Consider the following 144,179-nt stretch of genomic DNA (forward strand, 5'->3'; position numbering starts at 1 on the left):
TTTTCCACTGATTTTTTTTTTTGAGAGAATGGAAGGGAGGGGGAGAGACACAGAGAGAGAAATACCAATGTAAGAGAGACACATGTACTGGTTGCCTCCCACACATGCCCTGACCAGGGCTGGGGATCGAGCCTGGAACCAAGGTATGTGCCCTTGACTGGAATCGAACCAGGAACCCTTCAGTCCTCTGGCTGAGGCTCTATCCACTGAGCCAAACCAACTAGTGCACGAACCCTCTCCTTTTATGCAGATAGTTTTGCTTTGGGGATAGATTTAGTCTTCTGTGGTCCATAGGAACCTGACAAGTTGGATATTGTGGTTTATTGGCCAGCTTACTGTTGGCAAGTCCTTGAAGCTCAGTATGACAAACTGGCCTATAATTCATCTATAATTTGGCTTTGGCTAGTTTTTTGCTAATTTTGTTGCTCTAGATATTTTCTTTGTGATGGAGACCCTTAGTGAAAACAGTCAAAATGCACGTTAGATCAAATGGGGCCCTCAGTCTTCACATGGGCCATCCAGTCCACTTGTAAAACAGATCCCAGAACTTGGAATATTATCAGAACAATTCCTTCAACTGCATGAAAAGTGTAATGAAGGGGAGCCAACAATCAAAAGACCAACCTGGGTAATGGCATGCAACAAGGAAGAAGATTGAAAAGCCGAGAAGTTTGGGCTCCAAAAGCCCACATTGTCAGCAGAACATATTGAGACATATTTTCTGCCCGAAACAATAACAATCATAAATGAACTATTGTTAACACAAAAATACCAAATACTGGTAAGAGCTGTCATTTTGGTTTTCTTTAGACATGATAAATTACATTTGCAAATTAGTGTCTGATCTGAGATGACATGGAGCAAATGGTAATATTTACATTCTGCACATTATCCTTGTCAGATTAAGCTGCAGTTGGCCAGTGTGGATATAAAGAGCTCTCGGGAGGCTTGTCTGCTGAACCAGCATGTAAATCGTCTCTAAACCATCCACACGTCTACATGTATTATCTCCCCAAACCAGTCACTGCAGTTCCATTTACATGCCAATGTTGCCAATTTAAGGTAGCTTTACCAGGGGGAAGAAACAGTGAAGAGAAATGCCTAAAACAAAGTACTCCAAAGTAAGTTAAGGACCACAAAATACGTTTAAAAATATTTTTTATTGTTTTTTAGAGCGAGAGTAAGAGAGAGAGAGATAAACATTAATGTGCTGCTTCCTGCACACCCCCTACCCAGCCAGCAACTTGGCCATGTACCCTGACTGGGAATCAAACCGGCAGCCTTTTAGTGCTTGAGCCATACCAGCCAGGGCCACAAAATACATTTTGTAAGAAGTTGTCAAGGGCTTCCTTTTTTTTTTAGCAGTTTAAGAGAGAAGGAGAGGAAGAGAAAGAAAGTAGCATTGAAGTGCCCACAATGCAGTGTGCATCAAGGTGGTTCATAGGTTACCCCACTTTTATCCTCACAAAGCAACCTCTAATATACCCATTTTGCACATATGGACATTGAAGTTCAAAGACATTGAGTAGTTTTCTAGTACAGTTAGTGAGGACGGGGTTAGTACTTGAATCAAGGAGAACTGACTCTGGTACTATGTCATTCTGACACTGACTTTAACTAGGCATGTCTGAACAGGATGGCAAGTCCAGGGTTTTCTTGAAGAGTGTAACGTGATAAAGAGAACATCAGGTTTGTATTGCCCCATCACCACAAATGTGGTTGAGGGAGAGGATTATAGGGAATGGCTGCTAAGGTTCTACACAGGATACAGAGCCAACAACAAACCTCCCACCGACTCCCTTCATTTTCATCATAAAAACTGCAAATAAGGTTCTGGGTGCCCTGGGAAAGTGGTTTCATTTGACTTCATATCAATTCTGCCTTCAGAATTAAGCCTCACAGACATGATACGCAGGATGGCATGAGAAACAGCGGTTGTCTTTCTTGATCCCAAGCTTTGTGGCAGAAAGAGAATAGAAGGCAGCAGAAAGAACTGGTGCAGTACTCTGTGCTTTCTTCAGAAAAATGAAACCTTACGATTAGATTGGCCACTTTCATAGAGCCAACTCTAAAATCACTCACTAAAAATCTTAGAAGAATCCACAGGCAGCAAAATATCAGACATATCTCGTAGCAACATGTTTACCGATACAGCTCCTAGGACAATGGAAACTAAGGAGAAAATAAACAAATGGGACTACATCAAAATACAAAGCTTCTGCACAGGAAAAGAAACCACCAACAAAATAACAAGAGAGCCCACTACCTGGGAGAACATATTTGCCAATGTTACATCGATAAGGGTTTAATCTTCAAAATGTATAGGGAACTCATACAACTTAACAAAAGGAAGATAAACAATCCAATCACAAAATGAACAAAGGACCTAAATAGACACTTCTCAAAAGCAGACATAGGGAAGGCCAAGATGCATATGAAAACATGCTCAAAGTCACTAATCATCCAAGAGATGCAAATCAAAACGACAATGAGGTACCATCTCACACCTGTCACAATGGCTATCATCAACAAATCAACAAACGACAAGTGCTGGTGAGGATGTGGAGAAAAAGGAACCCTCATGCACTGCTGGTGGGAATGCAGATTGGTGCAGCTTCTATGGAAAACAGTATGGAGTTTCCTCAAAAAATTAAAAATGGAACTCCCATTTGACCCAGTAATTCCACTTCTAGGAATATATCCCAAGAAATCAGAAACACCAATCAGAAAGAATATATGCACCCCTATGTTCATAGCAGCACAATTTACAATAGCTAACTTTGGAAACAGCCCATCAGCAGATGAGCGGATTAAAAAATGGTGGTACATCTACACCATGGAATACTATGTGGCTCTAAAAAAAGAAAGAACTCTTACCATTTGCAACAGCATGGATGGACCAGGAGAGCAAATGCTAAGTGAAATAAGCCAGTCAGAGAAAGATAAATATCACATGATCTCACTTATTTGTAGAAATAAACTGATGAACAAAAATAGATCCAGAGACATAGAAGCATCAAACAGACGGTCAAACCTCGGAGGGAAGGCAGGGGAGTGGAGGCAGGAGGGGGAGTGGTAAGAAATCAACCAAAGAACTTGTATGCATATAAGCATAACCAATGAGCACAGACAATAGGGGAGTGAAAGCCTGGGCTAGGGGGTGGGGACAGGCTGGGAGAGGACAATGGGGGGGAAAGGGGACATATGTAATACTTTCAATAATAAATAATTAATTTTAAAAAATAATAAAATAAAAATAATATAAAAAATAAAATCACTCACTAAAATTAAGTTCCTACTATGTGGATCTCATTTAAACCAACCAATTGCAAAAAGAAATTTTGAGACATTTCAGGAATTTTAATGGACCAGATACTAGATGATATCAATGAATTATTGTTGTTAAAAGTGATAATGACACTGTAGTTAGGTAGGAAAATGCCCATTTTAAAAAAGATATTCTCAATATATGTAAGGGTGAAACAACATGGCAGGTGGGATTTGTTTTCAAATGTTTTAATAAATAAAGCAAAATAGGACAAAAACAAAAGAAACAAGTAAAATATAAAAATCTTGATAATTCTTGAATTTGAGTAATGAGTCTAAGGGGGTATTATATAATTCTCCTTACATGTATGTGTGTTTATAATGGCTCATAAAATTTTAAAACTAAAGTCATGAAAATTAATAAAAGAAACTTCAACTAAGATTGGAGTCAGGGGGGCTGGTAGGGGGAGCACTTATGCCCGCCCTGTCACTCATCATCAGTTGCCCAAACGGGAAAAGACAATGCCTTACCTCTCCAATTGGGAGATGTTTTCTACTCTACTACCCAACAGAGAAAGAAAATCTTCTCTTCCCCCTGCAACAGCCCAGCCAATGAGACACTATAACATCCAGCCAATGAAAAGCCAGTACACTTTGAATTCACAGTTTCCTCCAATGGATTTTTTGTTTGTTTGTTTATAACAGCTCCAACTTCCCCTTTCTTTATAAAGTAACATTCTCCTTCTCTGTTCTCTGGACTTGCCTGTGATTTTACCATAGCTCTCATGTCCTGAATTGCAATTCTTTGCTATTCCTGAATAAATCCATTTTTGCTTACTTTTGAAAATCAAGTGTCTCTTGAAATACAGTTATGATGCATTCAAAGCACATTTAAAAAGAAGCATGTTTTAAAACGTACTTGAATCTTAAGCTTCACCAAGTTTGCTCCATCAGTGTAATTAATGGACAGCACTGAGAAAACGAGATTCAGCAGTCTGTCAATATCTTCTGCTTGCTCCGTAACAAGAAACCTTAGAGAAGTTGCTCTTATGACATGAGGAAGGAAGTGCTAAAATTGTCAATGTTAATAAGACATGTCTAACCTGCTGCTCAGGGAAAGAGGTCTGTAACTACAGAAGAGAGCGGTGTTCCTATAAATCATACTTTAGCATCTGCCCTTGCTGTGGGAAGCTACTGCTTCACAGTATGCCTTCCATTGGTCCAATTTCCAATCAAAGCCAGCACACTAACCTACTTTGCTTACAGAGAGATTTTCACATGCTTCAGAGAGGTCACAGAAGGTACTTAGGGAAAAGGGAATATGAGCTGAGAAACGGACTCTCTGGGACAAAGGTCACACTTACTATCCTGTCGATAGCATCTGAGTTACCCAGGGGGCAGCCTACAGCTGGGTTTCACGGAGCCTCCTCTTCTAGGACAGGGCAAGGCAGCAAAGGATGGAGGGGTGCTAGCAACAGCCTTGGACACCAATACATCGTGTCTTCTAGATGTTTGAAGATTTTTTAAAAGAAAGCATTCTTTTAAAAGAATGTATGAAACATCTATTCACTTCAGTGCTAGGAAAAGATGTGTAAATACGATTATTGGAAAGATCTGGATTAAGTGGGCAAGCAGAGAAGACCATACTGTGACAGGGACTTTTGACAACTCGAGATGTTTCTCAAAGTGAGATCAGAAAGCATCATCCTGATCAGTCACTTGGAATGCTGAAAACTGCAGCTTCTCGCCATTGCCCCAGAGTATCAGAATTTTGGGGAGCAAGACTCAGGGAAGCTGCATTTTAAATGAGCTTCCCAGATTCTCCTGCATAGTAAAGCTTGAGAACTGCTGTTTTCCTCTTTGCCTTCACCTGTTTCTTCACTTTCAATGTCCAGCCATTATTCCCTTCCCGGACATTCCCCTTGAGACTGGTCCCTGGGCTTCATCTTTTATCTTTGTAATGGCTGCTGCCTACGTTTCCCCATAAACTGGACTCAGAAGATTGCTACTTAATTCAATCTTTTATATCTGAGCTATGGGCACCTAGTTCCTGCCCCTACTCTGACCTCTGATAGCACCCATTTTCCTTCAGCACAACCTAACATGTTGGATTACAGTTGTCCATTTACTGGTTGAGTTCCTCCCTGGAGGGACTGCTTGGTCCAGGGTAGGCATTCAATAGTCCTTTGTCAAATGAGGAAATGAATGATTATTTCAAACTTATAATTCTTAAAACTTAATATTAATTATGTACATTTTCTTTACTGATTGTGAAAAAGGAATGCTTTCTAGCCATTTCACCTACCACATTTCTCCATTGTCATCTCTGTAACTTAGCTAATTTTTTTTCAGGGAGAAAAAAAATCTGATTGTTCTAGCTTGGACCTTGTGACTACAGCTTGGTTGCTTCCCCACCAAAAGAACCCAAAAGGGATGAGAGACTATTCCCCAAAATGAAATCACCAGTTAAGGTTAGGGGCAAAAATACCAATTAATGTCATTAAAGGGTCTTACCCTGGACTTCATCACTGAATTCCTTTGGAAATTTTTATAAACACATGGATACAGTTTTCTTTAGATTCTAAGGAAGGTCCAAGTTACAAAATGGCTAGAACTACTACAAAGCATTGAATATGAGAATATTTTCCTCCAAAACCCAAGTGTTTTGGAAACAAGTAATCTTAAAGCTCAGCAAGAAATCTTGGCATTTAGTTGCCCATTCTTTTGTATTTTAGGAAAGGACATTTAAAATTTGTCCAGAGGTTAGAGAAAAAAAGATACTTCATTTTTAAATTCAGTGTTTGTTGAGATGTTGGTAAGGAACTCCCAGAGTCAGGCAGATAAAATTTATCTGGGACATGGATCAAGGCACCAAACCATCCTTCATCCCCTCGTAACTGATTGCCTGGCAGAACCCAACCCTGAGTGAGTCCAATCACTTGCCTTCTCTGGGCACTGGCTGAATGTCAGGGGGGGCAGGGGACTGTGTTTTGATCATCTTTGTAGCCATAGAATGTGGAATGATGGTCTATCAACATATGTTTGCCGAACAAATGAGTAGAGAGTAATCTGGCTCAGTGCAAGTGACAAAGGAGTGCTCAGATGAATTTTTGAAGCCTCTTTAATGTTTTGATTTTAAGATAGAATTGATAACCTTAGGAACATAAGCTCTGGCTCCATTTTGAAGGTGAATAGAATCGCAATTTTAAAAATAAAAATATACCATTAACACATATTTACTCAAATCAGTTATTCTCTTACTATAACTGGCTCATTTAGTGAGGACAACAAGTTACACATTTATACTTGCACCACCTAGTTTTTACCTCTCTAACAAAAAATACAAAGTTAGTACCTGTGTCTTCACAAAATTTTTATGCTATAGGGCTCCTCATTAAGGAAGGGCCACAAGAGAAATTTGTACAATATTTAGAAGACAAATTGAAATAGGTGCTACACCTGGTGGTTGGTGCAGAACCCCAGGTGCGGTTGCAGCTTGCACCTGTTGTCCGCCGAGGGCTTACTCATTGGGCAACACTTAAGCCCGAAGCCCCTCCTGCTGGATCTCCTATTTCTCCGAGTCCTGGGCCCATTGCCTATGCAATTGTATAGAAGGCACTGGCTTCATTTTCAGGTCTCCCAGGTATTGAGGTTGAAGGTGGTGAGAGACAGATGCAGGTCCCAATTTGTCTAGGTAGATTCTAGTTTATCCTCACAGGTTCTGGTGTGTCCATGCTCTCCTTCACTTTATGTCTGTTATTTTAATCTAACAACTGGACCCACTAGCCTGCAGTGACTTAAGGTCCACACCAGATATAGAGAAAACTGTCTTCCATAGAATTCGTCATCAACTCCCATTACTATATGAGATCTAATCTTGATAATAGATCCTTTATTCTTTATCACTCAGAGTTGTCCTATGTCCCTGATCAAATCTTAACTGATAGACCTTTTCCTGCCCCCGTCTTTCTATAGAATATGTACAGTTAAAGTAGAGGAGAATTAGAAGACAGTCTGGGAAGACCACTCTATGGTTTATCATGAGGTGTTTGCTAACTAAAAGTTAATAGAGCCATTTCAAGTTCATAAATTGCTTCTAGGGCTGCAGCACTGTATACCCCCTGCAATGCCTGTGGACTTGCCAAGTGTGTAGCTTGCTCAGTGTCCAGTGTACAGCTGCTATCCAGTAGACAGAAGCCCTGGCAAAGAGGAATAATGCAAAATGTTCTTCTTCACATAAACTAGCTATTTTCAATTTGTAACCAATAACTGACCTATTCATATGGAACCATCCTTGACTCAGTACAGAGGGGATTTAGAACAATCCAGAGAAGGATGGCATGTCACTGGAAATACAAATAGAAAACACCAGGCACCTGAAGGATTTTTAAGTCATTAAAGGCAGAATAAATTAATTGCATAAGCCAATAAACTTGAATATTCTAATAACTGATTTGCTGGAAATTAAGTCAAGTGATTTGGGCTTTGTTCCATTTTCCTGTTCTAAAGCCACTCAAATGTGAATGGGCAAACCCAAAGAGTTACCCAGTATATGGATCAATAATCACCCTCTCTGTCATCATGGGCTACAGAAGGAATTTTTCATAAAATTAAAGGCAAGACTAAAACAAAGAGCCAAACCATAAGGCTTTTATAGGCACCTTTGAAACTCAAGCTCAAAGTGCCCTCTCTCTACTTGAGAGAAACATGTCCTCACATATTAAGAGGTCACTGATTCTCCCGTCTTGTCCAATTCCATCTTTCTTTCAAACTCCCACTACTATTAGCCATCACCCTTTTGTCCCTCTCCTTTAGACCTGGGACTGGTTCTTGTAACAACATGCCTTGTACATGGTAGGTGCCTAAGGATCTCATGTCTACTTGGGCCATAGTTCTACTCTAAACCCATGATGAAGGTAGTATGGACATTAGACAGAGAGCACTGGAATTGGAGTTTCTTTTAGAGTTAGCCCTTCCATTTGCATGAACTTGCACTTTTTCAGGACCTCTTTTTTTCCTTCTTCTTTAGATAATGCCTAATATTCTTTATGATATAGTACACAGTGCTCCCACAAAGAAGTAGACTTTTCTACCTGCGGTGAGAAAGAGACTCAGAGGGAAGGCAGGGGAGGGTGAGTGGGAAGAGATCAACCAATGAATTTGTATGCAAATATGCATAACCCGTGGACACAGACAATGGGGTGATGAGGGCCTGGGTGTGGGATGGGAGTGGGCTGGAAGAAGTTAATGGGGAAAAAGGAAGACCTATGTAATACTTTCAACAATAAAGATTTGAGAGAAAGAGAGCCGGCCTGGCTCTCTTTGTTTTGCCTAAGTGAATTACCACCAGTCAGGACTGATCAGCTGAGACCTTCAGAGCAGTGCTGAATCACTATGAAGGCACTTCCCGGACACCAAGCCTGAGGTCAGATGCTCATTTGCATCCTTCCTTCTTTCTCAGCCAAGCAGTAGGTCTGATCCTGTCCTCAGTCAGAGATACATAACCATTGCGATTGGCTTTTGAGAGGTACCTGGCTGGGTCTACCAGGCACCTGCTAGCAGTGATTTACTCACCCCTCTAGCATGTTGATGAGATTTGTGAAGTTCTCCGCAAGACACTCTTCTTAGGAAGGCTGGAGATTGTTTCAGAGAGAAGAAGCTTTGTTTGTAGATCAGAGCAACCAATAAATGGATCCCCGCTAGCCCAAGAGCCCCAAGTAATCTTAGCATAAGGGTGCCTAAGAAAAACTGAGAAAAGTCACTTCCCGGAAAAGAAGAGTATCTAGGGTGTTTTTGGAATAGGCCCAGGTAATTTCACACTAATCTTAAGCCCAGAAATATTATTGTTAATCAAGTAAAATCCTTGGAATTTATTTTTCATAAATAGTGATAACTCGGGGTATATTGTAGCAATAGTAGATTTCGTATGTTAGTGATAGCTGTCATCTTAGCTCTGAGGATGTGAGGCCATTAGGACCAACAGACTTGCTTGGTCACCTCCTCTTGGGTGGTGAAAATCATTGGCAACTGTGTCCAAAAGAGCTTTGAATACCAGAGTTTTATGAAAGAGATTAGTTCATTATTCCCCTGATACTTTTTTTCTACATACAAAAAATACCTTAGTACATAAGTTACAAGGACCTCTGGCTGATAAGTGATTTATACTAAAAACACTGAACATAGTCAGGAGAAAGCAATCCCTGCTATTTCCCCAGCTTGGAATTTGGACCCCTTCCAGGCATTTTCTCTGAATCAGGCCCAAGGATCCACATCTGGGGTACTAGCACACTGATGAGATCTTCTGCCTCATAAAAATCATATAACCTTACCAAAGCAGAAGGAGGCTGGCCTTATCTTAAAGGTTTCTGAATAAGTTGCTTATATTTTTCTAATTTAATTGAAAATTTTAGGTTTCCTTTCCACTTCCATGCATTTCAAGAGTGGTACAGACTGTGATTTCATATAACCTCTAGTTCAGTGGTTCTCAACCTTGGCTGCACATTAGAATCACCTGGGAATCTTTTTAAAATCCTGATTTCTGGGCCTCATTCTCCGGAAATTCTGTTTCTTTGTTACTAATGTTGTGGCCCCACCCCATAACAAAGAAACAGAATTTCCGGAGAATGAGGCCCAGAAACCAGGATTTATAAAGATTCCCAGGTGATTCTAATGTGCAGCCAAGGTTGAGAACCACTGCTCTAGTTAAACCTCACACACCACATCTATTGCTGCCAGAATTTACAAGGTCTAACTGGACTTTCCGAAATTGGTTGATGCCATTTGATTAGAGTCATGGCATGTTTGAACCAGGCTGGCTGATGCAATCAGCTATCTCTGTAGTTATGCTTGCACATAGACGCTGCCTTGTTAAAGCCTCTGCAGGTATCTGCCCATGCATGGGAATGCGTCCCAGTCCCAGAGGCTCACACATTTCCTTGAATAATGAGGAGTCACTACATTTAACTTGAAACAAAGGGAGAAAATTTATTTATGGAAGCTCACACTCTGGTTTCTTTTCACAAAATTGCAAGGTTGGAAGATTCAAGGGGTCATACTGTCTATTCCTCTGCCTCTGGCATTCTCTTCCTCTAACAGTACCAGGTGGATAGTAGTCTAATCTAGGTTTAAAAGGATGCAGGATTTTTTTCACCCCTATCCTGGCAATGGTTTGAACCTGCCCTTCCCTCTCCAGTCATATATACTTTGCTATGACCCTCCTATACCCATTAAAGTCCATTTCTTCCTTTTTCATTTTCATCGGAGCTGGATAACACAATCAACTAGGGAATGTGTTTTCTTTTCTCTTTTTCCCTAGGGTGGGGTCTCATTCACTTCCAGGTATAACTGCCAAATCAAAGAGGCACTACTTTCTGGTGCCTACTCAGGTGAAATTAAATGATAAATGAAATTATCCGTTTTATATCAAATTAAATCTCTCACCACCATAATACCCCAAGCTCAATAAATAATAAAGTAGTAAGATAAAACCCGGAGGTATTAGCCATTTAATATTGCATATACAATATTTTGGAACACAAAACACAACTTAGTCTAAGTAAAAATTTTAAAACAAATGTGTACATATCTGTTTGGGGGTCAGGGAGGGATCTGTATTTCAAAATAATGTCTTAATTACTTTTTAAATGGGAAAATTAAAAACAAACATGCAAAAAATAAAAGCAATCATAATCTCCCTACACAGACATAGCCACTAACATCTTATGTTTCCAGATTTTAGATCTTTAACAACTTCGTTCATTTCTGCAAACCCTGCTGCTAACTGAAAAGACATTAAATTACAAAAATATTTTCATTAATTTTAATGGGAAAAGTGATATGTTCCAACCCAACTCAAGATACCAAAAGACTTTTTGCAGACAGAAAAATAGATCAAATGAATGATAAAATTTTTCTATAAATAACAACAATTTAAAATTAAATAAATGCAGTTTGAACACCACACATAATGGAATGAAGGTTTATTGTACTCACCAAAGGAGAAAGAGAAACCTTGATTGTAGGTGGGAAGGTTGAAGCTAAGTTCAAAGGAGTCATTTCCTGGAAGGTGGTGACAGTCTGTGATCCACTTGCACAAAAGGCAATAGTTTTTGTGCATTCATTGTTATCTTGCACATTTTGATGCAGACAAAACACTCCAGATTTTAATGGCTGAAAATAACAAACATTTGTTATTTCTAATGATTCTGTGGGTTAACTAAGCTGGTGTTTTTTTTTCCAGACCAGCTGATTCCTGTTGTTAGCTAATGACTCAGCTAGAACTAGTTGGTCTAAGGCAGTGGTTCTCAATCTTGGCTGCACATTAGAATCACCTGGGAATCTTTTTAAAATCCTGATTTCTGGGCCTCATCCTCCGGAAATTCTGTTTCTTTGTCATGGGGTGAGGTCACAACACTCAGTAACAAAGAAACAGAATTTCCGGAGGATGAGGCCCAGAAATCAGGATTTTAAAAAGATTCCCAGGTGATTCTAATGTGCAGCCAAGGTTGAGAACCACTGGTCTAAGGATTGCAGTGGGTAAACTTCTTCTGCAAAGGATCACATACTAAATCCGTTTAGGCTTTGCAGGTCATGTTGTCTCTGTTACAACTACTCAGCTCTACTGTTGTAATATGAAAGCGGCCAGCACAATATGTAGGCACATGGGTGTGGCTATGTTCCTTGCCTACTCCTGGTCTATGTTGACCTCATTCCTGTGTTTGGCAATTGGCAGTATGATTGGTCTAGAGGAGTGGTTCTCTCATGTCTTAGGGAACTTAGAGAGCTCCTTAAAACACAAATTGCTATGTTAATCTCCATAGTTAAGGAATCAGTAGTACTAGGGTTAAGCTGGAGAATGTGCAATTTGCATTTGTAATTAGTTCACATGTGATACTGCTGTTGCTGTTCTGGGGACCACATTTTGGGAACCGTTGATCTAGAACGTATCAGCTAGGATGGTTCATCTCTGCTCCATGTGTTGTGTCTCTCATTCTCCAGGAGGTCTCTGGGTTCCAAAGAACAGCAGAAAAGGGCAAGCCCCAATGTGCAGATGCTTCCCAAGCCTCTTGCTACAATATATTTGCTATTGTACCAGTGCACAGAGCAAGTCACATACCCAGACTCTGGATGTGGAAGGAGACTCCCTACAGGTGTGGGCCAAGGAAAGTCTGAACAAATTGGAATGATTACTGCAACAAACTACCACACTGCACACAAAAATATGTTACAGAACAGAAACACATCTTTGGAACAAAATAAATGCTAAACACAAGAGGGCTTTGAAACACGTGGAAATAGCTCAATGCACAATGGATGGCAGAATCATAGACGATACTCTTTTTGGTCCCTTTCATTTGATCTGTGTTTGCAAAGCAAAACATTTTGGGTTCATCTACTTAGGGCATACAACTCAAATTTGTTCCATATGACATCGCAGATTAGAAACTGCTGTTGTCAAGTAAATTGGTCAGTGGGTCTTTGCTTGAAATCATAATGTCAATACATGACTTCTAGCATGTTTATTTAGTGGGCTTTGGGGTAAAAAGGATGTTATATTGAAAAAAATTTTGACTGAAAAGTGGTCAAGTGGTATAACTCAAATATGTTTTTAGCCAAAGGTTAATTAGCAGTTGTTATGTAATATAAGTCTGGATATATTAAATAGTTCCATGATTTCTAATAAATAGAAAATGGAAGAAATCCGTTTTATTTTAGTTAAACTCACAAAATGCCTATCCTAAAAGTGACAGATGAAATTATTGGATTTCACCTTGGTCCTGAAGGGCTTTTTCTAGTGGGGCTCAGGATAGGAACATGGCATAGAACCTGAGGTACCCTCATTATGTTTTGAAAGTCCAAATATGGCTCACCACTGCCCATTGACCTCTTACTGGATTTCACAGTTCCATAGTTTTGTGACATCATGGCTTTGATTTATAAGAGGTGTCTTGTCATGGTTCTATTTTTTAGAAATCTGTCTCTAAATGAAACACTAACACTAAAATGAATGATGCCAAATCCAAATGGCTTATAATATGCCTAGTGCTGTTTTTTTATGAGACACAGAAGTATTTATATATTTCAGTGTAAGCTGAAGCACATTGAACTTTTTTGTACTTGAGTTTACTTTATTGGGGATTAGAAAAATTTGCTTTGTTTATATGACAGTGTGGCTCCAAAATTGATGACAGACCAAATGAGTCTATGAAGAGTATTCTCTCTTAAACTAGGCATAAAATTAAAATACAAGTTGAAGAATAAAATATGCTACCAACATGGAAACCCTGAAAGCGCTTCGGGAAAAACTGATAGTAAGCCTCTGTTTATGGCTCTGAGCACTTGGTTAAATACAGAATAGAAAAGACATTAACCCTAACCTCAAGGGGCTTATATCATAGGTGAGGGTCAGATAGGCAAACATCACATAGACCAATAAACAAAATATTTATGAGACCAGAAAAACAGCAGTTTGAAAGCTGTGCTGTAGGGTGGAAGGTGAGGTGGATGAAAGGACAGTTCCCCAGTTTTCCCCCAGGTACAGATATGGAGATGATCCCATCAAGTGCAAGTGGTTACTAGGTTGAGTCTTGTGAAAGCTACTACCTAGAGATGCTGGTCGGACTAATGGAAAAGAAAGAAGCAGACTGAACTTGACCCTGGACCATAAGTCCTCTTCCTTTATAATTTCCACCTGCAAAAGAAGCACTACCTCTAGACCCTTAGAAGTTTTCTAGAAAGATTGTCATAAAGGAAGTCCCAGCAAAGTACTTTGGATTCAGATTCTGAGTCAGTGGCCAGAGAACAGCATTGGTGTACCCAGTTTCCTTCCCCACCCCAGGCAAGTGATATAAATGAATTGTTAAAAGGTAAACTGGCACATTAAAATTTTGAAGTTTATTTGATCAAACATCAATTCCAATGAGATAATGAGTGTCAAACCAGAAGTGGTTAGTGATGCTCTACTGACAGTAGCTTAGGCCAAGGGCTGTATAGAGAAGATGCTGACGCAACACAAAGAAATTATTTGATTGGCTATAGCTTAAACAGCTGTCTTATTTGGGAAAGCCTTGGCTGTTTGTGACTGGTTGTTATTAAGTTATCATTTTCTTGGATTCAAGTACAATGACTCTAGCTTAGATTCTGGTTTGCTTACGTAGGCTACCAACGCATTAAAGCCACCCCAGTCTCACGGCCTCCTTGTTTAAATACTTTAGCAAACCTCATCCCAGCATCACTACTGTCACACCACATCTTCTCTAGGCTGCTCTCTCCATAACACCTCAGGCCATTTTACAGAGTCATGGCACATTGTGCTCCAGCTTTTCAACAAACCATATTTAACAACATGAACTCTGACTTGCTGACACACTAAAAAGCATGCTGGCAAGAAGAGTGCTACTTTATGAAACTTCCAAGATAAGACACGCTTTTTCTTAAAAATGGATTCTGTTTAGGATTTAAAACCAAATGGCATTCATTGATGGTCATAGATAAAAGGTATTATGGCTTCCTTTCGAGATGCTGTGACTTTTCAGTACTTGGCTTCTCTGCTTTCTTCTTGCAAAATATTTCTTAACAGAAGAAATATAGGTGTAGAAGGATAAATTTGGAGATGGGCCGCAAAGGGAATTTATGGGAGATTGGATTTTGCAGCTTGTTTTTTCACTAAGTTCTAGAGACTTGTTAACTGCTTTGGGTGTCTCCGGGGTGTCATCAATTAATTGAACTCTGGCCTTGCAGAAGTTGATTGATATGCAGGTGATTGAAGCAGTGGCTGTGTCTCAATATTAATTACCCTTCCTGAAAACATCAACTTTTCCTCAGCTCCTCCAGAGAAATGCAGTGGTGAGAGAAATGGAGAGCCTGCTCTCTCGTAGATCATGTGCTACCTACTCATCACTTGGGAAGCAGCGCTTGTCAAGACAAAATGGAAAAAGATGTAGGAAGAAGGAAATTTTAACGCTGTAGTACTGTCAGAAGACTTGTCATTAACCCATCATCCCCAATACATTGCTTTGTTTAGGAAAACAAGCCTTGTGGGTTTTAGCAGGAGGTGCAAATGTGGAGGTGTTGAGATCCAAATGCAATTTGGCCCCTAACTTCCTTACTAATGGACAGTCATTCATTGAGTATCTTCTTTGTGCAGGGCACATACGTGTTCAGGTTTTCTGTAGATTTTCTTAAATATTCCTCACAACTGCCCCATTTAGCAGTAAAGCAAACTGACATTTCCTGTGGTCCCAGAGCTAGGAAGAGTAGAGCTAAAATTCAAACTTTTGTGTCTCACTTCAAAGCCAATGGGAGCCCTAGCCAGTTTGGCTCAGTGGACAGAGCTTCAGCCGTGGACTGAAGGGTCCCAGGTTCGATTCCAGTCAGGGGCACGTACCTCGGTTGCAGGCTCCTCCCCGGCCTGGGCCCTGGTCAGGGCTCATGCAGGAGGCAACCAATCGATGTGCTTCTCTCACATTGATATTTCTCTCTGTCTTTCCACTCTCTTTAAAAATCAATGGAAAAATATCCTTGGGTGAGGATTAAAAAAACACACCAAAAAACAAACAACAAAAAGTCAGTGGGACATTCTTGGGAGTTTACTGTGTGGTATTATGTTGCTTTGCTTCCTTACCTTAAAATATATATGTATGGAAAGGGAAAAAGGAAGCCGCAGAAGATGAAACAGGGGGAATGGGAGATAATATGTAATGTTCTTGACAAAATTGTCCTGAGCAAGAATTTTATAAACTATAGAATGTGGGTCTGCGAGTATGAGTACATAGTTTCCATGCTTAGGAACTCCAAAAACCCCTCAAAGTAAGGGGGAAATGCATTTACAGGAAATAGTCTTTATAGTTTTGACCTACTCTGTAGTAGGTACATAGCTATACTATGATCCAATCAAGGGGAGGGAGAGGAGCTGCTATGAAGAGAGGAGAAGATTGCATTTGCTTTCTTATTTATATGAGAAGTTTTATATCTATGATTTCAACATTGCTAAAGTAGTTTTTTATTTTTAAAAATTTGCATCACAAAAGAGCTTGTCTCCTGTGTTTTCTCCATGCAAAGTGGCCTCTGCCCTTAAGGGGTCACACACATTTCTTTTGAGAGCTCTGGAGATTTCAAGCAACAACCACCATACACGCCTGTTAGCCACTTTCAGCGTCAGAGACACTGGCTGTCCACGCAGAAGTCATTCTTTGTCTGTCCTGGCCTGAGGCATTAGGTCCAGCCCCAGAAGAGCAGCTTTTGGTTTTTCCCATGTGTGGGGCAAATGATTCTACTCCAGAGCCTGGGACAATAGGAAACCATTTCTTTTAAGGAAGCTGACTTTCTTCTGAGGAGCCTTAGGGTGGTGTTAGGTAGTGATTGTGAGTGAAGCTGCCGTCATTCAGCCATGTGTGTTTGCCCCATCTCCATCACTGGCTAACTGTGCGAATCAAGATGAATCTTTTGATCTCCCTCTGCTTGGGTCTTCTTATTTATCAAAAAGAGATAATGATTAGAGAACTGTTGTGAAGATTAAATAAAATATTGCCCGCAAAGCATTTAAACCAATACCTGACCTTCAATAAATGTTACCTATCATTAATATTGATAAAGAATTCAAGGCATAAATCTAGTTTTCCTTTCCAATATTTTCCCCAAAGTTGTTTTCTCTTTTTACTCTTTAACCATCATCCCCTAAATCTCCATTCACTTCACATCCTGAATGTATGTATTTGACTGTCATGATTTTTCTCTTTTTAATCTTGGTCCCAAATTAAGAGCAGATAAATATTAATCCATACCAAAATGAATCATGTGGAGTATCACAATTTTTAAATCTAATTCCATCACATTTCTCCTCTAAATTTGGACACTTTTAAAGAATCTGACCTATTAAACTGAAAACATAATTAAAGGGGCATTATCAACTGGCACTTTATAGAAAACCTTTTTTATCTGTTTTCCCCAGCTGCACACCATGCCCCAGAGTCTGGCAGTGCTCTGACGGAGATGATACTGTGAAACGCAACTGCCTCGCCCCGTGATGGATGGGTAGGTGCTGGGTAACTTACAGCGGTTTCCTTTTCCAAGTTTGAAATGTTCAGAGTGGACACATGTTAAGTCATCCATCAGAAGTGTGGAACGCAATGACAGAAATAACCAGATGCCCTTTAACAAGATGCCACAGGGCAAACTTGGAAAATGAAATGACTGTACTTTTCTCTCCTTGTATGATAAATACTGCTTGTAACCTGAAGTTTTACTTGCATTTGTATACAGTGTGTTACTTTCCCAAAGACACTTCAAGAATCCGAGGATACCTTAGCATTATTCTAGGTGGTTTTTTTTAAAGCATTTGTTAAAGAAAGGAAAAAGGATGTAAGTCCAACAATATATATTTGAAACAAGTGTGGTTCTTAGTTACCATAGTAACAAATAATGTTTTCTTGCTTATGATATTGGATAGTGGATTTGTGGTGGCATAACTTTATATTAACACATAGTATTGGGCAATGAGGAGAGTGACCAGAGGAACCCAGAATGGTGAAATTGTAACATACAAAGGAGAATATAAAATTGAACAATAATCAAAACCCAAAAAAGCAACTTTTCTCTTGAAAATGACAAACTTGCTACAAATATAATGTGCTTTTCAAAACTTAAAGTGATTATTGCTATCATTAATATTTGTAGAATTCGATAATACTTATGAAGTTCTTTGTGAAAGTGAGGTAATGGTGGTGGTCAACAGTTAGTAGTAGAAGTTCTCTTACCTGCCATTCACACTACCCTCCATTAGAATCCTTGTAGAATTTCTTAGGCCCTAAATTTTGGAATTTAACTGTAATGAAATGAACACCTGAAATCCCTGGCCCCACTGGGAGTTCTAACTGAGCCTTAGGGAAAAAGCAGTGGCTGAGAGTCCCCAGTGGTCAGGGTTGAATAAGAATCCACAGTTAATTTCTTTTTGTGTCAGAAATAAAGCTTTTCACCCTAATCTTTCCATTGTAAACCTTTTGTGACTTGAAAGCCAGTCATTTCATAGCCTAGTGTTGTGGCTTCATACAATGTCCCAAATCTTGGCCTCTCCTTCCTTTTAGCTATTATCTCATTGCTTATTTATTCATCAAACTATCCTTGTCCTCCTATTTTTAAAAAAATATATTTTATTGATTTTTTTACAGAGAGGAAGGGAGAGGGAGAGAGAGTTAGAAACATAGATGAGAGAGAAACATCGATCAGCTGCCTCCTGCATGCCCCCCACTGGGGATGTGCCCACAACCACGGTACATGCCCTTGACCGGAATCGAACCTGGGACCCTTGAGTCCGCAGCTCTATCCACTGAGCCAAACCGGTCAGGGTGCTTGTCCTCCTATTCATCAGCACTTACTCCTGAAAGCAACATGAAATAACACTTCAATTCCATCTCTTCCCTGACCTTGAAATAGTGAATGACTACCACTAAAGTAGTCATTAAGTATCTGTTTCCTCAAAAATTAAAAGAGAATAAAAATAAAGAAATATAATGAGAATTAAGGAAAAATCAGGCATGTTAAGGGCTTGATACAGTGCAAGGCACAAAGTATGTTTTCAATAAGTATTAGCTGCTACTATATTACTACTATGTGCTGAGTTCTATCCTCCAAGGTCAACTTCATGTACCAGTTCCTTCGTGAAGCCTTCCCATCATGGCAGCCCTCAGAGATCTTCTCCTTCTCAAATCCCCAAGCATAGACATTCCAGCCAGTTTTAATCACACATGATAACAGTAGTGATGATGAAACAAAGTTTTAATTCTATACTGCCTTGAGTTTTAGCATTTCTACTCAACTAGAAGATGAGGTTCTGAGGGTCAAATACCAACTTTCACTATTTATTCATCTTTAATTTTAAAACATGTTCTCTGTACATAAATATGTTCCTGGAACTATAGAGGGTGATCTAGGGGTGTACCTAGAGTGCACCATTGGGAGCAACGAATCTAGCAAGAATTTAAGACAAATACATGAGGATCAACAGGATAAGGCAGTATAGAGAAACAGAAAATGGCTTAGAATTACAAAGAGAAAGAAGTCAATTCTGGGCTGGTCAAGGAAAGCCTGGAGGGAAAACCAGCTTTTTTCTCTCCCTATTCAAACTGAATATGAGAGGAATGGGTAGGGAGGAAGTTGGAAGATTTGACATAGAGAAGTAGTGGGCAAGAAAGAACTACAGGCAGTGAAGGGAACAGTGTGGCTTGGAGAAGGAGCTGTCTAATTTGCCTGCAGCCAGCAACTCAGAGGAAAGCAGTAAGAGAAGTGAATGGAAAGACTAGAATTAGAGCCAGCCAAAAAGAAAACATACTTGAGGGCCTAATTTAAACCATGGTCCAAAGGAGACCTCTGGAAAACGATCTGTAGAGGTCTTTCCATGTCTGACACTTAATTCTGAGTAGTACAGCAAAACTAGCAGTTGACAAAATAATGAAGGATCATACTTGTCCCAGTATTTATTTCTCTATCTCCACTCTGCATCCTTTACCAAGACTTTGTGATACATCCCCACCCCTTCCCATTAAAAGCCACTCCTTCAAATCTACCTTTCACATTATAGTGTAAATTAATTCCACAGAGTCCACAACTTCCATGCCACCATGAAGCTATACTTGTCAAAGTAGGAAGATCGAGTAGTATATGATGTATTGGTTTATTAGCTTCATATATTTTAAATATTTAGACATATAGTATATGGATCTCCATTTGTAGTCTTGCTAGGGCCTCAGAAATGTTAGGGGCAGTCTTAGCACTGGAACAGGTTTGTGAGTACTGATCCGGGGATAAAGGCTGCCTGCTCTCTGCCTCAGTTTGATGTTCCCTGCTTGCTTCCATCAGGCCACTGGGATTCAGCCGTCAAAGGGGAACACAACTTCACAGTGGCTGGGCAGTTTGGGTTGGAACAAATTAGTTTTCATTCTTAGCTTTACCAGCACAATATACACTGAGACTTCAATAACCCAAAATTGAGTTGTAATTGTCACAATCTAGCTGTGGTCCCATTGAGCATCCCAGCAATGATGGTTTTCTAACAAATGATGCCTATAATGGGGTGAAAGGGGAAGGAGAAGTTTCTGTGAGCCTTTTATCCACATATTTGCTGTTCCCAGTATGTCTTGCCTTACTACATACCTTTACTTTTATAGGAAAAGAATTATGTTGAAGCCATGGGTTTTATTGTACCCAATAAATGAAGTTTCTGGGATATCTCTTAGACAGCTACAAGGTGAAGTATAAGAATGTCGGTTCTTGGAAAATACTCAAATGGATTTGGCAGCTTACTGTCTGAAAAATGGCCTCAAAATAAAGAAATCACTGACTCCTCCTCCTCACTATAAGACAGCCAGTTTCATGAGTAAAAATTAAAAAAAATGAAAGCACAGTTCTACTTCAGGGCAGGAAATGAAGAATAGCTTTTATAACAGAAATGATGTGAGAAATTCTTTATGTTGGCAACATGCAATTTCCCAAAATAGAAGCTGGCCAGAACAAGTTTAACTATTTGGGAATAAATATTGTGGCATTTTTACTTACCCAAGGTGGTCAGGACTCTTCAAGGCTGCAGAAAACAAGTGCCAACGAGGTTTTGTGGGGTCTATTTTTGCTATGCCCAGGAGACAATGGAATTGATACAAGTTATTTGAAAAGTTACTTTTTTCAGATTATTGGAAAAATGTAAAGTATTTTTTCACAGGTGTTAAGTGTTGTACTGGAACAATTTCACTATCTCACTTATGTTGAATTCTTTGATTTAACATTCCCGGCATCTGTAGAAACTTAATATATTTCATCTACTCCCTTTTCGTTCTTTAAAACAATCCTTTTCTTAATGTTTATGGTATCAACATGAACCCAGGTGCTATATATGAAACAGATAAACTATGGTAGTGACTAATTTCTTCCTTTACATTTTCAATCTTTAAGTGAACTAAATTGATTTTAAAAGTAGGCACATATTGAGTACACAAAATTTTAGTAATTTCATTTATAAATTTTATACACACACACCACACACACACACACACGCATGCACACACGCACGCACACACATACACACACGTTTTTGGATTCTCTTGTGTCTATGAGAGTGCATTTGTGAGACTAGAGATCCTGTCCCAGTAGTTCATGGACAAGTTAATTGCCAGAGGGACATGGAATATGTGGCCTGGATTCCCTGACACTGTGCTGGAACCACAGGCCTCACTTGCCATTTACTGTTGAAATCAAATGTTTATTCATTCATTACAAAGTGAGTGCTGGTGAAGGTTAGATTTAGATACAATGGATGCAATAAGGTAATTATCAAAGCTCATTACCTTCGGGAAAATGAGCACAGTGATAGAAGGGATGATATACTAAGAATTAGAGGTGAGAAAAGGTGTTGAACATTCACCCGAAGAAGGTTTTTAAAAAAGGACTTTAAAAAGGAAAATAATACATAAAAAATATATACAAAGCCAAAATGGTAGCATAAGCTGCCCACCGTTCTGGCCTTTGCCAAAAATTATCATTCTTGTTACGTTTTAAAGAGGCTTACATTTACTCATCTTTCTGAATCGCTAAATAATATTGCCAACAAACGAAGACAATACAAGGCCTCCGTGTATATATTTTAATTTTAAGAAACAAAGAGTATTGACCTTCAACTTGAACTTTCAGGGTAATCCCACTCCTGATAGGCCAGCATTTACCGGTGAATTTGGAGGCTTGGGAACAAATCACCCTTTGATTTTTGGTGAAATGTTCACTCCCCAGCCTGTCAACAAACTCCTCATGAGATAGTGTCCTTTTAATTCTCACATCCAGCCCAGCTTTGTCTCCGTGTGGAACATCTTGCATGGCCAAGGGTTTGCAAGGAATCCAGGGAGCTGTGAATGTCAGACATGTTTAAGTATGATCCTGAGCATAGGAGCTTTCAGCTTAGTCTTTGGGGCAGAGATAATGGTTTACATTAGATTGATTATATGCAGACTGAGAAGTGTATCTTGTGCAACAACTCTGAGGCGTGCTGAAAGATAAAAATCCCATTTGCTGCATTTTATATTGGTGGTCTCTGACGTGGGCAACACAGGCCTGCATAGTCCCTGTAAATCACGGATATAATGAGGGCCAGATAGCAGCTTGCTTAACTGTTGAATGAAGTAAGTGTTTCTTTACTTCGGGCTGAAGGATGGCATATTTACTAAGTAAAACGTTGTGATATCGGGTTGAAAAAAGTCTCTTATTTATATCTCTCAAGGCAGACTAGATAGCTGCTTAGTTATGTGAACATCCCTGATGTTGCATATCGAGGTTTTAAAGGAAGTTTCGCTTATTCCCTTTTATTTAATTTTTATAATGATGTCCCCGGAGGGCCTTTAGGACTAAAGATGAGCTGCTCTCCAATTTCTTTCCTTTTTGCCACCAGCCCGCTGGGCAAAGAACAAAGGCAACCCTGTGGTAGCTCATCGGCATCGTTCTTCAGCTGGTGCCTGGGTCCTCAGGTGGAAAAGCAGTATAATTCCAGGAAGCAAGAACAAATCCAGACCCAGTAATCCTGCCTGAGTGGAACATAAGCCTCGTGAGCGAAAACACCTTTGCTTCTAATGTTTCATTAATCCCAGTTTTATAGACAGCAGTTTATTTTATGTCTAATAGAGCTATTCCCAAGTGTTTTATATTAGGATGCATTTTGATATCTACAAGATGAATGGTAGCTCTGGTTTTATAAGTGGAGAAACAAGAGCATGGAGATATTACAAGGGCCTTGGTGTTAGAATCGCCAGCGGAGTTGTTTGCTATCTGTGCCATAAACACACACATGCATAGACACAGTCACACAAGTACACACACATGTGCACACACACATACATTCACACACTGATACTTGCAAATAGATATACCCACAGTCACCCACATACCCACTCACAAGCATGAAGACCTAAAAAAACCCCCTCTATTATAATCTGACTTATGAAAATTTTATAACAATACTGTTTAAATTTTTCTTTTTAAACACATTCAATAACTTCAACAGGCCAAAAGAAATCATTTATTTAACATACTTATTGCTTGGCAGAAATCCTTAGCAGTTTGTTTTAATGAAGACTGAAACATATTTCAAATAATAGTTGTAAGTGACAAAACTTCAAGAAGCAGCTTCTTATCCAAGGGCTTGGTATACAAGTAAGCATCTAGTGAGTATACTGAATTTTAAAAATATCTATTGAAAATACGGTACAGGTCAGGTTAAACATGACAGACTGAACACATATGTTTCCTTCTAGTCCCTCCTGAAACTCTGCTAAAATGAGAGTAAAACAAAAATAAAATAAGTATAACCCACAGGGACACAGAAAACAGAGAAGGTAAAAGCAAATATAAACATCAACAAAAACTGAAGAAGGAAATCAGAAGGAAGAATGAAAAATGATTTAACAGAGTGGGAAACTCAGAAACCTATATGTCTGTAGGAGGGAAGCCATCAAGATATAAGCAATGAATGCCACTGAACTGGAACAGGCTCAAGAACTGGAGGTTCGAGGTATCTATGGAAGCCAAGGTCAGGGGCAAAAGTGAGAACAGCACGATTGGTTACGAGTCTGTCTGAGGCCCTACTCAGTCCTCCCTCCTCCAGGAAGGTATTTATTCTCCAGAGAAGCCTCTCACATGGAAGACAGAGATCTAAACAAACAAAACTAAACACAGAAGCGAAGGAAAGTGCAATGGACAGAGCTGAGACCATTGTAAAACACTGACTTGTAGATAAGATAAAATATTACTGTCATGAAACAATAGGGTTGCTGAAAAACAATGAGGCTCATTCAGGGAATAAACTCATTGAAATTTAAAATATGTTAAAATAAAAATTGCAATAGAAACCTTCGTAGAGTTGGAAAGTAAAGTTGAGGAAATGCCCCAAAATTGAAACAAAAAGACAAAGAGATGGAAAACAGGAAGCAAAAGATAAGAAAAATAAGAGGTTTTATCAGGGGGAGGTCATATGTAACTAACAGGTATTCCAAAAAGAACAAACAGAACAACTAAAGGAAAATACATAAATTTAAAAAAAGAGAATTTCTCCAAACTAAAAGATGTGATTCTCCACCAAATGCCCTAAATAATTGTGACATAATATTTAGGCATAATATCATGAAATAGTAGATCAACCAGATATTGGGAAAAGATACTAAAAACTCAAGAGAGATAAACGAAACAAAACTAAACAGAAAAAAGTAAACAGAAATAAAAACAGTTACATACAAAAGAGAGCACATGGGATAACATTGGAGTTCATAGAAAGAAACTTTACTCAACAAAAGATAACAGAGAAATGCTTTCAAATTCTAAGGGGGAAAAATAATTTTCAACCTAGATTTCTGTATACAGGCAACTTATTAATGAAGCAACGGTGGAAAATAAAGGTAATATTTAAAAATTATCTCCTTATGCCCTTTCTTGGGAGGCTATAATGATGAGAATAGCAAACATTTATATAATGTTCACTGTTTGTACTGTTCTAAGCATTTTATATATAGTGACTCACTTGATCCTTACAGAATTCCTGTAAAGTAGGAACTATTCTAAGTAAGTTGAGGCACAAAGAGGTTAAATTTCTTGCCCATGGCCACCCCAGTTAGTAAATGGGTGACATAGGCTATGAATCCGGCAGCCTGCTGCTCTTACTGCCCACCTACACTCACCCTCCAAAACCAAGGAGAGAAATTATAGGCAATCAAAGCATAACGTGTGGCTCACCTGTGAACAATGGCCACATGATTATAATAATGGAAAACTTGAATCCTGATTTAACAAAAGTTATATAACTATTTTGAGATGTGTGAAGTGTGAGTGAGTGTGTGTGTGTGTGTGTGTGTGTGTGTGTGTGTGTGTGTTGGAAGTAACTAGAGAGTTAAATTCTCATCCTTCACAGTACAAAGTGAATAGATAATACCTCCAACTGAAAAATCAAGCTGATTCATCTCTGCCCAGCACATAGAAGAGACTCAGTAAATGTCTGTGAATGAATAAATGAATGTTCCAGGTCTCTACCTCACATTCATTTGTACATTTGTATTGCACTATAACCAAAATACTGAACAAATAGCTTTTATCTATCTCTGACATGCTATGTATGTCATGGAAAAATGTTTATGACAACTTTAAGTAAAAAATAGCAAATTTTCAGAGCAGCATGATACTACAATTCTATCTTTTAAAGACTAGAATATGAGTATATATACATATAATTATAAATATATGGGATTATATATGGAGAATAAAATCTTTGCAAGGATAACCTCTAAGATGCTAGCAGCAGAGTGGGATTAAAACAAAGGGAATCTTTTGTTTGATGTATTACTGTATTTTCTAAAATTTTGCAATGAGTATTTGTTATCTTTTGTAATTAAAAATTAAAGATTTAAAATATTTAAATTTTCACCAATCACATTTTGACTTTTTTTTATTTTTAAGGGTCAACATTCTTAATTAAAGAAGGAAACCTTGAGTTTATTTAAATATTTCTTCAGCCAAGTACAAAAGTCAGTCCGTCTCCAACTGAGAATAGATGAAGGGCCATCATTGCCACGAGGGACACACTTAGAGACCTTGAAAGGTATGGGTTAAGAATGAACTACTGAGACTCTGGGCACAAAACCTGGAAAACCGGGAAGCTGCTTCATATTGGCAACTACAGACCCAATAAAACCCTGACATGTCGACATTTCGCCAGCTTCCAAACCAATAGCAGTCAGGCGGGAGCATGCCAAGCAAAAAGGGCAGTAAAATCTGAATACAGCTCTTTGTATGTCATCCTGTGCTGCCAGTGCCCAACATGTAAGGCAATTGAAAGGCTATTTCATTCCCATCCAGAACATTTTGCAAAGATCGCTAGACACTCATTCACACTGCATTGTCTAAAGTCCTGGGTGGGCTCTTTCACAAAAGAAGCATTTCACAGAGGAGGGGAAAGACTTGCCAAGGCTCTGAAACTTGCACTTCCTGTATTTGTTTTCTAATGCATGTATCCCCATTTCAAGGTAGCGTTTCGCTCATTCCTTCCCTATTCTCCCAAAAATGAATGAAGGGGGAAAGGTAAAGCCGAGGAGACTTGCTCTTTATGCAGACCTCATGTTGGGGTGGGAGCGGAGGGTTGTTTGGGGAGTGCCTTAGACCAGGCATATGGATGTTATGTACACAGAGAGTGGGGAAGTAAAAGCATCACTGATCCTTTAATGGGAAAAGCTTAAAGTAAACAGAGTTTTTCATCCTCGTTATGCCGAGAGCTGGAATAATAAATACAGATAGGAAGTATCCTCGTACTTCAAATAATTTGTTGAAACTACGTTCACAAACTCAGCCTGTTTCTATTTGTGCAGTTGTTAACCATAAGGACAGTCGTAACCCTTGCTGGGCCTTGGACAAGTGCCTTGCCAGTCACTGCTCCCATCATCCCAGCCTTGAAGACTAAAATTAGTTGACACTGCCCAAGTGTCCAAACTATGATCAGTTGTCTCAACTTTGAGGGCAGACCCTTGAGTTTGATTGGCAGATCAAAACGGCAACTATCTGGTTGGAGGGGCAAAGGGCATGTTGGGTCTGTATCTTATGATATAAACAATGCTGCCAAGAAAAGAACAGAGAAACCAGAATAAAGATAAACTGAAAAAAAGTACCATAATGACTGAAAGAGTCCATTGCTTAACTTTAAGCATGTGAGACATTTAATAAAACTGTCTTTCTAGAGTTTATATACTAATAATTTCTTTTTTTTTTTTACTAATAATTTCTCATGCATTGTTTGAAGCAAAATTTAAGAATGCTTCAAAATTATGTTTGTGTCTTAAGCTTTTGTTGTCAATTCTTTTGAAAATGATTAAGATGTGTGATCTACAAGGCTGGGTCTCCCAACATGCAAGTTTTGTAAAAGCGAAATATGAATAATTCATGTTTGGAATAAATAATGACAAACTCCTATATAAGGATTTGTGTGAATTGTGAGATGTTTTGACAGTAAGTGGGGCAGAGTTCATGTGTTTTCTATTCAAATATTGTTCAAAATCTCAAATAATTTTTCCTTTTCTTAGCAGAGCCCACTTTCCTCATCTCCTGTTCTTTACTTAAACCACCCCATTTGGGCTTTTATGTCTAAGTTTTTCATGAAATTGTGTTTACCAAGGTCACAAATAAACACATCTTGTCAGAATCAACATCAATTTATCTTTTCTTAGCCTCTAGACAGTATCAGATGTAGTTCATCACTCCATCCTACTCTGAACATTTTATGCAATCGCCTTCCATGACGCTGCTATTGCTGGCTTTTCCTCCCACCTCACTGACCCTCCTTCTTAGGCCTTTTGCTGGCTTTTCCTCCGTAATCATAACTCTTAATCTGGGCATGCCCAAGGGCTCTGCTCTCTACTTTCTTCTCTCTGTAATTCTTTCCTTGGGTATTCTGACCCAGTCCATGCCTTCAATAGTATTTCAAAACTAGTGACTCTCAAAACCATATTTTTTGCGTGACCAATCTCTTAAGCTTTAGATTCATATATCCAACTGCTACTTGACAATTCCAGTTGTCTAATTTTCACTGTGTACTTAACATAGACAAAAAAGAATGATCAATTCTCATTCTTCTCCCCTAACTCACTGCCCCTAAGTCTTCTCCCTCTTGAGAAATGGCACCACCATCCATCTAGTTGCTCAGGCCACAAACCCAGAAGTCATCCTTAATCCCTCTTTTCCACTCACATCCTATCTTCAAACCATCAAGCAGTTCTGCTAGCTCTACTTCAAAAAAGCTTGATTCTGACCACTTCTTGCCCTCTTCACTGCTACCTCCTTTGCCAAAATTATTCTCATCTCTCACCATAATGTCCTTGTACCCAGTCTTGCTGCTTCCACCTTTCTCCTTACAGTCCGTCCTTCCAAAAGAAATACAGTGAACTCTTGGATCGTAACCAGACCTTGATATTCCCCAGTATTTATGTAGTATTATCCTGTGTTAAGAATTGCCCTATGATCTGTGAATAGAGAAAGATCACAATTCAATTCAGGCAATAAACATTCACATTGTACCTCTAACCATAATCAGAGTGACAGGTGCTAAACTAATAGTATGAACAAACATGAAGAGATTAGTTTTGACTATAGCAGTAGTAGTTGACATGAAGCAGGGTTGAAGAAATTATTGGCTGGTCATGCATTCAACAATAATTTATTGAGCACACACTATACCCAGAACTGAGCTTCTTGGAAAAAATGTATTTTAATTGAGCAGAATAAGCAGGACTTGAGAGGGACATTATATGCCGAGGGACCAACACATGCAATGCAGAAAAGCAACTGACATGTTTTTCTGAGAATCTTGGGTGGCCCAGTGTGTGGAAACCAAGGTTATAGGTGGGGAAACCACAAGGGCAGAGCACAGGAATGATGAGAGGGTTTACGTTATGTTAAACCTGGAAGGCCCAGGTAGGCCTGAGAGTCTAGAATTAACCTGGGGGCAATGGCAATCATTAAAAGTATTTTGTTTTGGTTTATCTTTTTTAAAAATATATATTTTTTATTGATTTCAGAGAGGAAGAGAGAGAGATAGAAACATCAATGATGGGAGAGAATCATTGATTGGCTGCCTCCTGCACGCCCCCTACTGGGGATCGAGCCCACAACCCTGGGCATGTGCCCTTGACCGGACTCAAACCTGGGACCCTTTGGTCCGCAGGCTGACGCTCTATCCACTGAGCCAAACCAGCTAGGGCTTGGTTTATCTTTTTAACAGTGGAGTAACATGATCAAACTCTCAGGAGCCAGGATGAAGAATGGTTTAGTGGGAACAAGACAGAAGTCAAGGAGATCAGTTAGGAAGCTGCTGTAATAGTTTAGACAAATGATGATACAGACCTAAATTGGAACAGGAACAAAGAAAGGAAAGGATTGTATCAGAAAAAAAAGTCACAAACTGACAGCTTGCAAATCCAACCTTGTCATAAATGTTTTGTTTGAACTATGCAATGTAAGCTTGTTTGGCCTGACTTCATTGTCAACAATTTAAAATCCGGAGACTACACATAAAATCTAAATTTCCATTTCCTCTTTGGAAATACCAGATCCGCAGTACTGAGGCACAATGCGGTATCACACTTTGCCTGGCAGTAGGAAACACTTGCTCTCTTCTTTAGACGGACATGCCCTCTCCACCTGGCCACGTCCTCTCTGGCTTGTTTTATTTGACCGACTGGGCCTCTATAGGCATTTGAGAGATAATCTGAGCAAACCAAAAGGCCCTGGTAGTTGGTGGCTGTGGAGAGTGAGGGAGAGGGGCAGGCTCCGCTTCAGGAGCCAGCAACTGGAGAGGCAGCCACCTGAGACAGCGAGCACAGGAGAAGGAACAGGTTTGAGGAGGATGATCATTAGGTCAGTTTTGAACATGCTGAGTGAATCTGTTATTAAACTAATCTATCATCCAGTTAGGTGTTATTAAAGGAAAAACCATCTCCTATTATAAGCTTTTAAAAACAGATGACTCTCCATTAAACCAACCTGCTAATTCTCTTTTATTCTGCCAAAAAAGTCTTTGATCCAAAACATATAAATGTACTGTGTGCATAAAGAGATGTCATTTTAATCGAATTTATATTTGAAGTGTCACAAGGAATTTTTATTCTTCCTGTCATTATTTATGTAAAGGAAAGTATTGCCAAAATTAAAGGCAAAGGAAATTAGCTTTCCTAGTTAATGTCATAGGACATGAAATATTTTTACTCTGATAGAATGAAGAATTAGAAGATTTTCGAAAAACTCTGTACAGAGTTCATTTAATCTTACTAGAAAGGGCTATAGAGCACAATATTGAAAGGCTGATTCTTTTTTTCCCCTAATGAGGAAAAATGCCAAGATAAATGAGTTTTAACCCTGGAATTGGAAACAGATTGTTTATGGAGAGTTCATAGGTTATTCCACATTCCAGAATGTTCTCTCTCTTCCTTCCTCCTCATCACTCAAAGTACTTAAAGGTCCAGCCCCAGACACACCTAGCTCATTGAGATGTCACAGAATTATCCAGTCCATATCCATCTCTTCTTCTCTAAACTCTTCTAGTTTCTTTAAGAGTTCAGCACCCTCCATTTTGCCTAACGTTTTCGTTTATCTTTATGTTACTTCTCTAAGTCAGTAGGTTCATTAAATAAAGAAAGCAAAGCTACGTTTCTTCTCTGGTCCTCAGAATACTGTACACACACTAAGTGCTTGGTCAATACTCTTGCCTGGTGGAGAGACAACATTAAGTGGCAACATAGCAGAGGTTCTGGAGCCAGCCTGATGCCAGCTCCTTCTCTCACTAGCTGTGTAATGTGGGCAAGTTATTTACTCCTCTGCAGCACTCGCATTTGTTAAATGATAGTACCTGTGTCATAGTGCTGTTGAGATGATAAAAATAACATGAGGAATGCACTTAATGCCTGGCACGTAGTAACTCTCAATAAATGTTAGTTATTGTTATTATAAATCTAGGTTCTGATACAGATTGCCTGACCTTGGATAAATTATTGCACCTTCCTATGCCTCAGTTGTTTCTTCTGGAAAATAGGGATACTAGTAATACCTGCTGTGTAGGGTTTTCCAGTAATTAAAGGAAATGATGTATGTAAGGTACTTTTGAATAATGCACATAAGAAGAACTGAGCAAATGTCGGCCATTGTTATTATCATCTTATTTATGCCAAAGCAATAGGAGTGGGGTGGGGGTCTGAGCTCAGGGAAGAGAGTAAATATACTTAGATGGGGGAAAAGCAATCAAGATTTCTGGCATCAGGTAGAAATGATCTCCAACAATGTTCTCATATATTTTTAATAAGTCCTTTGCCAAGGAAGAAACATCAGTTTCTACAATAAATGAAAAACTGGCCCCATGTGGATAGTTCAATTCAGCAAAGTGGAAAAAGCTCAGTGATTTACTAGGCCCTCATCAGTAATCATTTGGATAAGACAAGGCTGAGAGTTATCACTGCAAATATATGGGAAGAAGGTTTGTTAAGTAAATTAATAGCATGGACAATAACATATCTAATTAAGTTTTAGAATAAATTTAGTTTCAGTATTATAGAAATACCAATTCTTACATGGGAAATTAATGTGCTAATTCTAAACTACTAATTTCTCAAGGTCTATTATTTTGAAATATGTTTACAATCTAGTTTTAGTGACCATGCATCTTGAAAGTAATAAATTGTAATGTTTAAAATTTTAATAAACATATAGGCATTAGACAGTATTTTTTAAAAAATTATGTTAATGTATTATATTAATTCAACATAGTAGCATTTTAGCACCAACCAAGTGTCAAGTTCTTTCCAAATATTATTTAATTTAACCTAACAATATTCTTGCCAGTATATATTACAGTCCCAGGGGTGATAGAGGTTAAACAACTTTCTTTGGGTCACTCAGATCATGTAGTTGAGCTAAGATCAGAACCCAAGTCTGTCTATTCTAAAATTCATGTTCTCTTTCTATATCATGTTCCATTTAGAGAACATTCAAGTCAAAAATGTGCTGTGCCCAAATATGTATTTGACCACCACCTCATCCACTTCATCTATATATATAAAAGCCCAGTGACTGAATAGCAGAATGACCAGTTGCTATGATGCACACTGACCACCAGGGGGCAGATGCTCAATGCACTCCCACAGTGGGAGGGCCATTGTGGGAGCAGCCACTAGCAGGCCCAGGGTGAGGCCGAGTCTCTGTACCTATCAAATACCTGAGACAATCCAGACTCTGGCCTGACCTCACCAGCTGATCCAGGCCCTCTAAGGTGTGTTCTAGAAAGACCGTGGGGAGTTGGCATAGGCGGATGGCAAGAAGGGACATGACTGTGGACCCCCGGGGAGGCTATCCTGATGGCTGCCTTGAATATCCCCGATGGTGTCACTGACCTGGCATCACACATCAGGACATTCACCAAGTGGTTTTGGGGTGCAAAGCTCTCCACCAGGTTCCTCCAGGACACGGAACACGCCTTTACCCAAGATATTACCCTGAAATATCAGCTCAGACTAATTTCCTCATTCAGCAGCTACTCAGAGGGCAGGTCCACAGCCACTCCGCTGACCGGGATGAGTGGTGCTCCCATAGTGGGACATCCCTGCAGGCCACGCCCCCACCAGTGCATGAATCCTGCTGCTTTGAAAAATTTAAATGCATCCTCATAAGGCAATGATTTTCCTCTATATTACACATTCAAAGAATAGACAGTACATGCCCATCGCATAGATCTCAAAAATGTCATATTGAGCAGAGAGAAGCCAGCACAAAAGCTCTAGAACAAGCAAAACCAGTGTATAGTAATATAAATCAGATCCGTTTGCTGAGGGCAGTGGGAGTGGAGGCCATGGTGGGAAATAGATGATTACAAAGGGGTATGAGAAAACTTTCTGGGGTGAAAAAAAGATCTGTATCTTAATTGGAGTTGTCATTACATAGGCCATACATTTTTCAAAACTCATCAAATAGTACCCTAGAATATAGAAAATTTTGTAAATTAAACAGTTTGATATTTAAAAATGAGATAGAGAAATTCCTAATATAGCAAATATAATAAATGTTATTGGTCAATATTAGCAAAAAAAGCTGTGCTATTTTAATATAAAAAAGGTAGAGTTCAAGATAAGCATTATAAGGTATAAAGGAAGATATTATGTACTAGGAAAATAAAAATAAATTAGTAATATAAAATACACCTATAAAATACATAACATATATATACATAAATGTACATATATCATGTATTTAAGAGACAGAAGTATGAAAATAAATTACTTGGTTAATAATACAGAGATTTGGAAGTTTAACACATCTCTCTTAGAATGTGATAGATCAAACAAATAAAGAAAACATATGTGTAGCATTATCAATAAGTTAAACAACTAATAAACAGAGAAACATATTCTTCTTGAGGAAAAAAACATTCACAAAATTGTACTAGGAAATATGTAAAGCCTGAATAAATTATGTAGTATTGAATTCATACAATTCATACAGACTATATTCTTTGACCCTCAGGCAATAAAATTAGAAATCAATAACAAAGGATCATTAAAATAATTCAGAAATTTAGAAAAAATACTATAACATAAATTTTATGTTATAAAGGACATTCAGAAAATATAGCTCTAGCCAGTTTGGCTCAGTGGATAGAACATTAGACTGTGGACTGAAGGGTCCCAGGTTCGATTCCAGCCAAAGGCACATGCCTGGGTTGCAGGCTCAATCCCCAGTGGGGGGAGTGCAGGAAGCAGCTGATCCATGATTCCCTCTCATCATTGATTTTTCTATCTCTCCCTCTTCCTTCCTCTCTGAAATCAATAATATATATATATATATATATATATATATATATATATATTATGGAAAACTTAAAGACAAGAAAGCATTATATGTCAAAACTTGTAAAAAACAGATAGGAATTTTAAACATTCAAAGGCTTTTATCATAAAATAAAACTAAAAACAATAAATTCAAGTTTTTTGTAGAGTAAGCCACTCCCAAAAATGCCATCCTCCCTCCAAACAAACAGTAAGAAATAACATAAAAAGAAAATAGTAGTAATCAATGAAGTATACAATAACAAAAGATTAATAAAACTAAAACTGGTTCTTACAAAAATCAATATGATAAACTTTTTATAAGACCAACCATTACAATAAATAAGCTGTAAATAAACAAATGCATACTAAAAAATTAAAGATAACTATAAATAGAAACTCTTAAAATCACAAAAGAATATTATATATGACTACATGCTCATAAATATGAAAGCTCAGAAAAAATAGATACATTTCTACAAAAATATAAAATGTCATAATTGGGACAAGAAGAAATTTTGACAATTCAATTCATATTCCAATAACCTCTACAGACATAAAGTGATTTTAAAAAATCATTTCCCCACCTACAAAAGAGCCAAACACAATTTGTTTAAAAGGTGAATTCTATTAAACTTTTAAGAAACAGAATTTTCTATTTTATTCAAGTTATTGCAAAAAAAGAAATCTGCCTGATGTACCTTATAAAACTAGTATAAAATGTATTAAAAACTAACTCTTCATTTTAAATTAAGAAGAGAAAATATAAGCCAATTTTACTTAGAATTCTAAAATAAATATTAGGTAACTAAGTCCAACAGTACATTAAAAATAATTCTAAGAATTCAAGGTTTAACATGAGAAAATCTATCAAGATATTTGGCATATTACTGAAAAAAAGAGAGGAAATCCCATGATTATTTTAATAGATACAAAGAAATATTTAATAAATCTCAACAGATATTTATATTTAAAAAAAAAAAAAACCTCACAAAAATAAGAACAGAACAGAATGTTCTTAACATGACAAAGGCAATCTACCCAAAAATGTAGACCAAAAGACCAAATGACATAAGTAATAGGAAAATTTTAGAAATATTGTCATTAAAATCAAGAATAAGACAAGGATGCCTATTATTATTTACTATAAAACATGGAAACAAGAGATCCTCACAAATATAATGAGACAAGAAAAATTAATAGTAGGTATTTGTAGATATGTAGATATTAACTCCAAATGAAATCAACAGGCATTAGAGTTCAATAATGTTTCCAGATATAAGATCAATTTGCAAAAATATACCTTTATATCAGCAATAAGCATATGCAACAAAATTAATAAAATATCTAGGAAATTTAAAATGCTTTATTTATACTAAAATAAAAATTAACTCTATTGAAAGATATAAAAGAAATCTAGAAAAAAAGATATACCATGTTCATGGATGAGAAGATTAAGCAGTCAGATCCATTCATTCCTTCTGACTCAATTTTTTTTTTAATTTAAAGTCATTCTCATACACTGCTGGTGGGAATTAATATAAAATGGTGCAACCCTTTTTTCATCAATTTGGCAGTTTTAAGAAAGTTACCCATAAGACCCAGCCATTCCACATCTAGTTATTTAACCAAAAGAAATGAAAGCATCTGTCCATACAAAGATTGTATTTGTAAAAAACCAAAGACTTAAAACAACTGAAATGTCTTCCAACAAGTGCTTATTTTGCAACTTGTGGTATATCTGTACAAATGAATACTATCTAGCAATAAAAAGGAATGAACTACTGATATACATGGCAACAGAGAGAAATCCAAAAATAATTGCTAAGTGATAGAACCCATTAAAAAAAAGAGTACATATTTAACTACTTTTGTATTTTTTAAAAGTCTAAAAAACACAAACTAACCAATCTTAATAGAAAGCAGATCAGTGGTTGCCTGGAATTTGGAGGAGTAGCAGAAGCAGTGGGAGAGAGCGATTATAATGGAGCACAAGAAAACTTTGGGGAATGATGGATACATTTATTATTTTGATTGAGGTGCTGGTTGTATACAACTCCTTATAAAAATGTCAAAAATTATCAAATGTACTTTAAGCATGTGTAATTATTGTAAGTCAATTATATCTTAAGAAAGCTGTAAAATAAAAAGTTATAGTTAGTTTTTTGTGGGAGAACTTGAAAAAGTGATTCTAAAACTCATGGAAAAATTTTGAGTAAAAAAAGATTATTATTACTAGATATTCATACACCTTCTAAAGTCATGATAATAAATACAATATATTATTAGCACAAGAACAGATTAAAAGAAAAATGAAACAAAAAAGAACTCATAAATATATAATTCAACTTGCTGGATGATGGATGTGGCATCACAACAGTGGACTATTCAGTAGATGCTTTTTGGAAACAAATCACTGACAGACTAATAGAAGACAGACTAATAGAAGATACTTGATTCTTCTAAAATCAATTAGAATTTATTTGAAATATATAAGAAACTTCTATTAATTATTAAGATAGCAGAGGAAGTATGCAATTAATGTTATAGAGTTTGCAAAGCATTTATCATATCAGCTATCTCATTTTAATCCTGAACACTTTACTGTGAGGTTATTATTATACCCATTTTTCTATTACTCATTTTCCACTAGATTGTAAATTCCAAGGGAGCCTGAACTTTGTCTTATGTCCCCAGAACCTAATAACTTCCTGAAATATTGTGGGCACTTAGATTAAACACAAAATTTAAAACTAAGTCTTAGAAATATTGTGACTTGATTACAAGAAGACCTTTTTTATTTGACATATTTTAGTACAGAATGATATTATGGTCTAATGCCTGATATACGGAAAGTAAAGCCATCTCATTTATTCTATGGATAACCTACAATCAAACAACATATAGATAATGCTAGAGGATCTATTAATGTTCTTTAATGAAATCACTTTGGGAATTTTACATGGAAAAGAATCATGTGTATTAAGAGACTTTTCCCCCTCTTTAAAATATAGTCAGTTGATCGACTGAAGGACTTGTATGCATGCACATAAGCACAACCAATAGACACAAGACACTGGGGTGGGGAGGTGGGCGGTGAGGGCAAGTGCTGGGGGGTAGGGGAGGCCGGGAGGAGATCAATGGGGAAAAAAGGAGACATATATACTACTATTTGTAATACCTTATACAATAAATAAAATAAAATAAAATATATTCAGAAGACATAGTTCACAGACTTAACAAACAAAGGCAATCATTTTTAACAGTGTTTTGAAAGTGTAGAGTATTATTGAAAAAAAAACCTCTGGTGTTCCTTTAGGAGAGAATAAATAGAGAGAAAGTAGCAAAATCTGAAAGTAGAGGCTGAGTGGAGAAATGCCCTTAAGTAAGTAATTGGGAAGCTAAGGGTCTTATAATAAGCAAGGGAAATTGCTGGAGGAGTTTTAATTTTAAAGTGAAAAGTATCTTGTAAATAATCTCAGAATAATTTGCTTGTAGATAAGCCAAAGCTAGTACTTACTTTGTAAAATATCTTGAGAGGAAAAGGAGGAAACCATAATAAAGTTAGTAGTTATTGTACAAGTTGAGTAAGAGTTAACATACGATGCCTAAATATTATGTTTTTAAAATAATCTTGTTATAGACCTTCTCTGTGTTTATTTCATCTCTTACCAACATATAAATTTATAGAAACATATTAATGAGTAGTGCAGTTTTTTTAAAAAAAATAATAACCGGCCTCATTCATGTTTTTATTTCCCTTTTCAGATACCTCACCTAAAGCTAACCAAACCGCAGGGGCTTCCTTGTCCACCTGGTGGAAATGCCTGGAATTGCAGGAATAGTTTTCAGCGGAACAAACCTCTCCAACACATTGCAGAAGGAAGTTCATTCATGCATTCAACAAACACTTATTAGGTACTAAAAAAGGTGAGATGCTAGAACACAATCATGAATTTCAGTGACCACAAAGTCACTAAAAGTTTTAAAAGGCTTCCAGGTACATTATACAATATGTGTAGCAAAGGGTTTAAATGCAACTGTAAGGAGCCTAACACATATAGCACTCAATTATTCAATTCAAAGTGCTACAATCTGTTTGCTCTAGTTGCACATCTTTCAGCACTTTAATTAAAACCATATGTCTAACAACTAGATTCCAGTTCCTGTGAGATGAATTTTGCCCAATATATCTCTCACAAAGGTCACTGTCCACTCCAGATTCTGTTGGGCCACTTTGAGTACCTGTTGCAACTGATAGTTGCAAAAAAAAAAAAAAAGAAAAGAAAAGAAAAATAATTATGTGTTCTGATGAGCAATTTAATACAGGATGAGCATTATTCATTTCTTTTCTTTCTTTCTTTCTTTCTTTTTTTTTTTTTTTTTTTGGATATTGCTCAAGTTCACCACTCCTCGGGGGAGGAAAAACCTAAATTTATTTTATTTTGCAACAACATAATCTAAAACACTCTAACCTGTGAACTAAAAATGCCTCTTTTAAAACTTGTTGAAAACTATGACTTTGCTGACTAGTTCAGAACAGTTGCAAATGCATAGTCTATAATTTAGGGCCTGAGCAAATTAAAACTATTTCCTGGCCTGCCCAAGGCCACATAAGTTGCCATAATAGGTTCTGGAGCCAGTTTGCAAGGGAACTAGTGGATGCATGAACACTTTTTAAAATGCACATTTCTTTTGTTTGTTTCTGTATCACTCAGGGATACAGAATGAGCCAAGAGCCCATTTTAGGATGGGCTGCATCTCTTGATTAGGATGCAAACACTTGATTCAGAGATGGTTTTCTCTCTTTGGACCATCTCTGGTCTTGAAATAGGAGGCACTGATGTGCATGTCCATGTGTAACCTGCTTTCTGACTAAAGTGATGAAATGGCCCCATCAGAAATCCACTTTCCAAGCTGTCAATTTGAACAGCCCGAGGCAAAGTCACCCATGAAGAACACAGCTACAAGACATAAATAAGATTTAGATCTATAACAATTCATTCAGGATTTTTTATTTATTTAAACATTTACTGAGCATATACCAGGTATAAGATACTTGGTCAGTTCTTGGGATAAAATAAAGATAAAAAATGCAGAAATACCATATGATTTCACTTATAAACTAAGTGAAAAAATAAACTAACAAAACAAACAAAAAAAGATAAAAATTGCGCTCAAAGAGCTTACTGTCCAGCAGCCAAATGCCTACATTTCATTCTTACTGAGCTTATGAACACTGTCCTCAGATCCCTCCAGAACTGCCAGCTGAAGCTCACTTTCTGGGCAATACTTTGCTTAACTTACAAAGAGCCCTTAAGGAGTGGTAGAATCTTGCTCGGGGGAAGAATTTCATTCATTCCATCCTATTTTCTGCCCATATTGATAGAACAAGAATATAGGAGAGGTGATCATGGGAACAGTATTGGCGCTAGAGTAGGGAACAACATAGAGAAAACTCCTCTCAAGAAGGCACAAAGGGGGGAAATTGGCTTTGCTGAATTGTTCTCCACTCAAGGCAAAGCAATCCCACTTTGATAAACAAATCTTTGGGACATACATGCTCCATGATCTCAGTACTCAGCAAACACTTTAATCCTGCAAACCACCTCCTGGGAGCTGAGCTAGGACCCCAGGTAAAAATAGGGTCCCACCCAATGGATGAGAAAGAATGAGAAAAGTCAAGAGGAAAGAACTGAATGTAATGAGGTTAGAGAGGAAGTGAAGTGGAGAAGAAGGAGGAAAGAAAAGGAAAAGGAGCTCAAGACAAAAGACAATTGAGAGAACAGCAAGTTGGACAAAAGGAAAGAATAATAAAGTACTAAAACCGATTGCCTTAGGTGCACTGTTGGGATATCCACATTCAGATCACTGCCCTGTGATTTATTCTTTTCATAATATTGGTTTGCTGAGATATAGTCTAAACATAAATGAGCTCACCTTGAAAAGTCATCAGAGAAATATCACTTCCTCTGTGAGATCTTCCCCAGCCTCCAAGGAAAAAGCAAGATTCCCCTTGTGTTACTGTAGCATTGGACTCAGATCTGTTATAAGATGGAATTTTTCCTATTGTTCTGTTGTTCCTATTGTCCCTATTGTAATTAGAGTCCATACCTGGCGGGGGAAAGGTCTAAGTATCAAAAACTCTAGGGAATCACTAGGGAATGGAGGCTGACACCACACACCTTTCATAGTGAGAGACACCAAAACTGACCAAACACAGACACTGCCACCAGCACCACCACCACTCTGTGATTCTAAGGGAGGTCTGGGGGGAAGGGAGAGGGGTCTTGTAAGACGCTCAATATTCATGAAGAAAGAAGAGAGGAGGATGGAGGCCTCAGAGAATTACTCTAAAAATGCGATGATGCTCATAGGAAAAGCAGACTAGCATTTTGTTTCCTGGTTGAACATAATACCCTGACCCTAACTTCTGAAATGAGAAAGGAAATGGCATGGGAAAGGACTGCTAGGTGGAGCGGGCACAAAGAGCATTTTTTGGCCATTCTCAAAGTTATAGGCAATAGGTTTTTTTTAGACATAAAGACCCAGCGTTGACATTAATGAGAAAGTGAGATTTGAAATAGTCTTTCTGGGATTGCCACAGGATGAGGAGACTGTTGGGGGACACACAGGGCATAAAATAAAGGAATGTAGTGGGATTCCACCACCTGGGTATTGGCTGGAAGATGTGGCCCAAACTCAAGAGACTACTGATTCATATATAGAATTGCATGAGATGAACAGGGCCTCATTAGTAAACTGCTTTCCTCATCATGACCAAAGACTATCAACTAGAACAATAGTTTACCACCAACCAAAGTGAGGACTGCAGTCTTGCCCTGTGAAATGATGAAAGATTTTCTCCTCTCCCTCTTCTGCAGCCCACACCAGAGGAGCGAGAGCCCTGGAGAGGGAGTTATCGGTGTCAGAACCAACTCCACTTGCTTCCACTTTGCGTTGCTAGAGCCCAACCACAAGCCTACATTGGGGGAGTGAGAGGAGAAGAGCTTAAACCCAAATAGGAGGTGATGATTGTTCTAAAATGAACGGGCTGAGTATTGAATATCACACAAGACTGTTCTGGTAACTTAGAAAGCATGCAGGGAGAGAATCAGGTTAATCTTCCAGGAAGGATATACACAGCAGGAAAGGTAGGTTAGACAGAGTACAGTTGAGTGATACATTATTAAAAGAAATAATTTTATGATTTTACTTCAATCAGTTGAGAGTCCTCAGTAAACTGGTTTCTTATCTCAATGACAGGACTTATCAAACCTGACTTGGATATGCCTAACTGCCCTACTACAATGTGAATTCCTTGAGGGCAAGGACCATTTCTCAGTCATCCTGATATCCCTACCATCAAGCCTAGGGGCTTGTACTAGTAGGTATTCAGTACCTATCAAGTCAAAACTTGTATGCATATATGCATAACCCATGGACACAGACCATAGTGTGGTGAAGGCCTGGGGGAGAGAGCCAGACTAGAAGGGGTCAATGGGGGGAAAAGGAGGGGATATGTAATAAAGATTTTTTTTAAAAACTAAATTTTAAAATTCATTTTACAACAAGGCAAGACTAGGTTGTCTATAAATTTTGTTCATTCTGTAATTCAACAATTTTTCCTATAACCCTCATTTGAGAACATGGGTTAAAGCAGTTGGAACTAAAAGCACACATTAATTGATGATACCACTGTATTATCTTTCACCGGGTGTGGCAGACTTTTACAGTAATGGCCCCCAATTTGTTCACACCTCTTTGTATCCAATGTCAGGTAGTCCCCTCGCACACTGACTCAGGGGGTTGGCCATATGACTCGTTGTGGCCTAAGGAACAATAGCAATTACAATACAAGAAGCCCTTTGGAATTGGAGCTTGCTTTCTCTTCCAGCTCTTGGAATCCTGCATCTTCCATAAGAAGCCTGAGCTAGCCTGCTTCATGATTAGAAAAACATGATCCAGTCACCAGCATCACCTCATCCAACAGCCAACTGTCACACATGTACACGATGCCATCCTAGATCACCTAATCATCAGTCAACCTACCATAAGGTGAAGCAGGAGGAGTGAGTTCAGCAGAGGCAAAAAAAACTGCCCAGGTTGACCCACAAATTAAAAAAAAAATCCATTTGGAAACATTTATGCATCTTCCCCACAACATTCATTTCTAAGGCAATATGAGTAGGGATATGCTGTAGGGACATAGAAGGCCAATTATTATTCTGTTATGTCCAAAGAGGACAATCTGTCTTTCAATGGAATACAGGGGAATTTGTAACCTTGGATGAATTCAGGATCCACCCCACCCAATCTTTTGATTCCATTTAAATAAATATATTTTGGAGGGGTAACAAAAACTTGAATGGCTGTATTTAGGAATCTCTTCTGTGTGTGTGTGTGTGTGTGTGTGTGTGTGTGTGTGTGTGTGTGTGTGTACATTTGGCTCTCAACATCTTCTGGGACTGACATCTACATAATATATTTCTTATTTGTTACTTAAATGTTCTTGTGTCTTCAAATAATACATAAAATAAAGAAGTTCGTTTGGCAGGGCAAATTTGCTCTCCACAAAAGGGCCAAACAACACATGATCTTGAAATCAAAAACTCCCAAATCTTTTCCTACACCGGCTCTGAAGTTAACCATTTTAGGAGCTTAACTGCCTAGAGAGGGAATGAAGACTGAAGGAATCAGAGTTGGCAAGAAAAAAGTTTCTCCCTCTGAAGGTTCCAGCTGCGCATTCAGCAAAGACAGGACATTTGAAGTAAGAGCCTAATCTACCTGTCAGAAACATTTGATTTCGTTTAAATACCAGACAAACTGACAACCACTTTCCCACAACTGAGAAGAATCTCCCAACATGAGAGGCACTTGAAGACGTGTTAAAATTTTTGCAGCTATTAACACATTCCTAAGAAAAATACTGCTGGAGACACAAGAAAGCCAAGGATAACAATCTCCTCTTTCCAATGAAAACGTTCCATCTGTTTGATTAAAGGAAGATAAATGAAGGGCTAGGGCAAACTCACCTCACATTCTGTGCTACAATTCAGTTTGCCTTGAGACTAAATTCTCCAGCTTAGGACAAATGCAGCCGGCCTGTCTTCATGTCCCTGCGTTCCTGGAGCAGGGGGTCCGATGAGGAACCACTTAGCATTCAGCGGAAGAGCCCAACTGGCTCTGAAGGGCCTCATTCTCCAGCACCCTTTTCCAGGCAGAAGCTGAATAGAGAAGGTGGGGCAGAGCCTAAGTCTATGTGACCTTACATTTATTCCTATTCCAAGGGATTCCAGGAGGTGCAAATGAGCCCAGGGGAAAACATAACCCTCTGGACCAGGAGACCTGAGCTCTGGTCCTAGCTCTGCAATCACCCGGTGTCTTGGGATAACTCTTTTGAGGTCTCGGGGCTTCAGTTTTCTCTTCTAGTAAATAAGGTAGAAAACTATATTCCAAACTATGAGTTGTCACCATTAGAGGGACATCATATCAACTTAGCAGTGGTTCTCAACCTTCTGGCCCTTTAAATACAGTTCCTCATGTTGTGACCCAATCATAAAATTTTCGTTGCTACTTCATAACTGTAATGTTGCTACTGTTATGAATCGTAATGTAAATATCTGATATGCAGGATGGTCTTAGGCGACCCCTGTGAAAGGGTCGTTCGACCGCCAAAGGGGTCGCGACCCACAGGTTGAGAACCACTTACTTAGTGGGTTGCAACCGGCAATTTTTTTTAAAAAAGGGGATAGGATAGGATAGGATAGGAATGGATAGGATAAGATAGGATAGGATAAAAGATACATTCTCACAATATGCTTTATGAGACTTCTGTTTCAGTTATTTAGTTGTGTGTGTGTTAAACATAATTCTCATTATATGCTGTTTTCCTCCAATTGCGGTTTGCTTTAAATATTATATATATTATGTTTTTAAAAAGTTTTGATTAATACTGGGTTAAAAGATATCTTACTCCAGTCTTTTGGAGTTTGGTGAAACATACAGCCACCATTTTGATTAGCCTACATTCTGGGTCAATCTAGACCTTGGTACACTTCACCACTCAATATGAATCTATTTTGATGTGTGTTGAAACCACTGAAATGTGTGTGTTTGTGTATTGATGTGTGTGCGCATTTGTGTCTTTATCTCACCTAATACAGGACCTGTCCACATAGACAGCATTGAAGTACAATGTGACTGACTATGGTAAAACAAAACAATAGGTAATAGCCTTCAACATTAGTGGAAGCATCCTGGATACCATGGGACTGTGTTTGCCTAATGCACAGAAGGAGGAAGTGAGAGGGCCATACTCATATTGTTATAGTCTAGTAACCACCAGGAATGCTTCTTTGGAAATACACCAGCACACAATGGAAGTAGTTGTTTGTAGAAGCAAGTTACATGGTCTTGTGACTGAAACAAGAGTGTAAGCCTAATAAAGCATTTTACATGCCTAGTTTATTCTATGTTTCTTTCCTAGTACCTGTCACTGTGCCCAAGACACCGTAGACACGCAGTAGATGTTCGTTGACATCTTATGTGACTTTGATAGCTTGGGACAATCTTCTATCTCAGTAGCTTGGCTCTTTGCCCCTCCTAACGAATGAAGGACAGGAATAACTATGATATCCATCTCACTGGCCAGAATCCAGTCACATAGCATCACCCTAACATATAGAGGCATGAAATAAACATGAATATCTAGTACTATTGGCCTCTGTTAACATGATCACTCTCTTCTTCTTAAAACATTTTATTAACATGGTTTCCAGAATATAACTCTCTTGGTTTTCCTTGTATCTCACTCTCCGGTCCTAGGTATCCTTTCTGATTCCTTTTGCTCTGAGTGTGTCTCTTACAGATAGCATATAGCTCAATTTTTAGCCCACTTACATTTATTGCCATCCTTGATAAATTTAAATGTGTTTAAATTTTCAGCTTCTATTTGTTGGGAACAGAGTAATAATAGGTAAATAGTGAGACAGATTTGGTGAGATCTAGTAGGTATATCACCTTTCCAGGGGGAAGGTTAGGAGTTGATGAGAGAGTGGCCTAGCACATTGATCTGTGGAGGATTTTTTCATAATATACCTACTGGACCCCAAGAAAATATTACCATTAGACATGTAAGAAAATGGCTAATGGTGTGTATATTTCCACCTCCATATTTGAGAACTACCTATACTTAGAACTAAGTTATTCTAGGTAATATTTTAAGTACACTCCATATTTTGAATGCTCAAATAAAAATTGACATATAAATGAATACCCCTTTATAATGGAGAGACAATGGTCTAAAATGAAATAGTTTTTACTGTATACTGCATACATGGTACAATGGCAGATTTTCCCCCTGACTAACTCTACCAAATAGCCTATAAAACTTGATAGTCATTTTTGTGTGTGACTCATGGCACCCAAACTTCTCTTTTATAGAAATCCCATTGGCCAATGTATATACTTAACTTAGTGATACTCTGCTCACATAGTGCTAATTATGTACCGGGCACTGTTCTAAATGCTTTACATTTATGAGATGATTTAACCTCACAGCATCTCTATGAGGTAAGCACTATTATTATCCTTTTTTTCCAGATAAAGAAGCTGAGGCTCAGAGAAGTTATAGAACTTGTCCAAGGTCTCAAAGCTAGAAAGTGTAAGGACCTGGACACGTGCTTGCAAATGTAGAACAAAATTTCTTTCATAAGAATGTGGTGCAGCCTGGTTGGCGTGGCTCAGTGGTTGAATGTTGATCTATGAACCAGGAGGTCATAGTTCGAGTCCTGGTGAAGGCGGGGCATATCCTGCGTTGTGGCTCGATTCCCAGTGGGGGATGTGCCGGAGGCAGCTGATCAATGACTCTCTCTCATCATTGTTGTTTCTGTCTCTCTCCCTCACCATTCCTCTCTGAAATCCTGAAATCAATAAAAATATATTTTTTTAAAAAGAATGTGGTACAGAAATCAAATGATTTATTCTATACCTATAGAACAAAAAGAATATCTGAGAATGTCAGGTGAAAAAAATGATAATTCAGATTATTTTAAAGACAAGTAAGGAATTCAAAGCTCAGAGAACTTGCTATGTGGATTATCAACTTTCCTTGATTCTCCTTCTCTTATAGGGACTTCTATTTTGTATTTCTAAGACTAGGAAAGCTGGAAGAATCTATACAAAGTTGAAAAACAAAATACATATCCCCTGTTGAAAGTTGGGGTAAAATTAGGTGTCTTACAAGATTCTTATTCTTCTTACAGGGCTATTTCAGAATGATGCTCCAGTAAGTTGAGCATCAATCCTCACACCCTCGTTCTAAGTTCTTTCTCTTAATAAAAAGTCCCAAGATATGTGCTATGAATAGACTATTTGAGTTTGCCCAGAAGCTGTCTGTATGCTACGCATGTGATTTTCTTGCTAACCTCTTCATGTTAGCATTTTTTATTGTTGTCTGTAGTTCAAGAGCAATGAACATAATTGCAGAAATACTTTAGGATTATCAAAGATGATCCATTCTATTTCTATTCAATTGAATAATAGATAAACCAGATAAACCTCTGTCCCACAAGAGTTTTATGTGAAAGGAAAGAGGCAGGGTGAAGTTGATTAAGAATAATTCCAGTACATTCAAACATCATCAGTATATGGTATATATTTTTTAATTAAATGTAATCATTATTAGTAGTATTGTATTGTCTTGCCCCCTTCTCTCCTTACCCAGTATGAAAATGAAATACTCGACATCCATCTGGTTGACTGGAAAGGGAATGATAGAATTGATGACACAAAATCACTCATCTTCATAAGTGTGGACCTATTCTATTGAAGAATCAATTTTGAAAGTTTATAGTACAAGTATCAACATATAGGCAAAAAGTGTTAATAGAGCCTGTAATGCTAAATTTCTGTATCAATCAAAACTTATAGTCAAGATGAAAAAGCTATAAAGAAAATACATTTATGTATCTCAGACATTGGTGGATCATGAGGAAGGGAGGAAAAGCAAGTACTCTTTAGAAAAGACACATAGTAATGGGAAAGTATTTCTAACTCAGCAACGTTTTGTGAGAGTTAAGCTTAGGAAACAGATTTCTGGTGGACTAGCATCTGGGTCAGCCAAACAATCAATAAGAGGTGATCTGGGGAGGCCATTTCGTCCTTCATTCTGCTGGAGGCAAAACCGTGTTGATGTATAAATGTGCCTCCTGGTTTCCAATTGTTGTTCTCACACAGCAATGAGGCGTGAAGCCTGGGAAACCACAGATATTTGGATCTAAGAAAGTATTTTATTTCCCTCTCCAGCGCTGTAGAGTTGAAACTAGGCAGTTTATCTTAGTCTTGTGAGTTCTCATAGATCTATAATCCTTTTCCTCTGAGCTTCAAGCTCATTAACTTAACCTGTACATAATTTTATTATCAAAAATGGTTCCCCGCTACACACCAGGCCAAAAGGGAAGATGGGTGGATTTCTTCCCTCCTGACAGGCCACACAGCTTACCTTGTAGCTTTCAGTTACCAGAAACAGACCATCTTAAAACAAAGCAGCAGCAACCTCTTTGCTTAGTTATTTAGCCTCCATATGCTTTAAGTTTCTCACTAAAAAAGAAAAAATTGGTCCTCACTTTGATACACACACACACACAACCCCCCCCCCCTCCTAAAATCTCTGTATCATCTTAATTCCTTTAGGACTGAGTCTATCCCAATATCTTCTATCAAGGGGGAATAAGAAGACAGAACAATGAATTCAGGGCTTTCCAGCATGGTTTTTACTTTCCAGATTCCTTAGAGACCTCCCTCCACAACTTTTTTCCCAGCTGTACTTGGAAGCTGTAACAGATCCAGAGACCATTTTAGAACCTCATTTGTATTGTCCTGACACTTAAGAATCCAGTTTCTGTTACAGGGATGTCATCAAAGTTGGTGGGCTCAAAACATGACCTACTTTTTAAAACCCATCTGTTAGGAGCCTATAGATTTTTCTTGGTTTGTTTGTTTCTGACTGTCTACAGAAAGGGCAATAGCAAACATTCTCACTTTCCAACCCCACCTCCCAAATAGCAATCAGCTGAATGCTCACCAAGAAGGAGCCGACTGTCTTTCAAATATACAGCAAGCAAAAAAAAATGTTTTTAAATTGATTTTCCTTAATCTGGAAAAAGGGCAGGAAGTAGTATTCAGTTTAGGTTATGCATATCCAGGCTATTTCCCATCAAAATTGTACTCCAGACCAAATTGGAGCATTAGTAAGTAGAACACAAGATCTATCAGTTAGCTTGCCAAACTTTCACCACTGAAGGATGCTGGTTCCCTCTAACAATGAGTTTCCTAACATCCTGCAGCCAAAGAAGGAGAATGTAGGAACTTCAAATTGATTTAATGAGCAACTTCACATAAGCCACTATTGCCCTGGATAACAGTTCTTCAATGTGCCCTCTCCATTGATTTTACCTTAGTTAAATGGCTAAATGTGTGCGTGCACACACAGACATACACACTCACACACACATACATGCACGCATACATGATGAAACCTCTAAGTTCTCCAAAGTTGATCATTTTTGGACTGGAATAAAGCCACAGATAGGAAGGGTTAAAAGGAAGAAGGGAGAGAGATTGAGAGGGATGGAGGCAGGGAGGCAGGGTGGGTGGTAGAGAGAGAAGAGGAAGGAGAAAGCAGGAAGGAAAAACAGGACATTCATATATACTGGCTATTCAGCTAAATCGTTCATCTCTACCTAAAAGTCATATTCCAGATTCTATTAACATTCAGTTTCACAGCAAATGAATTCCAAAACTGACTCAGTAGTTCATTATAATATGGTTCAGGAATCTTAGAGTGTTGTTGTTGTTTTAAAGCCCAGCCTTCTCACAGTCCTGCCTCCAATCTCCATTACTACAGAGACTCTTCCTTACATACAACTGACCCCACGATCCACTTTACTCTTCAACTTTTATGCTCAAACCTGTCAGTGGCTCTACCTGAAGCCCTGGAAAATGTCCAGAGTTCATGCTCTCATATACAAGGCCACCTCATCTGGCTCAAATCCTCGATTTTCAACTTATCTTTACTGTGCCTCGATTTTGAGGCTCACAAAATGACTCTTCCATCTCTATGATTATATCTAAACTAGAGGCCTGGCGCACGAAATTGTGCATGGATGGGTCCTTCAGCCTGGCCGGCCATCAGGACCGATAGGGGCCATCTCGCCCAGTCCCTATCAGGGCCCATTGGGGCCGGTCAGGGGGAGGGACCAGGGGAAGTTGGCCGTGGGAGCACAATGACCACAAGGGGGCAGCTCCTGCATTGAGCATCTGCCTCCTGGTGGTCAGTGCACGTCATAGTGACCAGTCGACCCGTCGTTTGGTCATTCGGTCACTTAGGCTTTTATATATATAGATTGCCAGTGCACATCATATATACCGGCCAGTCAGTTGGACAGTCGAATGAACATACAGTTGGTCACTTAGTCTTTTATATATATAGATATTAAACAGTCCGCAAGAGCTGCAAAGGAGTTACAGAAGGTAAATATTTTCCCAAACAAAATTGAAGTTCTGATAGTAAGGAAGACAAGAGTAATGGTTATTGGGTTGGCAACTTGCAATGTCTCTCAAAGGGCCTAAAGCCAATAGTGCAAAGTGATTACATATATTTTCATAATAGAAATTAGACAAAAATGTCCATGGTGCAGGGCTAAGTTCTGCCTCGTGGCATGTGAAATTATGTAGGATTTTGTTACAAGTCAACCCTAGACAGGTAGGATATAAACTATCCCAAATTATTACATCCAAATATAAATATCTTTTATAATATTTTTGTTCTCTTTTCTGAGTTCTGAGGCCAAATTAAGAATTGCTCAGAAACAGAAGGTGCTATACCAAATAGGTTAAGTTACCAGAACATTGACAACTCAACTATTCCAATTAAAATAAACTTAGTTTGGGGATATAAATGAATATCAAAATTACCCAGCATTTTAGCAAGCACCTTGAGTCCAGTCACATTAAGGGGACTGATATCTGTGTTGAGTCAAGAAAAAATTACATGCAGCATCAGTCTGAAGGGACTGAAATAAATCAGTTTCTACTTGAGAACTTGCAATTAAATGGAAAATAAATGCAAGCATAGTGTTTTAAAAAACTTATCTATAGTCGCTTTCAGGTGAACTCCTGGGGGGAGGATGTAGTGACCCAGTCTACAGACTCTAGTGAGTCACATTCTCGAAGAACTCTGGCAAGCAGTGCTGAACTGTTGCTGGGAGAAGGAAAGGAAGCCTTTGCATAACCACAGTGAACTATGTGAAAGTGTGCCTCGAAGGAACTAAGGGGAAGTTTCTCCAGGCTGGCACCAGCAGAGAAACTTCCCATCTTTTTCCACTTTGTCATCAGTATCTATTGAGTTGGGCAGGTCTCACTTTTTGGTACTCTTAGTTTTGGCTTCTGCACCATCTTCTCTTTATAATGTAAGCTCCCAGAGATCGGTGGGTTGTTTGTTTTTAATTTTAGCATGCTTCTAATCCAACACCAGAGAGAACGGTTCTGTGCAGAAATCTGAAAAACACAGGCCCAGTCCAGGGACTCAGCCTTCCAAGCTGCATTTGCAACTGACTCGCCGTGTGGGCTTCAAGCCGTTCATCTCTATCCTTCCATTCATCTCAGAAGTGGGAGTGATAGCAGCCATCCTCACTACGGCACCGTTTCCTTTGTCATTAAATATTTATGAAGCATCCACATGCATGACACAAAGTTGGAGCTGTACAGGCTAAACCAGACAGATGCTATTTCTGTCATTAGAGAGTTTTCATAAAGCAAAAAACAGGCAGGATCTGGGCACATAAGTACAGGGTAAGAGTGCGTGGATGTGTGTGTGTGTGTGTGTGTTTGTGTGTGTGTGCATGCACTGAAGAATAAAAGCTGGAACCATATCCCATTTGACATACTTCTAACTACATGTGTTTGCCTTGATTTTAGGTTAACTTTGGCCATTAATAAATGAAAATATATTTGAATTTTAAAAACTTTGGATTTCACACTAGAGCATAACTAGATTCACCATCTTTTCTGTTTGCACAAAGGGGCATTCGCTAGCACATGCCCAGAAGGTATTCACATAGCAGGTACACAAGAAGAATAAGGAGTGCTCAAGCATTCACAGCACCAATGCAATTGCCCTGTGCTGGTGTGAGCTAAGTGCATCATACCACTAGGGCATTATTCATTATGGTGCAGGTCATAATGGGAATGAATTATAATATTTTTCTGCTAAGAAAATAGTTTCTCTGGGCAGAAGAGGGCATTTAGAGATGTAGTAGCCAAGAGGGTGCAGAATGGAAGTTACTGTGTTAGTATGTCTCCAGCTAGGAAGCGCCAATCCTTCCCACTAACCTTGTGTCAATCTGTATTATTAAGAGACAGTCAATTACGGAAGATACATTATAATTTTTTTTACGCAAGCAATAGTTGCAAGTTTTCATCTGGGCCCTCGCTGCGTTTCCCTTGTTTGCTTAATCTAGGCTTTCGGTCTTCCTGAAAGATGAAAGCTTGCCATTTTAGCCCCAATGCCTCATAATATGTGCGTTAAACTCACCACTGCCTCATTACTTATTAATGTCAAGTTATTATACTTCAGTGGAGGATGGGGGCCGAAGCCGCAATGGTGACAGATGTTCCAACAGATCAGCTTATATAATGAGAAGTTGGGTCAAATCTGTCGAAAGGGGTGTTTTTTTAAAAAACACACTGACTTCAAAGAAATGAGTTGTGGCATCTGTAACATCTACGGAGCAGTGCCAGTGAGGCAAGCGGGTCTGCAGCCGAGCGGTGCAAGTCATGCGATTATTGGAGCTTGCAGCGCAGTGACTGGAACAACATCTGGGCTGCAGCAAGCTGGCCAGGACATTTTAAAAGAGCTCCTGCGGTGCCTCAAACTTTGATTTTACAGAGCTGTGGGGAAAGAAACAGGCTGCATTCAAGAGCTCATGTGTTTTGGCTCACACATTTCTTCCTCGGTCACTGCGGAGGGCCCCACTCAGCGGGGGAATCTGAGGGACACTCTGGGACTGTCGTTCTCCATCCACTTTGCTTGCTCAGTGGGTTTGTGCTGGGGTCTGGGCAGGTGATCCTGAAAAGGGTCTAAAATAAGAAATGCCTCTCACCAATCCATGAAAACTACTTACTCTTTCTCAGCAAGAATCTCTCAAGGGATGCATTTGTGCAAGAACTTGACACCTATCAGTTGGTTTTGGATAGTGTTCGAATTGGAAACTAAATAGTGCAGTGTGTGTGTGTGTGTGTGTGTGTGTGTGTGTATGCGTATGTGAGTGTGTGTGAGTGTATGTGTGTGCTTGTGATGAAGGAGTGAGGAGATTGTGTCCTACAACTGAGAATTAAGAATATATATTCCCAGTATCCCAGTCCCAATTCCCAGTATCACAATGTTTAATGTTTTCCCTTTCTAGAGTATACATTTATTCAACAAGAATTATGGTGAAATTACCGTGTGCTACACACAGTAGAAAGTGTCCTGGGCAGAGAGAAAACCCGGGACTGAACTGCAGCCTGGCTGCTTGCCAGTTCCCTGCACCTCACTTGCCGCCGAGATGCTAGGAAAGCATTCACAAGGTGCTTCGGAAACCCTGAGGTTCACTAACATAGACCAGGTGACGGGATGGCAGGGCTGAAGAACCCGGTTTCTGAAGCCTTGGGTGCAAATCCTGACTTTGCCACTTACAGATTGTGTGACCTCGGACACATGTGCAACCTCTCTTTAATACTCAGTGTCCATCTCTATAAGATGGGGATGATACTAATGGTAATAATAATAACCTATTACAGAGTGTGCTGTTAGGAGCAAATGTGTTAATACAGAGGATGCATTCAGAATTTTACTTGGCACATAGAAAGCATTATATAAATATTTGCTTCTTTAAAACACACATACCCATGTACACAGCACTGCCCCCTACATACACATACATGAAAGGTGTTATTTTAGAACTGAAACCATCAGATGTGAAAACCAAAGCTTTCCTCTCATTTCTGCATCCTTCTCTTTTCAGCTCCATTTGGCCAAACTCCGTCCTGCACTTCCTGACTCCCTTGCTTTTCCAACTTTCTGTGTGTATCTTTTAATCAAGATAAGCTTCCTTTCCTGATTTTTTACATATTATAAAGCTTGGAAGCTTTCCACTCCCAAAACACAAGCAGGAGCAGAACCCAAAGGGCATGTTGTACATGCAAATCAGAAAAGGCAAAGGAAGCACGGAGCCTGGAGAGAAGCACTGGGCAGAGGAAGGCGCTGGGGCTGAGGAACCTGAAGTGTAAGACTCTCACTTAGCAATACCTGCTTACACTTAACGACGCGTGATAAAGTGGCTGCGGATGAAGCAGACCTGGCGTGAGTCCTGGCTTGAGCACTCACTAGCTGTGTGACGTTGGTAAATTATTTAATCTCACTGAGTATCAGTTTCCTCATCTATAAAATGGGGAATATTACTTTCCTCCCAGCACAGTTACATGGATTGCATTATTTAAAGTAGATAATGGACATAATAGAATATTTGAAAAATAGTAAATGCGAATAAAGAGCAGTTGTGATTATTAGCATTAGCTGTACCATTTCCAAACAGAATCCTCATCCCTAGAGAAATCCCTGCCTCCCCCCACCCTCTCTCTCCAAAGCCCATAATGGCACAGGTGTGACAGCCCTTAGTGGACTCAACTCACAACCTCAGATCAACATTAGGGAAGAGTTTGGAGAAAGGGATAAGGAAGAAAGAAAAGGGAAATCTCCCAGCGCTCTGCCTGTCTTCATTTCATACCACAGATGCTAACAGTGCCTGAAAAAGCTGCCTCCTCATTGCTTGATAGAAAGGAAGTGGGCTAAGAAGAAACCCTGGGCTATTTACTCCGGAAAACAGAGACTTACCTATAATACAATCAACATGAAGACCAAATTTCTAAAGATTTAGAAAAAAAGTATTGTTTTCAAAAGGTCAATGACCACACTTCTTTGTGACTGGAAACACACACACACACACACACACACACACACACACACATACACACAAGCCAAATATGCCATAAGAGCAGGAGGAATTAAAGAACGACTTTTATAGGATCATAATCTTAGCTATTGCATTTGTTCCAGTCTCTAACAGGGACAGTCCCTGGGACAGCAGCTCAGGTTCCCAGGCTTCAGGGCCTACAGAATAATCCCAACGTGGACTCCCATAAATGAGTCACTTGGGGAACAGCACATTTTTCTTTTCTTCTTATAAATTCAGTAACAGCAGAGAGAAAGCATGACCTCTAGAAGCCACAGCGATAATCCTCCTTATCCAACCTATTTTCACTTCAGAAGGAAAAAGGGTGTCAGGGCCCAGAAGAATTTTCTTGAAGTTTGTGATGGGTCAGCTAAACAGACAAGAGGTCCAGCTTCCCCTTTTTGATAGGCTCCCCTCCCCCCGCTTTCTAATGCCAACTCAACTTTACTTTTTATTGGATTCACATTCGCTCAACGTTCTTAATGAAGACTCAGTTCCTGCGACTTACAGATGATGGTAGTTTAGTACTTTGAACATCACTAAGCAACTTGCTGTATCACGCAGGCTGGCCCCATCTCATCAGAAGAAGTTACTATCTTATACCCCAGCCTAGAAACCTTGGCACGGGACACTCTCAGAAAACCTGGATTGTATCTAAAACCATGTGGCAGGGAGAGAAGCCAAAGACGGGCCATCCTGGGAAACTTCCTGTCCAAGGGGTAGGGAACCAGCCATAGGGAGCAGCTCCACTGGCCAGCCCACTAGAGTCCACATTTCTCTGAGTAATTTCATTTGTTTCCATATCTTGCCCTACCCTGACCCCTCTGCTTCTATTATAGTGACCAATAAATACAAAATCCAACCTCATATTATATCTTCTTTCCAAAATGCATGCAAATCTAGCATACCAGATATGCCTAATGCTTATTTATCATAAACCAATAATCATTTCATGGAGCATGAAAGAAACTCCTCTTTGGAATGGCAGCCACTAGACACTGGTAGCTATTGAGCACTTTAAATGTGGCTAATGTGAGTGCAGAACTAGATTTTTAATTTTACTCAATCTTAATTAATTGAACTTTAAATTTAAAAACAAGCAATGTAAAATATTTTTTCAGTAAACACAACTTTATTGTTTTACACTAAAAGTTGGAAAATTTAGCATCCAAATTGAGGTGTGCTATCGAATGGAGTTCAAAGACTTAGTCCTCCCAAAACATAAAATCTCCCGTTAATTACAGGTTATAATTATGATATTTAGGGTATATTGGGTTAAATAAAATATTTTACTGAAATTAATTTCACCTGTTTCTTTTTTTATATATTTCATTGATTTTTTACAGAGAGGAAGGGAGAGGGATAGAGCGTTAGAAACATTGATGAGAGAGAAACATCAATCAGCTGCCTCCTGCACACCCCCTGCTGGGGATGTGCCCGAAACCAAGGTACATGCCCTTGACTGGAATCGAACCTGGGACCCTTCAGTCCGCAGGCCAAAGCTCTATCCACTGAGCCAAACCGGTTAGGGCTCACCTGTTTCTTTTTAATGTGGTCACCAGAAAATTAAAACTACATCTGTGGCTCTTTTTGTATTTCTAATGGGCAGCGATGCTCTAGAAAAAGAAATTATAAAGAGAGTATAAAGAGTAGTTTCTACATTGAAACGGGGAGGGAGAAGGATGGAGTGAGAATGAGAAAATACTAATTTAGCCCACCTCACTAAATGAAAGAAAACAACTGTATCTGAGACTAAATCACTGACTCCTAATGCCTGTAGAGTTAATTTTCCATTCCATGTTTCTAATGAAAACCTTGCACTGGCCACTTCTGGGTGAGGAGATTGCTCTGTGTGACAACTGACTGGACATGGCTTGCTCCCCTCCCCTTATCAAAATGCTTAAAACGGTGTAATAAACACACAGCTTACAGCAATGGCATTAAACGTTTCCCTACACGGTATCCATGTGGAGCTTAAATTAGATAGATGGAAGGATTACAGGCAAAGTTTGTGTCATAACGATTCTTTAAAGTGAAACCGTAGATCAAAGTTCATCACTGCCAAATATACAACTTGAGAACAAACTCAAGTGCTGCTATTAATCATGGTTTCTGGGGATTTGATGACACAGATTACACTGCTGTAAAGAATACTGCTGTGCATCACATTCTTGCAACTGTCATCAACGCTTCTGCCAAGTGTTCACAGAGCAGGAGGGAAAGCTGTTCAGCATTTACTGTAGGTACCTCTCTCACTGAGCAAGTCTGGCAACAGGTTTATGTTCATGACAACCCTGCGAAGGTACCCTCAAATCCTCTGCTTTCTCAGAAGGAGAGGGAAGTCTTGGCGAGATTGAGAGCAAAGTGGAGGGAGAACATGTGGGGACAAGTAAATTGAGATCAGATATCACATTTAATTTCATTTCCATTTAACTTTCAATCGGGTACATCTTTCCACAAATATTCTACAGAATATTTTAAGTAAATTACAATATGCCATATTTTAAAGATCTGAGGCTATGTAAGATTTTTGTTACATTTTTAAAATCTTCCAAACAGAAATGCACCTTAGAGTCAATGGCATCTCACAGTCGCTGCAGTACACAGGCATCATCTATGATGAGATCATTGTCTCGTGCATGCTGTGTGCCCATTCAGTCATGCTGGCCCTATTTTAATCACTGCCTTTGAGTTTTTTGCCCTGTCAGTACAACAGGGGTTGAGTGTAACCACAAAATAAAATGTGTTTAAGAAGATTACATCAGGATACAGCATTGAGACAAAAGGCTATTGTGCACATAAAAAGACATGGAGAGAAAAAGATGGAGCATAAATCTGACATCAGTGAGGTCATCATTGGAGGAATGACATCAGTTCCACCTTTTCTTATGAGCAATAACCAAGTGTTTTATGGGACCAAACAAGTAAAAGAAGTCACCATATAGATTGTTGGAGACATGTGCAGAAGGAGAGCCTACTGCATACCAAACAATGCAATCAGGAATGCAGAAGAAATTGCAAAGCAATGAAAGACTTGTGTGATTGGTTCATGTGTTGCACAGAATGATGCACAAGGCCTTGCCTCAAGTATAATTAGCATCATGTTTTCTTCCTTAGTGGTTCAAAAAATGCACATCTTTGATTCCAAAAAATTAATTATGAAAGTAAAGATACAAACTGAGAGTATTGAAGAGCGTGTGCCCTAAGTTTATTTTGGGCCCCAGTGATACACTCCCAAGGGACTTCCTTGTTTTTGGTAAACAGTAAGTTGTCCCCTGCTCTCCCTTCTAACCAGGGGGTGCTTGGATAAAAGTTATGTACTTCTTTTTTTTTAATGATTGTTTTAAAATATGAATCACTTTGGCCCTGGCTGGGTGGGTCAGTTGGTTGGAGCATCATCCCATACACTAAAAGGTTGTGGGCTCGATTTATAGTCAGGGTCCATACCTGGGTTGTGAGTTTGGTCCCCAGTCAGAGCGAATACAGGAGGCAACCGATAGATGTTTCTATCTCACATCTCCCCCCACCTCACACACACAAAAAAAACCACACAAAAAAATCAATAAAATATGAATCACTTGGGTTTTTATAGGTAAGCAACATTAAATTATAGAAATGATGAAACATCCCCTTGCCTATATATAGAATAATCTTCCCTTTTTTCTTACTTAAGGTCTAATAGATATGACCATAGAGATTTACTAAATAATGTTGGTAGGAGGATGCCAGAAGAATTGATTGCTTGCTAGTTAGATGACAGATGAGACCCAAACCAGTTGCATTTGTGCATCAGGCTCATTAGTGTATCAGACTTACGTTTTTAATGTCATCCTCTCTAGAGGTTTCACAAGAAGCATTCCCCAGTCTTTTGTAGTAAAGCAGTATCACAAACATACTTGGCTTGCAGACACAAAGAACTTGAAAAACCAGTGCAACTCATGTTAAATGAGGGGCAGCAGTATAGTGTGTCTGGTACACAAGTGTATGTGTTTACGGTTTAAACTTGAAACCAAGACCAAGAGTGTCCTTTCTTTAATCACATTCCCCCTAGTTGGGTGCCTGCAACAGAAACAGTCAATTACTGAAACTATAGCTTAGCCTGTTGAAGCTCCCTAAATTAAATAATCTCCAAGTTGCATGTAATACATTTTTGCTTTAGGGGTATTTCCCCTTTGAATTCACAGAACATCCTAACAGCTTTTGAAGATATTCATAATAAAATACCTACAGTTTGTGGGAGAAGCATCTTATTTGGATGCCAACCACAATTTTCTGTTTATAAAACTTAGGAGAGAGAGAGAGAGAGAGAGAGAGAGAGAGAGAGAGAGAGAGAGAGAGAGAGGCTTTCTCATCTTTTCATGAGGAAGCTACATTCCTATTTCTGTACTGATAATGGCAAATTGGCAACTAACCAAGCAAAACCTTCAAACCTATCAAATTTGAGGTTCCATCCTGAGTCTACAAAATTTACTCATTTTAAAAACACAATGTAATACTTTAAACAATAAAGAATTTTATTTTAAAAAATGCATTGGCCTGGCCAGCATGACTCTGGTTGAGCATCAACCTATAGGGTTCGATTCCTGAGCAGGCCATATGCCCAGTTTGCGGGCTCAATCCCCAGTGTGGGGCGTGCAGCAGGCAGCCAATCAGTGATCCTCTCTCATCATTGATGTTTCTATCTCTCTTCCTCTGAAATAAATAAAATATATATTAAAATGCATTTATTCACACATTTATTCATGTATCCATTCTTTCAAGAATCACTTTTTATCTTTATCATATTCTGTGGCAAACATAAACAAGATACAGCTCCCTCCCTATGGATCTCCCATTATAGCTGGGCTGGTTGACTTACATGAAAAGCATCTGTTGAGATATATTTCTTTCAAGGCAGGCATGCACAGAGTGCTGTGACAACATTTTAGAGGGAGAATGTATTTCCCTGGGGAAAGGAAGATGGAAGAGATGGAAACTGGGAAAGATTTGAGTAAGTCTTCAAAAAGATGAGAATGTAGGTTTGAAGGTCATTCAGACCTGAGGGAAAAACAAAGACAAGGAAGCTTGAAAATGTTTGATGTGATTGGTGGAGACTATCACTATATTTGCTGAATATCTTTCCTGAAGCTTGTAGATGAGTCAAAATTGTTACCTCTGAAGGTCATTTGCTTCTCCACACACAACTCTCCTACTTGATCTCTCAGGATCTTCTAGCTCTAAATTTTTATATTTCTGTTTCTCTACCCTCCCAGGATCCTCAAAGTAAAAATTAGTAGATGGCAGACATTCACATATATACAGCTTCTAGTTCCTGTCTTCCCCACACAACAAAGTCATCAAATTCAGAAAATAAAATGGGCAGAAGCTACAAGGGACCCACCGTGATGTTCATTCATTCTGAGCCAAGCTTCCCCGAGGCAAGGGACTACTGGAACTGTGCAAAGTCCCTTGACAGAAATGCCTCTCTTTATTGTTGCTGAGTGAGAGCTGCTATTTTGTTTGAAAAACATACGGTTCAACTAATTTTACCCTGAAATGCATTTAGGCAAATTAATAAACCAGAATCTGCAAATCTCTGCAATCCATTTCACCAAATACCTTTAACAAAAATGTGCACAAGTTTTCCAAAGCCCTAAACAAGCAAGGTTTTCCTTCCTGCTATTAATAGAGAAATATCTTATTACAGTTCCGTAAACAGAGCCAAATTGAGAAAATTGCATTTAAATGATGTTAGGGTTTCCAAAAAAAACCACAAAGCAAACTCAGAGTTAAGGCGATAATGCATCCCTGTTGTATCTTGGCACAGGAGCAAGCATTTTGCAGTGACCATCTGGGATGTGTAACATCGTAATAAGGGTGAGGGCACCAACTCACAGAGAAGCCAAGAGGCAACACTTTTTCCTTGCCAACTGTGATATATTACATTATGAAGGTTTTTTTCCAGGAAACCAGCATTTCAACTTTTACAAGGCATTTAAAGACACCAAACATTTTTCTCACTCCTGTACCCCAAGTGTCTAAAATAATGCCAAGCAAATAGATGCTCAATAAGTATTTATTGATTGAATAAATATTGAAAGTGCCAACTTTTTCTGTGGTAATAAAAATTTGATGATGCTTTCAGATCCTTTTACCTTCCTTTCAAGACACTGAAAAATGTATAATTATTTACCCAAGAACATTTCAGGTGTGTTGGGAGGAGGGGTAATTTACCAAGTACTATTAAACTTATACACCTGAAAATCACTTTGAAAGTCCACTTCTGTTATTGTTACTTCTACTAAAAATGAAAAGTCAAACTCACAAAGTCCATTGAACTGTCTTGACCCTCATACCAAAAGCACAAGCCACAAAAGAAATAGATAAATTGGATCTCTTTAAAATTATAAACTTTGGTGATGCAAAGGAAATCATCAATAAATTATAAGACAGGCCACCCAATGGAAGAAGATATTATGCAAATCATATCTGATGAGACTTGTATCTAGAATATATAAAGAACTCATACCTCAATAATAAAGACAATCCAAAGAAAAATGGGTGAAGGATCTGAATAGATATTCCTCTAAAGGAGATATACAAATGGCCAATGAAGCACAGGAAAAGATGCTCTACATCATCAGGAAAATAATATCGTCAATAAATATGAAAATCAAAACTACAGTGAGATATCATTTCATACCCACTAAGATGGCTAGAAGCAACTGTTAGTAAGGACATGGAGAAATCCGAGCCCTTGCACAATGTAGAATTGTAGAATGGTACCACCTTGTAGAGTGGTGCCACCACTTTGGAAAACAGTCTGTAATTTCCACAAAACATTATGATAGGACATAGAAATATCATTCCTAAGCATATACCCAAGAGGAATGAGAACATATGTCCACACAAAACTTTTACACCAATGTTTTCAGCAGCATTATTCATAACAGCCAAAAAAGGGGGGGGGACAACCAAAAGTCCATCAATTGATAAATGGGTAAATAAAATGTGTTATATGCCTAAAATGGAATATTATTCAATGATAAAAAGAAATGAAATACTGATAAATTCTACGATGTGTGGACATTTAAAAACAGTATGCTAAGTGAAGGAAGCCACTTACAAAGAACCGCATATTGTATGATTCCATTTACATGAGATGTCCAGAATAGGTAAATCTAGACAAAAAGTAAATCAGTGATTGCCTAAGATTTTGGGGTAAAGCAGGTTGGAGGGAAAATGGGGTGTGACTGTTAATGGACATGGAGTTTTTTGCAGGGTGCTGAAAATGTTCTAGAATTGATTATGGCAATGGTTGTACAACTCTGACTATACTAAAAACCATTGAATTGTTCACTATAAATAAGTGAATTCCATGGTTTGTGAGTTATATCTCAATAAATCTGTGATTTAGAAAAAAATGTATTGGACTTAAGTTATTCTATTGACCATATTAATATAATTTAAAACAGGGACATAGAATGTGTATATTCATCCAGCTTTGTATAAACTCAGAGAAATGCAGAGTAATCAATTATTTCATTTTATTGTATCTGAGTTTCAGCATGAATAAAAACCTTTCAAAATGACAAACACAAGTGTTTTCTTGATGAAGATTTAAATGAATTTTTGAATGAACTTGGAATTACTCTAGATATTTTACTAGATTCCATACTTATTCCAAAGCAAAATAATTTTATGGTATGCAATTAAGAGCATCATGGAAACAATTTTTATCAATCTTTTCTCATTCACTAAAGGAAGGAAATATATTAAGTTCAGCTTCCTTTAAATACTAAAATACAGTATGTCCTACATATTGTAACTAAACAATGCACAGTTCCATTTAAAAGACAAATTATAAGTAGGCCAATACATTTAAAATAAGCCTTGTGGTGCCCTAGCTAGGTTTCTCAATGGTTAGAGCATCAGCCCATGGACTGAAAGGTCTCAGGTTTGATTCCTGTCAAGGGCATACCTTGGTTGCAGGCATGTGCGGGAGGTAATCAATGTTTCTCTCTCTGTCTCTCCCCCTCCCTTCCACTCACTAAAAATCAATGGAAAAAAACATGCTCAGGTGAGGATTAACAAAAAACAAACAAACAAATAAATGTAAATAAATAAAATAAGCCTAGTGGTGTTATATTCTTTGTAAATACATATATTCCATATTCCAAAAGGTATATTTTTATAAAATTATTTTCCTACTATTAAGCTGAATATTACCTTTATACTAAGGTCATATGAATTTGAAACTGAAATAATAAAGATTTTTCATCCCAGCTACTTCTTTCACACAAAAAAACACCTGAGACCTAAAGTGGCTAAGCTTTTGTCCAAAATCATGATTGAGAAATCCATGGATTGAAACCAAATGTCCCAATTCCCAAGGAAATGATGTTCTCTCTATACAAAAATTCCTTTATTATTTGAAAATCTATCAGCATGTAGATGGAAACTAAGTTTATATATTTGTTAGATGTTTCTATACGTGAATATATATTATTTGTTCATTTATAGCACTAACAATGCTCTTAAGCTTGAGCTCCTAGAAGGCTGCAATCATGTATGTCTCACTCTCAGCTTATCTAAGAACCTCTTATAAAGAATGGTAATCAACAAGATTAAAACACAATGTAGTAATAATTTAATAAAATTATTTGATTTCCAGTGGAAGGCTTAAGAAAACCCCCATAAAGATGGGTCCATAAATACCCCAGGAGGAAACCCAGCATGGCTTTATTTGAAATAAAGGATTCTTTACAGACTTATCCAACTAGTGCGTTAAAGGAGCATCCTCCGACTCTACCAAGACTCTTGAAAGAAGCTCATGAAATTATTACTTTTATTGGCTTTACACCCGGTTTGGTTAGAAATCCCTCTTCTTACACCTTCTTTCCCCTATTCAAATCTTCCCAGAATTACCCTATTCCAAATATTACTCTTTTATCCTAATAAAACCACCAGCTACCTATAAAGCTTCTCTTTATCTATTTCATATTAAAGTGTAAGTTGCTAATAGGTCTAAATATGAGGAGTGATGTCTCAAGAATTCAGTTTTAAAGTGAGGTTCCTTTTGTTCAAAATTGTCCTTAACTAATGTAGTGAGTGTAAATTAATGTAAATAGTGATCCTTTGCTATATCAGCAACTCTGTGCCCCAACCTCCTCTGGGGGCCACTGAAGTCTCCTGACCCCCTACATTCCAGAAATAGGGGTCAGCAACTGGGTGCCCCACTTGTGAAAAGCTGTTGACCTCTGGGAGGGAGCTTGTATGGAAGCAAGTGTTAATTTTCAAAATGTGGCTGGGTGTGATAGCAGCAACCTCACCTCATCACAATGCCCCTTGGAATGTTTTCTCGTCAGAAGGTCTAGAAGTGATCTGTCATCACTGGTCAGTGGTACAAGCAGCTCATTCTTGTATCTTTGCCCTTCTCCCCTGGAACTGAAACAAAACATACCACACTGCCCTCCTCACATTTGAATTTGCATGTGTTCAACCTCTGTCAGGGGTTCACCTTCAGTGGCATGGTCAGAGCACCAAGAAATTATATTTAACACATGAAAAATGAAAAAGGGGAAAAAAAGGTCATTTCTCCACGCCTTCTAGTGGAAAGCTACAAAATTTGTGTTTTGGGTATGCTATGTGTGTGCTTATTCTTGGAGCAACATTTAGAGACATTTTAAATGATGACCCTCTAAAGTCATAAAAGGCTTTAGTAACACACTTTAATATATAATTTCTTAAGCACTTTTAAAAATAAAATACAGATATATAATTATAATTACCAATGCATGTATGTCATTTAATATCATGATAAAAAGACTAGTCATTGAAGTGACATGTGATTAATATTTACAGAATAACCAAAGGAAACAGCATTTGTACAATATTGCTAAATAAAAAAAGATTAATAATACTCGTATTAAGGTTTCATTTCAAACCACCAACAGCAAAAAGGAAAATGCTTTCCTTATTAATGCATATGTGTATAGATCATTACTTCCATGTTTTCTGAATATGGAGAAATCTTGTCCTCCTTGAATTATACCAAGCACTAAGGCTGGTATAGGACTTCTCCCAAGTCTTTGTCAATCTATTAATACCATACACAAATAGCTTATATAGATCCACCTATTGGAAATATTTCATGTCCCTTCAGGCTAATCTTAAATTTAAAAATCAAAATTAATTTGACGAACTGTTACAGAATGCATGAGGAAACTTATCAATATCTATAAACAGAGTCACAACCTGTGCAAATCCTGTTGAAATAGTAATCCCCGAAACATCTAACAGCTGTGCTGCTTGAAAGACCATCAAGAGCTACACTCTTTCCCCATCTAAACTAGGGATGAGTTAAAGCAACTCTGTTTAGCACTAAAGGCAATCACACTGCTTTCGCTTGGAAAATATATGAACTGCAATGAGTCGATGGACAGACACATTGTTTTAGTTTCTCAACAGACATATGGTAATGTTTCTCACCATGCATTCGTAGCCTTTCCTATTCATCTCATAATGAGCTATCATGGTTACTTGTTCTGAAATTTTAAACCATGTATACATCATTTTAGGAATTTTAAAAAAATGAATGCTGTTTTCATTTTTCCATTTTCAAAGTTAAAAATGCTGTTGAGGTTAAAAGTTTTATGGCTCCTTTATCATAATTGGTATCTTCCTCCTTAGTCCTCCAAGAGGGCCTTTATAGTACCGGGCTTTGGCCTTTGCACTACAGCCCCCAAAAGACAGATTGCTGGAGATAACCCCCTGAAATTCCTTACAGTGTTACTTAACACCATAAAGGCCTAGAATCTATCTGTTTTGGGATTCAGACAAAGAGACAAGGTTAAGAAGGGGAGAGGTTTCAATTTGTAGGAGTTACAAGACATAAATAAGTAGCATAAATGCCTTTTTCCTTGCTAATAGACTATGGGTCAGGAACCTCACAGCAAGATGGAAAAAAATATGCTGAATGAAAAACCACACTATAAAAATCTAAGGGATAATTGACAATATTATTCCTCTTGATTTAAAAAGATAAACATTTCTTATTGGAATCAAAGAATTTGATGTGGACTTGTTTTCTCTTTGCCATTCCATTCATATATCCCTTCCCCAATGAAAACTGGAACTTAAAAATGTTTACAGAACATTCTTTAATGGACTAGTTGGTAAACTAAATAAAATGAGCAAAAATCCAAAATAATGGAAATTTATTCTCTGCAGATGAATAAACACCTCTTATATGCCCAATGGAAAATGGGGAAAAAAATCACAAGCCTCTCTTCCACCTTCCTTAGGGAAATAATTATTATGCGTTATGGATTTACAGAACCACGGTCATATACTATCTGTGATAAGCAAACAGGAACACAAAAGCTAATCCTTCACAATTATAAATACTTCAGAACTAACACTAAAACTTCGACTGGCTTTTGCATTTTAGTTTCTCACACTGTGCCCAACAATAACAGAAATCACAAGATTCTGTGTGCTGGTTACTGCTGTTTATCAACACTCAAGTATGAAACGGCCTAGAGCATTTTTCTGATAAACTATTATAAGTCTTAGCCTGGTTCGTATCATTGCCAAGTTTTAAGTTTGCTGTTTGGTTTTTGAAAGAGTCTGAGAACTCTGGTTAAACATACTACATTTATGTCAATACTCTGTGCAACTGGATGAAGGAGGGGGAAAAACAGAAAGATGATGTGGTTTTGTAGACTTCAAAACTCCACATGCTATGTACAGTATACATATACACCATAGATAATTACAATCTCACCATGAGAAAGTAAAAAAAACAAAACAAAAAAACTCAGTGAGCATTCATTTTCTATTATATGTACATTTTACAAGCTACTCATAGTTTCTTTTCATATTGCTTTTTTTAAAAAAAAAAAGAGAGAGAGAGAAAATGAGGACAGAAAATACATTAGATCAATTCGAATGTATATTAGACTTAAAGGCTTCATCAGACCATATGTGCAGACACTTGAGATGATGACAGAGTTAAACTTCCTAGGGTCCTAGAGTCAAAGAAACTCTGCTGGCCCCCACTGCTCAGCAGGTGCACTCCTTCCACAGGGGGCAACATCTGCCGATCAGTCATGGTCCCACTCGGTGAGGACCCCAAGAAACTTCCTTGGGAAGAAACAATTTTCTCAGGACTGGCAGCCAGTTTGGGGGATGTGGAGAAGTTATATCCATACAAGGCACAGGGGCTGTGTAACCTGAAAGTGTTATAGGAACCCTGATGGGTCTGGTTAGCAGCAAAGGCGTTGCTGGAGGGTGAAGGCATGATGTACTGGAGCTGAGGAGACATCCCCGAAATCTGCATGGACAGGCTGGTCTGTGGGCAGCTGAAGGTGTCCCCATCAGCGCCACCCATCGACATGTTCACAGAGGCGCTGCTGCTCACGCCCACATAGGAGGGAGTCCTGGGCGGGGCGAAGGTGTCGCTGGTCTGGTTGGTGAGCCTATTGTAGGTCTCCGCCAAGGATGTGCTGTATCGGTTGAGGGTGAGGCCTGACCGGGTGCAGGCGGAGTAGTCAGCCGGGGCCAGACTACACAGCTGGCTGGTATTGGGCCCCAGATGGAAGGCAGGAGAGGAGCAAGGGGAACCAGACAAAAGATGAGGATGGGTGGCAGCAACGCCATTCCCAGAACCTTGGAGTAAGGTGGAGGAACTTGTATTTCCTACGAGAGAAGGTGAAATGTAAAGAGCAATAATTCCACAGCCGTCTTTTCTTTTCAATTTTATAAACAAGAGCTAGATACTGACTTTCCCAAGCAATTTTATAACATATAAACTTCATCTTACTATGTCTCTTGTTCCAAAAGTATAACCATTGGCTCTCTCCTACCAACCTTTTACCTTTTCATTCAGCAGAGCTTGCTCTGGATCAATATATTTGCTTGCAAGAAAAAGAAGGAATTCAAAGGATAGAGCACATCTTGCCTCAAACACATCTGTAGCTGGCCACTGAAAGTTTGCGTGTGTCAATGACTGTACTACGCAGAACTTTACATTTTTTCATTTCCAACCAGAAACAGGTTGGAGCATCCCGTGCTAACACAAGAACAGATGGCCAACACACAAGTAGTCCTGTGAAATGGAGAGGGTGGCGAGCCCTATGTCCAATCAATAACGGTGATGGTGGCTGAATCCCCTCTCTGGATTGGCTGGAAGATTGGTGTTTGCAAACTTGACAGAACTTAGGGGGAGAGAAGAATTCCAATGGACTGGACAGGTTGTAAAACAGTCATTGCACTAGCAACAGTGTTTTATATAGCTTCTCAAAATAACCGAAAGTCCAATTCAACCAAGGATAATTATCTAAAACACAGCAGGCTAAGTTCTCCATGGGGAGCTGGGCAGGATCAGGAGTAAATAGCCTGAGTGAGGACATGGGCTGAGAGTCCTACCTACCCCAGGCAGAGGAGGAAGTGGCATGGAAGTGTCATTCCTATCCAGGCAACTTCTTCTAGGGAAACACTGGCCTTGAGCTTGGGAGAAATACTCAGGGGTGAGCCCAGGGAAGCCTTCCCCAGTGTGCCTGACTTTCTCATCATAAACCCTGCCTAGAGGCAATTCTGGTGAAGGAAGAAAAGAAAGAGGCTGGCAAGAAAAGCTGAACTACAACCAGCAATGGCACTTTCTCGTGCAGTGCACCTGGCACCAGAGCCCCCTAGTCCACCTCTAATTTTAATAAGAGATTTAAGGTGAGGTGAAGGTCATGAAATATATAAACAGCCTAAGACATCGAAGGCTTAACCTAAGACCACAAGTGCCATTTTTCCTGGTCCATCGCCATACCACACAGAAAGAGTTGGATCCTGTAACGGGAGGATGCTGGTGATGAGGTCGCCGCTGTGAATAATGACTTGCTCATTTCTCAGTTCCTGAGCTTCTAGGCAGGAACTGGCTGCTTATTTGACTGGAGGACTCTGTGATTTACCTTGCTTGGGAATTCCAGGAATATCTTCAAAGGTGAGAGTCCGTAGTGAAGGTCTCCAGAATGCATACGACTCCACAAGGGCTTCCAAACCCATTCTAAATGGAAGGACCGGGAGGGGGATGGACAAAAGAAGCTGCGTTAGGAGCACTGGAGCCTTCCTCAGCAATAAGCAGCTCAGCAAGCAGCGGTGGTGTTGACTTTGGCAAGTGAGAAGCTTGGCACAGGCGGAAAGAAATGCTTCAGAGATGGGCTACCATTCCGTCACTAGGGCACAAGAGGATGACCACCCAAGAAGTCCTGTTAGTGTTAGACAACTAAGCCGACCTCGGAGGATAAAAGGCTGTCCCCTTGGGCTAAGTTGAGGTGAAGAATGGCCATCCTAGCTGATGTGACTCCAAGGCTATGCTGTGATCTGGAACCGACCCCCTCTCCCTGTTACATTACTTCCTCTCTCTGGTGAGGAAGTCCCTGCCACAGAGCATGCCCTGTGAAGCCACCTCTTTCCTAACAGACATTTCTGTCCATCATTCGTTGCCTCAGCGGCCAGCTTAGGGGAGCACTCATCCAAAGAAAACTGATTTCTCTCTCAGGGACTTGATCTCCATCACATCTGGGGCGGCCAGGGTGGGCTCTCACTCCAGCAACAGGAGGTCTGAGGGGCGTGGCAGCACTGGCCTCTCAGCCCAAGATGCAGGGGGATGATAAGAAGGTGGTCTCACTGGGCGGTAGGGAATACAGACCTAGGATTAGCATCAAACATTATTTTTAAATTCCTCCATACCCTTAAAGGATGGACACTTAACGAGACAGAACAAATTGATTATGGACTATTTACATGATATATGCATATTTTAAAACAAGGGCAACTACTCTAACTACAGATATATGTGTATGTATCTCCTACCTTAAGTGATTCAGAGTCTTCCCCTCCTTCTATCAGATAACTAAGTCCTCTAGGTTCTGGAAATGAGGCCCTTCATTTAACTAGCCCATTCTCAAGACCTCACCACTCTTCCCTCAACCACCTCAGCCCTAAACAATTTATTAATGTAGATAACATTGTGCTTTTCATGAAACATATAGCTCCACTGTAGGAAATGGCTGCTTCCTGCATGTCAAACAATACTCAGACATCTCTTGTGATTGTTAGATAGTTTTATTTAATATACATATGTAATCTGTGTTTAATGTAGATATTAAAGATAGGTTCATCTCTAATAGCTTAGACTCAGTGCACTACCTCCTCTGCCTTCCCTGCATCTCTAAGTCGGAAACTATGAAGACTACCAGTAAAGGACCCTCCCTCCCCCCAGACAATAAGAGTGGTAAGTGATGTGTGCAGATAAAATCATCTCACGTGACCTGCCCTTCTCTACTAAGGTTTTGTACATTGAATTTGCTTCTATAGAGCAGTGGTTCTCAACCTGTGCGTCACAACCCCTTTGGGGGTCAAACGACTCTTTCACAGGGGTTGCCTAAGACCATCGGAAAACACATATATAATTACATATTGTTTTTGTGATTAATCACTATGCTTTAATTATGTTCAATTTGTAACAATGAAATTGGGGGTCACCACAACATGAGGAACTGTATTAAAGGGTCGTGGCATTAGGAAGGTTGAGAACCACTGCTATAGAGTGATCAGGGTACAGACTCATTAATTTGTTGATTTCTGTCATGACTCCATAAGGAGCATTACTATTTTATCTTAGTGATGGAAGATAGCTATGTGGGTGTGGATGGGTGGTGTGGTACATGCACAGGCTTGCATACATGAACCATCCTCATAGGAGACACACATGGACCTGACTCATTTCTGAAGTCACAGGTTCAGGGGGATCCTGCTCTGGGAACACTTCCAAGAGCCATCCAGTGTCACACAGGTGCTAGTACTGGGCACAGAGTGGACCTGCATGGACCTTACCTGGACTGTACTGAGAGAGAAGGGCAGACTCTGGCCCCAGCTGTAATCAGTGTGCCACAGAGAGCAGTGTTAAGGACACTGGATTGAGGGTCAGGAGAACTGAATTGAGACTGAAACACTAAAACTCACCATGTGACCTTAAGCAATTGTTCTAACCTCACTGGATGTCAGCTTCCCACAAAGTGAGGATTAGACTACAAAAGCTTTGAATCCTGTCCTAGCTCTAAAGTTGTTTGCTATTAAGTGATTTTTCGCAAACCAGACATCATATCTGTGGCTGAACCACAAGCCAAATCCAAGACCACTCTGCTGAGTAACATTTTGTGTACATTGAAGTATTAATTAGGGGGGGTTGGCAGCCTGTATGTAGCCTGCATGTCATTTAATACTGTACTATCAAATGCTAGGTGCTATTTAGCTGATTACTCTATATTTAGCTTATACCAGTGGTCGGCAAACTGCAGCTTGCAAGCCACATGCGGCTCTTTGGCCCCTTGAGTGTGGCTCTTCCACAAAATACCACGTGCGGGCGCGCACTACAGTGCGATTGAAATTTTGTGGCCCATGCTCAGAAGTCGGTATTTTGTAGAAGAGCCACACTCAAGGGGCCAAAGAGCCGCAGGGGTCGATTGGGGTGTCGGGAGCCAACCACTGGACTAATACTAAATTTGTATGACTTCCTAAAAAAAAGCTTTTTGAATGTTAGGACACAGTTTTGTATAAAACTGTTTTTTATTACCACATAGATGAGTTTCAGTAATCATAGTTTTAAATATTAAAGATACCAAAGTGGTCATGAAAGTGTTCTCAAAGGAGATTAACTAAGAGATAATTAATGAACAGCCACCAGACTTAAAAATTTATTAACTATATAAATGAGCATTACTGCATTACTTGCGTTAGCAGCGTACACTTTATTATGCTTCAAATACAAATCCATAGACTAAATTCCTGGGGGGGGGGGGGAGTTATTGATCATCCCAAACACAGATGCCCTAAGTTTTAAAGAGAGGTTCTGAAGGTGACATATCTACAAGTGATCTAATTTGGAGCTATTGATATTTTTCTTGAGGCTGCTGTTTCACACTGCAAGTTCCAGAAAGGATTTGAGATATTTTGCAGGAAACAGTTATAAAATATTTATTAGCTGAATCTGGACATTTTTTTTTTAAAAAAGCCTTCATTTTCTCCAGTAATGGAGACTTTTCCTGTCTAGTTAAAGAAAAGATAAAAGGCACCTCCTGCAGGAGTGTAGCCAAGGCGATAATTTATACAAGATGCCTTTGAACAATTTCCACATTTTATCACCACCCTAATTTATGCTATCAAATGGCCAAGTTTATTTAGTAAAATGGTTATGTTTTTCCTGAAGTATTTAAAGAGAAGAAATTTTTGTACCTTCCTGAGTAAAAAATTTTATAGGGTCAAACCTAAGGCCTAACTGAAGAATGAAACTATTCTCAGCACATAAATTCTCTTTCACGTAGCAAATGTCTTGCAGGAGAGCTTTTAAGGGCTGAAGCTACTGATTCCTATAAAATAGGCTGTACAACCGTAAATAGCCAGGAAGGGATAATTTTTAATTAAAGCAAATTGTTTTATAAAGTTTAAAAAATCACAAGTCCATGTTTATTTCTTATCTTGCTTAATTTGTTTATTTCATATATAGGGGAAAATAAAAATAGAATTTGCATTAAAAATTAATAACAAGAGCAACAGAACCAGGGATAGTAAAGAAATATATTGAACTTTTTTTCATGGGCTTTCTTCTCTAATATATATATATAATATCACTCCTCCCTAAAGCCCTCCACACCAATGTACCCTCCAAGTTTTAAATATAATTCAGGTTCTTTTTTTTTAAAGGAAAATATTACATAAATTAGAAAGCTTTAAAGCTGATCAAATTCTCTCTTCTCCAGATAAGTGCCTTTTGCATGTATCAATGGAAAATGTTAAAATCAAATATTTTTAAATGGGGAATATTGGTTTATAGATATTTAACATTCCAAAATGAGCAATGAAGAGCTTAAGTATGAGAAGCAGAAGAAATAATTTTACTGAGAAGAAAAGTGAAACTATTCATTTCACGACCAAGAAAGCTATGTATAGGCTCAACATGTTTGCCCTATACTAAATTATTGTTTAAACATTTGAAGCAAAATAAAATTTTTAAAGTTTTAGAAAATTTAAAAAGTGTGAACACATAATTCATTATTTTATGTAGATCCATTAAAAACTCTAAAAGTTTTAAAGTCAAGAAAGAAATAGTTGTAAGCACCATGGATGCCATGCCTCTATACTCCTAAAACCGCCAAAGGGAAGGAAAATATCCATCTTAAACCTAGCATTTTTACCTCACCAAACAATAGACTTCGTAGCTGACTTTCACCAAAGCCACTGATTTTTTTCACTGACCAAATTAAAAAACAAACAAACAAAAACAACCAGATGCCTTTGCATTATGCTGATGTTTATAGAAATCTTTCTGAAAACTTATCATATGCAGCCTATCATCTCACTTCTACTTGTAGGTTTATTCACTATTATTATCTACCCAAACTATGCCTTTGAAAATATTTTTAAATTTACTGCTTCAAAAATGAACCAACAGTGTGTAAGCAGTGTGATCCCCCAGGATCACAGCAGTGAGGTCTTGCTTAGAGCTTGTCTACTGGAGAATGTGGACACGGTTCCTGGCTGTGTACTCTCCATTCCTCAGTGCTGCCCTCCTGAAGTTTCAGTGAATTTTAATAAATGTATTCTCTGCTTAAAACTGAAATATATGCAAGACTCTTAACTGGATAAATACTATTCAGCTCTAACCAAAACCACAAGAAGATTCCACCAAAGTATTTGTCAAATTAGAAGAGGAGTCCTCCCAGAGGCTCCCTTCAGTCACCTCGCCAGTAGCCATCTCCCTTTCTAAACTATTCAACTTTCAGGAACTCCTCTGAAAAGCAAAGTTCACCAGGAGCCAATGTAACATAACAAAAGCCAAGCAAAGTTTTTCTCCACATTGAAACACATCTAAAAACACAGAATAATTTCAATACAGCCATATTGTAGTGTAGGAACACATGCAAGTCTTCCCACACAGTGAAGAATTGCAGAGGGAAGCCCTATTATTAGTCTTCTTGATCTACCTGCACCAAGTTAAAGGCTACTCTACAAGTAGTATTTTAGTTGCCTTTTAGTCCTCACATTGCATGGTGCTTAAACGACGCCATTGCATTGAAAGATGAAATCAAGTCTCTGCAAGCACTTGAGTGTATTCTGAGAAAAGGTCTTTACACCTGCCTTGCCCAGTTAATCAGCTGAAAGAACTAAAAATCTGGGCTACTACCTGAGTGTTTTCTTTCTACAATTTTAAATGACATCGTCCCTAAAATAAGATAATTGGGGATTTTGACTTCATATAGACACAACCTATCAATACCGTTTTCAAAGAGTAGTAGAATAATTTCTGGAGTAAAGTAATAAAAATTTCTCAAATACCTTTTTAAAAACAAAATGCTTCTAAAAACATTTAACTCAAAGCCTTACCCTGAAAAGGCATCTGGAGAACGTTAGTCTGTTATTACTCTCTACTACTATCAACAGTTATTTTAGAAAACGTTGCACTGAACTGTACTGGAATAAAATCATATCAATAAATTCAAAAGCTCTTGGCACACAGACTAGGGTGATCTGCTTTTTGATAAAAGTAATAGAGTGGAATTCATTATTGTAGCTCTCCCACTTAGTACAAACACCATAAAACACGACACAGAAAAAATAAACAAGTGTGTGGCTGTCAGCAGAGCCAAGACAAATTTGGAAACTAAAGAACATCAGCTCTCTTGGCAATGGGGAGTAGTTTCATATACAAGTTGGAAATCTGAGGGAACAAGAGACCTGCCATATTCCGAAGACAGAATCGATAGATAGTTGTGACATCACTAAGCAAATTTTAAACCAAGAGCAGATGCAGAGAGGATACGGACTTGGATATGGAAGCGCCTGGGCCTGTAAGAGCAGCCTTCCTTACGGCCCCTTCAGGGGAACATGTGCTGTACACGCTGAGAACTTCCATTTTCACCCCGGCATCACACATCAAAGTTCACCTTAAGAATGGGCAGGTCACAACACTACACCCCAAAAATAAGTTATAAACAAGGCCCAATAGTATTAACAAACTTAAACCCTCATCAGAAATGGTTTCCTAACCATGTCAGTCAGTTTAACTATTTACTTTGTAATGGAAAGGCAACAATGAAAACAATCAAATATATTTACCACAGCCAGAATGTTCTTCACTAAGACTTACCTGTTACGCCCAGAGTCTCGGAAGCCTTTGGCAAATGGATTCCTATCTATCTTCAAGCGAGTAATCTGCAGAGTGAAGAAAAAAAATCACATTGAATCTTATTATAAATGCCAAGTAAGGTTATTAAAAACGGAAATGAGGGAAGAACTACAAGTAATTCCAAAATTAAATGTCAGATGATTCTATTGTGTTCCTCTCTCCTTTCCCATGTATTTTACTATTTTAGCAGCAAAGCTAGAAGAAAATTTCAGAAATCATTCAAATGTTTATCTGCTATGAAAAAGCATTCCCCACCCCTAATTCAAGTGCTGTGAATAAAGTTTGTTTTGCTGTTAATAGGCCTAGAAAAGGAGATAACTTGCCCTTTCTTTTCCCATCTCTCTGAACTAAAGTTCTTCCCTTTAACTCTGTGATATAGTTGAATCCTGCTTCTCTTACAATGGTAGTGATGGGAAACAGCTCATCTCATTTATATGCCTGAATGTTGTTGAGCTCCTGCATATTCTTCTCTCCTTCAGAGTTAGGTAATATACATTCCATTAACTTTTCTGCCTATTTTTCTGTCTCTCCTTGAACCATCTTTATGAATCTCATCTGAAAATCTTACTTGTTCCTCTTTTATCTATGGAGTCCTGAACTCATCAGAGTACTTAACCAGCAGTAACCACTATTTGAAGGTTCTAATGGGATTATGTCTTATGTATGTAGTAGAAATAAATGATGTTTTAATTTTAACTACAGTTCTAACTTGTTGACTCATAACCAGCTTTTTTCCCACTCAGACCCCAAGATTTGGGGGAGGGGGGTATATTTACAAATAGTCTAATCATCTCCATTAAAAAATTTTTTTGTTATATCATCTTGCAATTAACACTAGTAAACGGCATCTCATCTATTTCTTTCCAGATCTCCACTTTACCCAGAGGAATTTACAGCCTACTTTCTAAGAAGCACAGCATGCTTTGTTTCCTCTGTTCCTTGGTTTAGCAGAATCTACAAAGTTGATGAACTTACTTCTGACTGTACCATTTTGGTTGAGGACAAACACTGTTGGATAACACTAAGGCAAAGAAAGGCATCTTTGGAAAGTCAGCTTCAATGTCCCTATATAGTCCTGTGTGTGCTCCCAGCCACCCTCCAATCAGCCATGTAACACCTGAGACATATGAGTTCCACATGATAGGCTTTTAGTATGTCGATAAAACTACATTATAAATTACATAATGTAAGGGTTTTCTAATTAATTTATTGTGTCTGCCACTCTCTCATTGAAGGAATTCTTTATAATTCATTATAGCTCAATTCTGTGTTCATTAAATAATGTTTTTAAAACATTAAATAATTTAAATATACATTTAAAACAGTATTTTTTAAAAAGAGTAGAGATTTATATAATGGTACCATGTCTAAACAAAGATCTATAGCACAATTAACATTATCATCATTTTTATTACCGACATCACATCTATTGAGTGCATACCATGTATGCTGTACTAAGAGTTTTATGCATATTATTATGTTTAATTCCCATAGCAACTCATATGTAGTTATTATCCCAATTTTATGTTTTCTTTTAAACTGAGGCTTAAGTATCCTGTGATCATAAGGTTTCTTGGTGGTAGAACTGGGCTGGGACCCCAGACTTTAGAGCCCATACTGTTAACCACCAGGCTAGGTTGCTTACCAATTTTCCATAAGTTCTTCAAAATAGCAGCTAGGAAGTTTAAAAATAAACATGATTGCATTTTATCATTATCTATTTCCCCTCTTTTAATTTTTCTACTCTCTTCATCAATTTGTCAGCATTTGTTAAGTGGTGTGAGTCACCAACATGTACCAAGAGCTCACTGTATCTCATTTATTGTATCACAGAGGCTGGGAGAAAACAAACAAACAAAAAAAACCAACATTTAACTCAGTTAATTTTTGTGTGTTTGAGAAAGAGACAGTGACAGAGAAAGAAAATGAAATGGAGTTGGGTACTAAATGACTCTGCTCTTTTCTCCACATGCATTTTATTTTTCCTTTAAAATATTCATTTTCTGCACCTAACATATTTTAAGAATATCTTCCTAATTGTCTCTAGCCCTTCCAAGGGTTAATTTCCTGTTGCTTAAGAAGAGCCTGCAGAAAGGCCTGACAATGTGAGTGTGAGAGGGCAGGGGACCCTTGGCAGTGGGACTGGTGCCTGCACAGGGATGAGAGTGGATGAGCCTCTCAGACTTAAAGGGGGTCACACAGGACAGGATCCACATCTTAGAAGTTTTAAAACAACAGAAACCACAACAGAGAGATTATAAAGCCTTAAACTTTTAACTGAGATGTATAGAAATTGAAAGAGAAACGGAGATCTAAAATAGTTCTGCTGACAACTGACATTCTTTTTAAAAATGTGCCACACACCACATCAGCCTCAACTACATCCCTATTTCTTATAAAAACTGACCAGAACTGCATGGATTAAATAATTGGTTTGATTGAATTCTCCACCCACTTAATACAGCCTTAAAAATACATGTATGCTTACCCAAACAGACAAGAAATATTTCATTTATCAATTTATTCCCAAATTTAGGAAAGGATTACTCCACAATTGCTGATCTCTCAGACTATAAACATATGCATCACCTTCTATCACAATTAAAGTGCATCTTGAAAGAAACCGCCCTTTTTGTAAATATCCCCAAATAACTAAAAAGGATAAATGCTTCTGAAATATTTCTCATTATACATAGGTTGCAGTTTTAAAATAAGGTGAACTACCAAATCCCATGCTCTATGATACAATTCACTTTTCATATTCCACATGTCTATTTCCTAGACAATACACACACTTTCTAAGTTTACTATGACATCATGATTCAATATCTCAAAATGGAAAGTAAGCCTACACTGTCAGTCTTGAGACACATTCTTGTCTAAAAAAAAATCCTCAGTAGACTAGTCTTACTTGAGGAATCATGAATAAATAATTTTTACTACAATAAATATACCCTGAACATCATCTACGACAAATGCTTTCTGGCAATTCATAATGTTTAGATACAGTAAAAGGATAGCTAGCTTTCTATTTACAACTGAAATGAAAGTCTAGAAAGATACCAACTCTTAGAACAATACCTGCTGATTCTGATAGGCCGTGACGGTGGTGAAGACAGTTTCGGGAAAGGAGAAGGCTTTCACTCCCTCCCCAGAAGGCACAGGCTTGATGGGAGAAAGGTCATCTCCACAGTCTTTACGGATGACGTGGACGCGTGGTTGGTATTTGTGCATAGAATGAAGAATAATCTATGTCAAGGAAAGAAAAGCCAAATTCATCAGGAACTTCTGCCCAATCTCAACACCATGACTAAATATTTAATATGTAAATTAAATCACAGTTGGAAATTAAAATTTCCAAGGATGCAGAAAGGCCAATTTAATAAAGTATATCAAAATTGGAGAAGGAGAGCTAGGAAGTTATCTGTTAAATGTGCATAAAAATACAAAAAAAATCATTATTTAGGTGAAACCCAGTGTGTTTAACATCAAATTTTCTGTTTCTAAAAATACAAAAATAAATTCATAAGTATTGTACTTATAATGAGCCAAATTGGAACACGGAGTCGAAACCAATAAAACTAAAAGTGAGATTGAAATGATTATTTAAATTCCACCACACCCATCCCCTAAAAAAATAAATATCTCACACCAGGGTTTTCTTCAGAGAACATTCTTCCCCCATTAATGACTGCAACATGTCTATTCAAGGGCAAAGGGAACTTTAAGGATACCCCAAGGTCTGCCTTATGTGTGGTTCACGAAGTCTCTGGTTTGTCTAGAGAGCCCAGTGTCCATGCCTCCATCACAACAAGGCTTTCAAAACCCCAGACTGGGGGATAGGAAAACTGGTGCTCTCAGACTCTGCTGGGGGAATCTGATAATACGCTCCAACTACCTTCTACCCAGGGATTCCACTTATGAGAATTTATCCTAAGGAAATATTCAAAATCCAGAAAAGCATTTCATGTACAAAGATTTGCAATGTGCCCTTTACAACAGTGGAAAAACTATAAAGCACTCACATAAGTAGATTGGTTAGGTTAATGAAAGACAACACAACTGGATATGGTACTATTCAGCCATTACTAATGCAGTTTAGGACATTTTTAACCACATAATAAAATGTTTCCTTTCAAATATTACACGATAAAAAAGGACCCAAGTTGTTTATAAACTAATCAAAACTATATAAAAATAGACAGTAAAAAGGACCCATACCAAGATATGAACAGTGATCATCTCCGAATGATGGGTTTATGGGTGAATTTTTTTTTCTCCTTCTTCTTTATATGCTTGCTTTCAAGGTTGAGGAAGTGGGGTAAAGAAATAGCCTCACCCAAGAGGATTTTCTATTTGCCGCTGGGGCTCCATATTCATGAATGGGTTTAGTTAACAAGCCTCTATCTTTCCTAAGCTATACAAATTGAATTCAGGTTTGGGGGTGTTGGAGTTTGGAGGGGAAATGCTTAAACAAAAGTCTTGGAAAAATACAGTGGTTGACCTACCTCGTGGTTTTCAGGATTCAAGCAGTTTAATAAGCCAAACTCAGGAGCTTTGGTCAGCCCAAACACGAAGAGCCCTCTACTGGGACAGTGCATCGCTGCCACAACAGGATGTCTTTACACTCTGGTGGTACCCAACACAGTGGTGAGGCTTTTTTTGTTTTGTATTTTTACCCTAAAATTTCCTTTCTATTGGGGGAGGAAATGTGTGGATGACAGACATGCCTAAGGGGGAGGCAGCATAAGTATGAGGAAAGGAGAAGAAGGGATGGCAGCCCTCAACATCACCTGGGGATACTCTGCACCCTCTAGGAAAGTCTCTTTCCAAGTCTAACAAAAGACAGTTTTCAGTAACCCATTAGGGGCCCACAAAATCAATTTTCTACCAAAAATGTTTAAAATAAATGAAATTATAAAATAAAGCAGAAAATAGAGTGTGCTACTTGTAGTAAGGGTAAGTATTGTTTTTGCAAAACATTGTTTTCTGTGTGCACGTGGTCATACCATAAAATGTATGTCTGACTATGAGTCAAGTGAAGATCTGAAAAACACAGAAGCAAGATTTAATTCTAATGATCAGCAACTTCCAGAGCAGAAGAAAAACTGGAGAAAGCTACTTCACATTAAAAAAACTAATTAAGTGCATAACTAATTTCAGAAGACTACAGTGAACTGACTTGAAATGAAGGAAATGAAAACTGATTTGAGTTTCTGTTTACCGGTTAATGAAAAGAAGGTTCCTGTTTTATGAAGTATTTGTTCTCTCAAGAAGATTTCTCCACATAGCTATCTACATTTTAACTTTATTTGTCTATATCCTTATCCTCAGTCATCAAAATGACTTAAGGTGAGGTATACTGAGGTAGGATACAGAAATAGCTGATCTATGCCTATGTTTGCACATTAAAGGACAACTGCCAATAAAAATCTCAAGAGTAATTAAGCAAAATAATTTTCAATATTCTCTATAGGAATTTAATATATCCCTGGAAAATTTTAGGGAATGCTAAACAAGCCTCAGTTCTTCTTTATAACATAGCATTATTTGATCTTTAATGAACTATCAAACTTATAATGATGAGCAGTCAATAACAGTTTGCTTATTTAATAGAACAAGTAGAGCAAGGAGAACCACTGGCCTCATAAACAAGGAGACCACAATGATAATGCCCATCACCGAAACTCAAATAATTACATCTGATCTGCATGTTCCATGCTTTCTGATCTATTTAGCTGGAGGATTTCTTTTCTTTTTGGCATTACATAGTAGTACAGATATCTCGTGGGCCTATCTCCATAATACAGAGTGCAGCTTTTCAGGTTCATACACATTTTTTTTCCATTTTAAACACACTAGGCTCGAGTCAAACGAAGCATGATATTACTTATTTCTGATCTGACGGGACAAAAAATGCCTGTGGTTTGACAGACACGCCAAGCTGTACCTTATAAAACAGCTCAATAGGGAAACACTACCTGCTGACTCTGGAAATTTTCTAAATGACCTAAATTCAGTGTTGATACAAGTCAAGCAAAGTACCAATGAAGAGAGATAACAAAAACCTGGCCCCCTGTATTTTTGGTGATACCAAGTAATGGCTCACTTTAAATGGTAGGGGTCAATGCAGTAACCTCAAGTTGCCAGCTCCACAGCAAGGCGACCTTGGTTTTGTTTCAGGCATGAAGCTGTATATAAAGCACTCCTTAGAAATATGTACTTTCAAGTGAACCAGCTTCATTTGATTCACTCAAAATTCTCTGGCTCCAACATAACCCATGAGGAAACTAAGCCTCAGAGAGCCAAAGTGACTTGCCCACTAACATGAATTCGTTGGACCTCTAAGCTGTTACAAGTTCTTGCCATCAAGATCTTAGAAATCTCCCCTGTAATACCTTGCTTCCCCACTGCATTTTCAAGCAGGAATGAGAAGATTATGAGGGCAAACTTAGAGGTAGGGTTCCTCTATATCATTGAATCCTCAGCAGCTGGAAAACAGACCCTTTCACAGGTACCCTGGCTGTGGCTGCCTGGCCATACTTCCTGCCAACGCAGGGAGGTACACCTGTTAAATGTCTTCTAATGAGGTTAAAGGTACAACTGTTAAGTGTCTTCTAATTCTTCAGGAAAATGCTCATCTAAATGTTTCCCTCTAGAGCAGTGATGGCAAACCTATGACATGCGTGTCAGAGGTGACACGCGAACTCATTTTTTTGGTTGATTTTTCTTTGTTAAATGGCATTTAAATATATAAAATAAATATCAAAAATATAAGTCTTTGTTTTACTATGGTTGCAAATATCAAAAAATTTCTATATGTGACACGGCACCAGAGTTAAGTTAGGGTTTTTCAAAATGCTGACACGCCGAGCTCAAAAGGTTCGCCATCACTGCTCTAGAGAGCAAATTCCAGGAGAATAGGGAAACATGCACATGATGAGAAGGAAATAACCCCACCCAAGCACGCTAAACATCTGCACCTCGGTAGATCAGTCTTGGTTTGTATACAATCCAACATAAAGCTGGCTATAGATTCCCTGAAGAGCAAGTAGGGATTATAAATTCCTTACAACATTCAAAGACTAGCTGTGGAGCAGTGGGACATTTCCACTCTAGATTCTTAATGTTCCTCTCTAAACAATTGGAAAAATGAAAAGTCACTTTGGGGAAAACCACAATGACACCTAATCTCAGATCTCAGGTAAACCTAGATCCAGTCACAGCCCTGTGAGAATTTGATTCCTACAATCACTATGGTTTTACTAAAAGTTTCAGGTCTACATGAAGTTCTCACTGAATTGAACACTTGTACATCTTTAGTATAGTAAAACTGGGAACTGGGAGGACAGAAAACAATTTAGGGGAAAAAAAGCCAAATTAGAAAATCACTTCTCATTTGAGTCTTTAGCTAGATTAGTTAGAGATTAGTATCACTTCCTTACAACTGGGGGTGGGGGACCACAACCATACAAGGGCAGAGAGGGGAGTCCCTGAGAGCTCTCTGCAGGAGGACAGGAACTTCTGAATTAGAAAGCCCTACCATAATGATGCCACTGTCTTCCCAGACCTGAATCACATCAACAGAAGAATAAGAAACAAATTCCTAATCTCTAACCTAAACTAATTTGGGGCCATTAAACTGAGTAAATAAGCTCAACAGACACTCTCTTCAGGAAGCCTCCTCAGTCTCTCCTGGTGGGTATAAGGATGCATCTGAACTTCTGTGAGCTGACAGCATGATTATTTGTGTGTGGGTCTTCTCTCCCCATCTAGGCTCCAAGACCATGGCTTCTTATCTAACACTAGTGGCCCAGTGCATGGATTCGTGCACATAGAAAGGAAAATAATTAGAAGAAATATTGTAATATCACTATTTGCCCTTTCTCTATAATAGAAGTGTCAACCAAAGTCACGATCAACAATGACAGATTGAAACACAAGCATGTGATTGGCACCAGAGAGAGCTTTATATGTATTGCACATGTGCATGTCAACTTAGCCTTTTATATATATAGAATAAACTTGCTTAATTAGATCTGCTTTCTGATTTAGCTAAACTTTTTCCAGCCCAGTGAAGCATCCCAACTTCTCTTTCAGGTAATTGTTAGCAACACAGCAATAAATATCAACACAAAGCATGTAGATCACGCAGGGGGAACAAAGGGTAAAATACATAACTGCAGCAGTATTTGACTATATTCTGTGCAGTCAGAAAACCTGAAGTCATTTTCAAGTTCCACCATTTCTTACTTCTTTTCAGTCAGGTCAAGTTTCTAAACTTTCTAAATCTCCGTTTTCCGGCTAATGAAAAGAACTGAATCTCCTATCTACCTACTCCAGGACTTCTGTGAGGATCAAATGAAATGAGGCACATGAAAAAGCTTCACAGACATTTGGTTAAAGTGTAAAATGTTTGCACCTGGCTATAAAACAATAAAACAAGTCGTGTTCCTGGGCTGAAGAAACTCCAAGGAGGCTAGTTGCTAGGGAGAGGAAGCCAGGCATTGCTATTACCCCACACCCTCAGCGACCATTTCCAAGCTGGGCTGGGCTGTGGGCCACAGTTTGCACCATGAGGTCTTGGCAGTGTTGACTGTGATTTGGTGGGCTGTTGTTTCAGGGTGGTGGCGGGGCCTGTGTTCCAATTGGTGGAAGCCGAGTGTCGGTTTGTTGGTGCCAGGTCTGTGGTGCTGTTTCTTTTTAAATGGCCAGTGCACATCACAGCAGCTCCTGCATTGAGTGTCTGCCCCCTGGTGGTCAGTGTGTGTCATAGCTACTGGTCGGACGGATGGTCGGACAGACACTTAGGCTTTTATATATATAGATTTTACAAAGCCTTCAAAAATATGTTTTTACAAAAAGAGCATTTTCTCTCCTACATTCTCTTCTAGTATCAACTGATCCAATACATTTTTACCACTTGCCAAGGCAATTTCCTTGTTACCAAAATGCATAAATATATATCTTTCTTTCCTTGTTCCCCACACTATTAATTGTCTCCCTTTATTAAAGTATTATATCTACCACAACTTTACAAGAAAAATTTCACTGGTAGATGACACACTTATCTGACTATTTTGCCTATTTTCTGCTATGTTTTTGTTTTTCCTAATTGTGAAATATAATAATCATTTAGTTATAAACAACTGAGTTTCAATTTGTAATGTTTTTTGTTTTAAACAAATACTGTGTGATAATTAATTTTATGTTTCAACTTGGCTAGGCCATGGTACCTACATATTTGGTCAAACACCAGTCTGGATGTTGCCATGAAGGTATTTTTTAGATGAACTTAACATTTAAATCAGTAGACTTTGAGTAAAGCAGATTGCCCTCAATATTGTAGGTGGGCCTTATCCAATCAGTTGAAGGCTATTAAGAGAAAAAGACTGAAGTCCCTGAGGAAGAGGGAATTCTACCTCCAGATTGCCTTCAGACAAGAACTACATCATCAGTTCTTTCCTGGGTTTCTAGTCTGCCAATCTACCCTGCAGATTTCAAACCTACCAGCCCAAAAATGGTATGAGCCAATTCCTTAAAATAAATCTCTCTATATACATTTATATAATCCTATTGGTTCTGTTTCTCTGGAGAATACTGTTTTAAAGTCTAGTAAAATTACAAAATTAAAAAAATATATAAATTACTAGATCTGTATCTAGTATTATAGATGGTGGATATTAGATATAAAGCCACTAATCTAATCTGAAAGCATCAGAATTATAAAATGATTTAAATTATTAAATTATTGAATTATTAAAAGGCGTTTGTACCTTATCTATGACAGTATGTCGCTTTTAGATCCAATTATCTCTTTAAAAGATATATTCTTAAACTGTTGAACTCAGAAAAATAGAGTATATTTAAGCTTTTTAAAACAAGTAACACTTAATGGCATTTATTTTTTAATTTTCTATTCCAAAAAAAATAAGATCCTTCGATGGACATGTTGGCAACATATCAAGTCAGCTCCCTCAATGAGACTGAAGTCAACTGAAAAATAATTGGCATATCTCAACTGTGTAAATAAAGAATAAAAAGAAGAGAAATGTATTAATGCACTAAAATATAGGGCATGAAGTTGGATTCAGAAATGAATCAACCATGCTTCCTTTCTAATTGTTTTAAATCATAAAAGGCAACAAATAAACAAAAGCATCAACAAAACAAGACAGATGTGTCTTAAAATCTAAATACTGCCTTTGTACCACAATGAAATTTGTACTTGAATGCTTTCATTAAGGTCCATTGCTTAAATTATTGTCTAGCAACTTGCAAATCTTATCCTCTCATCACAGTATTACTAGTTTATGACAGTTTGCACTTGTGCTTTAAAAGATTTGCTCATAAATATTCTATCGTTATGTCACTCCTTTGAGAAATGAACTAGTTGGTTCATCATTTTATGTATGAAATACTAGTCAAAAGGCATTTTAATCCTGCATCAATCAAACCCCTCTCAAGTAATAGAAACCTAATAGAAAGAGCTAGCTTTCAACGGAAATCAGCATATACCCAGAGTTACTTATTTATTAAAATAATGTAGAAGTCTTGCTTATAAACAATATCACATAAAAATTAATAAGGTGCTAAAATGACTATATTATTGGAATAGCTGGCTTTGACTTACATATCATATTTCAGCAGTTTTAAGACTAAAAGGAATTATTATTTTGACACATTCAATGTCATTACAAAACAATTGGGAGTTTGCAGATGGAACATTGTTGAGAAGCAATGAGCCTCAGCTGGGAAAAGAGCTGGATGCAGGGAAGACACAATAAATCATTATTCCAGTTAAACCAACTGGATTCATATTCAGAGTATAATGATTAGCACCTCATGGGATTTCAAACAAGTGTTTTGGCTAAATAGTCTGCCTGGGGTACTTTCATTCTAATACAGATGTAGTTTCTTGTTTTAATATATTTAATGCTTCATAGTATACTCTAGCCACAGGCATAGTCTCTGATGCAAATACCACCTTGATTTTGCACAGCTTATGCACATACTGATCTACCAGGAAAGTATGATCTTAGAAAAGTTCATTTCCTTCAGTCCAGCACAGTATGGATATGGGTGCACCATCCAATGGTGGCGAATTATAGAGGCCATCTACTCACATGGCCTTGGTCATCCAGTTCATTGTTGGTGAGCTTTAGCTTGTCGAAGCTGATCACTTGTCTCATCCAAGTCTCCCCTGAGGCAGGCGAGTCTGGATGAATATACACCCGGGGTGGCACAGGGGAGTCAGCGTTTCCAGCCACCATCCATTTAGAGCTGTGGTAAACATACCTAAAAGGCAATGACAAGGCATAGTATGTGAACTATTGTTCTTAGAATCTAACTCAGCAGAATTAGACAACATTTTAAGTCTAATACAATAATTTCCTCTTTACACCAAGGCATTTAAAATAAGATTTCGACAACTTAAAAAAAAACACCCTGGCCGAAACCGGTTTGGCTCAGTGGATAGAGCGTCGACCTGTGGACTGAAAGGTCCCGGGTTCGATTCCGGTCAAGGGCATGTACGTTGGTTGTGGGCACATCCCCAGTAGGAGATGTGCAGGAGGCAGCTGGTCGATGATTCTCTCTCATCGATGTTTCTAACTCTCTATCCCTCTCCCTTCCTCTCTGTAAAAAATCAATAAAATATATTTAAAAAAAAAAAAAAAAAAAAAAAACACCCTGAGGCAGCAGTGGCCTACTGACCACTCAAGGTGGTGTATGAAGGGTTTAGTGAAAATATGCATACTGCCACCACCATAAATGCAAGTATCTAATTCTTATGAATTACACTTACTCATGTTAGATATTGTTCAACTGATGTGAAAAACTATTAAGTTGTCAAGCTCACCTTTAAGTAAATTTCAAAAATACTTAAGAGTTATACCTAAAGGTGTCCTGCTTCTTTATCAATTCCCTTTTTTAGGCTTATGTACAAGTTGATAAGATAGATGGCAGAAAGGCAAAAAGAAATTGTCAGAAGTTTCAGTAATGTTTATTTTCATAGCAAAAAGTTCTATTATCATTTAGAATTAGTTTTTCTAACTCTATCACACTACAAAATAAGGATAAAGTATTCCGTTTAATTTTTAGTTTGAACAATCATAAAATGTAGAATTTTCTCTCCTACATATTTCTTTTTTTCCTGTTGTAAGAAAATGCTGAAAATTATTATTAAATACCACTAATTAAAATATTCATCAAACTTTGAAAATTATGGGAGATCTAATTAATATTACTCTCCTAATTAAGAGGTAAAACATCGTATTCTGTTTGTTTATATGTATCAAAATAGTGACTCTAAAAATAATACATCTAAATCCCAATGTTTCAAGTAATCCTACATTCAGATTATTATTTGTGCTAACTTAAAACACACTAATTCAAAAACTAGAAACTAGTATGTCAATGACTAACTTAGGAATAGAAAATAAATTACTGTGCATACTTTGTTGTTTTTCTTCCATTTGTGTTTTAAAATATAGCATACAATGTAAAGGAACAATTTACAAATAGTCTCAGAGAAATCTACCTGTGTTGTATGCAATTTTTTTTTAAATAGCATGAAACACTTTCATAACATCTCTGGTGAGACCCTGTTTCAACTACGGTCACATATTTCACTCTATTTTGAGCTCAATATGCCTTCTATTCTTGAATTCCTTTTCTTGGAAGAAAACACAGTCACATAATTAAGAACAATTAAAAGATTCCTTTATTTGGTATAGTGTAATTTCAATAAATAAGTTCCTAAATACACAGGCTTTTGTTAATATTAATTTTACATTCTAATAAGTCACAATCATGTTTAACTTGATCAAATGCCACTCTCTGATAGCAGAGAATAAGCCAAAAAAAATTTTTTCTATTAATGCTGAAAAAGTTGGAAAATCAAATGCAAATCTTGGAAATGCAAAAACAACAACAAACAAAAAAAATTTAAAACCTGCACTATGGATAAAGAGTTATTACCAAAATAGAGTAACATTCTCTATCAAAACCTTGAAAAAGTATGCACATTGAGTAGTTCAAAAATCCACACCCACTAAGAGAAGAAATGTTACATGCTACATATTCTTTGTGCAACATTCTAAATACAAATGCTAAAAATAAATTTCTTGGGAAGCAATATAAGTGAAAGCAAATTTATGTTTTACAGTTTGATCATTTAAAATTTGGTATCTTAATACTAATACTTGAAATTGTGCTTGCATTTTATGTAAAAATAATAAGAATCAGTTATGTAAAACAAACCATCCAAAATATATGGAAGAGATCTGAAGAAAGAAATATGAGACAAACTTAGTTGAGAAAGGAAATAATTTCTTAGCTTATTAAGAACTACATTATCTTCCTCAGCACAAAACCCACATAGAATATGAATTTTAAACCAAGTATATTTAAAAAATAAACTTCATGCAGTAGATAATTTTATCAAAACTCCCTAATGAGGTAATTAAAATAAGCAATATAATGTATACACAAACACAAATAATTAAACTGTCCCTTTTATTACCCAATTTTTAGTATTCCATATGTGCCTGTACTAATTAAATCTGTATACTTTGACACCATAAACCTGTTTCCAAAAAGCAACTCCTAAATTTTAAAAGATAAAAACCAAATCTGATTTCATTTAATAACTTACTGAATGCTCTAGGTATTTATATAAAAGAAAAAAAAACAGAAACAAAAAAACAAAATTTAGAGCAGTAATTTCCGGTCTCTCACTCAAAACCTCCTTTTTTATGTTATTATTTTTAACAGAAAAATAAAAAGAATAATCATTAAAAATTATTGATTTGCTTAATTTCAGGAGAAAAAGAGCAAAGGTTGGTTTGATACTGAAGACTGTATATCTTTTCCAACTTTACTTGATGCCTGCAAAATCCAAATACTATAGTTTTTTTAACTACCAAGCAAAAAAACAACACTAAGGTAATTAATTCATTACCAATTTAAAGATGTCTTAATTTCATAATGGATTATGAGATTTTATTTTTCTAAATTATAAAAAAATCTTCAATCATTTCCTCAAAAATGAAAAGCCTTCAAACAGGTACAATTTTGAACGTAATCAGAAAAAGTGAATTTATTAAAAGATAAAAATCACAAAGAAAACAAAACATTTTATTAAATATTACATATATGTTCAAATTTAACATTTCCTCTCAAACTTCTAATCAAAATGTGAATCAGTATAAAAAAACAACTTGGTTTAACATCGCTAAACTAGCTCCTATTAAAAGTCCTCAGTCCTTAAAAGACATTTCTGTATCTATAAAAAGCAAAACAAGAATTAAGTTTCCACATTTACTATAAAAGAAGGCATCCTCTGGGCTATTGGATCTGAAAGGTCCTGGATTGTGGTTCTGGGAATTCTACAGGCTTTTGGAAACAAACATCATAGTCACAAATCAAACAGACATAGCCTGTAAAATCTTAGCGTTTTCCTATTCTCCTCTAGCCATCCAATCACTATACCTGTATCTCTTGTTGTCCACTGGCACAATATCCATGGCAATGTAATATTGCTGGTGAGGATCTAATCCTGAGATCTTCACTCTCATTGCTGGAAACATGCGCCTATTTATAAGAGAGGGGAGGAAAAGGGGTTTTGGTTTGGGTTTTGCTTGTGATAACACACGGAGAATGAATAAGCAAAAGTAATCTCCAGAATCTGAATTTTTCACATGAACAAATGTATACCATTCGCTTTGGTAATTTAATTCAAAGAATCAGAACAGGGGACATAGCAAAACCGAGGCTTTTAAATGTAATTGGTTGCACCTTATATTTGCATCTGTGTTTACTAAAATGTCAGTATAGCTAAGAGCAAAAATAATTGTATACATTGAAGGAGTCAAGGCACTAAAGAAAGCACTTTAAAAAAATCAATAAGCAAATTTGCTTTAATAATACAGATAATAAAATGTCCCAAATGGTAGAAATAGAAATTTTGAATTTCTGAAAGTGATAAAACATGTTATAATGTGAAATTTTAAAAGGGTTATAAAAAACCACAAGGAGCCAATGTGCCATGCTATAACCAAACAATATGTTCTTTATTGAGACAGGACTTCCTGTCTGCAGCACGGTAAAGGTGAAGTGCAAAAGTTGCTCCAAATTTGAAAGGTATAGTAAAACTTCTTTATTGAAAGCAGAAACTAAGCACAATGTATATTTACCAAATCGTTCCTTCCCCTACCATAACCTGAAAATACTTTCTCATTTAACCACACTTACTCAAAACATTGCTAATTAAGAAAAATGAAAATCTGAATTTCTCTTGGCTTCCCACAGACGCATCATAGGAGATGCTAAACTAAATGCACCTATCTTTTAAAAATGGCACAGTAGCAAGGCATACAACAGCAAATTATTGTATATAAAAAAACAAATAGAGCAGTTCTTTCTTTTTTAAAAAAAATTCATCTAATGATGTATGTCTAGGATCCTTCCAGCTAATCTAATTTTTGCCAATTTTCCTTATAACACGAATTTTAGTACTGTTATCTACCAATTTTTTTCCTATAACAATGCCATTAAAGACCACTTGCACAAAAAAGAAAGTCCATTATTCCTAACTAGGCATGAGAGCAGTTTAATACGCTGGTTGTTTTAGTGTTATTTCAGTGCACCTGTAAGATAAAGAGTAAAGGTCTTTAACTACATCCTTTATAAGACAACTGTTGCTTTGTGTTGTTGAAAACTGAATTTGGATCATTACTAATAGCTCTGTGAAAATGTAGAAGGTAGCATATGGATTCAATAAAATATGTTTTTGTAATTTCTAATAAGTTTGGATACTTTTATGCTATCCAGGTTTTTGCCATGTGTACGCCCTGAAAGAGTGGTGTGTGCTTTTTTACCTTCCTTTTAAGGAAGATATTATTCATAGATTTCACTGCACTAAATGAACTGAAAACTTTAAAATGCAAATATTTCGGTGCCTCCTTCAAATTACTATGATCTGGCCCAAAAATCCATTTGTTTTACAGAGGAATGTGCAAATTTCACTTTCAACAAAAAACGGATATAACTTCTTACAAAAATTTTTAGAGTTCTTCAGCAAATTTAGACTAACGTGTTGGATTTCATTGAGGAAAAAATGTTAGCTGCGTAACTGCGGGTCTACAAAAGTGGTTTTTAAAAATCAAAGGTAACCATTTTTCAAGGATTAAGCATGCATTACCAGAGATTCCAGTAATTTTTCATCCTAGTCTAATATCAAAATAGCACAACACACCACGTTCTCACATTGCAAGGAAATCTTTTGATAAAGGACCAAAATGGGTAAATTTCAAATCTGAAAAGGCAAATTAGATTGCTAAAGAGTAAACTGCGTTGGTTAAAAGGCGAGGGGAGTAATCTGTTCCACAGTCCCAGAAGCGATAACTAGAGCCTAAGTCAATGTCTGGACAGATGTAAATATGATCACGAATCTGTAACTACCCTGCACGCAGCGTATCAATAGAACCGCTATAGCATGTTGGCGGCGGCCCTGATTTCCTCCTGAGCGTCCAACAAGAGGGCGGCCGGACTATGCCCTTCACTGACTGCGTAGGTAGGGAAAGACAGTCTCAGAAGTGATCCACTACCCAGGGCCTTGTCCTTCTCTACACGGAAATGCTTACTGGAGACCAACCTCCTCCCCCCTGCCTGACCCACCCAGGGGGTGCGGTGAGGGGCCATGCGCGACAGCTCGCCCTTTACCTGCCCGCCTTGGTGATGATCATCTCTGTGCCGATCTCGTGAAAGCGCTTCCAGAGCTCAGCTCCCTGCAGATCCACCCGCGGGGCCTGCGGTGATGGCAGCGGGGTCCCAGGCCTGGCCAGGGCCGGAGCCGGGGAGCCCTTTCGAGAGCCTCCCGGGGACGCCAGAGGGGACGAGCCCTGCAGGAAGCCGTCCTCACAGCCTCCTGGGCAGCAAAGAGTAGACAGGGGTAACCGGTGAGGGCCCGAGAGAGGAATCTTGATGGGGAGATGGACCTCGGGAGGGAGGCTGGGGAGAGGTAAAGGACCAGGAGGAAAGGGGAAACCTTCCCGTCATCGGGTCCTTCTAACAAACAGGTCCACCGTTAAACATCCGCACTGCCCGCCAAAGGGACGCTTGACCTCCAAGTCCCCGAGAGGCGTGCGGGCCGAGTCCACCCCACCTCCGCCCCGCCAAGGCCCCAAAATAAGTTTCGCGCGGCCACCGGGGTCTGGGATGCGTGCCCAGTGGAGCCTGAGATGGACTCCGGAGTTCAGATCCCCAGTGCAAACCCCGACACACCCCGCGCCCCTCGCGCGCTCCCCGCAAAAGCGCCTAGTGCCGGGACCCTGGAGGTAAGCGCCAGGGCCTTGCTTTGCAATGGGCGTCCGTAGCGCCTGGCTTCGGGCTGGGGCTGAGGCATCCTCTAGAAACATTTCGAAATATTTCTTGCTCCGCTCTTGCCAAATTCCCCGGTCGCCCTGAGCTTTTCAGCCAAACAGCTAGCTAAGGACAGGAGAAGAGCGCGGAAAGCAAGCCCACGGTCGTTGTCGACCTTGCCAGCGGGAATCTAGATTGTAAGGGACGGGAAAGGTCCAGCTAGCCCTCGGGAAACCACGTTTGCACATACGCAGCCCTCTTCCTGGTTTGCCCAAATGTTTAGGGCATTCGTTCCGGTTTGGGGGGATTATACCGTCGCTCCCTCCACCTCCAAGCTTTTAAAAGCTAGGAAAGAAAACAAGAGCACCCATGGGCTGGAACCTCAAGTGAGGCAGATGCCCAAAGCGCAGGTCTGCACGGCGGAGCGCCGCAAACAGCAGCCGCAGAGGGCGCGGACCGCCTAGCGGGCGGCGGCAGCCTAAGCAGCGAGGCTGGACGCGGCGTTTTAACCGTCTGGAGGGCGGCACGAGTTGCGCGGCGAGATCGACCCGGGCGGCGGCGGGCTTTGCGCCCCGACACCCACGGCTGGTGCGTTAGTGGCTGAGTGGCCTCCGGCGCGCAGGAACACCGCACTCGCGCACGCCCACAACTCGCAGAAGTTCGGGTTCCCCGCGGCCGTGGGGGCTGCCGGGACCCGGAGGGGACGCGCCGCGAAGTTGGGTGGGAAGGGGCCGACTCACCCGCGGCTCCGCGGGAGCTGCAGCTCAGCTCCAGGTCAGCGCAGCTGCGGGCGGGCCCGGATGCCGCCCCAGCCGGCGGCGGGAGAGCATTGCCTTCGTCTCCCTCGGGGGAGCCCTTTTCGCCGCCGCGGCTGCAGCCTCCGTCCTCTACGGCCACGGCTGCCTCTTCCGCGCCCAGCTTCCGCCGCTTCTTCTGAAGCTGTTGCTGCTTCTCCGCGCCGATCAGCGCCTCCACGGAGAAGGCGTGCGCCTTAAGGCTTAACATGCTGCACGGCGAGCCCCTCCGCTTCTCGGCCATCCCCGCCGCCCGGCGCCCGCTCGCCCCTCGCTCATATACACTCACACGGGCACACACGCACACTCGCTCTCCTTCCCCCACCAAAATTTGAACGACGGTGGAGGCCTCTCGCGGGCCGAGAACTGCCCCCTTCCCCGCCGCGGGCAAAAACAAATTTGGCGTTTCCTCTTTCTCGCTCGTGTTGGGATCCGAGGAACCAGCGGCGCGCCCGCCAAGTTTCCTCTCCTCGGTCTCTCGTGCGCGCTCTCACTGATGCACTCCTTCGCTCCCACCCCTTCCACCTCTTCCTGCTCTTCCAAGATCTGCCTCAACTGATGCGCCAAAGAGGACTAACAGGGGTAAAAAACACTCTGCGGACACAAATTAGGGATTGTAATTGAAATTTGTTGCCTTGATCTGTCAGCACTTCCAGTCGGGAGAGCGGTGGGAAGAACTTGCTCATTAGTGTCAATAAAGCGGCGGGGGTGGAGTACGGAGCCCTGTCAATCACCGAGAAGGCCGGCCAATCAGGAGGCGCCGACTCCGTGCAGCCCGCGCCCACTTCCTTACAAGGTTGCAAAAAACCTCGAGTGAAAAGCGCCGCCGTCTGGCTTGGACGTGCCAACCCCTGGGAGCTGGACCCGGTCAGTCTACTTGCGGCCAGCCCAGTCCAAGCCCCAGTCTCCAGCTTTCCTCACCAGGACCTGGAACCGCTGAGGTTTCTGACATTAAACCGAGATGATCACCAAGTTAAACTATCCGGGATATTTTAAGAAACCTTACACTCCCTTATCACTTCATATTGCTACAACTCTGAACATTGCGAGGAGTAGGGAAAATTCACATCTACCAGGCCCATCTCTTCTCATTTAAACATTCCTGCACCCACTGCTCCAGGTGTTTATTTGTTTGTTTGTTTGTTTATGTTTTACTTGGTGGATATTTCTTGGGGAGGGAGTGGGAATCCAGATGTATTTAAATCCTATATATTTAGGAAAACAAAATAAGCTCAGCCCCTCATATGAACTAGTGGGTAAAAGTAAGCCCTTTCTTGGAGTCTCCCTTTTCTTATAAACGTGATAATTAAAAACGTAGGGCCTGAGACTCTAATGATAAGGACTTAGTTTTAAAACCCCTAAAAACTTCCCAAAGAGAGAAGTTTTAAGATGCAGTAGGATTTCCCATTGCAGGGTTTTTAAACGCCTGTGATTTAACCTGACTTCATTTTTGTCCTGCTTTAGACAGGTTGCCTCCCCCTCCCCCTTAGGCTTTTAAAGAGCAAACTTGTTTCTTTAAAACAATTTTTTTGAAAGAACAGTGTTTTTAAAACAAATAATGCTGAACATATATCTGTAGAGTTGTTTTGTAATTTCAACACGACTTTTTGTCAGGATTAACAAAAAATGGTTTTGATGTAAGTAGAGTAAATCTCTTGTGGAATAAAAGATGCATGATGCATAATACTCTTAAACGTTTGATATAAAATAGACAAAGGGTTGTGTTCCCTCTCCCTCGCTCAGTTTAACCTCCACAGATGTTTGCTGCCCTATTATCTCTGACTTCTCTCTGAGCTTCCAGCAGAGTGATTCTGGGAGTCGTTTTGCCACTTTGATCTTTCTTGGGAAGCTCAGAGAACGAAACCAGGAGAGGCAAGCCGGGAGCGGGAACCTGAGCAGGAGGTGCCCAGGAGCAGAAGCATCACCTACTCAACGCCTAGCGGGGCCTGACAGCCTGGGGGCAAAACCGACTCAGTAACAATCTTATGGAAGAGGCCCTGCAAAAGGCTTGAGAAAAGGATTCAACTGGGAGGAGTTGTTTTGCATTTGTTTAAAAAAAAAAAAAAGCCTTGCAAAGGACAGCGGAGTGTCTCAAAGCCCCGCGGCGCCCCAGGCGGGTATTAAAAGTTAGCCTGGGTTTCTGAAGCCTGGTGGAAGGAAGACGCCAGCAGGGCTTGGGCCTGGAATGGGAGTGGGTGAGGAAGTCGGGGAGGAAGACTGTAGCCGACTAAGCAGAGGCCTCTCCAGGAGCTGTACGTGGCTAAGGAGTGTGTGGCCCGCATTCGCCGCCTGCGAGGACGCAGGGCCCCGCTCCAGGCCCCAGCTCTCCGTGACCCGGGGCTCTTCCCAACTTCCTTTGGGGCCTCAGAGAGTTGGAGGCGCTGAGGTCCAGGGGTGGAGTCGCCGGGGCCCTCAGCCTACTCAGCCCCACGGTAGGGGAAAGAGGAAACCCGCGTCCGCGAGGGACCAAGGCGATTTCCAGGGGCGAAGCCAGCTTGGTAGATAGGTTCTTGTCCATCTGTATTCCCCGCGGCTCAGATGATAAAGGAGGGACTACAGGAGCCTGCAGGATGCTCTCAGGAACCCACAGGCCCCAGACCTCCTCTATGCCTCAGCCACTTCTTTCGCTTTTACCCGAGGCAGTAAGGGGCGCAGACCCCCAAACGCGCGAACGCCGGGGAAATGGTGTCCACATAGACGACCAGCTGGAAAGCCACGCCTCACAGACACCCACGATGTCAGATAAAATGTGTCCCTTAGAAGTAATCCAGGTGTGCACTGGGCGCAGGGGCAGGACGAAGGCGTGGTTCCCCTTAGTCTAGGACAGGTCCAGGCTGAACTTTGCGAAACGGAGGGACGTAGTCGCCCCCGTCGCTCGCCGCCTTCTATTGGCGTTGAATCAAGCTCAGGCTCGGGGACCCAGCAGGACCAGCTGCCCCCCCACGCCGTGAAGCGGCGGGTCTCAGACCTCACCGCAGCCCTATCTTCGCTCCCGAAGAGGGGGCCTCAAACCTCTCCCGGAAGCGGGAGGGAAGGAGGATCTGGGATGGCCAGCGGGCAGAGATATACCTAACAAGGCGTTTTCTCAAAAGCGTGGCACTTGTGCAAGGGCCAAGCCATTGCGAGTAAAGAGAGCAAAGCAAGCAGAGACAGGGCGCGAATTGGCAGCAGGAAAGCTCGGCGCGTGCGTGCGTTCGCACGTGTCTATATGTCCGTGTGTGTGGGCGCGCGTGTGTGCACCTGCGCGCGTGTAAACGTGGGTGGGGGCGTAAGTACCAGCGAGCGTGTGCCTCCCGTCACTTTGAGAGAAAAAGTCTTTTCTCAATATGAGCTACTTTAAGGAAATGATTAAAACTAAATTAAACTGTCAGGCCTCTGGCAAGACTAGCCCAGCTCCATTTCAAATAAAAGTCACCCAGGAAAGAACATTAGCAGAGCTTGTCTGTCTCAGCTACTTGGGCGAAAGGGACGGGCAGAAAAGCCTTGCGCGTCCAACCTGGGAGAATGGTACCCAGTGGAATCCATGTCCCGCCAGATAACTAACTGGGGCGGCCGGGGAGGGTGGGGGGGGGAGAGTTTTTTAAAAAGCATATCCGGTTCCTCTTCCTTATCTTTCTTGGTGCAGTTTAAAATTGGGCAGTTTCAGAAGAGTTTTTTAAAGTGCATTCTCTGTCACCTCCCCTTGTGCTTTCTCAGCCTAGAGACTGTTTGAGAAAGCGAGAGCGAGCAAGCTTCCCACTTCATGTTACCTTACATAGACTACTTGTATTTTCTTTATAAGCAATTGTTTATTTCTAAATTTAAAAATCACGGGCGTCAGGATTTCATTCTCCAGATAGTTTTTTTTTCTTTTATACTTGACCATCGCCTTAAAAGTTTTTAACCTTTAGGTCTGATTTCCCGGATTCAAGACCTGGCATACACGAGAGACTGTTTTTGGCCCTTGAACGTGAGGCGCATCAAGTTGTCCCGGAATTTCCAAACAGGCAAGATTGGGACTTCCTTCCCACGCACAAAAAGCCATTTAGTTAACCCGGGGAGAAATACAGAATAGATGGCAGAGTGAAGGGGAACAAGGACCCTGTCCGAGCACTGAGAGGGGCACTTATGTGGCAGCGTTATTTGGAATTTAATCTGGGAAGGAGCCATATCCTATTGAGGGGCAGTGGACAGCCCACGCCGCGCTGAGTCACAGGGCAGCGCTACACATACCAGCCTAGGCTCCCTCTCTCCTCCCTTCCTTCCCCTTCCCTTTCCCATTCTCCTCCTTCCGTTTGCACACACTCTTCTTCTCACCGCTCCCTCTGATCTGGGTTAACAAAAATAATAAATTATAACCTATATAAATTTACAAAAGCTACGGGAGTAAATCGGGCGGCCGGGGCTGGACGACTGCGCTCTCGCGGGCCTCCTCCCTGCCGGGTTGCGGGCTGCAGCTGCGAGCCCAGGCCCTGTGGAGAAAGCGATCGATGGGAACCGCAGTTCCTGGCTGCAGGCTCCTGCTGAGGGTTTGCACACACAGACAGCGCCTCCCAGGTGTTGGTGACTGTTGATTATCCACTTCCAACAACCAGTCTCTTCCAGATGCCTATCAGCTGCAGCCGAGTCCTGTCACTCTTCTGGCGGCCCACGGAAGAGCCCTTCGGAGCTCCGGAGAGCCCAAACTGGACTCACGCCAAGAGAGGTTCTCCTCTAGGGTTGATTTTTCAATCAATGCTCATGTCACACTGGGCTTTGGGGAGGTGCGAGATTTGGGGAGAGCTAACGGAGAGTGCACTTTGAAGGTGAACCTGCCTTCCTACTTTTCTCCCTCCAACCTTTCTCCAACTGGGGGAAGAGAAAGGAAGGGAGAGAGGGAAGGAGCCTCAGACTGACCAAGTCTGGGGGCGGTGAGGAAGTATGGAACCTATGATGTGGCCAAAAGAAAGCCCACTAGGCTGAGCGAATGATTTTCCCACTCATGTCCAATTTCCAGCAGTATCTGCTCTGCCTTCAGAGTCCAGACAATATCAGTTATTTTTCACCCTGTGCGTGAAAATCCGCAGCCTTCGATTCCTCATTCATTTACCTACATTCCTCCCACAACCCTACACGTAGAGGTTAGTAACAAAAATGTCCAAGAAGTCCACACTTGTGGCTATCACTAATACCTGATCCAACTAAATGATGTCTTGAAGGAGGTAATGAAATTAACAGCAGATGTAAATGAATACCCAAAGATGAGTAGGTGGACATTGCTGATACCAATGTTGCATAAATCGATTTGGACATAAATCACACTGACAATTAATGGAGAGATTAAATAATATTCTCAAACTAGTTAATGAGCAGCTTAATAGTTTGTGCTATATAATATGATGTTTAAATTGATATTAAAATATGCAGCTTCATATTCTTTGACTTCAATATCTAATGCTGTTTTCCCCTATACTCAAATATTATCTTGAGTCCAGTGGTTTAATAAAATGAATTGAAAATGCAACTAAGTGCCCCTATTTAGACTCCGTTTAAGAATCACTAGGTATGGTGTTTAGCTTTTTATAAAAATCATTACACCCTCTAATTGGCTGTAAATTGGGCCCTGTTCTCGTATTTCACATCTGTAGATACCAACAGTTCTTAAACAGTGGAAATTCTGTGCACATTTATATAATCTGCTGAAAGTATAAACAATGAAGAATGTGGCTGGAATTTATTCATATTTTTGTACTGACAGATGAGGCATTTCAGTTTCAGCAGAATGAAAGGACTTTTAACAGATTAATTTAGAGCTAGAACTGTAACTGCACAAAAAAGAAGTGAGCTATTGAAAAATATATTAGCATTGGGAATCAACCCTGACTGTAAACACATGGACAAAATTATTGACAGCAAACTATAACTTTTCTACATGACTCTTGGTTTAGTTTTCTTTTCACTTTTATTGTGAAAACTTTCCCATCCTTTAAGAAATTTATCATAAGATAAATAAAAAGTTGAAAGGCTTAGGGGTTTTTCCTCTTTTTCTATATGAAAATCCTAAACTTTGTCTCAAAATAATCTTACTGGGATACACTTCCAACCTAGTTTTCAAGAAGAGCCAAATGAGAATCTTCAAGCAAAAGACTAAAGAATGGTAATAATAATGACTACTCTACCAAAACATTTAGACATTTTGGATATGTTGCTTGTAAAGACTCTTCAGCATAACAATACTACATTTTGGAATTACTGCATTTCCAAATTCAGTCGCCTGAAGAAAGGGGGAGGGGAAAAAACTATCTCAATCTATGCATAATTGGTGATGTAAATTTAGAATAACTAGCATTTCTAGAAAGACCTGTGCTTTTTTATGTTAACCTTTAGTCTTTGGTGCGGGTTCCTTCTCAAATTACATAAAATGTACTTTAAGAAGCACTCACTACCTGCTACAGATGTCCAAGAAAAACTGAATTATGGAAGTCGGAAACATATGGCAGTTGCCTATTGCACAAGGAAGGTACATATGAAAGTTATAAATTTCTTTCTTTAAGTCAGCATTGTAAACGCATTTTATAGGGTTCACAGTATGTATTACATCTGTAGATTTAATTTTTTGAAATATACGTTTTTTTGGAGATATTTGTGGTTTGGGATTCTAACACATCTCTATGTGTCAGAAATGAAGAAAAAAAAACAACAACAAATAAAAATAAATATGTGGAGAGGCAAATATTTTAAATTTCCCAGCTGGTTACACTGGAAAGGACAACAGACCATCTATTGGCAAAGGATTACTCACAGCACAGGAGTTGCCCGTCAGCAGAGAGTGCTGCATTTATTGAGTTCCCGCGAAGAAGCAGAGATGTCAACTTGAGCAAAGCCAGCTTGGGGCCCATATAAAAACCACCAAAGGAAGATTGGGACTAGACAGATGTCAAAACCTCACCAATTCAATTTGTTCTTGAGAAAAATTTCCCACTACTTTTCTTATCTTTCCTCCACCAAAATATTAGATTTAATTTTATTTCATTTAGTACCCTGAAACCATGTTTTGAATGCAATCATAATTTAATATTACATGTTCATTTTTATCAATGGATGCCAAGTACTATCAAATACTAGAGTATCTTTCCTTAAACCTCAAAGTTATTTAAAAGTAATCCCTCCAATTTTCTACCTGAAGCTCCCTGTGGTATCTTTAAATTTAATTTTAATTTGTGGATTTTAAGAGTCACAGCTCTCTTGTTCCAGTTTATTTGGAGAAATGTTAGAAGCAAGTTATGTGAATGGTCCTGGTCAAAAAGGAGTTTAAATAAATATATACTTGTTTCAATGCCCTGAGTGGGACAGGTGCCTCCAGGTAAGGTCGCTGTAGGTTCATATCAAGAAAACCAACCTCAGATTTCCACTGTGGTGGCGCAGAAAAGTGCACAAGGCTTATCTCCGCTTTGTTGTACTAGGATATAATTTGCTTTGGAAGGAAGGGGTATGCGAACTAATAACAGATGCTCTCTTCACAGACATGTTTTATTTAGTTGTGCTTTGAGTTCCACTTGTGATCAATTGCTGAGTGGTCCCCTGTGTGGGTTTTCTTTTCTCCAGTTCCTGCCTTACTGAAGGCTAGTCCTGGCCAAGCTTTTGACCACTGGGTCCATGTGGGTCTGTAAGAAATTGAGCTTTCATTATTGGGGACCTCTGGGTAGATGGTTGAGAGGAATCCCTGAGGCGCAGATAAGACTATCCTATTTTATTATTATTTTTTTATTATCTATTCACAGAAATCTGGGAACAAGGACAGTGCCAGGGAAATTTCTGATTTCCTTCTTTTCCATGTTTTAGATCGCTTCCAGAGCTCCCACCCTGACCTTTCCGCTCCCCCTCTCATTAACATTTATAACTAGAGCTTTTCAAGGGGGAACCCTAAAATAGCATTTATTATTCATTATTATTTAATAACAAAAACAGCAATAACAGTAAAAAGAAATAAATAAATCAGTCCAGTTTCCAAGGGCACCCTAGAATCCCTAGGGCGGATCCGACTGGTAAAACATTCAGGTTTAGGAATTTTCATTCTCTATGTTGTTCCACGCCGAAAATTAAAATCCAGGCTGGGTTTCTGAAGCTCAATTTGTTTTGGTCAATATCTGCGTTTTCTTTCATTTTGTTTCCGTTGGGTTTGGTGCCTTTTCTTTTTTTTCATTCCCGAAGACAATCTGATTTACAATTTGACTGTTTAGAAGGTGAAACGTCCAAGTCAGTTAGCCAAATTATTCCCCGACGGCTCCAATATTGCGCCAGAGTCCCAGAGTCAGTTATTTTTATGTCTGACTGTATTTCAAATGTTCAGGGTGATAAATAAAACCCGCCTCAAGCTGCAAACTATCTTAGTGTGACGAGGAACAATTGACAAAAATTAACCCAGCCAAAGCGTTGGGGTTCTCGAGAGCGGCTGGAGCATAAATCAGCGTTGCCGCGGCTTCAGGAAGCGGCGCGCTCACAGCCGCGCGCCCGAGGCAGCCCGGGACTGGCAGCAGCGGCTGGGCTCGCCAGACCCGAGTGGCAGGGGATTGGCCGAGGGGTCCGATCCAGGATCGGACTAAGTCCCAGGTTCAGAGTCATTCAAGGAAGGGTCATGTCTGGGGAGAAAGGCTTGGCCACGCCTAAGCGACCCCCTAATCCACAGTCAAGAATTCTCCAGTGGGGTGTATGAATGAAATCAGAGGACTACAGGGGCAAACTTGGGGGTGGGGTGGGGTGGGGGTGTGTGTGCAGCGGGGGTTGATTGCTCAAGTCACTTGAAAGGGAGATTCGTCTCAGCTATTAAGAATTAAACCCTTTTTACGGGAAATCAAGAAAGGCGCCCTGGGAAGCTTTCTGCGGCGGCGCTGTTGCCGCCCAGAGTCCGGAGCCCTCCGGAGCCCGCCGGCATAGTCGCTTCCCCTGTCACCCGCCCCAGATCGGAACCTGCTTCCCCGGAGCGATTGGCCCGCGCGGCGCCTCCTGGACCTGTGGGTCACGCAGGGTGGGGTGGGGGGTGGCGGACCTCTCCACCAGCCCCCAGCCGCAGCCGTGGTGGCCCGCGACCAGGTGCGGTCTGACTCAAGCTCAGCAACCAGGGGTATAGGGGCCGCTGAGCCTGGAGTTTTTGTTGGTCAGTGCAAAGAACAGCCCGTTGGGTGCTAAGTGCACAGTAAGTGCGAAGAATAAATACATCACCTCCCGGGCGTCTGTCTAGAAAAGGCCTCTCAACCCCCTGCCGCGCCGACCCCGCGGAGGGTTATTGATTAGAGCGGACGCCCGCGCCGCGCCTGCGCCTCCCCTGGCCGGCCGAGCAGGACGCGCAGCCCGGCCACTACGCGCCACTCGCGCAGCTCGGCGCCTGGATCCTCGGTCATAAAAACCATCAGAAACAACCCAGACTCATAATACTGCACCGCCGCGCAAGCGACGTCCTGGGCCGCATCCCGGGAGGCGACCGTGACCTTAGATACTGCGAGCGCGACGTGTGTGCAGTGTGCGTGCGCGTGCGCGAGCGTGTGCGCCGAGGTGCGGATGCTCCCCGGCATGTCACTCTCGATTGCCACCTGAGCGCCGGGAGGGAATGGCGTTGCGGGGAGATAGGGCTATTATCGTCGTATCTGTATTTTAATGAAAAGTTTCCTTTAAAAATAGGTTAAAGTGAATAAAACCTAAAGCCCAGGCGGGGAGCTATAGTTCCCGGGGGCGCAGGCACGGGGAGTTGGCCGTCCGCTGCTGAGGTCTGGCGGCCGTGTCCTCGGAGCTCGGCTGCACCCCTCTTCTTGCCCTGGCTCGGCGGTCCGGACCTCAGCCACCGGGCGGTCCACCGCTTCCTTCCCCGAGGGCGTAAAGACGAATGCACCCGGGCCGCTGGCCCCAGCCTGTGCTGGCCCTCCTCCCGCTCGGGTTAGGATTCGGGGGCTGCGGAGGCGAGCGGAGCTCGCTCAAGACGCTGTTTCCTACGATTTATTTCGTGATCCTGACCACGTTCTGGCCTTAACCGCCTCCGCTGTGCAACGCGGATAATAATCCTTGCCCGGCTCGCCCGCCCGGTGGTGGTGGCAGTTACATTCCGGTAGGGGAAGCAGGGGGTTGACAGAGACCACTGTCCCTAGGTGACTGTTCACTGACCGCTCAGATTTGGGGGCGGAAGTTGGGGGGTAATTCAGGCCTTGGCTTTCGGAAACCTCCCTAATGAAGGGAACTCGTGGGCGTTTAGGTTCCGCTCAGCCCGCCAAGAGTCGGACGATCAGAAAGGCCAGGCCCTGGGTGGAGACACTGGGCACCCTTGGGGACCGTGAGCGGCCGGCCCCAGAGCGGCTTAAGGCGGAGCAGCCTCGCCGGTACTCCCCTCGCCTCGCCTCGCCTCGCCAGCCCTGTATTGGGCTTGGTGCCATCCCTCCACCTCGCCTCGGGGCAGCAACGATGGGAGACTCCAGAACCCGGGGCCACAGAGGAGCTGAGTATCCAAGGAACCCAGGCTGAAAGGAAAGGCTTGTAGATTGTGGAGATCTGTGGACACCACGGAGGCAACCCTGAGTCATGCAGTGCCAGCTCCAGGGAAGACATTGCCCTCTCTGTCAAGCCTCTGCAGAGAGAGTCTACAAAGGACGAAGTCTCCCAACACGTTATAAAACGTATTATAAAACCATCTGGAAGAGGAGGCACCCACATGGATGGAGAGAGACAATTAGAAATAAAAGGTAATTAGAAGGAGAAACCTGAAAAGAATAGGAATATGCGTTTTCTTTGCAATCAAGTGCCCCTCAAAGTAAACTAACCCTCAAACAAAAAAATACTTAAATTTTCCCAGTTACCATAATCATCACCCCAAATAGTGGTCTATGAATAAGTTTCTCCCCTATTGCTCCATTTAAAATCCCAGGACACTTTGCTTAATAACTTTCTTGACTTCTCTCATTAGTGAGGTTCTCTTTGTTTTGGTTTGTTGTTGATTAAAAAGGTACCTTTCACAAGTTTATCAGCAGGTCATCTGTTTCAATCTGTTCCCATCTTGAATCATAGTAGACGAAAAAAAATGAATGCAAAATAACCTGTATATGGGGTCATGATCTAAGATGGTTAGGCTCTCAGTCGCATAGTTATTTCTAAGAAAACTTTATTTTAAAAAATGAAAAACATTTTGGGGCAGTTACAGTTACATTAGTACATGTTGTGGAAATAAGGTTGAGTTAGAAAAAAATTATTAGAAACAGCTGTGATGTTAATATTTCAAAACCTAAAGTATTCAGTATGCTCAGTATCTACTTTTCATCATATTTTTTTTCTTGTGCATCCACATAATGCACTACTCCTTGTGTGTAATACAAGACACTTGTTTAATAAAGCAAATGATTGTCTGTGTCAGGGAGATTTGGTCCTCTCTCCCCATCCCAGTTCATGTACAATAGATCAAAGACCTGAATTACCTCTGCCTTTCTAAAGGCAGCCAGATGGTGTCTTGATTTTTCTTCAGATTTTTTTAGCAACAGAATTCAAAGGGCTAAAGAATCCGTGTGATGCTACAGATGAAAGCTCTCCCCAGGTAAGGTATTTTAAAATGAATATCAGGTATACCTTACTTTATTCCACCAAACTTTTGTGGAGTCTCATGAGAATACATACAATAAATACATATGAAATGGTGAGTAAAAGATGAAAATGGGGTAAAAAATCACAATCCAGAGTCAAGATGGGAAGAAAAAAATGAACTCTGATATGCACGTGGAGTATTAGACAGTTATTGAAGAGAAACTTTAAATTTGTCTCTGAGCTTCCTAGCAGCAAGAGTAAAAGGTGAAATATGATCCTCATCTAGGACAGAGAGAAATCATATCCGTTTCATACAGTAAGCAGTACATTCCCTAAGGTGATGACGATGATGATAATGGTGTTAGTAGTGATAATGATAATAGCAGCAGCAGCGGCCATGGTGTGTTTTACATGCTGCTCTCTTGGGGAGACCAGTTGCCCCCCTCTCCGCCAAGTCTCAATACACTCACATAATCTTCTTGGGATATTTTTACTTTGTTATAGTTAGACTAGAGCTGCTTCTCTCATAGAGGCAGTTTGGTGTTCAGAAAGAATTTTGGAATCAGAGACCTGACTTTATTGCTGGCTTTTATACTTATCTTTATGCTATAACCCTTGGCAAGGCACTTGATCTCTGTCTCTGACACTTAGTTTTCTTTATAAAATGGAGACAATCTATCCCATAGGCTTATAGAGAGGATATTCCAGAGCCTGCAGCTAAGAAACTTTTTCTAAGTGTTAGGCTATTATTGTTGTTTTGTTGTTATTAACATAACACAAATGTTAGATTTCTTTCTTCTTTTCCACAGCCATGCAGCATTCAAGGGCACTTGTACTTTTGGGCCTCAGAGCAAATGAGGATGCCAAAGTTTGGACTTGAAGACCTATCAGTACAATTAGATGAATAAGATCTCTAAACTCACTTATCTTCCCTACTTGCCTGAAGTAGTAAAATTTCTGGAGACAGAAGAGGATATTGGTAAAGATGGGCCTTGCTGTGAACCAGTAGGTCAGTGCCCAAGACTACAGGTCTCCATGGGTGTTCTAGCAGCCCCATCCCTAGTCACCAGTGAGGGTGACACCCTGATACTGAGATGAAACAAGGCATGAGTGAGTTCTAAGAGGCAGTAGATATATCTCTATTATTTTGAGAGTGTCAGGAACACTACGGCTTTGTAGGTCACTACAGAAAATCAATGTTGTCATAAATATTGAGGATTTGAGGCAGGAGCTAAATACAAGGTGACACTTTCCTTGCCCAGCCACTTATTGTGTAGAGCTTTTAAACTAAGTACTTGCAAAGAACCCAGTAGTGGTTCTAGGTTTTATAGAGACAAGTTCTCATCCTGGCTTCACCACCTAAGGCAGTTGGCCTCCTAGAAGTCTTCTTTTGTCCCTCTTCCTTCTTCCATGTCTCACCTATTCATTTCCCGCTAAACTCTCACCCTTTTCCTCCTACTAAATGTTGTGGGTTGATAATGGATTAAATATCAATCCAGTGTAGCCAAGTCTATATTTCCCAAGGTTAGTTATATCTTAGAGAAATATGGAGATTATATGTGCATGTTTGACCTGTTCTACTAGATTGTAAGCTTCCCAAGGTCATAAACTTCATGATGTTTATGCACTAACTGGCAGAATTTAGAACAGCAGATACTTTGTCTCAGGTGGAGGCTTCCCATGACTCAGCTGCCAAGAAGCAGCATGGCATAGCCGGATAGGCAAAGACCTGGAGTCAGAAGAAACTCAGGGCTTTGTTGTTCTATTGCTGACTCTATGATCTTGTGCAACCACCTAACATCTTGAGATTCTACCTGAAGTATTTAGATGAGATGATCCCAATGGTGCCTGCCACAGAGCACCAATATTTTATGACCCTCAATCCACTTTCCAGCTGAGTGTAATCTCATCCTCCTCTGATTTAACCCTCATGGCATTTTATTTCTCCCTCTTTTAGGCTTGTAACACATCCTACCTTACATTAAAATTATTAGAAACTATTTTTAAAAATGTATTTTTATTGATTTCAGAGAGGAAGGGAGAGGGAGAGCTAGAAACCTCAATGATGAGAATCATTGATTGGCTGCCTCCTGCACGCCTTGCACTGGGGATTAACCAGGATGGAACCGTGACCTCCTGGTTCATAGGTTGATGCTCAGCTACTGAGTCATGCCAGCCAGGCTGGAAATGATTTATTATCTTCTCTGTTAGATCACAAGTCCCATGAATGCAGGAATGGTGTCGACATTGGTGTTACTGAAAGACATAGTCTGTGTTTTGCACCACTCTACTCAAACATTTTTTGAGTGAATCAAATTTGACCTGTAATTTATAGCATCCATTAATTGGGTGTAAAAAGAGGGCAGTCTAACACTCTGCCGTTTTGTGGGACTGGTGCACATAGGCCTCCTGTGTCAAATCCTGCTGTCTTGTCTCCATGTCAGCCAGGACGCACACAGTCATACTTGTGCTTGTTGTGTGTGGGGTATAGGCCAAATGATCCAGAACAAACACCAGCTTCTTTCCTTACCAAATACATCAAATGTGGCAGGAGGAAAGCAGGATTTATGATGGCTTTTTCTAATGGAATTTTCCCCACCTAATGAAGGTCAATAGTGGGTATTGAACAGTGTTCTGTGCAGCCAGCAATGGAGCCCACCTGGTCCTGGGAAGTAGGTTAAGAGAGGCCTGCTGGTTCTTACGGCATAGTTTGCTTGGCCATGTTTGACAACTCCCTGACTCTCTCTCAGGGAAAGGGAGATGGAAAAGAATGAGAAGACAGCTATACTCTGTTAACGTGTATGCATCTGAATTCCTCTTCTGGCTTTAATGGATTTCAGAATAAGGCTGTAGGCAGAAACAATAGGCTGTCTTCTAAAACAGTCCTGGTGGGAGAAGGATACATTAAATTCTCATAAAAAAGCATTTTCCTTGTTTCCACTATACTAGCAAGTTGGGTCATTGGGCCTCTAGCTCGACCTCTAGCTCAGTCCTCTCTGTTCACTTAAACTGGAGCTCCTCCAAGCAGCCCTTTATGTCGTGGCCCATCCAGGCCTCAGCCTGGACCAGCTGGCATAGCATTCCTGCACTTCCTCCCTGGCACACTGGTGCTTCTGGAACTTCTGCTGCTATTGCTGGCTGCCACCAAGTTGCTAGACTTGCTTGTTGCCTTGATCACTGATACTATCTCCATGTCACTTTAACTTCCTGTTTAACTGCACACATGCTTGGGTCTTGCATGTTGGAGGCCCTGCTTCCAAGTTTGCTGTAGAAAGGGAAGAGCGAATGTCTGGGGAGAGCACGCTCATTCTAAATTACCTCAAATTACAGTGACTCTTGAGACTTCGGTTCACATTCGATTATTGACCAGAAATCAATCCCAATGCTCCACGTACCTGCAGAGAAACTGGAAATAAAGTATTTATTTTATTGTTTTCCCCAGGAAATAAAAACAAAACTATTTGATGATTACCTAGCTTTTCCTCTGTCACAAATTCTGAAGGGAAACGCCTCTCTTCTGTATAAGGGAACTTCCAAAGCTAGTATGCTCCAGACTCAAAGGACAGAGAAAATAGAATCTACTGTTTAATCAGGTATACAAACTAAGATGAGTATTGTAGGCTGATATTTTGATATTTGGTTTTTGCTCTTATGGAGTTGGGTCAAAAAACCCTCTCGGAGGTCAGGGAGAATTACAGTTCCTGGGATGGAACCATGGTGTCTGGAGGAAGATGAGGATGTGAAGAGCCACTTATTGTGGAAACAGCCATCCAGTGTTAAAACCCTAAATCCATCTATTGCAGATTTCCATGGTGTTTTTATTACAAGTCATTTTCAGTGACTTGGAATTTGGGAAGGTTTAGCCAACAAGCTACAGTGATATTCCAAAATCCAGGAATTAATCATGCCTTATCTGGCCTTTTACTTTTAGTCTTAATACCTGCTATCAGCACTCTCCTTTCCTTTTCTATCTTTGTTAACATTTTATTTGTATCTTTAATGATTTAACAGATGTCAAACTTTGTTATGTGTTTGACAGAGGCTGATGTTGCTTGAATATCTTTGCACAGGTCTGGCTCATTTATGAGGGGATAACAGACCACTGATGTCATTTTCATGTGCTTTGATGGAAGTTTTAGTGTCCCAATATCCCTGTGGAAGGAGTTTTACACTTCTAAAGTGGTTACAGCCTTCTTGTTAAGTTCTTTTCCCAACACGCTATTGCATTTTACCTTCTCACTGAACAGTATATTGTAATACCATTTAGGATAGTTGTTTCAACACCAGTACACTCAAATTTTCCAGATGAGAAGTATAGTTAAGAGAAAAGCACTCAAAATCTTAAGTTGCTAGGAAAGATAATGGACACTGCTCATTGATCTGTATTTCTCGTCTTCAAAGAGACTAGAAAAACCTTTGTGTTGTCTGTTCTTAGAACAGTTACATTTATTGTTTAAAATAGCATGACATATTATTCTCATTCCTGAACTTGTGTGTGAGAAGGCCTTAGAAGTCCTGCCAGAATCTTAGAAACTGCACGATTGGTTAATGTTCCTTGGCCATATTCAAAGAACCCAAGGAAGGCTCTAGCCAAAGAGAGGAAGTCAATGGGGATACATTGAATGCCAGGAGACATATGCTGTAAACTATACTGACCACAGAGAAGACCTGGCCTTCACCTTCAAGAATTTAAAGCTGAGTCCTGGCGGGTGGGTATGTCGTTGGCCCGTGCACAGGAGGGTCAAGGTCATGTACCTGGGTTGAAGGTTTCAGGGCGCATGCAGGAAGCAGCCAATCTATTGTCTCTGTCACATTGATGTTTGTCTCTCTCTCACTCTTCCTTTCACTCTCTCTAAAAATCAATGGAAAATATCTTTGAGTGAGGATTAACAACAACAGAAAAGAATTTATAACTGAATGAACTGTGTGAAAATTCAAAAATAAATTAACTATATTAATAGAGCAGGGAAAGCATGGTCAGAGGCAAATCAGTGATAATATCTAAAGGACACTTAGGTAAAAATATTTGGCCGATATTCCTTTAGGCAGAAATATTTTTAAAAATCTAAGGAGAAGTCAGGGCCAAATGAAGGAGTAAGAGTTGAGAATTTGCTTCTGGTACACTTACTGTTGTGTGACCTTTGAGGAAGTTCTTTACCTTTTATGAGCCTTCACTTCCTCAACAGAAAAATAGAGTAGTGTGGACCTTGGCAAATATATTAGCTGATTATGTGGATTTGATGAAACAGTATATTTGAAAGTGCTTTAAAATGGGTACATGCTACATAAAGGTAAAGGTGAAGAGAAGCCTGATTTTATACTCTCTTCTCTCTACTTTCTGCATTATCTGCCTCCCACCTGGGCATCCACGCACACACTGCTGTGACTTCATTGCAGCACAAGTAAAGAATCCAACAGGAAACGACACTTTTGGTAGAGGTGATATAGAGGTGATTGCTTTTTTGTATGTTATTTGGTACTTTAAGTATATATAAAACTGGTAATTTTGTTAGTAACTGTTCCCCCAGGCACCCCCCCCTAAAAAAAAAAGAGTTTGCTTCCAGCTGCTAAGATCATTTACTATGTGAATGAAAACATAATTTAACTACAGTAGGAGGTGGTACTTGGCAGCTTCAGGTTAGTTCTCTGAAAATCAATTTGCTAAATTACCAATTGCAGCAAACCATGAGGCATATGTCTTTCACCAGGTGAAAGAGAATTTTTAAAGAGCCTTTTCAACAGTAGAAGGACAGTCAGGGGCTGGGTATACACCTGAAGAAATAGAAAAGGCAGTAAAATGTTTTTAAAGGAAAGCTCAGCCATTCACATCTTAAATGTTGAGTCCTGGGTAATGGCTTCAAGCATCCAAAATATGAATCACATGGGAAATTGATAATTGAGCTTCCCTATCAAATCACTGAAAACTACTGGTGTGAACAATCACAAAATTCAACAATAACTCTGAATTGATCATTCAACAACTTGGTCAGACCAGTAAAGGATGACTGTTGATTCAAATGGGAATGGGTTGGGTCTAAACTGCTTTCCCCATCTGTGTGTGTATGTGTGTGTGTGTGTGTGTGTGTGTTTTGAGGAAGAAGAGCATTGCAGTGGTACCATTTAGGCAATGGAAATTTTTAAAATACATATATATATATGATATATATATATAATTATATATATTATATATATATCATATATTTATATGATATATATATTTTTAAAGCTAGTCATATATATTATATATATATATATATATATATATATATATATATATATATATATATAATTGGTTTTTAGAGTGAGAGGGAGAGATAGAAACATCAACAATGAGAGAGAATAATGGATTGGCTGCCTCCTGCATGCCCCCTACTAGGGATTGAGCCCACAATCTGGGCATGTGCCCTGACCAGGAATCAAACTTGTGATCTCTTGGTTGCTGAGTCAATGCTCAACCACTGAGCAACACCAGCCAGGTTAGGCAATGGAAATTTTCAAAGCTGGGTGAGAGTTAGGGTTATAGTTTATGCAGTTTGGAGCAGGATCCAGAATGATGTTGAGGATAAGAGAGGCAAATGCAGGAGGTGAAATGGCCCATGGAACCCAGGTGTACAGGACCCATCCCATGAACGATGGAGTCTAGGTCCAGAGTGGCCAATCAGATTTCAGAAGTACCCACAGTGAGTTTAGAGCTGGTTAGGAATGGTTCTGGAGCCCCCTCAGGTGGTCAGAGATGTGGGTTGATAGCATCAATGCCAGCATCTTACACAGTGAAGGACCAAGGCAGTTGATGCTGGATCAGAAGTCAGGAACCCCAAGTTCTGGTCCCAGTGCTTCCCTTAAATTGATGTAGACCCATGCTTCTTAAACTCTCTGTAAAGGACTAGCTTTAAAAATTTCCAATCCATTTTGGACTGACACACAGCCGTGATATATATGACATATTCTCAGCTTGTGCCATATGTGATCTACCAAGTGAATGAGATGACAAGTGAGCTGGTCTACACACAGTAATAAGATGACTGTACCAATCATGGGTTTAATGTCACAGAAATGTCAAATTACTATAAGTTTCAAGTGTTTATTCTCCATTTTTTTAATTTTTATTTTTTATTGATTTTTTACAGAGAGGAAGAGAGAGGGATAGAGAGTTAGAAACATCTATGGGAGAGAAATATTGATCAGCTGCCTCTTGCACACCCCCTACTGGGGACGTGCCGCAACCAAGGTACATGCCCTTGACCGGAATCAAACCTGGGACCCTTCAGTCTGCAGGCCGAGGCTCTAATCCACTGAGCCAAACCGGCTAGGGCCTCCATTTTTTTTTTTATCTTACCTCTGTATGGATTAATAATAAGCAGTTTACGGACTGTCGCTGGAGGATGTTCTCAAAGTTGTTTTCTACTTCAACAGTTGAATGTCGATGTGGGAGAGGCACAAATCTTTCAAATATGGCAATGCTTCCCTTATGGGCCATTATTAGAGAATGAGATTATGAAACTGCACCTTGCTTCAGAAAATAGAAGCTTAAAATATTGGTTAAGAAGTCTCTGGTTGGAGGGCAGGGGCAGGCTGGAAGGGGTCATTGGGGGAGAAAAGGGAACATATGTAATACTTTCAACAATAAAGAATTATTTTAAAAAAGTATCTGGTTGTCTTGCAACTTTCATTTCTTCTTCTTAGTTATTAGGACCCACAATCTTTAGCTGGACTCAGGATGCCTAGAATAGAAACTACATTTCCCAACCTCCTTGCAACTAAGTGTGATCATTTCTTAAGTTCTAGACCAGCGGTTCTCAACCTGTGGGTCGAGACCCCTTTGGGGGGTCAAATGACCCTTTCACAGGGGTCACCTAAGACCATCGGAAAACACATATATAATTATATATTGTTTTTGTGATTAATCACTATGCTTTAATTATGCTCAATTTGTAACAATGAAAATACATCCTGCATATCAGATATTTACATTATGATTCATAACAGTAGCAAAATTACAGTTATAAAGTAGCAACGAAAATAATTTTATAGTTGGGGATCACCACAACATGAGGAACTGTATTAAAGGGTTGCGGCATTAGGAAGGTTGAGAACCACTGTTCTAGACAATAAAATGTAAGGAGGAGTGGTATGACAACTTCTGGGATGCCTGGAAGGGAAAGGCTTAGAATGTGCTCATAATATCTAGGGCTCCAACACTGATATGCTTGCTGCCTTGGAAATGGAGGCCCTGAAATCACAGCAACACGACAGACGGAGCCTCGGTCCCTTTCACTGTGGACATAATGTGCCACCGCAGGATGCCATGTCAGAATGGGTATGTGGGGGGAAAAATAAGATTCCATATTCAAAGCCAAGGTTATTTTGGTATTTCATTTATTTGTTAAACCCAATCCTAAGCAATATAAGTATAATTTTAAAATCCTAATATTTTATTAAAATATATATTTAACAAAACATAGCTTATTTTTCTAATCCTTGAGCAGAGAATTTAAAGTATGATTTAATATTTTATGATTAACAAGCTTCACCATGAAGGGCTATGATGATATGTGCTGCCATCCACAATTACCTGCTTATGAGGACTGCGCCTGTAAGATTGTTTTCTCTGTCAGCTTCAGGTCTTCCTACTCCAGTGTGCCTGTGTATAGAAATTAGAACAATCTTTCTTTAAAATGTTTCTGCTTCCAGATGGCTGCAACATAGAAGCCAAGCATATTAAAATGGATTAGATCAACTTCACCTCTATTTATTAAGCACTTACTAATGTGCCAAGCACCGAGTTAGATGCCAGGTATACACAGATGAATCAATATAACCCTTCCTCTCAAGTTGTTTAAAATCCATTGTTAGTGACATCAACAAAGTATTCTAGGAGAGTGAAAGAGGGAGCTATCAGTTTGTCTGGTTTTGGAGCAGGATTGTTAGGAGAGGTGGGAAAGGCTTCACAGAAAAAATGCCATCGGAGCTAGGTCCTGATGTGGGATACTGCCCCCCTCCCCCAACCCCTCCCTAAGAAATGGTGACAAATCACTCCACACAGGGACATAGCTCAGGAGGGCCACAGTGGAGTGAGAGTTCATGGCGTACTGGGGAAGTAGCTCAGGGAGGCTGGGACACAGGGCTGGAAAGGGAAATTGAATCCACATTTTAGAAGGACCTTAAATGTTTTCTTTGTGGGCAATTGGGAACCATTCAAGTATATTGTTTGTTTATTTGTGTATTTCTAAGCAGAACAAAGATATGACAAGATCTCTAATCTTAGGGAAATAAATCAGACAACACTGTGAAAGATATCTTGAATGGGAAAAAGAATAAAAACAAAAGGGTAGGAATCTACTGCAGAATAGTACATACTGCAATCAGCTCCAGAATAGATAAGAACAGGATCCAAGACATCGGCCAGGATGGAGGGCCATGCTTGTGAGATATGTTTTTAAATAAACAGGAAGACTTGGCAGGATTGGTTGTATACGCAGGATAAATGACAGGGAGGAGTCGGATAGTTTCATTGTGAGTAATGATACTTTTAACTGATATCATACTCAAAAGCAAAGTCAATGTTAAGGAGAAAGATGATTTTATTAAATCAGGGCATGATGAGATCATGCCTATAGGACATTAAAATTTAATGTTGTACAGGCATTTACAATGATCAGTTATCTGCCCCTGCGGGAAGGGACCATGCTTATCTTTTCTCCTGTGGTATCTCCCCAAAATGGTGCTCAATGGTGTCTGCTGCACAATAACAAATATATGGTGAATTAATGACTAAATAATTCAAGCACATATAGGAAAAATAAGCAGCAAATTGCATTGAATATCAAATTGCAAAAAGCAATTTACTAAACTGAAAGCAATAGAGTACATTTAAAAATAAATGTCATTAAATTCGATCCTATAAAATGAAAGACTTCCTTTAAAAAATACTTCCTAAAATAGAAAGTAAAGAACAATAATATTTAATCAATAGAATATAATTTTTAACAAGTATGACAAAAGGTTACTGTTTAAGTTATATAGAGTATATAACATTGTTAAGACAAACATTAAGACACACCTCGAATAGATGTGCAAAAGACCATTTATATTAAAGGAAATGCCATTAGTAAATAAAAGATTAAAAGGATTTGGCTCAATAGTAATAACACAAAAATTTAATAATGATTTAACTTTATATCTGTTAAATAAATGTATTAAAATGAATGATAATCAATATTGATGAAGTTTCAGTAAAGCCAGTTCACTAATATTTTGTTATTGACATTGTTCATTATTATAGTTTTGGTAAGATATCTGGAAATCCATGTAAAAACCATGTTTTTACTTTTTGATTCAATAGCATTTTGTAATTTAATAACCCAAAGGAAAGAGGAAGAGAAAGAGGAGGGGAGGGAGAAACAGAACAGAGCATTCAAGACCTATAGGGCAAAATTGAAAATCTAACATATGTGTAATTGGAATCCCCAAAGAGAAGAGAGTGTATAGGGCAGAAGAAATATTTAAGAAATAATGGCCAAGAATTTCTAAAATTAATCAAAGATTCCAATTGACAGATCCAAGAAGCTCAGAGAAAATGAAGCAGGATAAAAGCAAATGCACAAATACACAAAATATTCAAATCTAAATTTAATATATTCAAACTACTGGAAACAAAGGACAATGAGGAAATCTTTCAGGAAGCTAGAGAAACAAAAGACAAATTACCTACAGAGGAACAAATTTAAGAATAACAGCAGATTTCTTATCAGACACAATGCAAATTAGAAGGCAAAAAGAGACACATATTTTAAATGCTGAATGGAAAAAAAACACCCTATCAGAATTCTATACACACAAATAAATCTTTCATGTAAAAAAGGAAATAATGACTTTCTATTTATTGTCAGAAGATCTGTACTGAGATAAGTCCCAAGGAATGCTGTTCAGGCAGAAGGAATGTGACACTAGACAGAAATTTGGATGTAAATTAAGAAGAGTGTTAGAAATTAAATAAATGATGAAAAATATAATTTATTTTCCTGTAAGAGATAAATGGTGGTCTAAAGCAAGAGCAGTGGCAATGTACTGTGCAACATATATAAAAGTAAATATATAAAAATGAAACATATGACAAAAATAACACAAAGTATGGGAGCACATGTAAAACAATGCTAGTTGAGAATGGACTCTGTTTAGCTAAACATCTGAAGTTTAGTTAGGTGTAGTTAATATGTTAATAGTTGAAAGAAAAGGGAATCATTAAAATGCTCAATATAAAGGAATAGAAGAAAAAGGAAATAAAAACCAAAAAGAACAAATAAAAAATAGGTACTAAGATGTCAAGTTTTTTTTTTTTAAATATATTTTATTGATTTTTTTTTTTACAGAGAGGAAGGGAGAGGAATAGAGAGTTAGAAACATCCACGAGGGAGAAACATCGATCAGCTGCCTCCTGCACACCTCCTACTGGGGATGTGCCCACAACCAAGGTACATGCCCTCAACCAGAATCGAACCTGGGACCTTTCAGTCCGCAGGCTGACGCTCTATCCACTGAGCCAAACCGGTTAGGGCAAGATGTCAAGTTTTAATCCAACCATATCAAAGGTTATACCAAATATAAGCCATGTAATTATATCAATTAAAAGATAGGGATTCTCAGACTGGAAAAAAGCAAGACTAATTCTATGCAGTTTATAAAAAACTTACTTTAAATAAAAAACATAGGTAGGTGCTAAGTGAAAGAATGAAAAACAATACACCACACAAGCTCTAATGGAAAGGAAGCTGGAATAGCTATATTCATATCAAATTAGCTTTAAAAACAAGTAATATCACCAGTGATAAAGAGAAATAATTTTAAAAAGGTCAATTCATTAAGAGGACATAATTGTGATAAATGTTTATGTATATAATAGTTCTAAAATCGATAAAACAAAAACTGATATAACTGAAAGTAGAAATCAATAAATTTACAATTATAGTAGAAGATTTAATATTTCTTTTCCAGTAATTAATATAACAAGTTGATAGAAAATTAGTAAGAATATAGAAGATCTGAACAATACTGAAAACTAGCTTGATCTAATTGACTTTTATAAAACACTCCATCAACATGAGCAAAAAACATATAGTCAATTACACTAAGAATATTCACCAAGATTTGCTGTGCTCTGGACCATAGATCAAACCTTCAACAAATTTAACAAAGTTGAAATTAGACAAAGTATGTTCTCAGACCATACAGAATTAAACTATAAATTAATAATAGAGAATTTTTAATGATAGTAAATTCTAACTATTGCTTTGCTTAGTAGAATTTTGTCATCTGTCCTCATTACTTCTTTTATATTTTAAAACTATTGTTTGAGGAAGGTAGAGTCAACCCCTTTGTAATTGAGGGGGGGTCAATGACAGTTGGAGGGATTCCTGGTAAGGATAAAACAATCAGAATCAGTCATTCATCAAGGACCAGCAATTATATTTGGTCAGATAGGGCAGCAGGTGAGATAGCCAGGCAGAGGAGGAAAGGATTCACAAGAATTCAGAAAAAGAGGGATCAGGACTCAGAATGCTAAGTCCAAAACCTAGGCTTTTTAAGGTTGAAAAGTTAAGTAAACCAGCAGGTAAACTAGTGCTTACAAATTGGATTAGGCAAAGATTTACTATGTCTTCTAACTTATTTTTAGGGACAGAAACTGGTCTCAGAGCTTGGTTTGGGTGCCATGTAACAGCTAATACCGTTGGAAGGGTTACAAGTATGCCTTCTTTTATTGTAAACAAAGAGAGATTAACGCCTCTGGAGATTCTGAAGTTGTAATGAATTGGCACTACACCTTCTTGTGTTTGCTTTCATTTGTTCTCTGTCTGTTTCCTCTACCCCTTTTTGTTGTTTCATTGGGATTGTACTCTTCAACAAAGTAGCAGCATATTAGCTCAGCTTCAGGATCTGTGTTCTTCCAGAGCAACAAAACTCCTCACAAGTCAATATTCATAAGAATTACCTGAGGTAGTAAATTAAATGCAGATTCTGCTTCCCAGTGATGCCAATGCTGCTGGGCCCACGGGCCAGATTTTGAGTCAAAAAGCTGTAGAAAACACAGGATAAAGCAGCTGGTATGAGAAGTGTCGTGGTCACAACTCCTGGTATGCTGTGGTATTACAATTATTAAAGCTTTCACCTCTCGTTAATTGGGCTGAAGTGCAGGTGGATGACATAGCATTAGAACACTGTGTCTCCTGTACTTTAACATTATGGGAACAATGGTAATTATAAGGATTGTGATGTTGGGTGGCTGCTTTTGACATCATCAGAAGCCTTGCAAAAAAAAATTATAGGCTAAAGACAACTTTTAACCTATGTCATGCTGTGAGAGCCAGGGGACCTTATGGCAGCTTTAGAGAAACTTTCATCTCCTGCAGCTGCAGGACTGACGAGGCTAAAATTCAGGCCTTTGATCTGAATATAATGGTGGCAAGTCTGCAAAGAAAACTGTATGTGCAGCCTAGATAATTCTCATATCTCTAAATCAGAGCTTTGATGGGGAGAGTTGGAATCCTGAGAACTGGGATAAGAACAGTTGTGTGACTGAGCCTAAGAACCATTAACCCCTAGTTTCTCTGAATCCCCTGACCTTCAGAAGCAAGGTTTTACTCCTTGCTAGAGACCAGGAGCCTGACCTTACATGGAGAGTGTGCAATGACCTCACCTTAAGGAGGTACCTCAAAATATAATGCTTGGCATCAGGTATATTCCCCACCATATTATATTGCCTTCAGACAGGAACTTGGTCAGATTGCAGCACAGCCTGAGTCGGGACGTGCAAGACTGCTTCAGGAAGAGGCAGTTACCAAAAGAATTGTAGAACCAACATACACACATACCAAAAGAATATGGGAATATACTAGGATATTGAGGGGGCTGACTAGGGAAAGGTGCAGCATGTAGGTGGGTAAGAGAGAATTCACTGTCATGGTGGGGTTCTCACATGACTCAGGATTCAGTGTTATGGCAAGTATGTCTGTAGCTGGTCTTAATAATTCACTGAAATGGCTCCTTAAAGCTTGGGCATGGCAATGGCCTGTAGTAAATGAGGTATTGATACTGGAGCTTTCTTGGCAGAGGATTGAAGAAAAGTTCAGAAGGATTAATGTGATGATAATCTTAGAATGGATTTACTATTTGGGACTCCTGACTATGTTCCCTGAGAAGCAACACAGAATAATCCCTTCTCTACATCAGTAAGGCTGTGGCTGTCCTCTGAAGGCCCTAGTGGACAATGAGAAATTATGCTGTGGAACTTGGATCTCCAATATCAGTGGGGATGGTAGGATTTTATAATAACAGAGGTTGATGTCAGTATTAATCATCAGAAGTAAGGGGGACATACTTACTGTAATGGACAGCAAGACAAGAGTAGCAACCAGTGAATCTTGACTGGTGATGGCTAATAGGTTACAGATTTCTTAAGGCTAAGATAGAGAGGAAGTAGACTTGGGTGTTGCTTGATTTGTATAATGAAAACAATGGGCACTCAGCAAGCAGAAGGCAGCTATCAATTTCAACAATAGAAAAATCATGGTACTTAACCCTGTTTCTAGGTATGGGATAGTTCACAAAGCTAGAATCTAAAAAAGAGGCCAGTCCTCTTGAAAATGAACCTGAAATGCCATTTCAAGTACATACATAAATACAGATTTTTTCCTCAATGGCTCTTTGTTCAAGGTAATTGTGCTCCATGGAATACCCAGACTCTTTGAGTGCTGTAAGATATCAGCGCTGAGCTGATACTGATACTAGGAGATCTGCAATACCATGCTAGTCCCCTGGTTGGAGTGGGGATTTATGAAAGTCAGATAATATAAGACTTTTAGCCCAGGTTTTTGTTTTCATCATGAGTCCTGTGGGTTCACAGATTCATCCTGTAGTTATACTTCAGATATATACTTAACAGCTCATAGAATTCTCATACAGAAGGGCCAATTGAAAGCCCCATAACTACCTCCTCCACCCCATTCTCTTTGGCAGGGATATGCATATCAGGAATAATACAACATCTTAAGAGGTATTGAAGAAATCAGCACCACTATTGAACAATTTTAAAAATTGCAACGTGGTCTCTATCATATCTCCATTCAGTTTACTAACCAGACTTCTGCACAAAGCAGATGGATTGCAGTTGATGAATGTGGTCTGTAAATTTAAGGTGCAGGTGTGGTGGTGGTAAAGGAGGCATGAGTAGCTTCACTCTTCCCTGCTATGGCATCAGTATGACTCTGACACATGGCGTGCAGCTACTCACTTGGGGAATTCTTTCCTCTGATCTCCTGCAGTAGGAAGAATTTGAAGCAATTTTCATTATGTAGCAAGGATAGCATTATGCCTTCCCTATTTCCTCACATAGATATCAGTCCTGCATTGTGCTATCTCACTGCCTATTCTTGTTCCTTTTCCCTCTATCCATCACAGACATTTCCCCCAATAAACAACATATAAATAATCCCATTTTGGAGGGGGATATTTCTTGGATGATCCAAACTAACATAGGCTGGAAATAAGTTTGATCCTATTTGGCATTACTCCCAGTCATTCATTTATGGAATTTTTAGTTCCCCTTCCTGCAATCTTAGGCTTTGTAGAGTTACAGTTCCTTGGTCAGAGATGGTGGGGTACTTCCTCCAGGTGACAAAGATTTACTGAACTGGGAGTTGTGATTACCACTTGGCTATTTTCTATTAGGCATAACAATGAACCAACAAAGCTTGGAATAATGAACCACAATTACCACGAGGAGCCTGGGTTGGAACAACAAAATTGAGTGTATAGAATGATAATGTCTGATACCCAAGGAAGTCACTGGATTATGTATTGGCGCTTTTTTGGCCAGTGGTAAGTGTTTAAGTGTGCAATTTCTTGAACCACAACAATACAGTTTAGGGCACAGACCCCTTAGGAATGATATCTGCCCACTTCTAAGTCGGTACAATACTAGCCAAGAGCGATGGGAAGTCTATAATGAGGTAGATGATGAAGATAACTATTAACTATGGCTCCAAGAGCTACTACTGCAGCATCAGTGATTATATACTTGATAATCTTATTGAAATCCTTTTAAGAGATTTCAACTGGCCATTATTTTCAAGCATGAAACTTGTAACTATTCTCTCAGGCAGGAAATGAGGACATCTTGCTCTTGCATGAGATTTAGCTATTGTAAAAGGGTAAGAGCAGATCTAAGGGGTGCAAGAAGGAGACTATACTAGACCAGTTTATAAAGTTTACTAGACCTCAGTTCCTATTTGCACAAGATTTTCTATCCCCTGGATCTCAGGTGTTGCCTTACTTCCCAGTCTGAGCAGCCAGGGTGATGCTCATACCAGTTCTGCAATTATAAAGACCTGGCTGCTGCTGCTTTACTTCATCCTCTAATAATTCTGATAGCCTCAGCTTCCCCTGAGTGGGGGTGACTGTTCTGAGAAGCAGTTGTTCAAACAGCCTCTCTGCAGACATCCCACATGACTGCTAACCAGCTATATTTTGTTCAGAAACTGTGGTCAATCTTGGTAATGCACTAGTACTTTGCATTTTCTTCCTCTTTTTCCGGCCTTATTTCACTTTTCTTCTCACTCTTGCTTCCCTGGGATTGGACATAATGAAATATGAGCACATAAACTGCCTCAGGTTTTGTTTTCCTGGGACCCAGACTAAGATAGCCATGTGTAATAGGAAGGTTTTTAAATTATATTTTTAATTATTTGTTTTCTTGTCTCTCTTCCATTTTTAGATTGATATTTCTAAGAGCAAAGGTCATGTCTTAAATCAGAGTTCAGCAAACTTATTCTATGAAAGGGCCAGGTGGTAAATATTTTTTGGCTTTGTAGGCCATATTCTTAAGGTCTCTGTTGCAACTATTCAACTCGGCTGTCATAGTGAGAACGCAGTCACAGACAATACATAAGTGAATGAGCAGGGCTGTATTCCAATAAAACTTTATTTAAAAAGCAGGCTGTAGGCTGATTTTGAACACACATCTTAGTTTTGCTGACTGATGTATTAAATTAAAAACAGCATGATGTAATAGAAAGACCTACAGTTTTGCAGGAAAAAAATAGATCAGGATTTGATGTCTACTTCTATTACTTACTACTGTGTAATTGTGCAAGTTATTTTATTTCCCTGGGTCTCAATTTTCTTATTTGTTAAAATGAGCCTTATAATCTTTCCTGTTTTTGTAATAATTAAATGAGACTGGTTTTGCAAAATATTTGACATAGTATAAATTATACTATGCTCCATAACTTGAAGGAATTGTTTTTTTTCTTTTCTTTTTTTCACAGAGAGCAATGGAGAGGGATAGAGAGTTAGAAATATTGATGGGAGAGAAACATCGATCAGCTATAAAATCAGCAAAATGTGTTCTGCTAATGATGAGATTCCTTAAGTGGGCTTTTCTAACAATTAAATGAGACTGGTTTTGCAAAATATTTGACATAGTATAAATTATACTATGCTCCATAACTTGAAGGAATTGTTTTTTTTCTTTTCTTTTTTTCTGAACAGCACTGGCATATAACCCAGAACATTTTAGGTGCTCAATAAATGCTGGTTAAATAAATAAAAGATATAAAATCAGCAAAATGTGTTCTGCTAATGATGAGATTCCTTAAGTGGGCTTTTCTAACATTCCCCTGTCCTTTGTTTGAATGCACTAATCACCTGTGCATAAGCTGGAGGCTGTATTTCTAATAATAAAACATTAAATTGGGATTTTGCCATAAATCAGTCTTATGACTTTCAGTCATGTGAGTTTCCCAAAGGTCTGCTCACTAGAGAAGTTGTTTGATCACTGATGTTTGCGCAGATCACATGTACTAGACCAGCGGTTCTCAACCTGTGGGTCGCGACCCCTTTGGGGGTCGAAAGACCCTTTCACAGGGGTTGCCTAAGACCATCAAAAAACACATATATAATTACATATTGTGTTTGTGATTAATCACTATGCTTTAATTATGTTCAATTTGTAACAATGTAAAATCCTGCATATCAGATATTTACATTATGATTCATAGCAGTAGCAAAATTACAGTTATGAAGTAGCAACGAAAATAATTTTATGGTTGGGTGTCACCACAACATGAGGAACTGTATTAAAGGGTCGCGGCATTAGGAAGGTTGAGAACCACTGTACTAGACACTAAAGGCTGCGTGAAGGTGTTTCTTCTCTTCGTGGTTTTCTTTGAGAGAGCCCGGGCTAAGTTTGACGCTTTCAGTATATTAAACAATGAAGAAATACCAAATAAACTTAAAATAATGTGGTATATTTTAAATGTTTACATGGAATAAAATAAAATTTTTAACCTTCAAAATAAAATGTATTATATTCCCTTTTTACTGTAGCTGTCAAAGATCTGAATATGAGGCCTATTATGACTATGGGACTGGGGGAAATGGACTTCAGGTTCTACTCCCCTGAGCTTGACCCTGCTCAACTCATAAGACTTCTAACTTGTTGGCACTTAAAAGCATTTTTCAACAACTGTTTTATGCTTCTGAGAAATAGTTCTACACTTCCATAAAATCCACCTGGAAATATTGGTGCATTTTGGATAATAGCTTTCATATTTCAAAATTAGATCTGATAACTTACTCTACGGTGAAATGAGAAAAGCAGAAACTCAGCCAGAAGAAATACTATAAAATACAGCTTAGGTTGATAAACTTAAAACTATGCATAGGTAATGAGTAGTATCATCTCACTTGGGGAAATAAATGCTATTCCTTCTATTAAATTTAAAGAAGTGATATATACATAGGCAACATTAAAAGTATATATTAGTGGGAGCTTTTTATGTGGGTTGGTATAAATTATCCTTGAGTTCTCTAGAACTAAAGTACTTTGCAATATTCTTCATGAGTGTGTCCATGCCAACAACATTGAGTAATAAAGGCTATGGGGACCATAGGCTCAGAATCTTGTAGACAATAGGTTTTCAAGATGGCAAGGAATTGTGTTTCTCTTGTGATTACATATAGATCAGTGGTTCTCAGCCTTCCTAATGCCATGACCCTTTAATACAGTTCCTCATGTTGTGGTGACCCCCAATTTCATTGTTACAAATTGAACATAATTAAAGCATAGTGATTAATCACAAAAACAATATGTAATTATACATGTGTTTTCCGATGGTCTTAGGCGACCCCTGTGAAAGGGTCGTTCGACCCCCAAAGGGGTCGCGACCCACAGGTTGAGAACCGCTGATATAGATGAACATCTTTCTGATTGTCATAATTCTAATCCCATCAACTACTCTTTATAGAGCAGTATATTACGGCAGATACTCTGCTATGAATGTTCACTGAGGACTCCTTAAGAATAGTTACTATTCCTTATTTATCACTGCAACCATAGTGCTGAGGAGACAAGTAAGAGTTTGATAATTATTTGTGGGATGTGTTTGAATGAATATGTTATCATATTTGGTGAGATATGTATCATAAACCCAATGTTATAGATGAGAAACTGAGGTCAAGTAGCTAATAAGTAGTAAAGATTCAATTTGGGATCAACTATGCTGAGATGTCTGGAGGGCAGAATATTGTGACAGAAACATATGGAATTGGCTTGATGGGCTTTATCTATATTAATAAAAGGGTAATATGCTAATTAGACCAGACATTTTCCAGACGTCCTTCTGGACAAAGCCATGGTGGCAGGGGCCGAGGCAGAGGCAATTAGGGGCAATCAGGCTGCAGGGGAGCAGTTAGGGGCATTAGGCCAGCAGGCAGAGGCAGTTAGGGGTGATCAGGCAGGCAGGAAGGTGAGCGGTTAGGAGCCAGTGGTCCTGGATTACGAGAGGGATGTCCCAGATTGGAGAGGGTGCAGGCCAGGCTGAGGGACACCCCCCCCCCATGCACGAATTTCATGCACCAGGCCTCTAGTTTGCATATAAAAAAGCACATTAAAAGGAGGAGCCTGCCTAATATGAACACTCATCTGGGACCAGGAGCGTGGCTGACTTTGAGCCAAGTGAACTTAAGTAGTCATGATTTTGTTAGTCCATAATGTCTCTTCTTACCAGACATTGGACTGACTTTTGCTGTGTCTAATTCTTATACCTGTGATGTTTTCCTGGAAACTTGGGACAAGACTTCTATGAGCAACTGGAAGGTGTTTAGATTATATTTAATTGTCTGGATTTCTGTATTTTTTCTTTTAGATCCATATATTCAATGGCAAAGATCATGTCTTAAAATGAGACGCTGTATGATATGAAGGAAGAAGCTGAAACTCAGTTAAACAGATTGTCCCATTTTACTGGCAATGAAACTGAGGCTTAATTAAATGAAAGTAATTTGCCCAAGTCACACTGCTATTAAGAGGTGAAGCCTGGTTGAGAATCCAGGTTAGTATTTAAAAGCTCATAGTATTCCCACTTCCTTCACACCCCTGAACAATGATGAAGGATCCAACTATGTGATGGTGATATTGTTTGGTCCTAATGTGTAGTTGATTCCTTTCTGCACTGGTTAAACATACATCTAGATTTATTGGTGCCTCATATTTGTGCATTTTTAACATGGGAGAAATAAATCAGACAGTGGAAACAGGTACAAAAGAGTAACTAACATATTGTTACTTGTGTACAGATGTTTAAAGGTTCAATCACTTATATTTATTATGCTATAGTGCTTAGCTTACTATAAGTGGTACACTCAGATCCTGATTGTAGCTTTGATTGCAGGAGTTTTTTCTTCCAGACGGTGAAATTAGAATTGTGTGGCTTGAGAAGTAATACAAGATCTAACCTAAGATAGTTTTTGGTCAGGTTGGGCTATAACTGACCATACTGCTGTGTTAGAGCCTTCTCCTCTCTGGCACTTGGCAGACATAGTTCTGTGGGCAAAGTGATGTATGAAGCTTGGAGTAAAGAACTGCATCAGCTGAAGTGACCTTTGGCAGACTAGGACCTCCTTGATAAGTGAGCCAGATGGTAGGCTCCAATAGTACCCCAAGCTCTAAAGGAGCACCCTAGTTCCTATAAGTTGGCCAATAATTGTGCTGTTGATAACTCTCCCGACCTTCCGTGGACGTCATAGAATTCTACTCAGAATATACTGAAGGCCCAGGTTTCAATCTGGTTGCAGAGCAGTGACCATAGAGACTGGTCTTTCCTGGGTGGTCTGGAGCAGGATTGTTGCAGCTTAAAATAATAAATTGGATATCTGCCTACATACACACTCATGAAACAGTCCAATGTGTTCCAAAGAAATCACTTATGAAGTACTGCATTCTGGAGATCCATTTGGTTTTCCCCACTATAATAACTCCTACTCCATAAACTGAGGATCCAGTGTGGGGGTTACTTGAGCTGCCTAACATGCTAATTCCAATTATAAGGTAGGGAATTGAGGGAATGACCTTTGGTAGGGCCATGGAACTTGTAAGTCATATTTTAGCCATAACTAAACAAACTGCATTTATTATATGGTATCTGTAAGCCCTCACTCTAACAAGGGGACCATGATGATCCTTCAGGTCTCTAGGGTTCAATGTCAATTCTGACTCTGAATCCAATATCCTTGATATTTCTGGATATTCCCCCTTCTCCAGTGTACCCAGTCACCCAAGTATGTGGTTATAGATCCCATGGGAGAATATCTGGGGAAATCATTACAATATGTATTTATCATAGTGTCACAGTGTTCTTCCTTCTAGGGACCCTATCAAGTCAAGGGATTCTAGATCTGAAAACTGAACAAGGGATGGTAACTTTTTTTTATTGTAGAAATTAAGCAGCACACTTTTTGGTCTATTTTGCCCCTACAGATGCCATGTTATATTAACCATCTCTATAACTCCCTGTGGGTCAAGACCCCTTGGCTACCCAACCAGTCTTTCATGTTATTAGTGGTAATTGCAGCATCTTGGCTTCTGATGGTTAAATACCCCACCTAGCCTTTAGTACTTTGGGGCCCTATCACCTTCCATGAATATTAGTGAACTAATTTCTGTGATTTCCTTCCTTACAGTCAGCCCCAGCCTACAAAGAGACACCATGAATTCTTACTGATGCTCATACCCCTTCTACCATTGCATTTTTAATGGCCTTAGTGAATATGTTATCTAGGCTTTACTGTAGAACCGGGGTGGGGAACCTTTTTTCTGCCAAGGGTCATTTGGATATTTATAACATCATTTTCAGGCCATAAAAAATTATCAACTTAAAAATTAGCCTGCTATATTTGGTCAAACATTTAATTAACTCACCCCTAATGCTTTGGCAGGGCCAGACAAAATGATTTCGGGGGCCTTATATGGCCCTGGGCTGGAAATTTCCCACCCCTGCTGTAGAACATAATCTTCTGGCCTACACTACAGTGTAATTGAACAGTGGATTTTTAATATAAAGAATTATTAAAGTATATAGGGGAATAACTATAAGGATGTAAAAAGGACTCTAAAGTGAACCAAAGGATTCATCCTACAGACGGAACAGTTTGGAAAGGTGGCTCCCTACTTAAGGCTAGGCTTCAGACCTCACTGGGGGAGGTGCGGTTGCAACTGATGGCCAAGATGTTTGCTGGAATTCTTGGGTCAGAGTTGGTCTGCCATTGTCAGGCAACAGGAAATGACTTTGTGGAAGTTAGGTGAGCTGAGGTTGGTGGGCAGGCATGGAGGAGGAGCTGGGGTGCCACTCCCAGTGCAGATCCTGGAATGCAGCAGTGTTGACAATAGAAAAACTGTAGTGAGGCAGCTCAGGCAAGGGGTCACCAGCAGCTATTCAGCTATATATACTCACCTGCACACATGAGAACTCCCATGTAACAATAGTATTACTCCCTATTTCTTCCTAACAAGATAAAGCTATCCTCCTAACAAGTGAAATTCTCATCCATCCCCCAAATGAGAATACACACATTTCCAACTGTCTCAAGGGGCTCTGCAGAGCCAACATCTTCGGGAGCATCTACTCAGATGACCCCATCCTTTATTTCAGGGTTTCAGTCTTCCCCGTGCAGGGTCCTTAGCAGAAAAGACTCACCTTGGGTGAGCATCCAAGGATCTCTGGAGCTCTGCTACTCAACAACCAGATCTCCAATACTGCTCACTGTGTCTGCTCTTCTACTTCAGGAGATAAGAGCCTCTTTGTAAGCTACCAAAGATATGCTCTGGCTCTCCACTTAGCTTAACTGCTGTTTAATGTCTCACAGTTTCTCATCATCCTTCTCTAGGGGATCACAAGAACTTAGAAGTTGTAGTTATTCTAGTAGTTATTTTGCCTCTCATCTTTTAAATGCCTAAATTGTTTCATCTCCACAGGTGTTTACTTCCACTCAAACATTTCTCCAGGTCACCACTAGTGAAGTCTCTGGCAACTGAACTGCTAACTTGTGCCAGGGACTATCTATGTCCCCCTTACCATTTAGAATGGCATTCTTTTTACCTTTGGGTGATGAATAAGTCAGTTTCATGCTCTTCTCTACCACCTATTTTTTTAGACCATCCTCAGTACCACCTGCATTAATTCATGTCTAGTAAGAAGCAGATGCCAAGATGGATTTAGACACGTAAGAGATTTTTTGGGAGAAGGAGCTGGAGAAAGTGGGAAGAAGTTTCAGACCATATTCAAGTCTGACATCTATGGAATGTGAGAGAGAAAGAAAGTGGATTGGGAAGGAAGCATTTTAGACTGCAGTGTGATTGCAAGAAAGGTTCACCCAGGGTAATGAGGAGTCCTCAAATAGCATCACCCATTGGAGAATCCCCACATCTTGTCAGACTGGGCCTGCTTGAGTGTCCTGCCATGCTCAGCCTGTGGGAGTGTGACCTTGGTGCAAAACTAGTCTAGAGAAGCAGCAGTGAGAGGAGGGGAGTTTATTCTCCTAGCAACAGTAAATTTTAACAGTGCATTTTCATCGATGCCTGGGTGAATCTGCACCACAAAACAAATTTTCCAACACTTATCAAGGGAATGGTTGATGGATCAAGGCACTAAGAACTTGAGGAGACAGCAGCTGTTTGGGTTTGAAGTAGCTTAAGCAGGAGACATAATAGAGAAGGTACTGAGAGTTGGCAGGATCATAGGACTAATGGTGTCCTGACTTACCCCAGCAGAGCTGGGGCCAGGTCATGAGCTGTAGCAGACATCAGTGGTGGTGGTGAGCCATCGAAGGTGGGCATGAGGGCCCAGTACCATCCAGGTCTGGGCCTCATCAACTGAGTTGTTACTTTTGAACAGTGATAGAATCAGAATTAGGAAGGCAATATGTGGTAAGGTATGCTGTGTAAGTTTGGTGTTTGGGATCAGATATACCTGGGTCTGCACCTCAGTTTACATACCAGTAAAATTAAAATAATAGCACTGATTTCAGAGAAATATGATGAAGAGAATCAAGTAAGATAAGTCACATAAAACTCTTAGTATAAAATATGACACATTGTACTCATTAGATTACCATTGTAAAAAATTCTCAACAGTTAATCAAAGACTAGAATCATTTCACACCTACGAAAGTGAAAGAAACAAAGGGAGTGGAAACAAGAAAGATAAGCAGTGTCATCTGGATATTTCATTGATTGTATTCTGTTGCTAGGAGGTTTCTTTTTTTAAGATGGCAGCTCAGGATCTCTTGGTCCCAAAGACAGTTCTTGGAATCCAGTAACTGAATTTATGGAAATACAGGGTGGGGTGAACAAGCTGATCAAAATCTCTATGCTAATAGAGCTTCCATTCTAGTGGGGGAAGGCTGTGTGCACCCTCCTTTATGCAGAAACCCACTCTGTCTGCCTCAGAGCAGCTCTCTGCAAAGACTAGGAATTCAGCTGGAGCAGGGAGGCTGTATACAGATTTCAGAAGGGCAAGGGAGAGGAAATGTCTCCCTTGTAATACCCATGGGTTTCTCTATCAGAACTGTCTTTTTTTCACAGTAGACAGTATAGTGGTTGAATGTGTGAGCTCTGCCCAAATTTGCATTAAGCCTTCACCCAGCAGTGAGTATTTGTATGTCCTGGATAAGTTACTTTGCTGTGTGGACTTCCCTCCAAATCTGTCCTCCACTCTTCTCCATCCTATTCAGCATCCTGGTGGTGGGTTCTAGGGACTACCAACTTCCCTTGTCCTCTGATTTCCAGTTGGGTCTGCCAATAGGAGATGCTTCAGGAGATCAGAGAGAGGGAAGAGAGAGATCAGGGTATTTATTCTCCTAGACACCTGCCTACCAGTCACAATTTGGCAGTGGCTGTGTCCTTCTAGAAAAAAAAAACTGCTGCCTGGTCTTGCAGTGTTCCAGCCTGGGATAGTAGGACTTCCTGATGGATTAGCCCCTTATCGTTAGGTTCCCCTTAGTCTTGCCCACAACTTTGTAAATAGGCCCTTCATTAAACTCTATTTATCCCTTTTGAGGGTGCCATCCCTTCCCTGCTAGGCTGTATCTTGACTAATACAATTTTCATCTCTGAATAGGTTTCCTCATTTGTAAAACGGGAATAATAATAGCAGCTATATCATAGAATTTGTGTGATGGTTAAATGAGGTAATGTAGGTAAAATTCTTAGCATAGTGCTTAAAATAGAGTAAGTGTTTAACGAATGTTAGCTGTCATTATCGTTACTGTTATCGTATATATTCAGGATGCAGACACTGGGACTGAGATAAGAACGCTGAGAGCTGGGCTTTTGACCAAAACTTCCACTCAAGTCCAATACTTGGCAGCATGTAAGTGAAATCAAAAGTTAGGTCCCATTAGGCCCATTACATGATAAATCCACCTTTGCTGATATTTCTATGATACAACTCACAGCAGGATAGTTCTGATCATCATCATTTCTGAGTGCATTTACAAGGCAAAAGGTTAGTGCTATTTCCATTTATGTATCCCTTGATGCAAATTAAAGTAATTTAGAGAAGAAATTCTTAATCAGTAGCATGAGGTACAGGAAAAAACTTTTCAAACACATAAAAATGGCATACTACAACTTAGAGATGCAAGGCTTATTTCATTCTAAATACTACACAATTTCTGAATATATAATTTATTACGGTGAAAAGAAATCACTACCTAAAATAAGTGCTGCAATTTGTCCACGTTATCTGTGTAATCATTCTCATGGCCTCCTGTGGCTTGGATCAGTTAGTTTATTTGGTCATTTAGGAGATCATAGTCCGAATGAGGCTGGGTTGTAGATTTTATCTGCATGTAGGCCTCAGCACAGAGAAATGTTCTACTCCATGATTTAAAAATTTGCAAATGCATGATGATTAATTACAAGAGGAGTGGAGAGAAAGTGGGGAGGGTTTGTGCTTATCAATTCCAACAAGTGGAGGAAAACTTCAAGGGCATGTTTTTCTGGAAGTGGGTATATATTATTTTCCTGTGTAAAGGCTAATTTTTTTGGTATGTGGATGACATAAATTGTCATGTAAAGAAAGAACAACATATCAAACATACAAGTTTAATGATGTGCCATTGGTGTCTATATTAGTTTCCTAAGGTGCCATAACAAATTACCACAACCTGGGTGGCTTCAAGCAGAAGACATTGAATCTTGTAGTTTTGGAGACCAGCAGTCCAAACCCACGGTATCAGCAGGGCCATGATCTCCCTGAAGGTTCGAGGGGAGGGTCCTTTTTTGCATCTTTCTAGCCTCTGGTGATTGCTGGCAATCCTTGTCTTTCCTTGGCTTGTGTCAGCATGAACAGTCATCTGTGCCTTCGTCTTCACATGGCTATTTTCTCTCTGTGTCTGTGTCCAAATTTCCTTTTTATAAGAATACCAATTATATTGGACATAGGGCCTACCCTAGTATAATATGACCTCATCTTAACTTGATTATATTTGCAAAGACTCTACTTTCAACTAAGGTCCCACTCACAGGTTCTAGGTAGATGCGAATTTTGGCGGGGTGGGGGACTGTTGGTTCATCTCTTTGTGCCTCTTTTAGGCCCTTCTTTTCTTTTCTTCTTTGGTACTTGAACCCTATCATTTTAGCCATTTTCCCCCTTTCTTCTTTTTTAAAAGTTTGATTAGCTCATCCATAGGAGAAAGATTAAAGTTACATTATTTTGGCGATTACACAGAAGATGGGCTCTTTTTGTGGGGCAAATGATTTCTCTCATCCTCTCACCCTGCTTCATGGAGTGTAGACTCCTGTTTTCACTGTCCCTTTGCTATAGGGAGAATATGGATTGGTGGAGGAAGGCGATTTCAGTGAATGCTGAGCCATCGGCAGACTTCTTCACATACTGTTTTATGGTCTGGAGACCTCGGTGAAGTGCCTGCCCTGCCAGGTAATTCCCAGTTCTCTATTGCCCACCCACCACCTCATCCTTCCTCTTGCTCTCTTCCTTGGAGCTACTCCCCAGAGGACACCCTTGGCAAACAGACTTCTGTTTGGTCCACTTCATGTATCACTTTAAAAGAAAGTCTCACAATTCTTTCCCATTTCCCCAGCATATGTATGTTTACAATAATTAAACATGGAGAACTGATGGATTGTTGACCAGAGAGGAAACACAGAAGCAGAGACAGAATCTTCTACCTTTCCAACCCCTCTCTGCTCATCCTCTTCCTCACTCTTCCCCGATAAGGAAGAATTGCCAACCTGATTGTTGAGAGTCTGGGACGATTGTTTAGTGGTCTGATGATCAAGGTTACTGTGTCCATGCGTATGCACAAATGGCCTCTCTTCTGTGATCCCCCGTCATGCTGCAGGTGCAATGAAAAGGCCAGCTGCTGGCTGACTGGCTGCTCCCCTCAGATCATGCCTGTGCTTATTGGTCATTGCTTTGATTTCTGTACCATATAACTGGCCAGGAGATGGTAAGAGCCTAATATGGGTTAGAGGTTGGGGATAACTGCATACACAGATCAACCTACTTTTACCTTCATTTTGAACTGGAGATGCTTGGGCAGGGCTAAGCCAATAAGAAAGAAACAAACAAAAATCCCAGCTACTTTGTACTTTGCTTTCCTTTTACGTGTGTGTGTGTGTGTGTGTGTGTGTGTGTGTGTGTTCCCTCTAAGGACCATCTGAAGAGGGGTGATTATTAGAGCAGAATATGCATATTTTGAATCCTTTAGCCAAATATCTTCAACATCCCAGCAACACTTCTAACAATATGTTATAAGCAATGTCTAAAACAGAGATTTTCAACTGGTGTGCCACAATAATTTTTAAGACATGCAATACTTGACTATCTAGTCACAGATACTAACCTCTTTTCCCTTAGATTGTCAAATAAAAAAAAATGCCAACAGCCAACATAACTGTAGTCATCTGGTGTGAATGCCCTGTCTTGAACCATAAATAATAGTTCATATAATAGTTGCATCTTAATGGTCATTACATAATAAATTTGTGACTGATTGGTTAATTATTGGTACCAGAAACCTTTATATATAAGTACAGGCTCCTGATTTTTAAAAAAGTAACTTTGGAGCAAAAAGCATAGGTAATTACTACTATTATTGTTTTTTGTAAATCAATCAAAATTATACCTATTTTTAAAAACAATTTAAGTTCTTTATTGTTTAATGTATTACATAAGTCTCCTTTTTCCCCCATTGACCTATCCCCGGCTGCCCCCAACCCCCAGGACATGCCCTCCCCCTCCCCCAATCTGTGTCCATTGGTTATGCTCATATGCATGCATACAAGTCCTTTGGTTGATCTCTTACCCCCTCACCTCCCGCCTTCCCTCATAAGTTAGACAGTCTTTTTTTTTATCAGATCTGCAAATATATATATATCGGTGTGCTGAAGAATTTTAGGAATTAGTTTATGTGTTCCATGAGATTAAAAGGTTGAAAATTGCTGGTTTAAAATAAGAAAGCTGGGTTTATTTGTTGACTTAACTTATTCAGGCCATTCATTAGTTCAAATAATTGGAAATTGGCCACATTATGTTAGTCCATGTTATGTTCTAGGCAGGTCATTTCAAAGGTGAAACTATGTTACAGGAAGTATGAAATATGTAATTTCAAAGCGGCTTTGTACTTATTCATTGCAGTGACGTACAACAAAAGAGAATATAATTTTATAGTGGCTCTGATGAATGTGTTACTAGCTAGTCATTAGCGTCTAGTGCTTGTATCTCTGCATAATACGTCATTTTTACAGGACACGATACTCTCTTAATAGGGGTGTTAATGGGAAATTTCTTATTAAACTATTCAGTGACTAGCTTTGAGGCTGTAGTGATATTTTAGATCCTAAGCCATTAATTGACTATATATTTGACTCTAGTTCTTTGTCTTATCAAAGACAAATGTTATAATTCTGACGAATCTAATTTAGGAAAGGTGTACTATAGGATTATTAGTTAAAACAGAATTTGGAAGTGTGGTTTATTTCAACTTAAACTAAAATATATATTAAACTTCAGATACCACTAAAACCAGCAAGACTTTTAACCATCTTTAATGGATTAGTTAAAAAAAAAAAAGCTAAATTTTAAAATCCTGATATATGCAATTTTGACATTATAAAATAACTAGAGGCCTGGTGCACAAAAATTTGTACACTCGGGGGGGTCCCTCAGCCCGGTCTGTGCCCTTTCGCAGTCTGGGACCCCTCGGGGGATGACCAACTGCTGGCTTAGGCCTGCTCCCCGAGGGATTGGGCCTAAGATGGCAATCAGACATCCCTCTGGCAGCCCGGCAGCCCTCGGGGGATGTCCACTTGCCAGCGGGGAGCAGACCTAAGCTGCAGTCAGACATCCTTAGAGCTGCTGAGGAGGCAGGAGAGGCTCCCACCACCACCGCTGTACTGGCAGCCATCAGCCTGGCTTGTGGCTGAGCAAAGCTCCCCCATGTGGGAGCACACTGACCACCAGAGGGCAGCTCCTGCCTTGAGCGTCTGCCTCCTGGTGGTCAGTGTGTGTAATAGTGACCAGTCATTCCCAGTCTTTCTGCTGTTAGGGTCAGTTTGCATATTACCCTTTTACTATATAGGATAGAGGCCTGGTGCACGGTTGAGGGCTGGCTGGTTTGCCCTGAAGGGTGTCCCAGATCAGGGTGGGGGTCCCGCTTGGGTGCCTGGCTAGCCTGTGTGAGGGGCTGATGGCTATTTGCAGCTAGTCACACACCCTTCAGGGTGGGGGTCCCCACTGGGGTGCCTGGCCAGCCTGGGTGAGGGGCTGAGGGCCGTTTTCAGGCTGGCCGGTGACTGAAGCTCCCAGCCTCTCCTTTTCTTCTTTTTTTTTTATTGTGGGATTTATTTACCTTCTATAATTGAAACTTCGTTGCTGTCACTGGAGCTGAGAGCCGGCTCCAGCTCTGAGGCCACGGCCTGCTGAAAGCAGGTATCTGGGGTTTGTTTAGCTTCTATAATTGAAACTTTGTTGCTTTCGGAGCTTAGAGCCAGGCCGTGGCAGGCAGGGAACCTTGGCTTCCTCCATCACTGGAGCAAGCAAGCCTCCTGCTCGCTTCAGCTGTGTGGCTGCCGGCCGCCATCTTGGTTGGCGGTTAATTTGCATATCACCCTGATTATCCAATGGGAAGCATAGTGAAGGTACTGTCAATTACCCTTTTTGTCTTTTATTAGATAGGATTGCTTGCTTTAATTCATAAGAATAAGAGTATAATATTTTTAAGGAATTACAATTTTACTTATGTCTAACTTTAGTCGGTTACTAATTTAACATTTTTATTGTTACTAAGGGAATCCACCCTGATATAAATAAATATTATTAGAAATGTATGTATATAAAGCTATTATAAATATTTTGTTAATATCTGTAAATTAATATAATCATGGCTGATAGATATAACCTATGTACAGATTTTTAATAAATTGAGAATAAAAGAGAGAGACATGTTATTGTGGAGCTTTTGTTCCAGAACTTAAGTGAACTGTGATGGGACAAAAACCCTTTGTTTTTTTCTCACAAGAATATGAAGAATTTGCTGTTCCAGTACCACTAGTAGAAGTGCAGTAGTAACTGCTTATCTCTAAGTCTATCTTTACTGAAAGTGATGGTGAAGTTCTTATGTGATTTTTATTTTTCAATATACATGTATGTCCAATATATGGAAGGCAATATTTCTTTTTTGATTTAAAAAAAATTTTTTTTATTGATTTCAGAGAGGAAGGGAGAGGAAGAGAGAGATAGAAACATCAATGATGAGAGAGAATCATTGACCTGCTGCCTCCTGCACATCTCACACCTGGGATTGAGCCTGAAACCCAGGCATGGCCCTGTCGGGGAATCGAACCATGACCTCCTGGTTCATAGGTCGATACTCAATGACTGAGCCACGCTGGCCGGGCAGTATTTCTTAATTAGATTGTACCTTTTATGGCTTTGTCAGTGAACTTTCAGGAAATGGAAGAGTAACTTCATTTTGAGTCTGAGTAAGCAATGCCAATAAACAGAGCCCAGAAGAGCTTGCTGGAGGGTGTGGGGTGGGGTCACAAAAGCCCACAAAAATTAAATACTTATCCATGGTGACCCAGAAAATCATTAGCCTACATCCTCTGCCTCCTGAGACAAGCAAGCCCTCTTTTTACTTCCATTAAGGATGCTATATGCCTTCCTGTGGCACCTTCTGAACATACCTATCAGGGTGTGCTTCGGCAGAGTAAAATTTATTGAGGCTGTTAACTGGGCCTTGCAATGCACGTTCCATTTTGTGGTGTTAGGCAGATTCAGATGTAAAATCTGAACTGGGTTCTTATGACCACATACTGACTTCAATCCTTTTGGACAACTTCAACTGAATATCACTGGAAATTCCTTTCACAGATCATGAGCAACATATGATCCCAAACTCGTCTCAGTTCATTATAATCTTTCATCTCTCCCAGGGCATCTGAACTGGGTAATTTTTTCCCCATTTATGCTGTCTCATCTCTTAATCATTTAAAGAAATAATTAGCCGTATGAAAATAAGATTACAACTGAAGGAGAAAGAATATTCAAGGAGTGTTTGCACTGCTTTCTCTTGGCTTACTTGCTCAAGGTGAGTTAACTGCAAACTTACCGAACCACGGCTAATGAGATTGTCTGGAATCTGCCAGCCCACCCCATTCTAGCTTCAAAAGGGTCCTGTGCTACTGAAGTTCTTCTCATGGCACAAGCATTGTTCTTCCTTGTATCCAGGCTGTGTCTGTTAAGACCTTTTATACAATAGCCTCAGAATTCTGGTTGCAATTAGAGTTTTGATTAGCTGTCAGTGATGTCATAGCCATGGCTATTTTAAATCCACTGTGCTAAGTGTTTTCCTTTTCTTAATGTACTGTAGAAATTCCATTTCTTGACAGCAATAAGACACTTCAGGCAGTGTGATTCAGGGCCAATATTGCACTTCTCCTGGAGTTAAGACACTTGGCCTTCAGCCTCATGACTTATAACACAATCTGAGTTATGCTATAATCACCCAGATATATACATGGCCTGTTGTGTTTTATTGCTTAAATGGAACCTGTCCCAGCGCCTCATCAACTGACAAGGTGGGAATATAGCCCCGAATGACTGTTAGGCAGATTCCCACTGGGAGTTGCATTTGGTCAGACCTCCTTCAGCCTTTCAGGGGTTGCACTGAAACTCTGGAGGCCTTTGGTACACTTACCACACAGCAGAAATCAAACCCTTCAGCATCTCAGGTCTCGCTGCCAGACTGCCCAACGTAGGTTGCCAAATATCTCCCCCTCAACACATTTATTGAACTTTAAAACAGCAGAACAGCATTGAATGAAGTCCAGTAATTTTTATAGGATATATTTTAGTCACTAGACTTTGAAGACTCTTCCAACATTAATTATAAAGTTTCTGTGTCTGGATAACATATTGTTAACAGTTATTTTGCAAGTGCTAATGGCAAGATGGAAGATTTCCAATAATTTTATTGAGGAAGTGGCAATTAAAATGTTGAGCACTATTGGGTACATGCAAAATAAAAATAACCTTGCAAACACGGCACTGAGTTTTATGACAAAAATGATGATATCTTTCATTATTTCAAATAGATAGGATGATTTTGCATTTTCACCTCTTTTTGTTCAAACAGGATCAAGATTTCTCTTTTTTGTTTGTTAATATTCAAAGGCAGTGTAAAATGCCAGTGCTCTGGGCTGGTTTGATATTATTTACCACAACATCATGAAATGATTTTAAGACAAGTTGTTATCCATATTTCTTTCAATAACAAATATCACCAAAATGAGATCATTGTCTTTGTGTGACAATTTATGACTCTGGAAATGGGTGAGCTGTCTCTTCTAAAGACGTTCAGAAACCTCATCTAGCATGGTTTTCTTTCCAGAGCACTCTTGTGTGGCCACCCATCTTCCAAACTCACCCTACCACAGTCAGCCAGCAGCGTTGGGTCTGTAGCCTGTCAGATCCTTGAGAGCAGAATGATCAGCAGTGGGAAGCGGCAGGTGGGATGGAGAGTCCTCCAGTACATATGGTGTCAGAGGCAAGACTCGGGGAGTTAAAGGATCTTGCCCAAGGTCATAGCTGGGGAGCAGTAGATAGTTCATGTGGATTCTGGGTCCAGGAATGTAACATCTTCCTCAAGTTACTTTCAATCATTTCAAATTTAGAGTGCAAATTATTACTTGCAGAATCAAGACCACTGGAATCCAAACAAACTGATTTTCTGTCAATTTGGTGCTATTATATTTTGAAAAAGTTTTTAGACCAAGAGTACAGCTGCTTCTTAACTTTATTTGATCACCACTTCCTCTTTTAGGCATATCCTGACTATTATATGACTTAGGCATAGGTTTTGCTCATTAATTTGGTGAAATATATATATATTTTTTAACCTAAGTGCAACCTATATTTTCCATGTTGGTTTAAATCTATAATCATAATGCTTATCAATGTTGGCTAGTGAGATTAATGCTATGCTGAAGAATCACTGCTTGAAGTTTCCTACTAAAATATTTTCCTACGAAAACAAAAGGTTCTGTTTTTCTGTGACTGATACATATTTCCCTTGGTCTTCATTTGTAGATCATTTATTTAAAAACTATTTTCTCTGAAGGATTATTCAAGAGTAGTGGGATCAGGGACTAACTCTTCTCTTCTCACTCAGGAGCAATAAACATACAGAAACTGAAGTTTTCCAGGAGTTTTTCTTCCACTTTTGCTAAATAAAAATGGTTTTAAATAAAACATTTTAAGGGTAAATACCCAGAAAAGGAATGGTTTTTATTAATGTGTTTTTTTGCCTTTTTTAACCTAGGTATTTATAGAATTAACTAGGGGCTCTGTGCACCAGTGGAGTCCCTTGGCTTGGCCTGCACCCTCTTGCCATCTGGGACCCCTCGGGGGCTGCCGGGCTGCCTGCCGCTTCTGCCTGCTGCTCCTGCTCATCCCAGCCCTGCACCTGCCGCGGGGCTTGGGATGATTGGGAGAGGCTCGCGCCCCCGCAGCTTGCACTCACCAGCCCATGAGCCCTGCGTCTGGCACCTGTTGGTCAGCTGAGTGGCGATCCTGCTGTGGGAGTGCACTGACCACCAGGGGGCAGATCCTGCATTGAGCATCTGCCCCCTGGTGGTCAGTGTGATCATAGCAACCAGTCGACTGGTGGTTTGGTCATTCAGCCATTTGGTCACTTAGGCTTTTATATATATATATAAATTAATTTTTTAATCCTCACCCTAAGGATATTTTTTCATTGACTTTGGAGAGAGAGAGGAAGAGAGAGAAACATTTATGTGAGAGAGAAACATCGATCTGTTGCCTCCTATACACAATTTGACTGAGGATGAAACCCTCAACTTAGGTATGTGCCCTGACTAGGAATCAAACCTGCTACCTTTTCGGTGTACAGGATGACACTCCAACCACTAAACCACCTGGCCAGGGCTGGAATTAATTCTTATACTTTCTTATTACTTTGTTTACTCATTCTTATGAATCTTAAATATTAAAGCAGATTATTAGATTACTCTTTAGCTTTTAAAAACTATTTTTAATAATATGTGGAAGGCATATACATTTCAGTTAAATAATTCATTCCTAGAGAATCATGATCTAAACAAAAACAAATGCTTCTTTAGGCTGCCGTCCTCTGAGAGGATTTGGCATTTGCTGATTTATTACTTTTTATGAGAGGATTTATTTTTGTTATTTATTGCTTAGTAGATATTCTTGGTTTATGTTGTGTAAATATATTACTTCTTTACCTTTGTCTCATGGGGGCCAAACATGTCCTTTTTCTTTCTATGCTCAAGTTTTATAATATCTTCACCTAATGGACAGTCCAAAAAATTTGCTTACAAACTGGTGGAAAGCTGAAAGTATGTATTTTTTTCCTTAAGAAAAAGCCCAATTCTTGAGTCACAGAAGCCCTGTGTTTAGAAAAAAAACCCCCACCATATTAATTATATGTAAATGACATTAGAAAAATTTTCTGATTTTTCAAGTGACTTTTAAGAATGATAGACTAACATAATAGAACATAAAAGAGGGGCAGAATTCTGCTTAACAACCAATACCAGGGGATAGGTAGTAAACTTTTAGTGAATTTCAGCATGAAAATCTCACTCTCCTACTTTGCGCACAGACCTCAAAAATATATACAAAACCTATTTTGAAATATAAGATTTTAAATCTAGAAATAAAACTTGCATAAAAAGAATTTGGTTGCAAAGATGAATTTGAAAAATAAAGTAGTTTTCTGTTGGTGGTGGGGTTCCCTGGGGGCCAATTAGTGAATTCTTAATCAAAATTATGTGCCAGGTCCTGAAATAGTTAACCTCCAAACAGTGTACAATTTATCCCCAGTATAGATATAAGTAATCTATAATTAAATAAGTGTCATTAAAAAGAAGGTGGAATAATTGTTATGTATACAGGAGTCACTGGAAAGAATAGTAGTTATTTGTTAGTGACACTGAAATTTTTTATGACTAATATTCCAGAAATATCACTTCTTTCCTCTTTATTTCATTCCTTGTCTTCGTGACTCTGTAGCTGTTCTACCAGATATTAAGGTTTGGACTAGACCCAGTGTAATCAATGAGAGGCAGAATCCTCTGGAGTTGGATTCTTTGGGCTTTGAAGGTTGACATAAATGGATTTGATTGCTGTCTCTCCCTTCCTATCTATGTGAAGTTGGAAAATTCAGATGTATATAACTTCCCTTCACAATATTGCTTTTAGACAGGAGGGTAAGATAGAGACCTAAAGGGCAGATCACATTTTCAGGATATATTAAAAAGATGCATTTCTTTTTCTGTTTTATGAAAAGGACCCTTTATAGCAATAACCTACTTGTCTTGTGATCTTGTCAAATTATCTATGAATACAATTTTTGAAGCTGTTCTTATTGAAAGTGTGCTAGCTATGGCAAAAAATTCTAGATGATCAACAAAAGCTTTTCTCCCTCTTCCAGGGTATACAGTCAGATGACATTGCCCAGACTGTCTTACACTTATATATAGCCAGGTGATTGAGTTATAGCTCATCAAATAAATAGTGGTGATGTGTAACATTTCTGAGCCTGGTGTATAGAACACTTCCATGATAGATTCTCTATGCTCTTTTCCTTCACATGATTTGATGCAGAGGAGTATGCTAATCATAGGAGCTGTGTTTTAAAGCTGGTGAAGCTACAAAATGGAAGGAGCCAGGACTCTGAATCATTGCTCAGAGGTGAGCCCCAATTAATCAAGAACACTCATTTTCACTGTACATGGGTGAGGAAATAAGTGAGTGAGCCATTATAAGCTTTGGATTAATTTTTTTAACAGCAGCAAGAATTCCTTAACTAAAATCTCATCTAATTAGAATCTTGTATATAATTTATTTTATTTTATAATTTATTATTTATGAATATTAGAAGTGTGGTTTGTCAGCTTTCAATGATGTCATTGCAAATGAGTGAAACAGTTTACATTGAATAAAGTGTCTGACAATATAGTCACTACACTTATTTTTATTGTTTTCTACCACCCTTGTATTTACTAAAATACACAAACAAACTAGTCCAATTTTAATTTGTTACTGGCCATATAATTCCCCTACCCCCACCCCACCACTGGAATTCTGCCTAAAATGAAACAGCAACAGAACAGAGGTCAAGAACTTGGAAAGCTTCATATGGAGGAAATCAGGTACAACTTGATTTAATATCAATATTTCATGTGTTCAGAGAGTGGAGTCTCAGGCTACAAGATAACAGACCATCATTTTTATGCCCTTCCATCTGTGAAAAGCTGTTCCTCAAGGCACAGTGTATGCACAACATAGCAACATAGCAGCTTTTCATTTTAGGCATCATATTTTGGGAGAGAGAGAGAGAGAGAGAGAGAGAGAGAGAGAGAGAGGTCTTTTGATGCATAACCAGCCTCTGAGAATAATTGAAATCTATGAAGCTTTAGGGCCAGACTCATAAAGAATGCAGATTTCTCCCTGAAATATATTGCTAGGGAAAGGTACAGAACACAAATCTTAAACATAATGAAAACTTTGCCTTCTATACATATAAAACAAAGGTTACACCAATTACTCTCTGCCAGTGAAAAAAAGTATGCTCTTTTAAGAGACAGTAGACTAGAAGGAGCCACAGGGATAGAATCAAAATATAAAAAGAGGTGTTTGACAGGGGAAGGGATGAATAGGTGGGACATAGAGGATTTTTATGCCAGTGAAAATATTCTGTATGATACTACAATGATGGATACATGTCATTATACATTTGTCCAAACCAATAGAATGCACAATACCAAGAGCAAATCCTATTGTAAGTTATGGACTTTGGATGATTATGATCTATCAATGTAGGTTCATCATTTCTAACAATGGTACCATTCTTATGGGGATTATTGATAATGAGAGAAGCTATGCAAATGTGGGGGCAAGGGTTAAAAGGGAAATCTCTGTACTTCTCTCTTAATTTTTATGTGAACTTAATATTGTGCTAAAAGTGAAAAACATTTAAAGAAAGTAAATGATACAATGCATTTAAATTTACAGGTGGAGTTTTGTTTAAAAATAATAGAATAATAAAATAATAATGGAAACATGATATAATAGAATTTATGGAATTCAGCAAAACTAGTTCCAAGAAGAAGGTTCATAGTAATAAATGACTACTTTAAGAAGCATGAAAGATTCCAAATAAACAACCTAACTCCACACTTTAAGGAACTAGAAAAAAAAAGAACAAACTGAGCCCAAAGATAACAGAACATTAATAGAATAAAAGAAAAGAATTATATGATCATCTCAATAGATGCAGAAAAATCATTTGACAATATTCAACACCCATTCATGATAAAAACTCAACAAATTAGGCATAGAAAGAATATATCTATTTACAATAAAGACAATATGTGACAAGCCCATAGCTAACATCTTTCTCAATGATGAATGGTTGAAAGCTTTTTCTCTAAGATTGGGAACAAGACAAGAGTGCCCACTCTCACAACTCGTATTGAACATAGTCCTGGAAGTGCTAGGTGGAGCTATTAGACAAGAAAAAGAAATAAAAGGTATCATAATTAGAAAGGAACAAGTAAAATTATTTCTATTTGCAGGTGACATGATTTTATATGTAGAAAATCCTAATGACTCAACCAAAGCCCCATTAAATCTAATCAGTGAATTCAGTGAAGTGGCAGTATACAAAATTAACATACAAAAATCAGTGACATTTCCATACCATAACAAAGAATTTTCTGAAAAAGAAATAAACTGATCCCACTTATAATAGCATCAAAATAGTAAAATACTTAGAAATAAACTTAATTAAGAAAGTGAAAGATCTCTATTCTGAAAACTTCAAGACATTGATGAAAGAAAACAATGAAGACAAATAGATGGAAAGGTATCTTGTGTTCATGGTTAGAAGAATTAATATTGTTAAAATTTTAATACTACTAATAGCCATCAATAGATTCAATGAAATTCCTATCAAGATTCCAATGGAATTTTTTTTTTACAGAAGTAGAAAAAAACACTTCTAAAATTTATATGGAATTACAAAAGACCCTGAAAAGTCAAAGAAAACCTGGGAAAGAAGAACAAAACAGGAGGCATCACATGTCTTGATTTCAAGCTATGCTATCAACCTATACCAGTGATGGTGAACCTATGACACACGTGTCAAAGGTGACACGCGAACTCATTTTTTTGGTTGATTTTTCTTTGTTAAATGGCGCTTAAATATATAAAATAAATATCAAAAATATGTCTTTGTTTTACTATGGTTTCAAATATCAAAAAATTTATATATGTGACACTGCACCAGAGTTAAGTTAGGGTTTTTCAAAATGCTGACACGCCGAGCTCAAAAGGTCGCCATCACTGACCTATACTCATCAAAACATTATGGTAATGGACATAAAAACAGACAAATGGAACAGAATCAAGATCCAAGAAATAAACCCAAGTATATACAATCAACTAATATTTGGCTAAGGAGCCAAGAATACTCAGTGGATAAAAAATTCTTCAATAAGTGGCACTGGGATAATTGAGTAGTCACATGTAAAATAATGAAACTGGACTCAAATTTTGTATTACTAACAAATATTAACTCAAAATGTATTAAAGACTTAAATGTAAGATCTAACACCATGAAACTCCTAGAAGAAAACATAAAAATAAAGGTCATTGATATGAGTCTTGGTAATGATTTTTTGGATATGATACTGAAAGCACAAGCAATAAAATATAGCTTGGACAGTGTGGCTCAGTTGACCTATGAACCAGGAGGTCACAGTTCAATTCCCAGTCAGGGCACATGCCCAGTTAGTTACAGGCTCAATCCCCAGTAGGGGGCATGCAGGAGGCAGCCAACCAATGATTCTCTCTCATCGTTGATGTTTTTATATTTCTCTTCCTCTCCCTTCCTCTCTGAAATAAATAAAAATATATATTTTAAAAATAAAAAAAATAAAGTGTGACTACTTCAAACTCCACAGCAAAGGAAACCATCATCAAAGGGAAAGACAACTTATGGAATGGGAAAAATTTTTTGCAAATCACATATCTGATAATGGGTTAATATCTAAAATGTATATAACAAACTCATACAATTCAATAGCAAAAAAAAAAAATCAATTTTTAAAATGTGCAAAGGACCCAAAACAGACATGTATGCAAGGAAGATATATGAAAGGCCAAAAGGTACATGAAAAGATGCTGACCATCACTAGTCATTAGGGAAATCCAAATTAAAACCTCAGTGAGATATCACCTCAGTCTGTTAGAGTGGCAATCATAAAAAAGGCAAGGGATAACAAAAAAAAATGCTGGCACTGGATGTGGAGAAAATGGAACCATTGTGCACTATTGGTGGGATTTAAAATTGGTACAGCTACTATGGAAAACTGTATAGAAATTCCTCAAAAAATTCGAACTAGCCGTAACCGGTTTGGCTCAGTGGATAGAGCGTGGGCCTGCGGACTGAAAGGTCCCAGGTTCGATTCCGGTCAAGGGCATGTACCTTGGTTGCTGGCACATCTCCAGTGGGGAGTGTGCAGGAGGCAGCTGATCGATGTTTCTCTCTCATCGATGTTTCTAACTCTCTATCTCTCTTCCTCTCTGTAAAAAATGAATAAAATATATTTAAAAAAATTCTAACTAGACCTACCATATGATCCAGCATTTCCACGTCTGAGGAAATGAGAACACTAATTCTAAAAGATATCTGCACTCCCATGTTC

The 144,179-nt window shown here is 39.3% G+C and overlaps 1 protein-coding gene across 2 annotated transcripts; it reads right to left on the reverse strand.

Moving 5' to 3' along the window:
- Positions 1 to 64,812: 64,812 nt before the first annotated feature.
- Positions 64,813 to 92,730, reverse strand: TBX18 (T-box 18). 2 transcript variants are annotated; one of them, XM_006095337.3, is made up of 8 exons: positions 92,003 to 92,730; positions 90,624 to 90,828; positions 88,392 to 88,493; positions 85,025 to 85,196; positions 76,980 to 77,147; positions 73,860 to 73,924; positions 67,624 to 67,718; positions 64,813 to 66,361 (listed from the first exon to the last, which is right to left on the reverse strand). In XM_006095337.3, exons 1-8 carry the CDS (start codon positions 92,298 to 92,300, stop codon positions 65,637 to 65,639), a joined length of 1,830 nt encoding a protein of 609 aa, XP_006095399.1. In that variant the 5' UTR covers positions 92,301 to 92,730; the 3' UTR covers positions 64,813 to 65,636. The 2 variants fall into 2 exon arrangements, with proteins under 2 accessions (XP_006095399.1, XP_023615115.1); XM_023759347.1 differs by lacking the exon at positions 88,392 to 88,493.
- Positions 92,731 to 144,179: the final 51,449 nt, after the last annotated feature.

The sequence above is a fragment of the Myotis lucifugus genome, unplaced genomic scaffold, assembly GCF_000147115.1.
Source record: "Myotis lucifugus unplaced genomic scaffold, Myoluc2.0 scaffold_152, whole genome shotgun sequence".
In the NCBI taxonomy this organism is placed as follows: domain Eukaryota; kingdom Metazoa; phylum Chordata; class Mammalia; order Chiroptera; family Vespertilionidae; genus Myotis; species Myotis lucifugus.

Bases quoted from the DNA above. Each gene is read 5' to 3' on its own strand.
- TBX18 (XM_006095337.3), bottom strand. From the start codon at position 92,300: ATGGCCGAGAAGCGGAGGGGCTCGCCGTGCAGCATGTTAAGCCTTAAG. The intron at 88,494-90,623 runs GTAAAGGGCGAG...TCTTATAAATAG, and splicing joins ATCATCACCAAGGCGGGCAG to GCGCATGTTTCCAGCAATGA. The intron at 67,719-73,859 runs GTAAGTCTTAGT...CCTTCCATTTAG, and splicing joins CGAGACTCTGGGCGTAACAG to AATGGGTTTGGAAGCCCTTG.